General features: G+C 34.8%; 2 protein-coding genes across 2 annotated transcripts; one reads left to right on the forward strand and one right to left on the reverse strand.

Moving 5' to 3' along the window:
* Positions 1-7,006: 7,006 nt before the first annotated feature.
* LOC150100207 (CKLF-like MARVEL transmembrane domain-containing protein 4) lies at positions 7,007-103,082 on the forward strand. Its single transcript, XM_090402751.1, has 6 exons — positions 7,007-7,081; positions 33,323-33,462; positions 71,407-71,580; positions 87,995-88,093; positions 95,007-95,182; positions 100,664-103,082. The coding sequence occupies exons 2-5, from the start codon at positions 33,343-33,345 to the stop codon at positions 95,145-95,147; spliced, it is 534 nt and encodes a 177-aa protein (XP_090258877.1). The 5' UTR covers positions 7,007-7,081; positions 33,323-33,342; the 3' UTR covers positions 95,148-95,182; positions 100,664-103,082.
* Positions 11,707-12,252, reverse strand: LOC150100208 (protein CFDP2-like). The gene has a single exon (XM_090402610.1). It carries the CDS (start codon positions 12,250-12,252, stop codon positions 11,707-11,709), a length of 546 nt encoding a protein of 181 aa, XP_090258736.1.
* Positions 103,083-121,896: the final 18,814 nt, after the last annotated feature.

The raw sequence follows: 121,896 nt of genomic DNA on the forward strand, positions 1-121,896 counted from the left end.
CATCAGCTATCATCATTAACACTCCTCCTCCCCCATTTTATTTTCCCGTCCCTCCTAAACACACTATAACCTACACATTCTATCCCACAACTATATCATCTTCCGTCAGCCATGTTTCACTAATGCCAATAACCTGTGGCCAGGAAAAGCCAATCATGGCTAAAAATTCTTCCTTCTTGTTCCTAATACTCCTGGCATTAGTATACATGAAATGCAGAGGTCCCTTTGTCCCACCCTATCTTGATGCGTTATTCTAACTATCCCATTCCGATTTCTTGTCTTTAGTACTAGCTCGGGTACATTATATACATTCTTACACTCAAGTGTCTCACTGATGTCCGCATATCCACTCCCCCCCCCGCCTTGGTAGTTCTATCTGCACATCCATTTTCACTTCATTCAGCAACACTTTTTCCAGTCTCCGCACACCAAATCCATTCAAATGCAGACCATCCATCTTGTATAAATCCTTTCGCCCATCAAACTCATTCCACGCATTCCACACCATACCGTCTGCATAACCTGCGCATAAAGTCATTTGCGATTATGGCTCTCCTTCTAAACTCCTCTCTGTCGTACCGTGGCAACAGACTCACCATCGTAACTCTGTCACTGTTTTCTTTCGCTACCTTTAACAATACTTTCAAGTCCTCTCTCATAAAAAATTTATCTCCTTTCAATTCATTCGTACCCGCCACAACTATCAATTCTTTCACTCTAATCTGTTTTTGCACTCTAATACTCTCACTTACATCCTTAAATTTCGCACCCGGTAAGTACGATTTAGTTAAACTCTCTTTGAATAAATGAAATGGGTTGCCAGAATCAGTTGTTAGCACTTTGTCTGTAAATGGATCCAATGAGAGGTATGATAGATTGTATGGATAAAATGGGTCCCAAGGAGTCTTCAAACTCCATGGAAGTGACTGGACAACAAACACAATAATAATAAGACATAAGACACAAGTAGCAAATTATAAGATAATCAGCATCTAAGGAGTGGTAGTTAGCGTATTGGAGAAATTGGTGAAAGACAGAATTCATGACTGGGCGGATAGGAATAAGATACTTTATAAAGTGCAACTTGGTTTCGTGAAGGGTAAGTCTTGCCGTAGTAATTTGTTTACTTTTTACAATAAAGTGACAACGGAGTTGGGTAAGGGAAATGGCTACTCAGAGATACTGTTAGACTTTGCAAAGATATTTCAGAACACAAGCAAATTACAGACAAAAAAATACTAGTTGTGGTGGGCGGTGGATGGCGTTGATGTGGATAATTGGTTGTAGAGGTTCGCTGTAGTGGTGGAGACGGAGAGTTATACGGTGGATGTCCTCACGCGATGAGTCTTCAGACTCCTTGGGAGTGTCACGAATAATAACAATAATATTTGATAGGATTCCACTCAGAACGCTGTTGCATAAATTTGAACAAAAGGGGAATGGATATTAATCCGGTGATTTGGATTAGGTGGGCTGATGGATAAATATCAAATAGTAGTTTGGAGAGGAGAAGGAAGTGACTAGTGGTATACCTCAGATCAAAGTATTTGGTCATCCGTTGTTTAATTTGAACATTTGTGACAGGAAATTATTTGACGGGAAATATTCAGTTGTGTACTGATTATGCAAACCTGGGAAGAGCGGTGGTAAATGAAGGTGATGCACAGATCCTGCTGGATGACTTAAATAGACTAGTAGTATGTGCAGAGGTAATTGGCTGCACATACTACTGGTCTGTTGTGGGCAAGTGTAAAGTGATGCACTTTGGGAAGAAGAGATTCCAACTGTTTTCTATTGATGGAAAACTGATCTACGCGAAACCGATGAGGCCAGGGTCTTCGAAGTAATTTTGAACAGGGATTTGAACTTTAGAGGATGAATTCAAAGGTAGCCAAAACAGCACATCAGATTAGATGGTTGTAATCTGATGACATCAATAGAGCTACATATGCATGCTGCCACAGATGTGGACATTTGGCTTCTGTGCTGATGAAGAAATGGTGGTGAGGATCCAGAGGCAAGTGACAACAGGCAAGATTACGCATGTCTATGAATTGCTCACTGTGATAAGAGATTAATGATCTTTGGCCTATTAATGATCTTTCACCTAGATGATAGTTATGTTTGAACAGAACATTTCTGTCCACGAACAACGCAGTTACAGCAGCAGTCTTAAGATACAGCATGATTTTGTTGAAAGAGACAATGGTTAATTCCCTAGAAACGCCACGAAAGAGGAGGCATTACATTACCTAGAATGTTCGTACACCTCTCGAAGTTTAATGTTCTTGCCACCACAAACAACGGTCCAGGGCCAAACCAGGAAAAACAGAACATACCATCACACCGTCACCTACGAATTTCATAGTTAAGTTTACGCACTCTGGTAAGAGGCGTTCGCCGGCATCTGCTACAAAAATACCCATCCATCTGCTCGGCAAAGCGAGAGGCGTGATTCGTCGCTGCAAAACACATTTTCCAAGATACCACATCCCATTGTATGCATTCTTTGCACCACTGAAAATGACCGTACATGTTGATTCTGATAATGTGAAATTAGCATATTGCAGTCCTGCCATGGAAATCCATGTTGTGCCTCTGAATGTTTTCATGCACATTCGTGTGCATGAAAGTTAACGTCAGGAACTCCGCATTCAACGCGGTTTTTACATATTTTCCTTCGTAGTGCACCCTATGGACACGTTCGGTGAGTGTGGTGAGTCGTCAACTGTAGGTAGCACTTGCAATTAACCTCTCTGCGCTTTTACTTCAGTATGTGACTGTTGACCTGGGAAAACCCAATTTGTCAACAATTGTAGAATAGACAGGCTTTTAACATGGCATCAATTTTTTGGCTGAAGCATCAGAAACTGGAAATGACAATACGCTGGCATGTGTTGATTCACCTAACAGTTGGTCTACAGCAATCAGGTCAAGACCACTGGAAAGGTTGATGTGGAAGACCATACTCACTTGGCAAGTCTCACTCATTATCCTTTAATGACACCAGTTCATCAATGTCACTGTCACTGTCACTTGAATTGTCAAATAGTGTTTTCAATTATTCACCTAGTTTAATTCTACTAAGTGGTATGAAAACCACTGTTTAAAAAAGTTAATCCCTGACAACTTCTGCCTAACATCAGCTATATCAGACAATTAATTAGATGATTGAATTCTTCATGACATTTAGCTTTTTGTAACGTTGTAAGTTGAGTCAATCACAGGTCTTTTTGACGATATCCTTCGTCGTCTCTTACTTATCTATGTCTGCAGCTTTCTTTGGCCAGCAAAAGAGACTATTTATATTTAGTTTCCCTGTTTCCTGATGATCTTACCTTATGCTGCTTGCAGTGTGCCCCCCTCCACAGTATCGCAGTACTTACTAGCAACTTCCAAGAAATCTTTATTTTTTAGCAACCTCTGCAGTCTTTAACAATTATGGAAGTATATATATCCCCTGATATATTAATTTCACCATGGTAAATATGCATCAATAAGACATTAAACTTCATCTCACTAAATGTCGCAACAGGATGATTACTTGAGCTTTCTAAAAAATAAGCTGTAGAGGAAAGGAGAGGACCGCTTGCTAATAAAACTACTTTATGAGCCTTATGGCTCCCCTCACACAATAATGTTACATCAACCGTACTTTCAGCAAATATATGACTTCTGCATTACATGAATCTTGGTTATCTCTTCCCGGTGTGACTCCCACTGATGAGACCCAGATAAAAGTCGAAACCGGTCTGGGTGGTGGTCCTTTCCATTATGCATAGCATCCGAAAGAATGTGTGCCTTGCATTATGGGATACAATCTAAGGCAATTGATGTGAAGTCGTTAGCCTCTGTATACGAGTAGCTCAGACGTGAATAAAGAATTAAAACCAAGAATATAATTTCTTATATATATGATGTCAAATATAAAGCAATTTGCATATAACACAAAGAAAAGAGAAAACATGGTGTGGTTGCAAAGAGAATGAATTTTCTGAACTCAATAGTCAATGTCAAGTAGGTTTGATTGACAATCCCAGTCTGAAGGAAAGAAGTCTATTTGATGTTTATTGTTGATATCCTTTATCGAAGGTTTTAGTGCTAAAACCCTTACGAATTAAACAACTAAGAGGTGCATACACGTACGTTACTTAGAAAGAAGTCAACAGACACCATAGTGTAAAAAAGAGGCAGCCATGGCACCCATCTTAACATGATGTTGGATCTTGGATCTCCTTTTGCTGCAATTACTGCAGCAATCTAAGGGGAAATACTATCCACAAGAGTTGCAATGTTGGACCATTCTTCCTGTCAGAATGTAATAAGGTCCTGAACTGCTGTGGGACAAACGTCCCTTGACCTCATTTGGCTCTTCAGTTTATCCTATAGTTGTTTAGTAGAGTTGATTTAAAATATGCAAGATTTTTTAGTCAGCATTAATAACTGCATGACAAACAAGGCACAGACAAAGTCAGTCGTGTTGAAAGAGCAACTGAGGTTATTGAAAAGGTATTGATAAGATGATGCTACAAGTAAATGGAAAGAAAAACACTGAAATTTCTACAGTTGATCAAATGTACATCAAAATGTAGAAATGGAGATTGATGAAAGTTCTATGAAAACGAAATTTGTGGTCTGTTCTAAAGAATGCATACCTGTTCATATCAGCATACAATGCAAATTTCCTGTGTGTGTAATAAGTGAATTGGAGTGTAGATGAATAACCTGATGGATATTGTTCAAAAAATCATCTCTCTTGTGTAAAAAAATATTTGAAAAGAACGAGAAAATTCTTATGCAGGATTAAATACAGTAGCAAGAAAAAATTACTTCTGATATTATTTTGATTTTTATTATTATTACGTGACACTACTAAGGATTCAGTGTAAAGCTTATAACGAAAATATAGAGTGATGCACACTCTGTATTAGATATGCTTGAAAACGTTAATGATGGTTTTTAGAAATTGGGTAGTATTAATAGATTTATAAAATCTTACAAAGTCACAATTTGGTGTTTGGCCATATAACATAGGCTGACCATATGTACCGTTTTGAACTGGACAGTACCGTTTTTTCATATTTCCTGGCAGTCCCGTCGTTTTAATAAAAATGTCAATTTTGTCCCGTTTTTAATAAAAACTATAAATATACTTTAATATTGGTCAATTATTCATAACCTATAATCGTTTGTGAATCAGTAGACCCTCATAAAATCTATAATTGTGAGTCAGTTGGATACATGGAATAAAGAAAACATTCATGTATCTGATACATATGCAGATTTTTTCTGAAATGAGCGAAAAACGCCTAGACTTTTAAGACTTTTGTAATATTGTAGAGTTTATTCTTTGTCTTCCAGGAAGTACATCACCTGTTGAGAGAATATTTTCCGTTATGAACAGTATGTGGTCAAAGGAAAACTCTAAGGATTTCTAAGGTCAAAGGAATAAGTGTTGAGACAACGAGGGCTATGTTAGTTGTAAGACAAAATTGTGTGATGAAGTGTGGGAAGTTTTGTGAAAAGGTGTTGAAAGACTGAAATTTACTGCATAAAATCACTTTATATACCTAAATTTTTGTATGGGTTCTGTCATCGAAGAATAATGGTAAGCTCAATATGTTTATGTAATAATTTTTTTTACCATCTTACTCTTTAATGCATACAGAATATTACATAACCCCGTCCCGTTTTTGTCTCAAGGAAATATGGTCAGCCTAATGTAACGCCTATCTAAAACTACCAACCATTTTATACTTGTTCATTCCTTTTGTTTAAATAGTTGTTTTTCTTCATTTCATCTGCTCTAATGATGATGTAATCCTTATGGGAAAATTTCAATTTTCTCCACTTGAGCAGGGTGCCATTCCGACCTGCACTAATTCAGCAGATACTGATGCAGAAACATTGGCTATCAAAAAATTGTTTAATACATATTCGCATTATACCACTCTCCAACTATCCTTGTTCTCTTTCCCTCACTGATAGTCCACTATAGCTGTGTTTGCTCTGCAAACAATTCTGATCACAACATAGAATTATTTCTTAATGCGGCATGTCATAAGAGTGCCATAAGGATATAGGTGGGTTGAGAAGAATTCTGTATGTAGCCAGGTAAGTGATTTTGGGTAAAACAATGGACTTCTCTGTCATCAGAAATCATCACAATGAGAATTAACTACATAGATATAGTGGATTAGTATTTCAGCTATAAAAACACACTCTTTTGTGTTTAATTTCGCATACATTCTTAAATTTAGGGACGGCAAAATAGTGTTTGCCTAGTGGCGGAATATACCTTAACAATAGTCTTGCTGATAATTTCCTGTTCGACTTGTACTATAATGACTGGTTCAGTTCAAGTGAATGTCACAACTGATTAAATCAGTTGTGACATTACACATTATCTGAAGCGGCACCAGGATGCCATTGAACGGAACAAAAAACAAACAAAAAAAAAGCAATGTAATTTTCTAACTTATTTCTTTAGATGTATAAATGCTAATCATTTTTATGTGAAAGATTCTGTTTTTCGCCCATTTTAATAATACAGAATTTCAATAAGAGCAGAGCTTTAGTGAGAGTTCATGATGAGGTCTTTCCAACCGCTGTTCTTCTTCTTCGGTTGTGAAAACTCAAGTTTGAATTCCATCTTGGTCGCGAAGAATCTTTATATTAACTTTCAACTGCAGGTGAGATATCCTGTCTCATAGGGAGGCGATACAGTGGTTTCGACCAAAAAAGCACGTTTACATCTCTCAAGGCAATCAAATCGACAAGAGAAATATATCACACCTATCATGCTATCATACCATACTAACCTAGCCTCTGTTTCCGAGGCCAAGCTACTTCTCCATGGCAAACTATCCAGTCTAACATATAAGAGAATGATACTGTATTTTCAGTTCTGAATAAGGTGGGCTTTAATTGGGCTTATATCCCAATAGGTTTATTTTAGTTCTTTTGGTTAATAATTTACGAGAATTATAATGGCGTATGAGAAGATAAAATGTGTGGGTTTAATAAGGCGTGATGAGGACTGTCCGTAATTTTTGAACTGTAAAGATCCTTTTCTGTTAAGGTAAAGTGATATTTTAAGCATTTATTAAATGTTAAAAACTATCAGGAATCCTGCCCTTTTGCAAACTTCAAAAAGTTAGCGTTGAAACAGCTTCATATTGCGGTTTTCGTTGATTCTGTTTTAAATGAAATTTCCAATTGGGCGTATATTGTTTTGACAGCTCTGCATTCTGTCGGAAAAACGAAGTGGTTCTGTTACTAATTCAGGGATATTTCGATTCAATTGGTTGTGTTTAAGGCAACATAGCATATTTATTTAGGAGTTTATTTGATGTTTGGTTATCGTGAAAAACCTTCAGTCATTTACAAGTGTTAAAGCCTGGCGGATTGCGGTCGTGATGTTTCTTAAGATTTTCATTCGGTTCTCTGGATAGGAGTATTTTCCGAGATGGGGGCGGGGAGTCGGCTTATGTGGATATACAAAATCCTCCTCGCACATTGCTCGTATATCCATTATAAAATGTGCATACGTGGCAGATTGTTTTCTTCCCATTAAACTACAACTGCAGGAGACCCGTTTTCCTTCCCCATTAAATCGGAGCAAAAGAAAATTCTTGATTTCAGTAAAATAAAATTGATTATTCAAAATTAAGTGGATATTGAATATACACGTTATTTCTTAGCCGAATAAGAAACTCAATGCTAGGAAATCTAATCTAAGAGTTTCATGCCGAATATAGAAAACTATAAATTTCGGCGAGTCCAAGCGTAAGCCAACATCTGGTAGTGCAATGCTAGGGCGACTCGTAGTAATGGTGGAGTAAGCTCCAATCACTGTCCTTAGTATTTTCCCATAATGTAAACCACAGCTCCCAGGAGATGTATTACCGTTCTACATTATGAGAGAAGGTCACTACCCAGACCGGTTTCACTGAATAAGTAAAGCCATCTCTAAAAATTAGGACAATCCCTAGACGCTTCCATAGTGGCTGAAAGACCATCCAACTCATCATTGTTTCACTCAGTGACAGGCTCACCCCGTCACCAAGAAGAACTCAGCAATGGCTCTATCCAGTAGCAGGCTCAACCCACCACCAGACAGAGCCATAATCTCAGCGGTGGCCTGACTCAGAGACAGGCAAAAACCTACCCCAAGCAGAGCCTCTCGTGCATCCAGGAAAATGAACTCATGTGAGTAGGTAGACCTATATTTAATACTAAGGTTTCAATAGTCAGAACTTATTTCTTCACTGTACGAGTTGCCAAAAGAGGCACACAAATGGCAGAGTATAATTTTGAATAATTTTACTTTGCCGAAGTGAAGCCTGTAGAAAGTATTTTTAACTTGGGTATAGTTATGTTAAAGATACCAAGCAATTTTAAACCTGGTTTTACTCCATTTTTTCCAAGTAAGCAAACAGACAAAATGTCAAGTTTGCACCTGCAATTGATGCAAGACTAGCTGATCCCACAGGTAGTGCAAGACCAAGGCAACTCGTGGTAAAGGTGGAGCAAGCTCTGATCACTAATCTTAATATTTACCCTTAATGCCAAAACACATCTCCAAGAAGGGGATGTATGATGTTTTGTATTAAAGGCAAGGGGCCACTACCCACGTGGGCCCCTTGCCTTTAATACAAAACATCATACATCCCCTTCTTGGAGATGTGTTTTGGCATTAAGGGTAAATATTAAGATTAGTGATCAGAGCTTGCTCCACCTTTACCACGAGTTGCCTTGGTCTTGCACTACCTGTGGGATCAGCTAGTCTTGCATCAATTGCAGGTGCAAACTTGACATTTTGTCTGTTTGCTTACTTGGAAAAAATGGAGTAAAACCAGGTTTAGAAGTGAAGCCTGTTGGCTCTTATTTCAGTAATTGTATTTGTGCACCTTTTGGCAACTCGTATAGTAAAGAAATAAGTTCTGACTATTGAAACCTTAGTATTACATCTAGGTCTACCTACTCACTGATGAGACCTCAAAAAAGGTCGAAACCGGTCTGGGTAGTGTAGTACATTTCATAATGTAGAACAGTAATATATCTCTCAAGAGCTGTTGTTTTTTTCATTATGGGAAAATACTAAGGACAGTGATCTGAGTTTACTCCACTTTTACTACGGGTCGCCCTAACATTGCACTACCAGATGTTGGCTTACGCTTGGACTTGCCAAACTTTATAGTTTTCTATATCCGGCATGAAACTCTTAGATTAGATTTCCTGTCTTTGAGTTTCTTATTTGCTAAGAAATAATATGGTATTCAATATCCACTTAATTTTGAATAATTTTACTTTGCAGAAGTGAAGCCTGTTGGCTCTTATTTCAGTAATAAAATAGATTTTTATTTAGCTAATAATGTGCATAAAAAAATGGAAATGTTATAAATATTAAATAATATCTGATAAATATTACTAAGTTAAATGTTAAAATCTCTTTGTGAGTTGCTCTAGACCCTGTTTCATATGATTGAGATCTTAGATCTATTTTAATATTGGATAGTTTGAGGTTTTTGTAGTGTGTGCCACATCCTGAATATTGGAAGAGTTGATACCTCATCCATAATTACATTCTCTGAATTATCACCAAACTCAACACTATTCTACTGTCGTTTCCATTGCTTTTGTACCTAATCCATTTCACCATACTTTTTCAGTTTTATTTTGAGCTAACTTATTTACTGTGTAACATTATTGTGAATGATATGTTAGCAAAAATATGTGGGGAGAAAAAAGTGTTAATGTGCAGAATGAGTTTGAAGGAAAAATTAAACTGTATAAGAGTGATGGACTACATTTGAATGGTTTTGGTGAGTTATTTGGAGAGACTGCTGCTGTCGGGGGAGAGTAATGAGTGCAGAGAATGAATCTGAACAAGTAAGAAGTGATGTGAAAGAGCTGGAGAGTAAGGAAAGAGAGATTGAAGTGGTGCTAATGAATGAAGAAGTGGGTAGCATGAGTATAGAGAGAGAGAATGAGAGAACAAGTTTGTAAAACAAACATGGAAAAGGGGAACATGGCACATGAGAAAGGTTAATGGCTTCAGAGGATGTCTGTGTGTGTGTGTGCAGGGAAAACAATTGGATTTGAAGAATGTTCTAGAATGAGTAAGGATAAAAAGAAATGACTTGAGGAAAGTATGAAGTCGCATCTAATGAGTGGTATTGGTAAAACTTGTTATAGATCCAGGAATGAGCTGTTATGTTTGTATACAAATGCTAGAAGTATAAGAAACAAGGCAAATGAAAGTTGCATTGATTGAGTTTGTTTACCCATAAATTATTGGAATAAGTGAGACATGTTTAAAATATACTACACTGAATACACCGGTTTTTGTCTGATCAGCAAAGTTAAGCATCGTTGGGCCAGTACTTGGGAGAGTGCTGCTGGCATTTTTGCCAGCCTGGCCGGCCAAGTGCTTAGCATATCCTAGATGAGTCTTTGACTCCATGAGGTCTTGGGTAATAATAATATATCCGCTCTCCAATCAAAAGGCTGTGGGTTTGAATCCTGCCCTAGGCATGGATGTTTGTGATTGTCTGTGGAAAAACTGGTGGTGGGTGGCGGTAGATGGCATTGGTGGAGACCGAGCTGTAGAGCAGGTGCCCTCCCTGGAGGTGTCAAATAATAATAATGTTTGGATGAGGATGACATCCTTACAGGAATAGATAGAAGGCTATGGTGTTTTGCAAAGATAGAAAAAAGGGAGGTAGAGTGCTATTGATAATAGAAAACGTTATGTCCATACAAGGTAGATATGCAAGAGAGAAATAGTGACAGTGGCATGACGTGAAATAGAAGTGAATAGAATGAAATACTTAGTTGGATATTGCTGTGGAGCTGGTGATGTGGATAGTTTACCAGCTATTTACCAGGATCACCAAGAGTCGAAAACCAGCTGTTTTCGACTCTTGGTGATCCTGTCAACGAAGGCTGCATTCCACTCGGCCCCTTGTCCATTCTTTCGTTAATTGTAAGTTCAAGTTGGCAAGTTCTTTTGTGGTCTTTTTCTCATTCCCTCAATCTTCCCCAACATAATTGCCTTCTCCAATGATTCATTAGCTTACATAATATGACCAAAGTACATAAACTTCTGATTAGCAATCATCGCCTCCAAGGAGCATTCTGTCTTTATATTTTCTAAAACCTTCTTATTGGTCATTCTTGCGGTCCATGAGATTCTTAATAGTCTCCTCCACACCTATAGGCCAAATGAATCAATTCGCTTTCTTAATAATCCAGCTTTTAATTTCATCTGCACATTTGCCATCATTTCTGATTCTGGACCGCAGTAAATCATAACTTTCAAGGATTTCTATTTTATCTTCCTCTACTATAAATTAATTTAAATTGCCAGAAGCCATCACTTTTGTTTTGCTGATGTTTAAATTAAGCCTGGCTTAGTTACTTTTTGTCTTAACCAATAGAATCAACTGCTCCATATCTTCCTTAGTTTCTGCTATGCTAGTTTATGCTACAATATAATCTATCTGATTTCTGTATTCTCCATTAGGTGAAATCTATGTGTACAATCTTTTATGTTGTTGGATGCAAGTTTTTGCAATAAAGCAACTGTTCTCAACATAAAAACTAACATCCTTTCTCCTGCTGCATTCCAATCACCTAATATCAAGAGAAAATCTGTTTTATCAATATGGTATACTACTTGTTGTAAGCTGCTGTAAAATTCTACCTCATCTTCATTTGAATCTGTAGTGGGTGTATAATGTTCACTGGGTATGCCTTTATTCTGATTAGAATTATTCTATCGGACATTGGATCATAACCAAAAATGTATTTTTTATATTCTCTTATAACTGTGGATGCTACTCCATTTCTTTGAAGGTTTTCATGTCCAGAATAAGACATCATAAAATCATTGGTATCAAAGTGACTCATTCCTGTCCATTTCAGCTCACAGATTCCTAAACTTGTTCTTCTCATTTCTTTCTTCACCAGTTCTAGTTTTCCTTGATAAATGTTTCTTACATTCCATGTTCCTATTTTATGTAAATCAATAAAGCAGCGGCATCTTCTTCTGAGATGAACACTATCAGAAGTTGAACTTCCAGAAAGCTTTGATTTAGCTTCATCATTCTTGTTAACTTCATTGGAAGTTCCTCTCTGCTCTTCCCCATTAGCTATTTCAGTGCCTTCCGACCTGGGTGTCCCATCTTTCAGCACTGTAGCACAATAACTTAAGCCTCTGTTTATAAGATTTTCTTGGCAAAACATATATAGAAGTGGTTTGTCATTTTCTTCTGTGTTTGTTTAGCCCTTTTCTGACCTGAATTTTTTTTCTAAGTGAAAAAAATTTTTCTTTCTATTTATTTTGTCTTTAGGTCTAAAAAAGTAAGAGTATCAAGTATTTTCCAGACAGCTGCAATCGGTTGTTGGCAAAAAAATGGAACTACGACGTACGATACCAATTGGAATCAATTGCCACATAATATGGGCTATGAAAGCCCAGAAAGTTAGTGATTCCAATTGGAATCATTCAGACAGAAAGGGTTAGCTTACTAGGTAAGGCTAAACAAACTGCAAGAGATGAAGAAAAGTAAAATACAAAAGATTGGGGGGAGAGGAGCAAGAAGGAAAGAAAGAAGAGTAGGAACCAGCCTACAGATAATATAACAAATGCATATTACATGAAATAAGGCATGGTCTAGCATCAGGTACCTCTGGTTTGCCACTCCTGCACTCACCAAAGTGAGCTCTTGAGGGGGATGTGGATGATAGTGACCATGACATATATAATCAAATTAGCCAAGTAAACAAGAAAAGGGTGATCATTTTGGGTGATTTTAATTATGGTAATATAGACTGAAATGATGAGATAGCAACTGGAAGTAAAGAAAATGAATTTCTCGAGTTTCTGAGGGACAACTACGTCTGGCAGTATGCGACAGGAGCCACATGAGGATTAAGAGTCTTGGATTTGATCATCTTATCAGAGGATGTTATTATAAATGAGGTGTCTAATCATCCTCCATTTGGTAAGAGTGACCATGAAGTGATTACTGATTACCTGGCTGGTTGCCAGCCATGTGAAGACTTCTGTGAGGAAAGGGTATTTGTGGAACTACAAAGCTGGTGATGATGAGAAGATCAGGTGACAGCTTGCAGGTGCAGCATGGAATGAGGAATTGGGTGGAAAGGAGATTAATGCTGCTTGGGTGATTTTCAAGAACTCCAGGAGGAGCAATGTTTAAATGTATGCCAAAGGTCAGAAGTTTAAATGAGATAGGTGTGAAATGGATGAATGAAAATATAAAGTATGCTATACAGAGGAAAAAAGGCATTATGGAAGAGACATAAGATGAGTGATAATAATAAATTTCATGAGGATTACAAAGAACAGGTAAGGAGGGTGACTTGGCTAGTAAGGGTAGCAAAAGTGAAATATAAGTGGCAATCAGCTAATGAAGCAAAAAAAAAAAATCCTAGGGAGCTCTTTGACCCTACGGAAGTTGCAGTCGAAAAATTGCAGCGTAGGTCGCGTGTATCTGAGAGACATTCATTACTAATATGTGCTAAAATGCAATAAAACTTAAAAAAAAAAAACATTTCAAACATCTGATGGATTATTCAATCGATATATTTTCCCAACCATTTTCAACGGTAAATAAATAAATAAACTAAACCATTACTATATTGACATCGGAGTTTGGGTATCTCTCAGATACAATTTACTGTTGAATATCACAAACCTTTACATAACACGTGTTAAACCAAACTGACAGCAAAAAACAGTGTGGAATATCACTCGTAATATATGCACGTGCAGCTAGTTATGACCTCCAAGCTATACACTGAATATGTGTAAGAATATATATATTAAACAATTTGCATGTATCTGTCAGATCAGCTGCAACTTCTACAGAGTTAAATATGTAGCCAGCTACAAAAAAAAAAAAAAAAAAAAAAAAATTGAGAAAACTGTATAAGACCTGCTGCAGAGGATATTATTATTAACACTCTGACCTCCATGGAGTCAGAGACTCATCGTGGGAGGTACTCACTATTGCATACAATGCTCATCCAACTGCATCTTAAACTGATTCAATGTGTCCACATCCACAACATACTCAGGCAATGCATTCCACTCACCAACCACCCTCCATGCAAAGAACCTGCTTCTCACTCCTTTGCTCACACCCTCATTACACAGCCTCCAGCAATGGCCTCTTGTTCTACTTCTATGAAAAATCTCTTCCATGTCTACCTGATAACAACCCCTGACCAGTTTGTCTCGATCATATCTCCACTCTTCCTCCTATTCACGATTCTCTGCAACTTACATTCCCTCAATCTGTTCCCGTACTCCATATTTCGAAGACCACTGACCACCTTTGTGAATCTTCTCTGTACTTTTTCCAACATATCCTCATCACCATGAAAACCCAGCAACCAAATCTGTGCACAATAATTCATGAGGCCTGATCAAGACCTTATACAATAGAATCATAACCTCTCTATTTCTGCATGTCAGGGTTCTGTGCATCATTGCCATTATTCGATGTGGTGTCTTCACAACTTGTGCAATGTGGCCCTTGAATTTCAGGTCCTTGTCCACCATCACTCCTAGATCTCTCATCTCCTCTACTTCTGTTAAAGTTTCCCCACCAAGTGTATACTTGGCATCCCATCGTTGCTTACCAAATCTCAAAACCTTACATTTGGCAACGTTGAACTGACAGTTCCACTTACCTGCTCATTCATGCAATCTATTCAAATCCTCTTGTAAGGCATTAATATCAGCCTGACTGTGCATTGCTCTCTCTCCAGTTTTGCATCATCTGCAAACAGCTGGATATCACTAGTTAAACCAAACCCAATATCATTAACATACAAATTGAACAACAATGGCCCCAAAACTGATCCCTGTGGCACACCACTGGTGACCTTTCTCTTTCGAGATCCTGTACCCCCATATACAACTTTCTGATACCTATCTGACAGCCAGTCACTGATCCAACACTGTTATCTAATCCCATCTCCTTCAATTTAATTAACAGCTTGTCATGTGGCAGTCTATCAAAAGCCTTTGCAAAATCCAAGTACATCACTATATATGCATCTCCTCTGTCCAAGGTATTTGTCACCTTGTTATAGTACATAAGCAAGTTAGTGAAACATGATTTCCCCTTAATAAACCTGTGCTGATAACCACAGAGAATACCACTGTTATCAACCCAATTCTGTATCCTACTTCTCACCAATCTTTCCAGGACTTTCACCACAACTTCAGATATATAGATCGGCCTATAATTTGAAGTTACAGCCTTATCACTGCCTTTATGCAGTGGAACAATTTTACCTTCCTTCCACTCTCTTGAAACCTGTGCTGTTGCAAAACTTGTTAAACAGGCATGCCAATGCTACTGCCAGTTCCCTGGAACATTCCTTTAAGATGCGTAGTGATATTTCATCAAATCCTATTGCCTTATTAACATCAAGGTTATTTATTTCCTCAAATACCTCCTGCTCACTCACAGTTAAGCTATTCTCTCCTATGTCCTCTACACTTGAGTTCCTTATGATTCCACCCTGATCAGGATGAAATGCACTTATAAATTGATCACTGAATAACTCAACAATGTCTTCTGCAGCCCTTACCATTCTATCACTTTCATCCCAGGATATAATTGAGATATTTAACGAGCAGTTTATAAAAAGTCTTTCATTCTTGTGAATGTGATATCATGGAGAGTTTAAGAGTAGTGGATAATGGGGAGGTGAGACCATCTGTAAACAAACAAGAAGTGTATGGGGAATTGAGCAAACTTGATGTTAATAAGGCTGTGGGACTTGATATATCACTATGTATTTTGAAGGAGTGTGCCAGGGAGTTTACACCTGCCTTGACATATTTGTTTAATATGAGTTACATTGGATCAAGTTCCAAAAGAGCAGAAGGAGGTAAGATTGTGCTGCATCATAAAGGAGGTGACAGAACTCAAGCATCAAGTTATATGACTATCTGTGTGTCAGTTGTTGTGCTTAAAATTTTGGAGAGGTTAGGAAGAACTAGGATCCAGAATTGGGGTGACAATAGTGGTATTATCTTTGGACAGCATGGAGATTTGCTAAAGGGACGTCATATTTTAGTAATTTACTTATTACAATAAGTTGACAGCTTCATTGTACAAAGGAGATGGATACACAGTAGTATACTTAGATTTTGCAAAGGCTTGTGATAAATTATTGCATGATAAGTTGATAGTCAAACTAGAGCTGATGGGGTTGGATATTAGACTAGTGAATTAGATTGACTGTCTGATAGGTACATATATCAGCAAGTTGTGTATGGGGGGAGTCCCAGAAGAGGAAAGTCACTAGTGTTGTGCCTCAGGGGGGGGGTCTGTTTTAGGGGTTATTGCTGTTTAACCTGTATGTTAATTATATTGGAGAAAATTTTCATGTGGATATTCAGTTGTTTGCAGATGATGCTAAATTGAGATAAACTATGATGAGTAGAGCAGATGTTCTGGCCTTACAAGAAAACTTAAATAGATTGAGTCAATGGGCACAGGAGTGGGGAAGCCAGTCCAATTTCGGAAAATGTAAGGTTTTAAAATTTGGGAAACAAAGATGGAATAATGAATTTATGCTTGGTGGGGATATATTGTTAGAGATGGAGGAAATAATTCATCTTGGGATAATTGTGAATAAGGATCTAAAATTTCGAGGACACTGACTTGAAGTAAGGAGATTCTGATTGTATTGTATGAGGCCTTGATTAGGTCACATATGAACTACTATGCAGAGATTTGATCACCTGGTTTCAAAAGGACTAAGATGTCAGAAAGGGTCCAGAGGTAGGAGGAAGAGGGGTGATATGATCTATATATCACCTCTTATAATAGTTGGTAATTGGTTGTTATAGGATTAATGTTTTTTTATAAAATGGTGGGAAGACTGGGAAGAACAATAATCATCCCTGGAAGCTGTATAAGGAGGGTGTTAGCAAGGGAGTGAGAAGCAGGTTTTTTTTACATGGAGAGGTGTGAACGATTGGAATTCACTGCCTGAAAGTGTGGTGTCTGCAGAGAATTTGAATATGTTTAAGGCAAGGTATGATGAGCTATGTTGTTGTGTATGACAAAGGTATTTTGTAGATGAGCCTTTGACTCAATTGGATCTTAGGATATTTCATGGCTGCAAGAATTAAAAATATTTGGATAGAATTTACATTATTCAGTCTTCAGCATCATGTTAGCTGATTCAATCATTTTATTGTAATTACAATAAATTGCATAATATTTAACCACCAAACATTGCAAAGATGAGGATAACCCAGAGAATTTGTAGCAATGAGAAGGATGTTGGCTAGTATAGATAAAGGTGTGGTAGTTCATTTTATAAAGTACATATCAGATATCTGAATTATTATTATGACACCTTCAAGGACTCCAAAGACTAGTCGAGGGAAGGCATCTACTCTACAGTTGTCTTCACCACTCAATCCACCAACTACAGTGAACTGCAACTGCCATCATCTACACCAATGCCATCTACTGGCCACCACCAGTATTTTCACAGACAATCACATTATTATGTGAAACCTCTAAGGACTCATTAAGAGTGGGCATTCTACAACTGTCTCCACCAACTACATAGAATGCCACTACAATAATCCCCCCCCCCACCCACACACATCTACTGTATCCTCCAGTATTTTTTGTTAGTAAATTGCATGTGTTCTCATGGTCAATTTGCCTGTATATGGGTTGAGAAACCCAAGTTTCTGGGAGATAAAAACCCTGCTCTCTCTCTCTCTCTCTCTGTTGTGAGATCGGCTAACTCACCTCTTGAAAAAAAAAATCATATAAAGATTCCTCTCATCACGATGAGAATTGAACATAGGTGTTTTCCATTTGAAGGGTGCATTGTACTGTCATTCTTTCACTTGCATTATGGAGGCACTTTACTACTGCAGATATGAGTGCTTGGATTTGAAGAGGTGAAGAGCTGTGTGTATAAAGGCAGGTAACTTCCTACTTGTGCATGGCAAGTATTTGCTGGCTGGTGAGTAGCAGCAGACTGGACAAAATAGAATATTTTTTAATTAATAAAAGAAATTTTCCAGGCAGTGTACAGCACTACTAATCACTCTCTGGAACTCTTCATTTATTGGGACATACCATTAAAATGGGGGTAGGGAATCTTGGGTGAGTAAGTTTTTTGTGAGGTAAGGTTTGCACAGTTTGTCAAGCCGTGGTTATGAAGATAAATTCAAGGCATGTAATTAATGTTTTAGCAGAAGAATGAGGTAAGAATGATATGATCAAGATATTTTAAGTTGTTTAGTGCATTTGCTAGATTGACATTGGAGATATTTTTTCATAATTAGAAAGGGCCCATTCCCAAAAGTTTTGCAGAAAAGCAAAGTGGTATTTTTGCTGGGTGATAGTGGGTTTAAGAGTGGTATGATGACTTGTCTATAACAGACCCATCACGTGACTTCACAAAGGGCCACTGCAGGCACTTTTTTTGTTTGTCAATTGCATGCCCCCATGGCTGATTTGTCTGTGTATGTGATGAAAAACCTTGCTACTTCTGTATGAGATCAGCTAACTTACCTTCAATTGAAAAAGCCCATATAAAGATTCTCTTCTCACAATGAGGATCAAATTGAGGCCTTTTCCAGTTGAAGGTGCAATGTACCACTGTTCTTCCAATTGCACCACAGAGGCACTATAACATTAAACAAGAAACTGATGTAATTAAGAAACTTAAAGATCAAAGCCAAATAACTGGGAGGAGACCTCCATTGCCTTTCAGGAATTTGGAGAACTGACTGCGTCTTCTGACCTAATGTCCAATCGTCACCTTCACATGGTACACTCTTTAAGTAGGTATCTACTGGGTACTGAATGAATGGGGATGTTGCTGGCAATTTGGGACTTAGCCGACCAAATTGTACTCTCTATTCGCTTAAATCACAAATGCATATGATGGTACAACATGAGATTTCATGCTAGCTGGGTTATCACCTGGTTAAACAAGGCCCTGCTGTTTTTGTCAAGGAACCAGACAACAGTGAAAAGTCAGCTACTGGAACAAGTTCCAACTCAACATCTAGATGAAGAAGCATACAAGATGTGGCGATTAAATAATGAGACTGGCTGCAAAAATGTGGTTTATTATTACAATTGTACAACTTAATTGTTATCCCCTTCAACATACTCCCTTCCTCTATCTATACACTGTTGCATACGAATTTTCCATTGTTGGAAGTGGTGCTACAAGTCATCAGGTGTTATCTGCTTCAGTAGTGCTGCTGTTTTCTCCTTTACCTTATCCACTGACTGAAAATGATGCCCTTCAATGCAGATTTCAACTTTGGAAAAAGGTAAAAGTCACATGGAGTTAAGTCTGGTGAGCAAGGTGGATTGTTAGGTTAGGTTAGATCTGGAAATCTCCCATGTCACAGAGAATGAAAAAAGCAAGAATGAGTAAGTCAAAACTGAAGGCAATGCTGATAATTTTTTTTTTTTTATATATATATCAATGGCGTGGTAATGGTTGAATGGGTACCAGAGGGTCAGACGGTTATTACCTTCTGACCCTCTGGTACCCATTTATTATTACCTTGAGGTTCAGACCAAGCTGAGAGAACGAGTGAGGAAGAAGAGACCCGATCTGTGGAAGAACAAAGCTTGGATTCTCCATCAGGACAATGCTCTGCACCACAGTACACTGTCTGTAAAGCAGTATCTGGCTGGTAATTGGACCATCCACCTTACTCGCTGGACTTAGCTCCATGCGACTTTCACCTTTTTTCAAAGTTGAAATCCGCACTGAAGGGCACCTATTTTCAGTCAGTGGATGAAGTAAAGGAGAAAATGACAGTGCTACTGAAGCAGATAACACCTGGTGACTTGCAGCACTGCTTCCAACAATGGAAAATTCGTATGCAATGGTGTGTAGATAGAGGAGGGGGGGGTGTTGAAGGAGATAACAATTAAGTTGTACAATTGTAATAATAAACCACATTTTTGCAACCAGTCTTGTTATTTAATAGCCACACCTCATAAACCCAATGTCAGAAGAACTGAAATAGAAACCGTCAATATCAAACAGTGAAAAGTCAGCTACTGGATCAAACTCCAACTCTACATCTAGACAAAGAACCCAACATCAGAAGAACTGAAGACAGGAACCATCAATATAAAGAGTATTAATGGAAAGGAAATCAAACTTGCAGAAAAAAAGAAAGTGCCATGTGGACATAATTGGCATTACTGAGACAACGAACAAAAACATGTGAGATCTTACTAAATAATATATATAGGATGTTATTTTCAGGCAATAATGATCAAGGAAAGGAAGGAGTAGTGATAGCATTCAACATGGAGATAAACTTCTTGATTGGAAGGCAATTTCAAGTAGTTATGTGGGCAAACTTCAAAATGGGGACATGGACAATGAAACTTATTTGTGCCTATGTTCCCACAGAAGGTTCTTCCAAGGAAGAAATGGAGGCATTTTTTAAGTCATCAGAACAGGCAGCTGACATAAAGAAAATGGAAAAAATGGTTCTTGTTGCAGATTTGAACAGCAGAGTAAGAAATGAATCCCACCAGACATATATGAATATTTTGAGAAAATTTGGAGAAAAGGACAAAGCTGATAATAATGGTAAGTATTTACTGGACTTCTGCTCAGGACATGGACTAGTCATTACTAATAGTATGTTTCAACATAGATGTGCATGAGTTCACATGGAGAGCCAAAAGAAATAAGAAAAACTACAATGACTACGTCATTCTTGATAGTAATATATATCTTCATGCTCTTTTAGGATACAAAAGGATTTGAATACAATCAGGATACAAGTGTGCATATGATTTAAAATTGGAAGTGACCATTACTTAGTACTAAGCAGGATAAAAAGATATCACATTGAAAAGAAGAGTATGTAAGAAAGTTTTAAAAAGAATTAAAGTTGAGCAGCTTTTACAAGTAAATTGTAGACTCGACTATACAAACATTATTGAAGCAAACATGAAACAAATTGAAAACAAGAACCACACCTTGGATCTCAGTGACAAACTGAAGACATTGATTCAGCTAGGAAGGTATCTGGTGAAGTAGTCTGCAAGGATTGAAAAATAACACTATGGTGGACATAAGATGTTAAAGAAGCAATCCTGGAAAAAAAAGAATATCAAAAGCTCCTATCAAATGAGTCGGCAGATGTCCTAAAAGCATACAGAGAAAAATGTAAGAGAGCCAAGTTGTGTGTAAAAGTAACTAAACACAAGTTATGGGAAAACTTTGGTAAGAATATAGAAAATATCAGGAAGATGGCAAAATGTTCTGAAGGCTATAAAAGCTTAGAAATTGAGGAAAGAGTTCTGTAAAAGGAATCAAAGATGATAACTGTGACATGAAAACTGAAGATAAGGATATCCTAGATGTCTGGAATAATTAATTTGAAAGACTGTTGAACCAAGCAGTGACAGAATCATAGTAGAAAATTTTCAAGGGGAATGCAAAGAGGAGTACATATCAATACTTAGGTAGAAAAAGCTATCAAAAACTTGAAATGGGGATAGGCAGCTAGAGTAGATGATATTCGACCAGAAATGCTTAAGTATGGATGTATAAAGGTTTTGCAGTGGCTACACTGCATAATTCAGAGGGCCTGGTCAGAAGGTCGAATTCCCAGTGATTGGAGTAGAGCTCTCATAGTACCCATCTATATAAAAAAAAAAAAAAAAAAAGAGAGAGAGAATAAAACTGAATATGAGTATTACAGAGGAATTTCTCTATTAAGTGTTTCAGGTAAGATTTCATGCAAGCATACTTGAAAAGAGGTCAAGAAATTAGAAGATTGTAGAAGAGAAACTTGAAGAACAGCTGGGTTCAGGCCAAACAGATGTTGTCAAGATCAGATTTATTTTAAGACAAATAGTTGAGAAATTCTGAGAATATGATAACGATTTGTACTTAAGTTTTATAGATCTGAAAAAGGCATACGAAAAGGTGTCCTGAGAAAAGCTTTTCAAAGCACTAGAATTATATGGTGTGAATGGAACATTATACAGAGCAGCACATAGTCTATATTCGAGTTGTCAGTCAGCAGTTCGAATTGAAGGAAGCACATGAAGATGGTTTGATGTAAAATCAGAGGTATGATAAGGATGCACGTTATCTCCATTCTTATTTGTTATCTTTATGGATCATATTATGAAAGAAAGTGGTATCAAGCCTGATATTAGAATTGGAGATGTCAAACTTAGCTCTTTGCTTTATGGAGATGATGTTGTACTCCTAAACACATCTAATGCAAGGATTATCTGACTATTGAATAAAAGCTGCAACTACTTTGGAATGAAAATCAGCAATAAAAAGACCAAAACTATGAAAATAGGCAGGAGCATAGAAAACTTCAGCTGCATTCTGAATGGAAATCCTGTAGAAGTAAAATATTTCAGCTATTTAGGCGCAGTCTTTAGTGAAGGTGGCAGGTTCAATCTAGAAATAGACAACAGAATAAGCAAAGCTGGTATGGTGGGTAGCCAGCTGAATAAATGTACAGGAAAACCTCGCTTAATGTGATTAATTAATCCATCAATTAATGCGTGTTAATCGAAATCACGTTAAATGAATACAATAAACAATAGGAATAATTATAACTCGTCCATCAGTTAGTGTAAATTTGAAAAAAAAAATACAGTATAAGCTATATTAGAGGATAAAATCATCAAAGTTAATAAAAATCAATTGCTTAAATTTTTTTTAATGTTTAAACATTTGATGGAGCTACTTTTTTACAAAAAAAAATTGAGTAAAGATGTTTGAATCATGGTCGACTTTTTCATCTTCTAATGCAATTTGCGATACCTACAATCACTTTATTAAGATTTCTGCAGACTTCAAAGCTTTATTCCATATCAGGATCAGCATCAAACAAAATTTCCTTAGCATGCTCAATATGATTGAAAACTAGTTCAAGTTTTTTGCACTTAGTTTCTTAGTTGTGACATTTTCTTGTTTGCACTCCTTATCTTTTTCATATGCACACTTTTTTCAAGTTGGAAATCATTCTTGCTTAACTGTTCTGAATGGGAATTGAGCAAATTTCTCACATCTTCATTATCCAGTTCATTAAATTCAAGTTTTTTCCAATTGTGCTGATTTCTTCAATAAGGTTAGATCTTGGATTTTGCGCACGATAAACTAACATAGGCTTAAGTTTAAAGTTGTCTTCTGCATTGCCTCCTAATAACAGTGTAAGACAATCTTTAGATACTTTGTATCTTGGTTGAGATGCTTCAGTTTTAGGTAGGAAAGATTTTGTTGGCATACGCTTCCAAAACAGACCAGTTTCGTCGATGTTAAATATTTGACGATTGTCATGATCACCCTCCTGAATTATCCTTTTGCAATTCTTCCGAAAACTTGGCTGCAGAATCTTCATATGGCATGAACAGATATTCTCCAGTTATTCTTATGTTATGCAGTCCAGCTCGATTTTAAAAAAAGGTCAAACCATCCTAAACTTGCAGTAAATCTTTCACATTCCTCTTGAAATTTGGTCTCTTTCAGTGATGTAAAAATATTGAGCGCTTTTGCCTGAATATTCTTTGTACTAAGAAGTATTTTTTTGTTTACAATCCTCAATCCAGAGTGATAGAAGACGTTCCATCTCGATCATTAAATGGCTTCTATTTCGGGTGATCTGCATGCTTAAAGAAGCAGTAGCAACTTTTCCTTGTTCTTTGTATTCTTTGCTCTTATTTCATATAGTCCAAACTGTAGACTTGCTGTATCTCAGGTCTCGCACAATCATTGTATTACTAGTGCTATTTTCTCTATCAGTCTTTCTCTTTTCCATATCAGCGGATGAATATAATAAAGCCTTATGATCGATTCTCTTCCGTTAAGATGGATTGAGTACTTCATGAATCCATCTTCTCCACTCTTATCTTAATGAAGCCTTTCTTGAAAGATCTTGAAGGCTGTTGATCTTAGCAGCTTTCTTAATATTGGTGAACAGAATGAATCAACAGATTACCTTACATTGCCCTACAGAGACCGACAAGGGGCAGACCAAGGATATGCTGGATCACCAAAGCCTTATAGGTATCAAAATGAAAGAATGAGCAAGAGAACAGACTTTGCACGTGCACTTGCGATGATAGCTTTGAGTCAACTGCTGAGTGTTGCTGGCTACCGCCCGCAGCACTGCCACTGCATTGATAAGTGGTGCCGCTCGCTGCAGATTGGCAATAAAGTTTCGCGTAACGTAAAAAAATTGTGTTAACTGATTAATCACTCGCTTCAAGTGGGAAATGATATCATTTCACTCAATTGCGCTAACTGATTATTGCACATATCGAATTCGCATTAAGAGAAGTTTTCCTGTATATTGAATAAGAGAGAAATTAGCCAAAACACCCAACTAGCAGTATAGAAGACAGTGTTTAAACTAGTTTTAAGTTATGGATCTGAGAGTTGGGTTAGAAATAAGACCTAATCCAAGACTAGAGACCACAATGAAGGTTCTGAGAAAAATTAGGGGAGTGAACTGATTACCTCCAATTGCAGAATCATATGAAAAATGAAGATATTAGAATGAAGAAAGGAACTTGACATTATTAGCATTCAAGAATGTGTCAGCAGGGCTAATCTAAGGTGGCCACTTAAATAGAATGGGTAAAGAAAGGTTAGCAAAATAGGTGTTTGATACTGAGATGGCAGGAAAGAGACCCAGAGGAAGACTAAGGTCTAGGTGGATTGAATTGGTCAGAGGTGCCTTAGAAGCTTGAAATGTTTAGATATGACAATAGTGGAGTACTTGTAACTAATAGATTGATTTGGAGGAAAATTGTTGATAGGAGATTAATAATATAGTGAACTTAATCATGTAGTGCTGTCATAGTAACCTGAACACTCCCTTGGGAGTACATATAATGAAATTGATGATTAAGAAACTTCAGTTATAGGAGGAAAGAAGTCATGTTTTTATAGGTCATTTGTCAGATCTTTAGGGGTTCTCAGCTTTGCTCATCTGGGTTTTTAAGGGATGCTGAAAGAATAAAGTATTCTGAGAAATCATGGAGTGAGTGTAAGAAGATATCCAAAGGGATAGAAAGCCGGGGCCTTCTAGAGGGAATAGTTAGTGAATAAAAAAAAATAGAACTGTATAATGGATTGATCTTTTACAGTTAGTGGAGAATAGGTGAAATGAACTTCAAGCAAGATTTGTGTGAACAGTTTATTTTTAGGATGAATTAGATATTCATCAGCTAGCCATCATTTCAGAAAGTGCCCCTTCCTCTATGCAGCAGCCTGTGTAGAGATTATCTCTGCTAGCACTTCTACAGGAATATTATTTCTATCTGAGGGGTATGCTGATAAATTTTTAACAAGTCAGTTGTTAAAAATTTATCAGCATACCCCTCAGAATTAATATTACTTGATGTATAGAAGAGTAATATAATTAGATATTAATATATTGTTTATAATATTGATATTATAATCATAATTTGCATAAATATTGCTAATTAAGGATAGTTAATAATTAGCACTGATTATGTAGGTATAATTATTGCACATATAGGTATGCTACAGGTGTAATTATTATTAATATTAATAAATGATTAATAAGCAATTATTACATGTTGTTGTTCAATTTATTGCACATTTCTAATGGTGATAATTTGGAGATCATGCATCAAGCACTTGTGAACATGTTGATATTGTATTTATTATTGTATGTTAAATCATTGGTCAATTTCTTAATCATTTAATGATTTAAGCTATTTAATTATACTAAATAAAATTTTAGTACATTCAAAATTTGTGACTTCACAACTAGGTTACTTTCCCTAGTTAATTAAATTAACTAGAGCAGGTATAGCTATCAGATTGTCGTAGTATCTTATATCCTAATCCAAACTCTTATATACAAGAATTTACATCCTTGTTATCTTTTACCCAAGCATGAAGAAACAAATTTACATGTGGAGTAACTTCATAACTATATTTGTTTAAAAGGAAATGGACTGTACATTTTGGGATATGAGTGCAATTTGACATGAATTACTTCATATGCAGACTTTTGTTTGCTTATGCTAGTATGTTACTCAACAATTAAGAGCCTCCATAGCTCAGTCAGTATAGATGAAGCCCTTTGGTTGGAAAGACCTGGGTTCGATTCCCATCCATGATGTGAGGAACCTTTATCTAGTCTCATTCGACTTAAGGTGAGTTATCCAGTTTCATATGGGGATAGAGGGTTCCCCCCTCCCCACCCAGAAACTCAAGTTTTTTTTGTCCCTCAGAAGAGGCAAACTGGCCCATGAACACATGCACTGATCTACAGTTATAAAATATATACTTAATCCTTCATTAGAAGGGTTCAACCAGTCCTAATGTCCTTCACCGGGTCCTAAGGGACCAGTGGAGGAAAGTGGGGAAACCCGAAAAGAATAAATAAAACTCAACAGTTATACTAGCCCCCATTTTGTTTTACCATTAAAATAGTCCTAGTAAAACTAAAATTAAATGACTTGATAAATTTTAATACAGTTCCTATATACAAAATTGCATTAAATTCCATCCAGTATGAGAATAATTATGATTTCATGTCATTTTCATTTGGAAAATGTTTGCCAGTGAAAACAATCAAGTATAGCAGGGGAAGGAGATCTCTTTTGAACTTGATGCAATTGATACTGTATCATGTGTGCATATCAGTTGTCTGCATACAATACAAGTTGATATTGTTTGAAGTTGAATTTTCAGTAATGGATATTTGTCATTTAAGACTTATCCTATCCCAATGTCTTTATTTATTTAGCTTTTGGCTAAGAAGAATACATGCATATCACCGCACACATGCGCACACACACAAAAAAGTACAAGGCAGTAAAATGCATAAAAGTTGTATAAAAGAATACAATAGTGTGAAGTGACACTGTATTCATATATACATATAAAAATATATCAATAAGCATAAAATCGAATGCCTAAGTTCAACAGCCAATCAACAGCATCTGTAGAAGCTATTATAAAATTGGTTACAGGTTTCGTATAGACTCTGCGAAGACCGTCTAATGTGATGCGTTGTATATTCTTGTAGATAAACTTATACGTTGGTTATACATGACTTTAAATTTTTCAGGAAATGACAACATATACTAAAATATTAATTAAAAAAACTTTAATCAATACCTTCCTATATTTTGGCGATGTTACATTGACATCTTCTGGGAACATAAAACTATGTGCATGCAGGCACTAACAACGAACAAATGAGGCTGATGAAGGCAACCGAAGTAGGTTCTAGAGTCCTAAAGGTGCTCCTTAGTGGGCTAAATTGGGTTGTCTTGGCTATTGGGCTTATGTTCTTAGGATGCAAGCTCCCAAATTTGGGGCAGTCTCATGCACCCAAATTTTGTTGAGGTTTGGGAAGTTTTTTAGAGCTGAGGCTGATTTCAGGAATAACCTTTCATACTTATATTTAGCAGTGTAGTAAAGTGGCTTTCTTCTAGCATATTCTGTGGTGTAGAGCAGCGCTTCCCAAACTGTGGGCTGCGGTCCCCTTGGGGGCCGTAGGTTTTGTTGAGGGGGACCCGTGAAATAATGAAAACAAATTTAAAATCTTTTTTTTAAGACTAAGTAGATTTTTTTATTTTAAAAGAAACGTATTTAACTTTTATTATTTATTATTTCTGTTTTATTTTTTATATTTTAATGGAAAAATTCACATATTGGTGTTGGTTCACAAACTTTGCTTCCTGCGTATTTCGGCGCTTAATGAATATTAGTAAATATTGCTTATTCATATGTTTCATTTCAAAGCAGTGGTTAATTGTATTTACTTTGAATGCTCTCCAGGGAAGCTCAATCTTCCTGTCCCTTTCATCACGTGTTCGTAATCAGGGACTGATTACGAACACGTGATGATTTTTTTCGTCCTGTTCACGAACACGTGAACAGGGACGATTTTTTTTCGAGGGGGGGGCGTGAAATATTTTAATTTTTGCAAAGGGGGCCCTGACATCCAGAAGTTTGGGAAGCACTGGTGTAGAGCATGGTCAGCAAATCCATGTTGTATAGTTTGGTTATCTTCACCACAGTCACAAAATGAGTTTGGTTTTATTTCCCAAGGAAGCTCTGCACATACCATGGTTGGTGTGAACCTTATTTAGGGAGGTCCATATTTTTCAAGATAGATCGAACCCTGATAGAGAGCTGTTTGGGTTAAAGACAGTCTGCCAGATTATGGGGATTGGGCAGTCTATTCCGTCTGCCATGCTATTGTTGCATCATAGCCCTCAGTGACAAGTTGCTGTGCCGCTATAATAGGCAGGTGTCTTGACTTAAGTCTCTAATGTAAAGCTGTCAATATCAGTATATAGGAAGCAGTGGTTTCCCACAAATTTTCTTATATTCGCAAATCAGGTTGTCTTGCCATCGTAGTTGTGGCGGTTGTATGTCGCTCAGAACTGGTAGCCATTATGATGGAGTAGTCATTTATTATTCTGCATTTGTCTGATTCAGGATGGTATCAGCTAATTTAATGTGTACACTGGTCAGCCAGACTGCTGAGCAGTATTCAGCAGTTGAGTTAACGAGGCCCAGAGCAGATTTACTTAATGTGGGAGCACAAGCCCTCTTCCTAATCTCAAGTTGTTCTGGCAAGTTTATTTAGTATGCTATTTCTAGTCCTGAGTTTGGCAGCAATATTGGAGAGATGTCTATTAAAGGAGAGGATTCTGCCTAGGGATATGCCCAGATACTTTTGATTAAAATTGTGCAGTAGTATGTTGCCATTTGCTGGCATTCTTAAGATGTCACATGCCATGCTATTATCAAATGGAAACAGCATGTTTCAGTCTTGGTAGTGCTTGTAATAAGATGCAAGTTCTCAAAGAAGTGGTTTAGCTCCTTTAGTTCACTAGTTAGTATGTGATCTATAGTACAGAAGTTCTGGTGTTGGGATGTAATGCATAGATCATCTGCATATGAGAATTTTCTAGACATTGTTCTTGGAAGGTCAAAAATATACAAATTGAATAGAAGAGTTGCCAGAACTGACCCTTGTGGGAGTCCATTGTTAAGTGTTCTTGGCTTGTTCATATCATCTATAATAACTACCTGGCCGGCTAGAACAATAAGCCTGCCTGGTTGGCCGAGTGGTTAGCGTGTCCACTCTTCAGCCAAGAGGCAGTGGATTCGAATCCTGACACGGATGATTGTCCTACAAACTTTGTGTGGGAAGGGAATCTGTGACCCTACCAGTTATTCTAGCAGAAGACATCATTGCCAAAACCATGTGAGGTACAGCAGTGACCACATGGCGTCTACGGACGTCAAATGTGAAAATTTGAAAGTATTATTCTATTAGACAGAATAGCGTTGATCAGATGGGTCATTTTTTCCTCCCATTTTAGTATTTTAAGGAGCTTGTAGATCATGCTGTTCCTCCATATGCGGCCATCAAGTCTATACTTGAGTCAAGTCTATATCAAGACTGCACCAGTTTTAAGGCATTTTTTGAAACCAGATTTTATGAGTCGTTAGGGCCAAAACTTGATCTTCACAGTTGTGCCCAGGCCTGAAACTGGCTTGTTCATGAGGGAGAGTGTCAATAATAATAGTACTAATTTTATTATAAATAATTATTTCTAATAGTTAAGGCAGACACTGAGCAGTGCTATAGGTCTATAGCTTTCAGGTTTATCAGTGGGCTTTCCAGGTTGGCTGTTATCTTCGATTTTTTTAAAAATTATTCTGCTGGTAATCTGCCACTCTGTAGAATATTAGAGAAGAATTTTGTCAGCCATACCATTGTATATGGTCCAGATTAAAAAAAAAAAAAAAAAAATTCAGGTGAATATTATCAAATCCAGGTGCTTTATCAGTTTTCACTCCCTGTAGTGCAGCAAGAAGTTCTTCTTTGGCGAATGGATTTGATAGATTGGTCGCTTCAGAACAACCTTTAAGTCTGGCCAATTCCTTCCTTATTATTTTAGTGTGGGTTTTTTTTTCTGATTTAGCTCTGGATAGATTTACTGTCCAATTGGCAATACAGTTGGCACTAACAGCAGCTTTTGCTTGGAGGCGATGGGAATTACCATCCAACTTTTTAATAAGACTCTCCATGCCTTCCTACTTGAATGTTTAAAGTTTAGCCTTTCGATGGTGTCAATCCATTTGTTCTTTCTAGCTTCGTTTAAGCTGTCAATAAGATCATCTGTACCATCTACATGTCCGCTATTCAGAAAGTCATTATGAAGTGCTTCGCTGGTTTTGCTCCCGCCGGCTATGTATTTTTTTCTAGCACATCTAGGGATGTGTTTTTTGGCTCTAGAAATTACTATTTTCACAAATCTTCTGTAGTTACAAGGTTGTGGTGAAATCCAGCACACATTTTTATCTAGATCTGATAAGAAGCTATTCCAGTTTGACTTGGCAAAATTCCAACATGCCACTGTGCCATTGGTGTACTTTCAGTAATTGGGATTTGAGGGCCCACCTCAATAAAGACAGGGCAGTGTTGACTGTGTGGGAATCTTCCTAAAACACGATGGCTGGCCACTTTGATTGGTTGTAACAGAACATAAGTCAGGATTGGTGCCACTGTTCCATCTAGCCGAGTTAAAAGTGCAATTATCCTTGGAATTGAAAATCAGCTGTATGTTGTTGCCTCTGCCCACTTGGCTAGGTTGGCACTATATTCATCAGTTTCTCTATAACCCCATTGGGTACGATGATTGTTCAAGTCTCCATTCTAAACAGCAGAGTGTATTAAGGCTAGCCAGGGTGTAGACATTATTTATTTTTAGGTCATTAAATTATATAATAATGGTAGATATGTTTGAAACATTGCTAGCAGAAATGAAATGGACCTTAGTAAGTGAATTTCGGGCATAGTTGGCTACCCTATACATCTGATGGTATGTTGCTCCTATAAGATTGGAGCAACATACCATCAGATGTATAGGGTAGCCAACTATGAGAAAGAGGCTCCTGGAATGGAGCCTCTTTCTCATAGTTGCGACTCATTGCTTGCATGGATTTCTTGTATGATGGCAATGTCAATTCTGTTGTCATTAAGAAGTCTAGTAAGACATTTACTCTTAGCCCTGCTGATACTTTCTATGTTGAGCTTGCAGACTGAGCAGTTGTCCAAGGGACTGAGTCTTAGGCAACTTCTGGTTGACAGGATGAATCCTAGTTTCTGTCATTGCAACCTGATAAAATATTTGTATATGCATGTACACTATCCAGGTGATCCTAAGATAGTCTGGATGGCCAAGTCGTACTAGCTCTTTAGCGTTATCCAGGATGCACCACGTGGAGGCAAGCTAGAGTTGCAACCCTCCCCATGTCTTATGAAAGACTTAGGGTAAGTAGTGTGTGCCAGAGCTGGCTTGCACCTGTGTGTTGTTAAATTTTCAAGAATTTTGCAAGCCATTTAAATTGACAATAGGTATGAACTATGAAGTGGCATGCATATCAATACACTAAGTAGTAGACATGAGAAGTCTAGCTGGGGCATGCATAAAATAATCAGCACCTTTTGTGCTTTCTTTCCCTCTTCTCTATGCAGTAGATTGTGTAGAGGTTTTCTCTGCTAGGTTTACAGGAATATTATTTCTATCTAGAAATTTTTGTTTGTTTTAGCGAGTTGGCTGTTAAAAATTTATCAGCACGCACGTGCTTATGGATGAGGCTCATTGGGCTGTCAAAAGGTGTTTCTTTTGAGAAAAATTGATTGTCAAAAGTCGGAGTACAGTTTCTTTTGTTTGACACTTCAACCCTGATTTTGGTCTATATATGTAGACACAATTTTGTTTTGCTTAATTTTGTCTATACAAATAGTTTGATTGAAACATGGTTGAAATGGTCTGATTAGATCCTGAATGCTAAATTTTTATTAAATTCCATTCAGCTGTGGCAGTATTACTCTTTTGAATTATTTTGCCAGATTGTGATAAGAAATGAACTAGTTGAAACTGAAACCAAACTATGGACATTTTTGTTATTCTCAATTTCTAATTTGATTAAATTCTACTCATGCAGAGCAGTTATTGCAATATACAACTCAAAATTTTCACCCTTTCAAGTAGTCTGAAAACCAAAAAAAAAAAAAATTAGTACTTCAGCATTTTTGTATGTGGATTCTAAGTTTAAATAAAATCTGTTTAGCCAGAGTTCAGGAATAAATTTATATAAAGTGGAAATGAAGAGAATTTCATATTGATTTCATCAGACCAGTGGTGGTAATATATGGATTCTTTCCCTCCCATCTCCCTTTTTTTCACTGCTGAGCTTGTCAGTCTCAGGCTGTATTTTTATAAGGAAGGTTCCATGTATGTCAGGTTGGAGGATTGCATTGTTAGCCTATGCATTAAAAGAAAATGATCAGTTCACAGTATTATAATTTTTTTTTGGGTGGGGTGGGGGTGGAGACAGAGAATTCAGCTTTTCTCAGTAACTCCTTTGATAGATTAGTAGGCACAAGGAAAGGACTGCTTATATATTGTGTGTGTGTGTGTACATATACACATACTGTTCTTTCAGTTATCTAGTTGCATTGGGAAATCAGTTTCTTGGTAAGAGAGCTGAGCGTATGGTTAGTGTGTTTTGTGAATCATTTAACATGCTAACCTTCAAAAGTATTTGAAGATTGATAATTGAGAGATCACTGTGTGTGTGTGTGTGTGTGTGTGTGTCCTCCATTCACATAATTTTCATGAGGATAGGATAATCAACTTGCTCTTGATCTGTGTCTGTTAGTTGAATGTATTCTCTAGTTCTGTTTTTCAAGAAGAAATAAAAACTTAGTAACTTAAACTTTTTTTTGTGACAGTAGGTAGACAGTTAATTATATTAGGTATCACATAAAAATGATGATAGAAGATGAGGTATAAAACAAGATTATATAATTTGTGGACAAAGTCTGAGACCAATTAACTTGTCATCCTTAGAAATCTTTGCTGTATCCTATATGTAATTCAAGGATGTCATTCTGACTGTACTATAGAAGTACTTGCATATGTTTAGTTCTAAATGTTATGCTTTTTTATCACTTTTCTTTATAATGTGAGCTCACGTATACTTTCAGTTGGAAAATGTATTGTTAATTTTAAATACCCAGAACTATAATAAAAGCTTCACCACTTTTCTTATACAATGAGCATCTACAAATCCTGATAGATCAAAAAAGCATTGTAGTAAGAAAATTTCATGATTGGCAAGTAATGTAGACTAGTCCCCCCCCCCCCCATCAATAAAATTATATAATTTGTTGCTCTTTTTTTTGTTACAGTTATATAATCTATAGTCATAATGGCAACAGGTACAAGTACAGTTACTGTAACAACAACTACAACCAAGGTTTCTCCATGGTGTCACTTTGAGCCAAGTTATATACGAACTTTACCTGGAATCATTAAAGCGGTAGAAGTTGTAAGTAAAATTTGAATATGTTCATATATTCATGCATATATCCTTTAGGATTGCAAAAACAAAACTACTGATACTATTTAAAGTGACTCATAATATTCTCAGTTATAAAATACAGATCATGCATTTTAATATGATCTTATATGCTGTATATAAATTCAGTCGTAGTACTGTCATATCCTGTACACCCCTTGAGGGTACATGGCAGGAATTTGATGATGATGATAAATTCAGTCTTTCAAGAATATCCAAAATAGTTCATACAATTTAGTCATGAAGAACAACAGAATCATTAGCCTTAGAGTAAACATTTAATTTCTTCTTGTTCATTACTTTACCATTTGATTTGTGCAGTAGAGGGGATTATGTTAACAGCATATAAGATCTCTTTTTTTTTTAATCCACTTAAGATTACAACACAAGATTATATTAAGATATTGGAGATACAGCAAGGTAAAATGTTTCTTACCTTGTTGTTTGAACAATATGAACCACATTTGTGAAAATTTACTTTCTTCTATATCAGAAGTTTGAGTTCTTTGTTATAATGAACTCAGACTTTGCACATGATATTATTTACATATAAATAATAGTTGAATTTAAGATTTGCTCTTTAAAAATCAGTCTTCTTTATATTCATAAAATATGACTCAAGTAAACATGTAGAAAGGTCTGTGGTCTTTAGTCTTTGTTCAGGTGTTTTATTTCTAACCCAGTTCTCAGATCCATAAATTAAAATTTGCTTGAACACTGTCTTGTATACAGCTAATTTAGTGTTTGGACTAATTTCTCTTATTCCATATAAATTTATTCAGTTGATTTCCATACTGGCTTTGTTGATTCTGTTGTCTATTTCCATATTTAATTTAATATCTTCACTAAAAATGGTGCCTAAGTAGCCGAAATGTTTTACTTATTTTATAGGTTTCTCCATTCAAGATGCAGTTAATGTTTTCAATGTTTCTGCCTATTTTCGTCTTTGTCTTGTTATTGCTTAAACTCTACAACTGCTTAATGCTGTTGTAGAGTTTAAGAATAATCTCTCATATTTATCTGTTCCTGCATAAAAGGGAGGTTTCCCTCTCTCCTATTGGTGATATGTATCTATATCATGGTCTGCTACTTCAGCTGTAGTAGTGCAGGTGATAGGCATAATTTCTGTGTTCTTCCTCTAGATAATGTTGGCAGCTCTTCCTGTTTATCCAAAATAGAAAAGCTTGTAGGAGCAGGGAATGCTGTAGACTACAGGATGGTCTAGAGATGGAATTGATCTTACAGTGAATGGATAAAGGTATCTAATTTTAATACTGCTTGAAAGCAATCTGTATGCCATACCTTTTTAAAATTTGGGAGATTTTCTCTATGTTGCCCTGCATGTTAGAGAATTGTAATTGATTTTTTGTATTCTTTATTTTGTGGGAGGGCATAAGATTTTAGGAATGGGCAATGCATTCTGTTGATTTTGTAAAGAGGAAAGCCATTGGCCAAAGTGTTGTGGATGTGGTCAATTTCTATGTGGGCTGAGCAAATGGTTATAGCTCAATTAGCTAAACTTTGATAACCCCATATTTCTAGGGGGAGGGGAGTAATGTATATACCTTCCAGTATGGATAGGCCTTATGTAGACAGAAACGGATAGGGATCTGTTGAGTAGTCAGGTGACCAAATTGTGAAGAGGTGCAGACAAGTATTGTTTTCCTTTTCTGGTGAAACAGATCCTTGGGTGTTGGTGGCTGGCTGTTGAGGTGTACAAAAAAACATTTTCCAGATATCCCAGTTGTGTGACCCTATGGAGAACACATTATCCACATAGCATAGCTATATTGTGGGTTTGAGTGGTGCCAAGTTTAGGATGTTTTTAAATTTTTTTATGAAAGTATTTGTGGGGCTGGGTAGCCCATAGCTATACCTTCATTTGCTTGTAGATTTTTTTCTTGCCATGTAAAATAGCTTGAATTCATAACAAAACTGAATAAGACTGCTATCGCAGAGTGAAAAGAGTCTCAATTAGTTCTAATTTTCTTTTAAGGCTGTGTCAAAACTGATCTGATGCCAGCATCTTTAACACATTCATTGCCAAGCAGAAAATTGGAATTTCGTGTGGTGGCCAAATTTTTTTAATTTTTTTATTTAGTTTTTATTGTGCTCAAAATAAGTTAAATATATTATTTATATGCTTTCATTATTATGTACATAGGATTTATGCACTCTAAATATCTATCACGCGATATCGCGTGATATGTAATTCGGTCAAATAAGTTATATATTTTACAAATAAAAAACATTTAAATATAATAATTATAACTTTAATTATCAGTCTTTTATAATCACATAGAATTTTTAAAAATAACGTATAAATAGAAAAAATAATTATCGTTTCTCTGTGGCCACTATACTATTTCGCTTAGAAACTTGATAGCGACGTCCACGCGATAACGCGTGATCGGCCACCAGGTGAGAACTCGCATCACGTGATATCACATGATTGGCAATGAACGTGTTAAGGATCAAGTCTGACAAACAAGATTTGAAGTGCACAGTAAGTGTGGTTCTGTAATGAGAGGGAGATCTTAGGCTGTTTGGTCACTTAATACATAGAGGAACTAATACTTTCTGCTATGGGTTTCATAAGTTTTTAAGTTTTTGGATCATTTCAAGAGGCCAATATTTTTCACCTTGGTGACCAAGGCAAAATATTGGCATATCTAATTTATTGGTTAAATCAATTCAGTTATTTATTATTTCTAGACTTTTTTCTTCCATTAAACTTCAACAGGAGTGAATAATCATTGCCTAAGTATCCACACTAGATGAAATTATAGGATTGGTTTAATTTTAGTTTGTCCCAAAATTGCATGATGTACAAACTATGGTACTGTATTTGTACCATTTATAAGAGAAATCAAGAACTCGAACATTTTTGTTTAAAAGAAATGTGTATAAAACTGACTGTTTTGTTACTATTATTTCCAAGTCTTCAAGTTAGAAAATGAGTCGACCATGTTTGGAAATCAAATTTTTACCTTTTAGTTCTGTTTTCACTCAATAAATCATGTAAAGTGCATTAAGTGTTGTTCATAAATAATAAAACACATCCACATTTCAGTCCACTAGTTTCATAGACTTTTTTGTTGTCTCCTCTTTCAGGATTAAATTAAAAAATATATTTATAAACCATACAAAACCTCCTTAGCTTAGTCAGTACTCTTTTATTGGAAAGGAAAGGCCTGGGATCGAATCCCAACTAGGATGTGAAGAACCTTCATTAGTGCTTTCAATGGAAAGCGAGTTAGCTAGTTTTCATATGGTGATGGGAAGGTTTCCCTTATTCTTTTCCTTGCTTTTCTTCTTAAATTCTTTGCTCCATTTCTATTTTTTACTAACCTATCTTTTCGACCACCATCGCAACACCTTGCTATTTTTGCTTTGCATTGTATGTGGACATCCAGAAAGGGGAGGATCTTGGTAGTCTTGCACTACTTTGGCCTGTGCTTTAACAAGATGGGTAAGACAGGATCAAAATCAGCTAGTGTACTTGCTTGCAACGGCTAGTAGTGTTACAGTAAGTCTCTTTCTCAATAATCTGGTGACAGAGTCCAAAGCTTGTTGCGGTGCATATATATAGCATCTGAGGTAGCCCTGGCATTCCACTTCTGAGTGGTTATTGCTTCTGCATAGTGGGCATCTGTGGTACATTGTGGGTAGGGAGCTCTGGCACTTATCAAAGTCCTCATAAGAATGAATAAATTTTCATCCTCTTGTGTATCAGGGGCCCCTTAAGTCCTAACCAGGTTTGGAAGCCATAGAATCATCATCATCAACCATCTTAGAGTGAATCAAAAAGAGAAATCAAATATGGACTCATTCTTGAAGATATGCATGAAAAGCCTCCCATTAAAAAAATTTTAATGGGAGGTTTTATTGTTTGTACTTTAGACACCAGTTTGCAGTAAACTAAAGAATAATTGAAGGAAACTTGGAATATATTTTGATATGTTCCATGTTTCAAAGATTGAATCATTTATGAAAAATAACTTGCTTATTATAACTTTTAATATGAAAAATAACTTGCTTATTATAACTTTTAATATATATATATATAATATATCTTTTAAGATATATATAATATAATATATATATAATATAAATCTTTTAATGTATAATATATCTTTTATATATATATATATATATATAACATATCTTTTAAGATATATATAATATAATATATATATATATATATATAATATAAATCTTTTAATGTATAATATATCTTTTATATATATATATATATATAACATATCTTTTAAGATATATATAATATAATATATATATATATATAATATAATTATATATAATATAAATCTTTTAATATATAATATATCTTTTAATATATATATAATATAATATATATCTTTTAATATATATATATATATATTTTAATATCTTTTAATATATATAAAAAATAATATATCTTTTATATATATATATATATATATAACATATCTTTTAAGATATATATAATATAATATATATATATATATATATATAATATAAATCTTTTAATGTATAATATCCTCCCCTTTCTGGATGTCCACATTGTATGTGGACATCCAGAAAGGGGAGGATCTTGGTAGTCTTGCACTACTTTGGCCTGTGCTTTAACAAGATGGGTAAGACAGGATCAAAATCAGCTAGTGTACTTGCTTGCAACGGCTAGTAGTGTTACAGTAAGTCTCTTTCTCAATAATCTGGTGACAGAGTCCAAAGCTTGTTGCGGTGCATATATATAGCATCTGAGGTAGCCCTGGCATTCCACTTCTGAGTGGTTATTGCTTCTGCATAGTGGGCATCTGTGGTACATTGTGGGTAGGGAGCTCTGGCACTTATCAAAGTCCTCATAAGAATGAATAAATTTTCATCCTCTTGTGTATCAGGGGCCCCTTAAGTCCTAACCAGGTTTGGAAGCCATAGAATCATCATCATCAACCATCTTAGAGTGAATCAAAAAGAGAAATCAAATATGGACTCATTCTTGAAGATATGCATGAAAAGCCTCCCATTAAAAAAATAATAGAACATGCACCACAGAGGCCCACTAACATGCATCCAGACTTTAATAGGTGGATGGTCAACAGATAGCATGGATACCTCTGCTCTCCCACAGGAAGATAAAACAATTAATATACCAGGTTCCCTAGAGAGAGTAAAGTTGGATGATGTCTTGGATATTTTTCTGGAAGAAGAAATGATGGCTACTGTTCACACTCTCAAAAAAAAAAAAAAAAAATTGAAAACAGAATCTCTCAACATAGGAAGACAGATGTTATCGCCAAAAAGAAATAAGGAAAACATTCTTACAATGGAATAATGCTTAGTTGAATAAAGGGAATGGATATTCTGAAACTGTTAGATTTTGCTAAGGCATTCAATATGAAAGGTTGTTGCATAAACAAGAGAATATAGTATCAAAAGTTGAACTATTGACATGGATAAGTGAGTCACTGACATTGGAAGTGATATATATGGGAGATCTGAATCTACCAGATTTAATGTGACCAGTGGTATACCCAGGGATCACCCTATTGTTCTATACATTAATGATATTGGTAAAAAAACCTGATAGGAGATATTCAATTGTTTGCTGATGAAGCAAAAATAAGGAGCAATCATGGATACTACTGATATAGAGCACTTGCAGAATTATTCCAGTAGGCTAGAAGTGTAGGCAAATGACTACTGTCAGTTCATGTCGAATTGACTACTAACCACATGTAGATTATGAGGACTGATTGAAAATATGTGGATGCTGTTAAATAGGAAAATGAAGGGTGATATTGATAAAGATGTGTAAAATTTTGAAAGGATGTTATTAGAATATCAGTTGATATATTTTGTTATATGGAAGATGGGAAGAGGACACTAGGCTAGCCATGGAAGTTTTTCTGTAGTTAAGGGACGAGAACTAATTTTTCTTTCACAGAGCAGTGAGTGGAACAGCTTCATTGTTGAAGTAATGAGTGCATCTGGTGTGAATGAGTTCAAAAGAAGATATTACATCTGGTATGGGTGATTTTTGGCTTCCTTCAATAAGTCCTTGACTTCCTTGGAGGTCTTTGATAAGATTCACAACATTCTCTTTTTATGCAATTTTTGCTTTAAAGTGTTAGTCATCCATTTAATTTCTATGCTGCTTTCTTAACTCTTGGGATGTAGTCGGGTATTTTTTCTTTCAGATCTTTTCACTACTTCATGCCTTGATGATTCTTGACTCATCTATTATGCAGTTGCTTATGCCAAGGCATTGCTTCAAGTTTCCTTCTCAGTTTATTATAATCTCTTGCCATAAATTTTACATATGTCCTTTTTAGTTAAAGCTGTCACATGCATTGTCATCTCCCAAGTCAAGATTTCATGATCACTCACCAGTTGTAGGCATAACAATCAGCTCATTTATAGACTGATCCAATGTTCTTGTATCATGATCCCTGAGCAATTCTATAAATTCTTTCCCTCATCTTGCATGCTTTTTTTTCCCCTCCATTCTGTATCCTAATAATTGCAATCATCCATGATGATAGGCAGGGCCGTATTTATGCACAGGCACACAAGTCTAGCTGGGGGTCTCCAAACAATGAGGGAGGGACCTGGAGCACTCTAGTGTCTCGGGAAAAGCGTAATGCCCTGATGATAGGCCTTATATTCATAAAATACAAGATGGTCTGTCACAGCACCTTGTTGTGTATTTTTGTCCTGTTAACCTCTGCATATATTGCTTGTATTACTCTTATGCTCATTGGATTAAACTCCTGCAATTGCTAACAATACTCCTCTGCCCTTTCCAACTTGTCAGTTTTTTCTGATTACACTGAACCCATACTCTGTTTTTCTGTAATATTATCCTCTGTCAGTCAGATCTCACTAATGCCAGTAATTTTTGGATTCACTACCTTTATCAGTACTAAGAACCCCTTGTCTTTATTTCAGATGTTTCAGGCATTATTAGCCTTATGTATATGATATCATCTGCCTGGTGCTAATGAATATCCAGGTAACTCTTTAAAAACATGACCAATTCAAATAGAAATTTGGAATTAATTCTCAACCAAACCAACACCATATTTCTGCATTTTTCACTTTTCTTTTTTTAAAGAACTAGTCCACATTTCCTGGTCTTTCCTCACGTACTATTTATTTTTTTCTTCCACTTTCCTTTTTATTATATAAACTCAGTTTTGATAACTTGAATGCACATGCCCTTTTATGACACAGAATATCTAGTTTCTCCTGTGTATTCACAATTAATTTCATTTCGAGAGTGAACTTGAAGTGAAATTTCACTTCAAGTTCACTCTCCTACCAAACTTATTCAAGTATAATCCATTTTGAAAATCCATCCTTTCAGCTATCAAAATCATCCTGTATATATCTCATACACACTATTTCTCCTATACTATTTACTTACTAAATCACTTGCACTCACTCCTATCATGGTGTAGCAAAAAAGAACTCAGAATATAGACTTTTTTTTTTTGCCTCACTCCGCAACTTTTTTGTGTATTCTCTCATACTTTACTCATATCCTTTTACATTTGTTCTAACTAATAAATCGTATGAGGATTGTTTGAAAAGTTTGGTGTAAAAAAAAAAAAAAAAAAAAAGAGTTAAAAAAATTTTTTTGGAAAAAATCATCTTTATTTTTCAACATGGTCTCCATCGAGGTCTACATTTGTTCCAGTGAGTTTCCAATTTCTTCATCCCATCTGAAAAGTAGGATTTATCAAATTGTGCAAAAATAGTCATTGACAGCCTTGATGATATCCTCGTTTGAAGAAAATTTTTTCCCACCAAGCCAAATTTTTAAGTTTGGGAACAAGAAGTCGCACGGGACTGAGTCCAGAGAATATGATGGATGTGGAATGGAACCAATTTGTACCTGATTTCGTGCAATTTTGCCATTGCGATGGCCGATGTGTGGGATGGTGCATTGTCTTGATGAAAGAACTTTTTTGTGTGCCAATCTTGGCTGTTTTTTCTTCAGTTCTTTTAAATGGTCCAACAATGACACAATAGACTCCTGTTATTGTCTTGCCATTTTCCAAATAGGGTATCATGATAATTCCTTGGGAATCCCAAAAAACAGTGGGCATAATCTTCCCAGTTGACAGCAGTCTTTGCTTTTTCCAGTGCTCTTTCACTGGGCATTATTCACTGTTTTGACTGCTGCTTGGAATCAGGTGTGTAGTGGTGGATCCAAGTTTCGTCTACAGTCACGAATCAACGCAAAAAATCCTGCGAATTGCAATTAAACATCGCCAAACACTGCGTTGAAATGTCTTTTTGCATGTGTTTTTGATCGACAGTTAACCATCGTGCACACAGCTTTTTCATGTGCAATTTTTCGTGCTGGATATTATACACCCATTCAGCTGAGATGCCTGCAATCTCATGCACTTTCACTTGCCGTTCTTCCATAACGATACCATGGATTTTGTCAATCATTTTCTTTGTAGTGACTTCAGTTGGGCATCCGGAGCGTGCTTCATCTTCGATGGACTTATTATATGTTTATACTCATTTATCCAAAAAATAGTCTTTAATGCTGGTGCAGAGTCCCCATGAACTGCATCTAACTGGCTTTGATCTGTGCGCTGTCCACTTCTTCAAATAAAAGTGTTTTATTACTGTATGAAACTCTTTTTTCTCCATTTTTTATCAAAAATGGAAACATAGTCATTTTAAATGTTTGCCAAATGAGAACTAAATTTTAACCAGGTGTATATAAATTATGGTGCGATTGCAATATCCCTTATTTTGGACAAACTAACAAATCTATTGAACAACGTATAGAAGAGCATAAGAGAGACATCTCTTACAAAAGATCTCATGCAACTGCGTTATCCAGTCATGTTCTTTTTTCAAATAATCCTAATGATGATCAACAAAGCCATTCCATTTGCTGGGATAGATCAGAAAATATTTTTCGCTGTGACGAGTTTGAGAGGAAAATTGTAGAATCAAGGGAAATTCTGCTGAACCCTGTTCACTTAAACAACAATTTGAGTTATAACATCCCAGATAGCCATGCTGCAGTTATTCAATATTGGCATTCACGTGAGCCTGCACGCACACTTGCAGTAAACAATGGCACGCCTGTTATAACAACTTGAAAAAATGCAACGTTTTTTATGTATGGCAACTTTTACCTGTAATTTCCAGTTTGTTTAGATACTTCAATGTTTATTACTATTCTTTTCCTTTATGAATACCTGAGGAAGGCTGTTATATGCCGAAACTAGTAGTATTTGTCATTAAAATCTTTATAAGTTATCTCGGTTTTTGAAGTCATTAAATCTATATTTTTTAAAATAGTGTGTGTGTGTGTGTGTGTGTGTGTGTGTGTAATGTCTGTGCAGTTAGCCTAGTGGCTATGCGCTTCACAACCGTATGCCTGGGGAAGGAGTGTCCTAGGTTCAATTCCCATTGACGACATGAGGAGCTTAAGGATCTTCCTCAGTCATAGCCAAGTTAGCCAGTCTTGGGTGTGAAAAGCAGGGATTTTTCCACCAGTTTATCTTGGGTTTTTCATACCGCAAGCAGGCAAACTGGCCCCATGAACACACAGGCTACAGTCATAGGATATAGTACGGCAAGGAATGCAATGGGAAACCACCTTGCTCATAATCATTTTCCTAGTATGGTAGCATATAGCTACCCCCACCAGCCTTATGACTGAGGGAATAGAAAAATGTGTGTGTGTGTGTGTGTGTGTGTGTGTGTGTGTGTGTGTGTGTGTGTTAAAGATACCAAGAAATCTCATACTTTATTTTGCTTCCTTGGGAAAAGCATTAAAAACCATGTTTTGCGGGTGAAATATATTCATGTCTGAGCTACTTTTATATAGAGATATTATGGCTTCTTATCACTTGCCTTAGTATGTAAAGCACCCCCCTTTCAAGTCCCCTCCATGTGGGGCACCTGTTCGTGGTGGAGGGGACCTCCCAGTGATGGTACTGGCCCCTTTTCATTCTTCCTCTTTTTCTTTGCTTTTCTTCCCGTATTCTTTGCTCTACTTCTCCTGAGTCTTTTTCACTATCCTTTTTCCAGACCACCATCACTGGGATCCAATGCCCTGCTGCCGTGTTTGCCGTGCAGTGCGACCTGTGGACATCCGAAAAGGGAGATTCTGGTAGTCTTGCACTACTTTGGCCCCTGCTTTGGCAAGATGGGTGGTCCTGGATGGCCCAGCCAGGATCAATCGGCCAGTGGGCTTGACTGCAAGGGTCAACGGTGTTGCAGTAAGTCTCTCACCCCCATGGTCTAGGGTTGGGATCCTAGACCTGCTGCAGTGCCGTATAGTGTCCAGGGTAGCCCTGGCATTCCACTCCTGAGTGCAGTCTTTGCTTGCCGGGTAGTGGGCGTCCATGTGTGACTCTGTGGTGGGTGGGGAGCTCTGGTGCCAAATTAAAAATTCCTTAAATATGAATTCTTCATCCTCAAATGTTTCAGGGACCCTAACAAAGTCCCAACCAAGTATTGATAATATAGACACGGCATATGGAAACAGAAGTAAGAAACAAAAGAACCGGATACTAACAAAAATGTATCAACCTTTTTAATCATTCATGCAACAGGTGAAAAACCAATTGGAAAAATGTCACCCTTTTTATACAAAAAGGTTTAAAAGGACTGGCAGGACCTCCCAAAACTGTCAAAAAATTGTGTTCTGGTGATATCCTCGTGGAAACAATGTGCAAACAACATTCCGAGAAACACTACTGAGAGCAATGACAATTGGTGGAATACAAATTGCAGTAACACCTCACAGAACACTAGATTCCAGTAGAGGAGTGAGATCAAAATGGGATCTCCTTGAGGTTCCTGATGAGGAGATATGTTCAGAGCTTAAAGATCAAGGAGTGATGGGTGTGAGGTGCATCCTGATATGCAGGGATCAAGAACATCATCCTTACTTTTGATACACCTAGGCCTCTGACATCTGTAAAAGCAGGGTATCTCAGCTGTCCTGTTAGAATGTATATCCCTTACCTGCTGAGATGCTTTAAATGTCAAAGATATGGACATGCCCAAACTGCCTGTCGTGGTTCTACTACTTGTGCTCGATATGGTAGTAAAGAACATGAAAATAAGTCTTGCTGTGAAAAAAAAAGCTAAATGTGTCAACTGTCAGGGAGATCATCCAGCATACTCTCGTGCATGTCAGAAATGGAAAGATGAAAAACAGATACAAAAAATAAAAACAGAACAAAACATAACATATCAGAATGCAAAAAGAAAGCTAGCCACCATTACATCTGTTCTACGATCCTCTTATGCTGAAAAAGTAACAATTAAAAAAAGTGCCAATAGCAACTCAAACATGTATGTCTATTCCACCATTTGATAATTTCATCATATCTGAACTTTACGATCACAAGTGCTTCTCTGTTGAGCGCATTAATCACAAGACCTATGGCCTTACTCCAGAGACAACTTCAAAAATGGTCCCATTCAATGAAAACTCATCTGCCAAAAAAATTATGGTGGGGACTTCACTCGAAGATAAACCACCAGACTCTCGCACAGAAAAAATTGATACCTCGATACCCACTGAAAGCAAACTGAGCATACCAACTGACCCTGACACATTTGATGTTTTGAACAATCTACCAGAGGAGGAGATGGACACTGGCCGTCCATACTTCCCTAAAACAGTGGATAAATATAAATCTGACAAAGATAAGCCCTCAAACCAGACAAGTCAATAAAATCAAAACAACAGGAAAATTTTTACAATGGAACTGTCGTGGGATCTGCCAGAATATTGACGATATCAAGATGTTTTTGCAGAAACACAAACCTTTCTGTTTCTGCCTACAGGAAACTTAAGACCCAATGAGGACCGTACCTTTAGGAATTTCACTGTTGTATGTAAGGATAGAACTGGAGATGGTCCTGCTCATGGAGGAGTAGCTATTCTAGTGGGCAGTCGTACTCCTTTCCATCAGGTCAAACAATACTTCTCTGGAAGTGGTAGCGATTCACTTCTCTGTGGGATTCCTTATTACAGTATAATTTCAATTTATTTACCACCAAATGCTGAGTTAAATGAAATTGATCTAGATAACCTTATCTTGCAACTGCCTGAACCCATGCTTTTCATGGGTGACTTTCATGGTCACAATACTCTATGGGGTAGTGCCAACACTAATAGACGAGGTCGAATCATTGAAAAAATTCTTGATAATAATAACCTTTCCGTTCTAAATAATAAACTCAATACTTTCTTCCATATACCTACCTGCTCATATTCTGCAATTGATCTTACAATCTGTTCCCCTTCCATTCTTCCACTGCTCATGTGGGACTTTGAAGAGAACATATATGGAAGTGATCACTTTCCTGTTCTTTGTACAATGTCTTCACAGGAACCATGTTCACCCACACGGATACCTATATGGAAAATGGACCAGGCTGACTGGAACACTTTCTCTCATCTTGCAAAATTTAATGCTGATGCCATTAGTCTTACACCTATCAATGAAGCTGTAAAATATATAACAGAATGCATTGTCCAGGCAGCAACAACCTCCATCCCAAAAACATCATCTCGATTTCCAGACTATCCAAAGTCTTGGTGGAACCCAGAATGTCAGGCAGCCAAAAAAGATCAACATGGAGCATATTTCGTAGATATCCCACCACATCAAATTTAATAACTTTAAGCGTGCTCGAGCCAAAGCACGTTTTGTAAGATATCAGTCAAAAACAATCATGGATCCAATTTACTACATCAATTAATCAAATGACCAGTCCAAAAATTGTATGGGATAAAATCTGGAAAATGAAAGGCAGATATAGTATACATTGTTTGTCTATCTTAGACTATAATGGAAGTGTTCTTGCTGATCGCAAAGCTATTGCAGATACTTTGGGAGAAACTTTTGCTAAAATCTCAGCAACAGCTTTATATTCTCCAGAATTTTTAATACTGAAAGAGCAGCAAGAGAAACAAAGGCCTAATTTTTCTACCAACATTCTTCAGCCATTTGTCAAGGAGGAACTAAAAAGAGCTCTCCTACAATCTCACCCTAGTGCAGTAGGACCTGATGACATCCATTATGAAATGATTAAAACATCTACCATCATCTTCTATGGATCTTCTTCTCTTATTATACAATAGAATATTTGCAGAGGAAGAGTTTCCAAATTCTTGGCATAAGTCAATTGTCATTGCTATCCCAAAATCAGGAAAAGATCCAACACAAGCAAATAATCATCGACCCATTGCTCTGACCAGCTGTTTTTGTAAGATACTAGAGAAAATGATTAATGCCAGACTTCTCTGGTATTTAGAAAGCAACAGTCTTCTTTCCAATGCACAATGTGGTTTCCGTAGACATCGATCAACTTTAGACCATTTAGCTCGGTTAGAAACTTGTATAAGAGATGCATTTCTGAAGCGAGAACATCTTGTATCTGTTTTTTTTATTGACATGGAAAAATCTTATGATACAACCTGGAGATATGGCATATTAAAAGACCTATATAACCTAGGTCTCAAAGGACACCTCCCTATATTTATTAAAAGCTTTCTGTCCAGGCGAACTTTCCAAGTCAGAGTGGGAAGTACACTATCTCAACCATTTCTTCAAGAACAGTGTTCCCCGAGGCTCTGTCTTAAGTGTAACCCTTTTTGCTATTAAAATCAATTCAATCATTGAACAGCTTCCTCCCACTGTAGACAATGCTCTATATGTTGATGACTTCACAATCTACTGTCACTCACGTAACATGAGGGTAATTGAAAGACAGCTTCAGCATGCAATTGATCATGTCTCTCTATGGGCTCTTAATAATGGGTTTGTTTTCAACAAAAAAAAGTGTCTGTGTATACTTCTGTCGAAAACACACTCATCACCCAGATTCTGAACTAAGAATGGGACCTGCTGTTATTCCAGTAACTACAGAAACCAAGTTCTTGGGACTCACTTTTGACAGAAAACTCTCATTTCTAGTACACATTAGTCAACTAAGAGAAAAGTGAAAAAGAACTTTGAACCTGCTTCACACTCTATCCTCTACTGGGTGGGGTGCTGATTGAGCTTCATTGCTCCACCATCTTTATCGTGCACTTATATGTTCAAAGCTGGATTATGAGTCCCAAGTCTGTGGTTCGGCAATACAGAGTAACCTACGATGGTTGGATTCCATCCATCATCACGGTATACGGATAGCTACTGGTGCCTTTTGCACCTCACCCACTCCAAGTCTCTATGTAGAAGCAAATGAACCAGCTCTATCACTTCGACACAAACAGTTGTCTCTTAATTACACCCTAAAAATAAAATCTCTCCCAGATCACCCTACATGGAATAGTATCTTCTCTCTACATTGGGAAGCTCAATATCACACACATCAAACTGCTATACATCATTTTGGTATGCGTATTAAAGAAACTATGCAAGCTGTTAGTATAAATGTTGACAACATTAGCTACACTAAACATAACAGTATTCTTCCATGGCAGGTTTGCACACCATCTTGCAACCTCTCACTTTGTCAGCTACAGAAATCTTATACCCCATCATCCATTTACCTGCAATTGTTTAATGCACACAGAGCACAAGCTGATTTCTTACCCATCTATACTGATGGTTCAAGAACTAACACCTCTGTTGGCTGTGCTGCTGTGTTTCCTGACATTATCTCAAATCAGATCCCACCTGATTTGAGCTCAAATCAGGTGGGATTTGTAAAAATCTGTAAAGAGCTCAATGAGTCTGTATAAATTATACACTTTTGGTAGCAGTTTTCTTTTTTATGCACAAAGTGCAAGCTGAATGGCATGTAACTCTGCTGTATAAAAAAGAAAACTGCTACCAAAAGTGTATAATTTATACAGACTCATTGAGCTCTTTACAGGCTATCTCCTTTCCTATGTATAATCCTCATCCAGTACTTTATTAAGTGCTACACCTGCTTCACAAAATGAAAATCCTTAATTTCGATGTTCAGTTCTGCTGGATTCCCAGCCACATTGGAATAAAAGGAAATGAGGCTGCAGATGCAGCTGCTAAATCAGCCCATACCTTCTCCACATACTGTTTGACAGTTCCATATACAGACTATAGACAACTTATAAAATCAAAGCTAATTGCTCAGTGGGAGTTAACATGGCAAGAAACATCAACAAACAAATTATATAATATTAAACCTGAAATTAAACACTGGCATTCTAGTCAACGTACAAAGAGAAGGGAGGAGGTTGTCCTTGCTAGGCTCCGCATAGGTCACAGTCATCTTACGCATTCTCATTTACTGAGAGCTGATGACCCTCCCATATGTGAAAAATTCAACACACATCTCACTATTCATCATATGCTGGTAGATTGTCAAATATTGACACGAGAGAGGAATGAAAGTTTCACCTATCTAACCAAGCCCTATACACTCAGGGAAATGCTAGCAGACTCAGGCAAATTGCATGATGTTTTTAATTTTTTAGAAAGAATTAATTTGTACAAACACATTTGACGATAAATTTGTTTATATGTAAATGCTTTTTTTGCTTAACTTTTATACATATATATTATTCATTAGGTTAAATCTGACCAATTATGTTTTACCATGGGCCTTGATCTTGTATATTTGTATCACCCTGCTGTAATTTTCTTAATATGTAAATACCATAATGCTAAATTTAAATTTTATACATCAATGCTGTATAATAATTCCTTTCCAACTCTTTAAGTATTAGTATAATAATGTTTGTTGTAATCTTACTAGATGTAGACACTGCTTTCCTTGACTTGCTTTGTATATACATATGTTAACCTATAGTTATCTATTTATGTACTGCTGAAACCTCTGCAGTAATTTTGTTTATATGTGTAGATACTGCATCACTTAACATACATTTTGTGTATGTATCTTATTTACTACTTTATTTTTCGAATAATCATTTAGTGCTGTAGGACAACTTGCCTATTTGTGTACTTTCTAGTAATTCTGTTTATATGTATCCTAAATTCTGTTTTTACTACATTGCTACATTTAATTTTCATCCATGCATATTGTATAGTAATCCCTTTTTTTGCTGCTATAAAGGCGTTATTATAATTTTATATATGTAGATACAGCATTCCTTGGCTTAGTGTTTCATATATTATGTATTAACTTATATTAACTATTTTTGCACTACTGTAATAACCTCTGACCTTGTGTGTTGCTGTGCCCTCTGCAGCAGTTCTGTTTACCTAGAGATGCTGCTTTATGAAACTAGATTCTTGTACAGACATATTGTTAACAATTTTCTGTAAATGCTAATGTTGTAACCTTTAGTATGGCACAGTATGACATCTGTAGTTTTTGTGCCAAATAAACTATAAACCAACCAACCCCTTTCAGGTGTGTATAATGCAATGAAATGTATAATGGGAAGGGCCACTCACTAGACAGTTTAGACCTTTATTGAGGTCTTATCAGGGGTGCTGACCGACCCCCACATGTTCAAAAATCCACGTATAACTTTTGACTCTTAAAACTTTACTAATAGCCTATGTTGACTTGGAAGCCTTACTGATAACATAAACATTATTTATTTAACAAAATTATTAAAGGAAGATCATAAGGAACTGAAAATACATTACAGTACTGTAATGTATTTATTAAAGTGATGGCTTCTTGCAATTTAAATGAATTTTTAATAGAGGGAGATAAAATAGAAATCATTGGAAGTTATGATTTACTGGGGAGGGGGGGGGGTTGAGAATCAGAAATGATGGTAAATGTGAAGAAGAAATTAAAAGAAAGATAGTCATGGGGATAAAAAAAACAATGTTAAATCTGATAAAAATTATGAAAGATAGAGGTCTGAGGAAGGCCATGAAAGTTAGAATTGTCAAAGCAATGGTATTTCTAGTAGTGATGTGTATGGATGTGAAAGCTGGATTATTAACAAGATAGAAAGCAAATTGATTCATTTGAATTATGGTTGTGGAGGAGACTATTAAGAATCTCGTAGACTGCAAGAATGACCAATAAGAAGGTTTTAGAGAATATAAATACAGAATGCACCTTGGAGGCGATTATCTCTAAACAGAAAGTTGATGTACTTTGGTCATATTATGCGAGCTGATGAATCATTGGAAGAGGCAGTTATGTTGGAGAAGATTGAGGGAATGAGAAGAAGAGGAAGGCCACTAAAGAGTTGGATGGACAACATAAAAGAACTTGCCAGCTTGAACTTACAATTACTGAAAGAAAGGACAAGAGGCATAGTGAGATGGAGAGCCTTTGTTCATAGGATCACCAAGAGTCGAAAACAGCCGCATGGCACATAACTGTATTTATCGATACTGTAAGCTTATGTTGTCTGTTTGCAAGATGAATCGTATGTCTGTCAGTACCTGCATCAATATTGTCTTATATGATACAAAACACCATAGATGTTATACATATTACTTACACTAGACATTAAAAATTAAAAGATAATATGAAAAGAAATTCATATTTATTTACAAGTGTTGGTAGCCTAGCCTATATACTAATGAATGAATTGTTATAAAATTTTTATTTTATGCTAATTAAACTAATAACAGTTAATTTTATGCAGTTATGATTTAATACTACATTTTCACATTTGTTTACATTTCTCTTGACTGCAAATGGCCATGTACAATCTGTATATGGTTTGTGTGCATAAGTTTTGATAAATTTTAACTTTTTATAATAGATTTATATATTTTATGGTAGTAAAGTATATACAAATATACTAGTATCTACATATACTTCATGCATTCATGACATACCTAACTTTTTCTTAATTTGTTTTAAATATATTTCTAAGCTGCATGGTTTGTCTGAGTTTTTCAAATTGTCGCATTTCTCCAAGAAAATTTCCAATATATTTATTTTAAAAAAAAACATAAGTGGACCCACGCAGTTCAAATCTGCATTCTTCAAGGGGTCAACTGTAATGATATATCCCACATTTGACCTCATAAATACAATCATCCTAAATCATGGTAAAATTCCTGGAGATTTTTGGTGTTAATATGAAAAGGGGGGGGGGGTAGGTATATCTGGAGTTCTGTGATTGGGCAACCTATTCATATCTTACATTTAGACATTCTTAAATGACAATTGACGTTTTTTTTTGGGGGGGGGGCTTAAAATTTTCTGAAAACAATTTTAAAAGTTAGAAAAATTTATAAGTATATTCAGTTATTGATTTAATTGATTTTTTGTAATATAATCTTGTGATATTGTTAATATTAACCCAAAATATAAAAAATAAAATGGGGGTGCTTAAGGGTCAAAGCTGTATAACTGAGAGGAGACCTCCACATAGCCTTTAAAGGAATGCGGAGAACCGACCAGGGCTTCTGACCTAATGTCTGATCCTCACCTTCTCGTGGTGCACCCTGTTGGGTATCTACTTGGATACTGAACAAACGAGGATGGGCTGGCAATTTGGGATTTAGCCGACCAAATTGTATTCTTATTGGTTTAACCGGGCAACGCCCGCTGGGGCGTCGCCCGGTTAAACAAGACCCCCCCCCCGTTTTCGCCAGGGAACCAGGGTGAACAGCGAAAAGTCAGCTACTGGAACAAATCTGAAAACAAACCCCAACTCAACATCACCAGAGTTAAAGATCGGTACTGTCAACATAAAAAGCCTGAATGGCAAAGAAATGGAGCTAGCTGAGGAATTAAATAAGTACCAGATCGACATAATAGGGGTGACCGAAACAAAAAAGACCAAAACTGGCGAGATCTTTCTGAGCAATAAATACAAAATGTTATATTCAGGCAATGACAATCAAGGAAAAGAAGGAGTAGCCATAGTATTCAACACAAAATACGAGGCTAATCTTCTTGAATGGCAGTCGTCTCAAGTAGAGTAATGTGGGCAAATATGAGAATGGGGAACTGGACAATGAGACTTATTTGTGCCTATGGTCCCACAGAAGGTTCTACTAAGGTAGAATTGGAGAAATTTTTTGAGGCTTTAGAGAAAGCAACTGACACAATGAAAAATGAAAAGTTGGTCCTTGTTGGGGATCTAAATAGCAGAGTAGGAAATGATTGTGAGACATAAAAAATATTTTGGGAAAATTTGGAGAAAAGAGCAAAGCTAATAATAATGACAAATATCTGTTGGATTTCTACTCAGGACATGGACTGGTTATTACTAACACCATGTTCCAACATAAAAATGTGCACAAATTCACATGGAGAGAAGAGGCTAGGAATAAGAAAAGTCTCATTGACTATGTTATTGTTGATAGCGATGTTTTCTCCCTGGTTCAGGACACCGGAGTGTACCGAGGATTTGAAATTGGAAGTGATCACTATTTAGTCTTGAGCAAGATAAAATTGAATTTCATATTGAAAAGAATAACATGTAAGAAACTTTTAAAACGAATAAAAGTTGAGCAGCTCTCAGATGGGAACTATAGACTAAAATACATAAAGATTATTGAAGAAAAAATTAAAGAGTTTGAGAACAGGAATCAAACCTTGAGATTCATTGGCAAACTCTGAAGAAAACATTGATTGATTCTGCCAGAGAGGCATGTGGTGAGGTTGTCTGTAAGGATAAAAAAATCAGAATTCCCTGGTTGACAAAGGAAGTTAGAGGCAGTGAAGGAAAATAAGAAAGCATATCAAAACTTCCTGTCAAATAAGTCAGCTTGTGCTCTTAGAGAATACAGAGACAAATGCAAGAATGTTAAACACTGTGTAAAACTAGCTAAACAAAAGTCACGGGAAGACTTTGGCAAGAATATAGGAAATAAATATCATGAAGGTGGCAAAATATTTTGGAGGTTGAAGCTCAGAAATGGAGGAAAGAGTGCTGTAAAAGGAATTAGAGATGATAAAGGTGATATGACAACGGGAGAAAAAGATATCCTTGAAGTATGGAGTAATTACTTTGAAAAACTGCTAAATGAAACAAGCAGTGATGACAGCACAGTGGTAAAAAACACTGGCCAGGCATGCAGTCAGGAATACATATCCATACTTGAAGTAGAAAAAGCCATCAAAGGCTTGAAATGTGGAAAGGCAGCAGGAGTAGATGATATTCGACCAGAAATGCTGAAGTATGGTGGTATAAGAGTCTTACAGTGGCTGCACTGCATAGTTCAGAAAGCCTGGACAGAGGGACGAATTCCCGATGATTGGAGTAGAGCTCTCATAGAGTAGAGCTCCCTACTGAGTGTTCCTGGCAAGATCTATACAAGTATACTTGAGAAACGGTTGAGAAGAATTGTGGAAGAAAAGCTTGTTGAAGAACAAGCTGGATTCAGGCCAAATAGAGGCTATCAGGATCAGATCTTCACTTTACGACAAATAGTTGAGAAAGCATGGGAATATAATAAAGATCTGTATTTAAGTTTTGTCGATTTAGAAAAGGCATATGACAAGGTGTCGAGAGAGAAGCTATTCAATACATTGCAGTTATATGGTGTCAGTGGGGCATTATATCAAGCAATACTTAGTCTTTATTTGAGTTGTAAGTCAGCAGTTAGAATTGAAGGAAGTACAGGAAGTTGGTTTAATGTTAAATCTGGTGTGAGACAAGGATGTACATTATCCCTTCTGTTATTCATTATTTGTATGGATCACGTTATGAAGGAAAGTGGTATTAAACATATCAAAATTGGAGATGTTAATGTCAGCTCTTTGCTTTATGCAGATGATGTTATACTTCTAAATAAATCCGCTACAAATCTGCAAGTTTCTCTGACTAAATTGAATACCTGTTGTAATAGATATGGTATGAAGGTCAGCAATAAAAAGACAAAGACAATGAAAATAGGTAGAATCATTGAAAATGTCAACTGTGTTGTGAATGGAGAAACCTGTGGAACAAGTAAAACATTTCAGCTACTCAGGCATGATTTTTACTGAAGATGGTCAATTAAATATAGAAATAGACTACAGAATCAGCAAAGCTGGTATGGTGGGAAGTTAATTGAATAAATTCATGTGGAATAAGGGAGAAATTAGTTGGAACACTAAATTAGCTGTATACAAGACAGTGTTTAAACCAGTTTTAACTTATGGATCTGAGAGCTGGGTCAGAAGTAAAACACTTGACCAAAGACTAGAGACCACAGATATGAGAGTCCTGAGAAAGATTATAGGTATGAACAGATGGCATCAATGGTAATATCATATTAAAAACAAGGATATTAGGAAAGAACTTGACATTGTCAACATCCAGGAATGCGTTAGCAGTGCTAATCTCAGGTGGTATAGTCACTTAAACAGAATGGGCGAGGAAAGAGTAGCAAAACAAGTGTTCTCTGCCAGGTTTGCAGCAAAACGACCCAGAGGAAGACCAAGATATACGTGGATTGATACCGTACAAAGTGCCTTAGACGATAGAAATATAAGATCTGATAATGTTGGAGTCTTGACAAGTAACAGACTGATTTTGAGGAAAATTGTAGATAGGAAATTAATAATGATGTAATTTTTTTCATGTAGTACTATCATATCCTGTACACCCCTTGTGGGTACATGGCAAGAATTTGATGATGATAAAAATTAACAGAAGTTATTGAAACTCATTCATAAATTACATAAAATGATTTTTTTGGTGGGTTGGAGATGGAATTGGTCTTTTATGATGGCAAGTTGGGTGTTTAGTATATTTGCTTGACACTTTTTTGACTTGTGGGAAATAGGTATCTGAAAAGTTGCATGGTATAATTTAAACAAAATTTAGACTTGGCTATTAATTATACATCTTGCTGTGAAGATATGGTTTTTGCCAACACAAGTAAAAGAATCAAGTACTTAATTAACAAATTTACCTCTAGGTACTGAGGCTTTTTCAAGATTAAAACATTTGCAGTGTGATCACAATGTCTGCATACAATGCAGAAATAAGTTGCTGTTAAAATATTAGTGTAGTTTTCTAATGTCTAATTACATTTCCTGAATGTTGTCAAGGGTTGTTAGTTTTATGTTTTTTGTCACTTTTTCTGCATAAAACTATATAGGAGAGGTTGCAAAACCTGTAGCACATCAGTGTAGGAAAGTAATTAAACAGTAAGGGAACTAGTGTTTTGGAACAACTGGAGGGTTGCATTTCCTTAAAAAAAAAAAAAAAAAACTGCAATGATCGTCAAATGAAAAAGGGGAATGGTATTTAAAAACTATCATTAAAACTGTATACAGGATTTGATGCTAGTGAGATCATTTATTAATAATAGATGTCAATTGTGTACCAAGTGGTTTATTAACAAAGTTTATTCAATTAATCAAAACATACTCATATTCAGGATATTTATCATATTTAAAAAAAAAATTTTTTTCCACCATTTGTAATGCTTAATCTTATTAAAAGAATTGAATATTTCCAATTGCATCTTAGCATCTTTAACTTATGGTATAACCAAATGAAAACAATACAGTGGTATCTCGCTAATCCAAACCAATAAAAACCGTGCTCGTTCGGATTAGTGAAAAGTTCAGATTATCGAATTTCTCCCCAAGAGACATCAATAACTAGTGTTTAAGACAAAAATAATCAGATTCTAATGGTACATCAATTTAATTCTGTAAATAAATTAACTGATAGAAAAAAGCTACTGTAATGTAAAACTTAAAAAATAATATAGAACACAAATTTATTTTGGTAAAAAATTTAATTTGTATGTACCTGTATTGTTGAGGATTCTGATTTAATAAAATTTCATAGTTCAGTAACGTAACTTAATTTGCTTAAAAAAAAAAATATCACTTTCTTGTACACAACACACACACACACATACAAAAAAAAAGTTTCACAAAATAACACAAAACATTTTTATTTCTTTGTAAAAAAGTTACTGATTTTCTTTTGCTTCTTGGAAGCTAAACCTTTTTCGAATGCTTCTTCTCGGAGCTGCATTAGCAATAAACTTTTGTGGAATGGCATACCATTCTGCTTGGCCCATTCTATACACACATTAAAACTGTCAACTGCCTCTTCATGTTTTACTTTTTTTTTTCATAGGGTTCTTCATCGTCATGATCGTCTTCTAATTCATTCTGTAGCATGATATTTATAATTTCAGCATCTGATTTGATTTCGAATTCACTTTGGGTTCTACCTGTAATCCATTCGGTAATATCTGTTTGTGAAATTTAAACATCTGGATTTATATTTTTAACCAAATTATGCACGTTTTAAATTTCCTCTTTTTATGTATATTTGTGATTCATGCCGACAATACAGTATGCTTCACGTTTGCTTTTTTATACTGTATAGTATAAAAAACCAAACATGAACACAATAAATCAAAATAGGCGTACAGTATAACCGTACAATCGCCAGTGTGAAAGAAATGCTGTACTGTAATAATAATAAAATAAATAATAATAATAATTAAAATAATAGTACACAAAATAGTAATACATAATAAATAAAACTTTTATTTTCTTTCAAACCGCAGGATTATGGAGGATTTGGACTAAAGAGGTTCGGATTAGCGAGAATACCACTGTACTTTCAAAAACGAGTTCTAATCCAGAGTATTTTAGTAATAAGGTGAGACACCTTTTGACTACTTGTATATGGGAAAATAAGACTTCTGCATTACTTCAACCTTGGTATCTCTTCTGAGTCTGGCTCCCACTGACAAGACCTCAAAGGTTGAAACTGCTCTGGGTTGTGGCCCTTCCCATAATGCCTAGACCTTATACAGTAAAGATATTTGTAAAGATATATATATATATTACTGTATATTTGATTATACAGTTAAGGATATTTGTCTTGCATTATGGAATAGCAATTGATGGGAAGTCATTATCCTCTGTATGCAAAGTAGCCCAGCTGTGAAGTTTCTTCATGTGCAGACTTTGTTTGCTTACACTTGTATAAAGGATGAAACCAAGAATATAATTTCTTGGCATCTTTAACTTATGTTGTAGCAAGAAGAGGATCACTCTGTATGGGTAATATATCCAAGAATATCCTCTCTCTCCCTCTCCCCTCTCCAAACCATGAAAAGTACAATAAACAATTACTTTTCACAATTGTAAGTCAATTTTTGTGGAAAGGCTTAGACGTTGGTTAAGCATTTTTTACTAAATAATTTAAGGAAATTATGTCAACTAGGATATACATTAAAATAAATTTTAATATACAATAGAACTCTGTTATAACGATCACGGTTACAGCGAATTCACGTTTATAACGAATAATTTTGAAGGTATATTTGAATTACATTTGATTTAATGCATGTATTTCATGTTTATTACAAATTCGTTACACGGGAATAACTAACAAATAATACACGTTAGTCGTTCCTTTACTAACATTTCGTATGTATGCATTTTCTGGTTGTGGAAAAATGTCGGTAGTCAAACGAAAAATTTTATCGGTTTCCGAAAAAGTAGAACTTATATGGGAGGTGGAAAGTGGCCAATCAAATCTGACAGTAGCAAAGAAGTATGGTTTGTCCCCATCTACAATATCAACAATTTGGAAGAATCGCGAGTTGACTGAAAGCTTTTGAAAACAATTTATCGAAGTGTAAAAAACTTAAAGTGTAATAAAAGTGACGTTGACGAGGCACTTCTTTCATGGTTTAAAGTGCAAAGAACCACTGGCTTACCTATTAGTGGACCAATTTTGAAAGTTCAAGCCGAAAAATTTGCTGTTCAACTTGGTTATAGCGATTTTAAATGCAACAATGGGTGGATTGATCGCTTTAAGAACAGAAACAATATTGTCTATGCAAAAGTAATTGGCGAGGCGTTGTCCATTGACAAAAACGTTTCTGACTGGATCAAGAATGTATGGCTGGACATCAAACGAAGGTATGGATATAACAACGTTTATAATGCAGACAAAGCAGAGTTTTTTATAATTTAACACCCGATAAAACTTTTCAATTTAAAAACGAAAAGTGCATTGGCGGAAAACTTATCAAAAATAGACTCACAGTTTTAGTTTGTGCGAACATGACTGGTAGCGATAAAAGAAAGCTTCATGTAATTGGAAAATCGGCAAAGCTTAGATGCTATAAAAACATAAAGAAACTTCCCGTTGATTATACAGCGAATAAGAAGGCCTGGATGACATCTTCAATTTTTGAAAATGAAATTCGCAAGTGGGATAAAAATCTTCCCAGTGAAAACCGGAAAATTTTGTTATTGATAGATAACTGGCCTGCCATCCTGTAGTGGCTAATTTAACAAACATAAAACTTGTTTTTTGCCACCGAATGTGACATCTGTCTTGCAACCACTTGATCAAGGCGTAATTAGATGTTTTAAATCCCATTTTCGTCGTCTGTTAGTCTTGGAACTGATAGAACGCAGAAAAAAATCCGCAGAAAATGCTTATGCTTACGACTCGAAGATCACTGTACTTTACGTAATACGTTTAATGAGTGATGCTTGGAATTTGGTGTCATCGTCTAGGATACATAACTGTTTTAAGAAAGCCGTTCTTGCTGAATACGAGTGCGAATCTGAAGAAGATGAAGAGGATCACTTGTATTATAGTAGTAGTGACTCCGAGGAAGAAAATAGCAATGATGAGAAAATCGTTACATGGTGTGAAGCAGAAAGTGCTTTACATATATTAACAAGATTTATGGAATCGCGATCTGTAAGTTCAGATGACACGTTCAAGCATCTTAGTGGTATAAGGAACAATTTCAAATGTATGAAATATGCATCTTGTGCAAAGCATGCTCGATGATTTTTTTATGTAAAAATGTGAAGTTTTAAAAATAAATTTTTGTTCTTTATATGTATGTATGCACATATGTATTTATATTACCCAATATACCTATGCTGAGAAAAATCTGAAAACATTTTTAATTCGCTCAAAATTAATTCATTATATTGAATTTTTAATTGGATATAACGAATAACGGTTATTACTAACAAATATATGCGGTCCCGTGGAATTCGTTATAACTGAGTTCTACTGTACTTCAATATTTCGGCAACGTCACGTTGCCATTTTCAAGAAACTTAAGAACAAGACACGTGCATGCAGGCACAACAAACAGTAAGTGAGGAGGAAGCAGGAAGCTATAATTTCTTAAAGTCCTGATGGTGCTCCCCTAGCAGGCAATATTGGTATTCTTGGGCAATTGGGCTGAAGGTCTTCTGATGTAGGTTTTCCAAATTTGAGGCAGTCTCATGCAGGCAAATCTGTTGAGGTTTGGATTGTTCCTTTGGGCTGAAGCTGATTCGATGAAATGCGTTTCATATTTGTATTTACTACAGTGTATTATCGTGGCTTTCTTCCTCCGTATTCTATGACAGGTATCCAGTGTATGGTCAGCAAGACCAGAGTGGCTGTATTGGTGAAACCGTATGTAGTCCTTGTTCTGAAATTCTGATATTTGCTGTTTGACCAAAGTAGGACAGCTTACAGCTACAAGGGACCTGGTATACACCAGGTAGTATCTAGGGTGGGGTGGGGGGGGTTTGGTCTTTAGTAGAGCGGATAAGGGATGCCAATTTTTATGTGATCTGTAACAAGAAGTTAAGTCATGTTTTTTTAGGATTTTTGTAATTTTTTCCGAGGTGCCTCGGATATAGGGTATGGTGATGGATTTAGAGTAATCCTTGTTGTGAGGGGGGAAGGGGGGAGGTTGTGGTTTACTGGTTTCAATATTTTTTGTATTTTAGTTTTGGGTGGGGGTAGCCATTGGCTGAGAATGTGTTGAGAATGTGGTTTAGTTCTTTGGTTAGGGCATTGTCATTCGAACAGATAAGTTTAGCCCTGTTGTGTAGTGTCTTAATGACTCCATATTGTTGCAAGGAGGGGTGGTGAGATTGTTGGTGAATGTATCCACCTGTATACAAGGTTCCATCGGGCTGGCAGGTGACTAGTGTGTCTAAGAAAGGAAGGCAGTTGTTTTTTCCTTCTTCCAGTGTGAATTTGATTCTGGGGTGTTGGTTGTTTAAGTGTGTTAAGAAGGAGAGGAGTGCATCGGAGCCATGTGACCAAATAGCGAACACATAATCAACATAGCAAAGCCAAATGGTCGGTTTTTGTGGGGCAGAGTTTAAGGCTTTCTCTTTAAAAGTCTCCATATAAAAGTTTGCCAAGGGTGGGGAGAGTGGAGAACCCATGGCTGTCCCCTCTATTTGTCTGTAGAAATTTCCTTGCCAAACAAAATAGCTTGAGTTCATCTTGAACTGAAATATGGCTGTGATATTGGGAGGAAATTTAGCTTGGATTAGCTCTAAGGATTCTTTGAGTGGGACATTTGTGAATAAGGAGGAGACATCAAAGCTGACCATTATGTCTGTGTTCGAGTGTAAGGTTTTCTATGCTGGCTTTGAAGTGGGCTGAGTTTTTGATGTGTGAAGGTGTGTTGCCAGTATAGTGTGAGAGAGAGCTTTGGCCAAATGTTTAGCTAGTTTGTATGTGAGGGAATCAATGCCATCCACTATGGGACATAATGGCACATTTTCCTTATGTGTTTTTGGTAGTCCATAAATACGGGGGGGGGCGGGGGCATGGAGTTAAATGGTTTTAATTTGTTAGTGATTTCCACAGGCCAAGAAGTGACCTTAAGGAGCGTGTGGAGTTTTCTAATTTGTGAGTTGATGGGATTGTACTCGATAAGGAGATAAGTAGCCCGATCTAACAATAGAACTTTCACCTTACCTGTGTAATCCTTTTGGTTAAGCAATACTGTGGCGTTCCCTTTATCAGCTTTGGTGATTATTATTTTCTTGTTTTTCTTTAATTCTAGTAGAGATTTAATTTCCTTACTGGGCATGTTGGCTTTTGGTGGTTTAGCTTTGGTCAGAGCACAAGCTACATCCAGTCTAATATCGTTGGCGACGTGGTTTGGAAGGTGTTGTATCCAGCGTTCAATTCGTATCATAAAATCTTCAGCAGGTATTCTTCTGGGTGCAATGGCGAAGTTGTGGCCATGTGTGAGGGTGTCGAGTGCTTCAGGTTTCACACTAAATGACGAAAAGTTTACTACCATTTTCTGTAGGAAGTTGTGGTTTCGAAATTGAGTTCTTTTTTAAATTTTCAAATTTTTTGATGTGTCGATCTCGTACTTTTTTTAATTCTTTATCTGCTGCAGTGCACGAGATGTTGTATAAAATAGACCAAATTTCGTGCCTTAAGGTGCTTGAAAGGTCACCTTTGAGTGCCTGGATAGCTAAGTTAGTATCATTCAGGAAACGGCGAGTCATGACAATTTGTTCCCTGAGAAAGGCCTGGCTGGCAATGTTATAAATATGAAGAGCCTTTTGCGAAGAGAAACGGTGCTTGAATTTGACACAGTTAGGAATTACCTGGTTATCCCGGCAGCGTTTTAGGAAGGCGAGACAATTCAGCTGTCTTGATAGCTTTAACTTCATTTTACTGTAAGCTTTACGTGTGATATCATCTCTGTGGATTATTGTAATTCTTGTGGAAAGGCTTAGATGTTAGTTATGCATTTTTTACTAAATAATTTAAGGAAATTACAATTCAACCAGGATATATATTAAAATAAATCTTAATATACTTCAATATTTCGGCAACATCATGTTGCCATTTTCAAGAAACTTAAGAACAAGACACGTGCACGCAGGCACAACAAACAGTAAGTAAGGAAGAAGCAGGAAGCTATTATTTCTCCTGAAGTCCTGATAGTGACCCCTAGCGGGCAGTGTTGGTATTCTTGGGCGATTGGGCTGAAGGTTTTCTGATGTAGGTTTCCCAAATTTGAGGCAGTCTCATGCAGCCAAATTTGTTGAGGTTTGGATTGTTTCTTAGGGATGAAGCTGATTCCATGAAAAGCCTTTCATATTTGTATTTACTAACAGCTTACAGCTGCAAGGGACCTGGTATACACCAGGTAGGTCTGGGGGGGGGGGGGTCTTTAGTAGAGCGGATATGGGATGCCAATTTTTTATATTGTCTGTAACAAGAAGTTAAGTCGTTTTTTTTTTTAGGATTTTTGTAATTTTTTCCGAGGTGCCTCGGATATAGGGTATGGTGATGGATTTAGAGTAATCCTTGTTGTGAGGGGGGTTGTGGTTTACTAGTTTCAATATTTTTTGGATTTTTTTTGGGGGGGGAGGGGGAGCCATTGGCTGAGAACGTGTTGAGAATGTGGTTTAATTCTGTCGTCTATTTTGGTCTATTTTATACGACATCTCGTGCACTGCAGCGGAGAAAGAAATTAAAATAGTAAGAAATCAACACATCAAAAAATTTGAAAATTTAAAAAAGAACTCTATCTTGAAACCACAACTTCCTATCGAAATAGTAGTCAACCTTTCGTCATTTAGTGTGAAACCTGAAGCACTCGACACCCTTGCACGTGGCCACAACTTCTCCATTGCGCTTAGAAGAATACCTGCTGAAGATATTATGATACGAATTATACGTGGGATACAACACCTTCCAAACCACATTGCCAACAATATTAGACTGGATGTTGCTTGTCTTCTGACCAAAGCTAAACCACCAAAAGCCAACATGCCCAGTAAGGAAATTAAATCTCTACTAGAATTAAAGAAAAACGAGAAAATAATCACCAAAACTGATAAAGGGAACGCCACAGTATTGCTTAATCAAAAGGATTACATAGGTAAGCTGAAAGCTCTATTGTTAGATCGGGCTACTTATCTCCTTATCGAGTTCAATCCCACCAACTCACAAATTAGAGAACTCCACATGCTCCTTAAGAAGGTCACTTCTTGGCCTGTGGAAATCACTAACAAATTAAAACTATTTAACTCCATACCCCCCCCCCCCTGTATTTATGGACTCCCAAAAATACATAAGGAAAATGTGCCATTACGTCCTATAGTGGATGGCATTGATTCCCCTACATACAAACTAGCTAAACATTTGGCCAAAGCTCTCTCACACAAACCCTATACTCAAACACACTGACATAATGGTCAGCTTTGATGTCTCCTCCTTATTCACAAATGTCCCACTCAAAGAATCCTTAGAGCTAATCCAAGCTAAATTTCCTCCCAATATCACAGCCCTATTTCAGTTCACAATGAACTCAGGCTATTTTGTTGGCAAGGAAAATTCTAGAAACAAATAGAGGGGACAGCCATGGGTTCTCCACTTTCCCCACCCTTGGCCAACTTTTATATGGTGACTTTTGAAGAGAAAGCCTTAAACTCTGCCCCACAAAAACCGACCATTTGGCTTCGCTATGTTGATGATGTGTTTGCTATTTGGCCACATGGCTCCGATGCATTCCTGTCCTTCTTAACACACTTAAACAACCAACACCCCAGAATCAAATTCACCCTGGAAGAAGAAAAAAACAACTGCCTTCCTTTCTTAGACACATTAGTCATCTGCCAGCCTGATGGAACCTTGGTTTTCTCAGTCTATAGAAAACCAATCCATACAGGCAGATACATTCACCAACAATCTCGCCACCCCTCCTCGCAACAATATGGAGTCATTAAGACACTGCACAACAGGGCTAAACTTATCTGTTCGAATGACAATGCCCTAACCACAGAATTAAACTACATTTTCAACACGTTCTCAGCCAATGGCTACCCTCTCCCCCCCCCCCAAAAAAAATCCAAAAAATATTGAAACGAGTAACCCCTCCCCCTCACAACAAGGATTACTCTAAATCCATCATCATACCCTATGTCTGAGGTACCTCAGAAAAAATTACAAAAATCCTAAAAAAACATGACTAACTTGTTACAGACTAATATAAAAAATTGGCATCCCTTATCCGCTCTACTAAAGACCAACCCCCCCGAAACCTACCTGATATATACAGGTCCCTTGCAGCTGTAAGCTGTCCTACTTTGGCCAAATAGGCAGGACAGCAAATATCAGAATTTCAGAACACAAGGACTACATCCGGTTTCACCAATACAGCTGCTCTGGTCTTGCTGACCATGCACTGGATACCTGCCAAAGAATACGGTGGAAGAAAGCCACAATAATACACCATAGTAAATACAAATATGAAAGGCTTTTCATGGAATCAGCTTCAGCCCTAAGAAACAATCCAAATCTCAACAAATTTTGCTGCACGAGACTGCTTCAAATTTGGGAAACCTACATCAGAAGACCTTCAGCCCAATTGCCCAAGAATACCAACATTGCCCGGTAGGGGTCACTATCAGGACTTCAGGAGAAATAATAGCTTCCTGCTTCTTCCTCACTTACTGTTTGTTGTGCCTGCGTGCCCGTGTCTTGTTCTTAAGTTTCTTGAAAATGGCAACGTGACATTGCCGAAATATTGAAATATATTAACATTTATTTTAATGTATATCCTAGTTGATGTTGTAATTTCCTTAAACTATTTAGTAAAAAATTGTAAGAGTCACTGTAATTGGGAGGGTGGGGAGCATCCAAAAAAAAAAAAAAAACGGCAGCATCCTTAGCGAAAAAGAATACCTTCACATCCACTTCAATAATATCCATGGCATGAATATTGCATGTTGCTTAGCAGACATCTACACCACACCTATTTTTGACAAATCCAAATTACAACACCGTAACCTACAATAGCCATGGTTCACCTTAACTAGCAGAATTTCACACAATGAGAACCACATTTTGAGTTCTTTGTTTCTGACTTACTTTGGTTTAAGATTTTCTTGCACTATTCAATAACTCTCATCTCACTGTTGTACAAATTCTGAAAACCATTTTGATCTCTTCAACTTCTTATTACAAAAGCTTAATGTTCTACAACTCAATTACTCTAATAAGAACATTTGAATGATTTAAATGTCAAACTTCAAGGGAAAGATCAGTTAATAACACACATGTATGGTTCACTGGCAAATTTTAGATGTAAGTTAGTTTTGTTTCAAAATCATTTAAAAGAGAATATTCTAAATTACTTTCTTATGTGTGAACAGTTGAACATTAAGAATCAAAGTTTTACCTTTTCTCAATATTGTCCCAAACTAGAAAAGATAAAAGAAGAATTTGTTAGGCGATTTAAAGATTTCAAGGAGCAAGAAGTTTTTTCACTTTTTATGGATCCTTTTTCCTTTAATTTCGAAAAAGCTCCTATTTGTATTCAAATGGAACTTACTGATTTCCAAAATGATACCATTCTAAAAAGCGAAATACCAAGAAGTTGGTGTACCAAAAATATAGTTATTTAGGTCAAAAATATCCGGAAATAAAAAAGTTTGCAGTAAATATTCTGTTATTTTGAAAGCACCTATTTATGTGAATAATTATTCTCATGTATGAAAGGTAACAAAACAGTCCATAGATCAAGATTAACCGATGTCAACCTTTCTGCCATAATCAAGGCCATATGCTCACAATCTTTGAGTCCAAATTTTGACAGGCTGGTTAATAATAAACGTTGTCAAGTGTCGGGAAAAAAATAAAATACTGAAATTAAATTATTATAATTATATTATGCAAGTATATATATATTTTTTTTTTTAACCGAAAGTATAATTTTTTTTCCCAAAATTATTTTCAGTAACATTTAAAAATTCCTTTAAAATTTCAAAATATAGGCTCCCCCCCCTTGGATTAAATGCTATCTATTGTAAATATTAATATAATAAAAATATTCTTTATACTATTTTTTTTTGAGTTGTCATATTCATTATACCATTATTTTATGTCCCTTGAAGTTTGACATTTAAATCATTCAAATGTCCTGTAATATCAACTAAGAATGCCAGATCTTGTACCCATGTATGATCATTAAGAAATGCAACATCATGATTTTTAATTTCTAGGAACAATTTGATCTCTTCTAAAAGTAAAAAAAAGCTTTTTAGAACCTTATGACATGATAACCAACAAATCTATGTAATGAGGTAGCCCTTCAGATTCACTCTCCAAGTCTTTTAGAAATTGTGCAAACTGGCGGTGATTGAGGTCTCTGGATCGGATGAAGTGCACGATATTTGTCACGGGCTTAAGTATGCTGCTCATTTCCAATATTTTAGAGCACAGGACCTGCTGATGAATAATGCAGTGGAAAGATTGTAGTTTTGGAATGTCTGGATACATTTCCTTTAACTTTGCAAGTCTTGACACAAAACCTTTATTTTTGCCTGTCATTGCTGGAGCACCATTGGTTGTCACTGCTGCGAGCCTGTTCAGATGAAGTTGATATTTTTCAGAAATGCCCCACATGGTATCAAAAATGTCTTCCCCTGTAGTGGTTCCATGAATGGGAATTATTTCCAAGAATTCTTCAGTAATATTCATATTGTCGTTGCAAGCCCGAAGAAACAAAGCAACTTGAGCCATGTCGTGAATATCGAAACTTTCGTCAAGTGCAATTGAAAAGCGCTATACTTTTGCGGATATTTCTTGCAACTGGTCACGCAGATTATCTGCCATTTTGGCTATTCTTTCGATCACAGTATTTTTGGACAAAGAAATATCGCGAAATACTTGCACATTTTTGGGACATACGTTTTCGGCTGATTTCATAACTGGCTCTCACTGCTGATTTATTATCTTTCATAATTTTTTAAAATACTTGTTGACTTTGAAGTGAATTCTTCATACTTCTTCTTCTCTCAGTTTACCCTCAAAGCGTGAATATTGTTCTTTGTGAATTTTATCATAGTGGTTTTTATATTATATTCTTTGGCGACACTAATTGTTTCATTACAAATAATGCACACAATTTTGTCCTTTGTTTCAGTGCAGAAGTAATTTAATTCCCATTTTTCTTGAAATTTTTTCCTCTCATCAGCAATTTTTCTTTTTCTTGTTGACTTGGAAAGCGACATTGCCTCAGTGAATAAATATATTATTAACAATTTTTATAAAAATGTTTGAATAAAACCACACAAAACTATAGACCAGTGCACGATACTATTGCAAATAAAAAAAAAAAATTAAAGGGATTCTCTCACTGATAGATTGTCGTTGAATCGTGTTCGGCGCACTGACTTCAAAGATCACTGATTGACTGTAGCAGGCAATTACAAACTCATAGCTGAATTCCCATGAGTGCGTATGCTGCGCATCACATGAACAGCTGGTAGCCAATAGAATTCAACTTTTTCGGTATGCTACCAGCAGCGTGCTGTAAATTAACAATGAAAGCATAATAATTTACAACTGATTAGGATCGGATCTAACATTGAAATTGCAACATAAATTTTTATTGTTGCAATTATATTATAGCAGGTTGTTGCATCCATATTGTAAGTATATAGTTTACGATTGATTAGGATCGGATCTAACATTGAAATTGCGATATAAATTTTTATTACTGCAATTATATTATAGCAGGTCGTTGCATCCATGTTGTAACTATAAATGTCATATGAAAACGAATAAATCGATACCATATTTACTCGAATATAACTCGCACTTTTTTCCCCAAAATTAAAGCAAAAAAATCATGGTGTGAAATATATGCGGGGAATTTTTAGAAACTAAAGTTTTCAGAAAAAAACTGAAAATGGGGATGACTTACCAAGAATCTCCTCTTCATTATAGCTACTTCCGGCCTCGAGAGCGGTTACCTTGTGTGCATTTTGTTGGATCGTCCTTCCTGTCTTTTGATCCGCCATCTTGCTTTAACGTTGTTCTTATTATGGTTAATTGTGTGTTGATTACTAATCCAAATATAGGGAAATTTCTATTATACTGCACCACCCTATATTCAGATTAGTCTATGCAAAATAGTGTAATCAAATATTAATTAACTTTAGCAGTCTAATGTTTATATATAGGCCTAATTTTACATTAACATTTTAGGTTCCCGCTAGGTCCGATAATTTTATGAACGGTGCAGTGGAAAAGAATCAGGCTAACAACAAATTGAAATCAATAAAACAAAACATTTAATGCAAGGTTATAATATATACATAAGCATACTTTGGATACAAGATAATGCAAAATTAATTCTGATCTACTACTCATAACATTCATTCAACTCTTTGTATTAAACACTGAGCTTCAAAATCTAATTTCTCCTTAATAAGCAAAGATAGTTCTAAAGTTTTTTAACACTGAAATTCACAGCAAATATTTTAACAATAGTATTCTTTATCTATCCCTTAGTCTGAAATCACATCGCTCAGTCAAGAGATGGCTATCACCTTAAGGGGGGGGGGAAGACTATTAACCTTAGCTTTGGCTAATTTCAGCATGAACACCACAGTTAATGTTAAGATTTAACAGAAGGAGATAATTCTTATAACTTCACTCTAAAATGCTATAAAGTACAACTGTTCTTACCGGAATAAACTTTTGCACATATTATTCACCGAGGCACAAAACTTTAGTTAATTATCACACTGGAGCTACACATTTCAAAAGTAATCTTCTTTAAATTAACTTAATATTTAATTTCAGCACATCACATAGGCAGACACATTTGCACTAGAAAATCTACTTATTCCCCATATATTACTTTACAATAGAATCGGCTTTCTACTAATCTTCCTTGAAAGCTCTGGAATACAACATTAATTTCAGAATTCCATATCAATATTCTGAGTTGTCAATTTACATTTCGATCCTTTGTAATCTGATCACAGCACTTAATTCTTTGTACTACAGCCTCTTATTTAACTCTGCTGCCAATAAATTATTTCCCCATCTCTATTGTACTGTTCTCAGCGCTGTTACTGTGCTGAGTGCTCCAGTTGTACTCAGTCCCTAGTTCCCTAGTTCTAGTGCTAACTCTGCCGACCAACTGCAACTCACTCGTTTTGTTTACTCTCGCTTTCCGTTTATATATTTTCCCCCCGTTTTCCCATCAAAACTTGTTCTCACCGTCTAGCTCATATCAATTCCATCTCGCATTCCATAACTCGCGCTACACGCTCGCGCCTTCTATTTTTAACTCCGTCTCCATGACAACAATTAGAGCAGTACATCAGCATTACATAATATTATACCTTTTACATACAGAAATTAAATAAAAGGATAATTTTCAATTCAAATAATATATAATTAAATATGATGAACACAAGTTCTTCTACTATCAATATAGGAATAAATAAAATAATCTGAACGTTATTTTTATACAGAGTCCTTTCCATTATTAATACATATCCTGGATTAATTAATTAAATAAAAAAAACTCAGGTAATTATATGAATAATAGATTATAATAAGAGATTTACATTAAATAATATCTACAAATGTAGCCTTTGATATGGTGGATTATGTTTGATTCTGAAGGGAGTATTAATAATTTTAATTTCTCTTCATTCAGAATCCAACACATTGTCAAAGTTGTCTATCCAAATAGCATCATCTTCTTTCCCATTATTCCAAGTAAAAATTATAAGTAATTTACAAGATTTTAGATACGTAATGAACACCCTTCACGAATGTCTGAGAAGTGAAAGCAGAACGTGAAATAGGCAGCAATAGTAGGCCAATAGAGATATTGGCCTACTACAGCTATGAAGATGTGGATATGATTGGCGCAGTATTAACAAAAGATTGCGTTACAAAACACAAAGTCATGCCGACATTTTTGAGCTGAAATGCTAATTCTCTTCAACCAAATTTCATAATATCTGAAACTGTCTTAGCAACATTCACTATATTAGTTTTAACACGTTTATGAATTTTATTGCAGCTTTGTGTTTGAGTTAGTGGGGGGCACTCACACACATCTAACTAAAAACAATAGATTTTAGTTAGATACTGGGTTTGCCAGTAAAACATATTGTTTTAAGTCTAAACAGCATGGTTAATGTGGGAGGGGACATGTAATTCATTAGTTAGTGCCGTTTTTATACCAGTTGTCTCTAATTGCAGTTGGGGAAGGAATGTTGTTTACTGCAAGGAGCGAGTTATTGTTCCGACGTGAAAGTGGTTAAACTTTATTTTCGTGTGCGATGTACAGTATATGCAAAACTTTTTAATTTCTTTTTTCATAAAGTAAAATCAGAGTACAGGGGTGCGAGTCATGTGAGGGTGAGTTATATTTGAGTAAATACGGTATTTCTGTTTTATTATAAAAAGCAATCTTCCTTTTTTTTTTTTAAATCTTTCCTTGAGGCGTCAGGGCAGCCAGTTTGACACTCCTGCATTAGAGCATTAGCAGCACGAAACAGTATTAGTAATTCACAGCACTGGAACAAAATAGATAAAGATTTATTTATTTGGCTGCTAATGTTTCACTAGTTTTCTAACTAGTATCTTCAGAACACTAGTTTTCTTTTTTTTTTGTTGTATCCAACTACAATCAGTAGTGGGAACAATTTAAACTTATAACACATATAAGAGCTAGATTCCTTATTACTATTTGATAAATTTTAACTACAAACCACATGTCAAATTAACAATCCACATCTGTTTACCCGAGGATGAACTCCATAACCAAGAGTGTAGGAAGTACCTTGCACCAGTTGGCTTACTGTGGACATTGTAAGATATGTTCACACTTGCCTCAGTGAACATGAAATACATTTGCTACCATTGCTGCTGTAAGTCAAGACTGGCAGACTATGATTTAGATATCCTTTCACACGATTAAATGGAAAAAGACCAAAGAGCTACACATAAGTTGTTACAAGTTGGAGATGTTTTTGGAATCATTGATAGCAATGAAACAATCTAAACCTCATTAAGTATATGACTGTATTACCAAAAGTTTGGAAGACAGTCATTTCATGACCAGTTCCAACTTAACACTTGTAAACTTTTTTGCTTTCTTTACCACCGGATAAAAAATAAAATAAAAAATAAATAAAAAATTATGATTTCTCTTCTTATGTCCATTAGTTTTAAACTGTTCCAACTAATAATGATTATGGTGGCAAACTAGTTTTTTGGAGAGAGAGAGAAAGCAGCAGCTAAATTCTTATTTTGTTCCTTTGGTGGCATTGAATTATAATGATAAGCCTCTAATGAATGACTGCCAACACTCAAGCTTGTCCACACATTTACTTATCAGTTGAAAATTTTGTTTGTCAGTGATAATGCTTTAATTATGAACATTCTGTGGGTATGTACTGTTTGCTAACTAATTTCTTGTTTGTTTATAGCCAGTCAACCTCATCAGTTTCATCTGTGTACAGGCTCATTCTTGTAATGGATGCTCAGAACGAAATTGGTTTAGCTTTGTTAGTATGGCAGCAATGTGGATAACACTAATACTGCTCCTGTTCTATCTATTTCACATAATTGAAAGGTTACATATCATCAATTGGCTATTAGTGGTATGTTATTCTTTAAGAATATTTTATAAATTTGTTTCATTATTGTAAATATTACTTATTATAAAATATAAACATGATAAAATGCTAATATGATAAAATTTAAGGGCTTGTAATGACTACCTTATACTGGAAGATTTAAGAAATCTTCCCAAAGTATTTGTTAAGGTGGGTATCGACAGACTTCTCATTAAATTATTCCTATTTTAAGAAGTCTGGCAAAAAAAAAAAAAAAAGGGTTGACACGCTTAGGTGTTAGACATTATTCATAACTTACTTTAACAGTCTTACAACACCAAACAAAATAATAATGCAGTGTTTATTAACTGGCTTATAGTTTCAATTGCAAACCAGTATCTTGCACATGGATGTTATGCCTTAACACATTTAAGTGCTGGGAGTAACACATGCTTGGAGGCTTGATAGAGTGAAACAGCACTTTGTCATTACCACTTCTGTAATGGACAAAAGATTTTAAGTGCTAATTTGGTATAGAACATTAAAAAGTGTCTTTCTAATGTTCTATACAAGAAGCATTTGTTGTTGTGCAGGAATTGATCTTAAACTGGCTCCCATATTTTTGGCATGATGAATGCATAGCCATTGCTACCTTTAAAAATAGTCTTTCAGACCTGTAATGACTTCTATATAGCACATTAGTTTTCTTTCATTTAATCCTCTGTGAAGCAGTGTTGAAAGCATGGTCTGACAGTCCTGACTTGCCGCAGTAATGGTAGTGAATTTATTTCTTAATTTCTCCAAGGCAAATGTTAACAGATCTCCCTATCTGTCCATAGTAGGTTTTCACAGCTATAGGGAACTTCATACATTCCAAGATGTTCTAAACATCTTGGAATGTATGAAGAGTTTATTCTTAGGAGAGCAGATCAAAGCTGCTAACTTGACATGTAGTATAAAGGTTATAATGGATTAGTACTTTGGCTATCTTTTCAGATGTATATAATAATAGTTTTTGTGTGTTAGGGGAGGAGAAAGTTGGGGGACCCATGTAGTATTTTATCTAATTTGTAGGAGCCATGGCCATTGACCAAGAAAGTGGGGTGAAGATAGTTGAGTTCTGTGGAAAGAGCTGAATTATTAGAACAAATAGCCCTAGTTCTATGTGTAAGTGTTTTTAGAGTTTCACATTGTCGGACTGGATGATGGATGTGATTTGTTTATGTAGATATCTTCCTCTGTGTGTGTGTGTTAGCTTTCTAAAAATGGAAAAAATAATTAACCATCTGAAAGGTGAATGATTAATGTGTCTAGAATAGTAATCTTGATTCTTTTTCTGTAAAGTGAATTTTGCAGTATCATCTTTTAGAGTAAGTTGCAAAAAAAATCCAAAGTGTCTTGCCCATAAGGCTGAATGGCAAATGTATCATCTAATGTTGTATAAAAGAAGTATTACAGTTGTGTAGGAATTTATTTTAAGATGAAACTGTCTCTCAAATTTTTGCAGATTAATATAGCCATATTTGTTAGTTAGGTGAATACTTCATAGCCATTACTGTGTAAACTAAAGTGTTTTTGATCTATTTTGATTTTTGCTATCCTTTATTTTATCTATATTATATCTCTTTAATATCCTCTTTATATCTTATTTCTCTTATCTCTTTTATTTCTTATCATTACCTCCAGTATTCCTATTTTATTATACCAAGGATTTCTAGATATTTATTTGAATTAGTGACTGCGCCTCAGGAAATCCTTTTATGGCATTAAATATTACTACTTTCGGTAGATATCATTCCTTACTCTTATATACAGTCGTGGCTATCCCTTTATCTAATTCTCGTATTAATTATCTATCTTCCCCGCTCACAAGCTTGGTTTTTTTTTTTTTTTTTAGAACAGTGCATCAAAGAATTAAATTATCAGGCACCACTCAATTAATGTTTAAACAACAAAAATTTAATTCACATAAGACACATTTTTACGCTGCATTTTCAATAATAAAAGGAAACATCACAATTTAAATCTGCATAAATAGACTAATTAAGTTCCTGCATTATCTCACGCAAAATCATGTCGCATATTTAACTAATTATCTAATTTAACTATTATGTAACATAAATCATTTATACTGAGCAATGGTACTTGTTACTAAATTATTAAATCTTACTCATTGAACACATAAACAATATCTGGTAATTGGTTTACGGAATTAACAACGCATATAAAGTATATTAATTAAAGGTAACTTTAATGAATAACTTCTATATTTCGGCAATGTCACATTGCCATCTTCGGGAACATAAAGATATGGTATGTGCACTCAGGAACTAACACAAAGCAAATGAGGAAGAAAGCAAGAAACTAATATTGTTCCTAAAGTCCTAATGGTGCCCTCTTGCGGGCTAATTTGGTAGTCTTGGCAGTTGGGCTGAAGTTCTCATAATGAAAGTCTCCCAAATTTGGGGCAGTTTCGTGCACCGAAATTTGTTGAGGTTAGGAACGTTTTTTAGATGCTGAAGATTTTTTGAATAATCTTTCGTATTTAAACTTGCTGCGATGGATTATTTTTGTTTTCTTCCAACGAATTTTATGGTGGGTATCTAAGGCATGGTCTGCCAGCCCAGAGCGGCTGTACTGGTGAAACCGGATGTAGTCTTGGTGTTCTGAAATCCTGATATTTGTTGTTCTGCCTGTTTGGCCAAAGTAGGACAATTTGCAGCTGCAAGGGACCTGGTATACACCAGGTAGGTCTAGGGGAAGTGGTTGGTCTTTGGTAGAGCGGATAAGGGATGCCAACTTTTTATATGGTCTGTAACAGGAAGTAAGGTCATATTTTTTGAGGATATTGGTTATTTTTTCAGAGGTGCCCTGGATGTAGGGGATGGTGATAGACTTGGTGTAATCTTTATTGTGGAGGGGGGTTGTGGTTTACAGGTTTTAGTATTTATTGGATTTTTTTGGGGTTATAGCCATTGGCTAAGAAAGTGTTGAGGATGTGGTTTAGTTCAATAGTCAGGGCCTTGTCATCTGAGCAGATTAATTTTGCCCTGTTATATAGTGTTTTTATCACCCCATATTGTTGTGAGGGGGGGGGGACTGCTGGTGAATGTATCTGCCAGTGTGGGTGGGTTTTCTGTAAACAGAGAAAACCAAAGATCCATCAAACTGGCGGGTGATTAAAGTGTCTAGGAAGGGGAGGGTGTTGTTTTCCTCTTTCTCTAAGGTGAACTGGACTCTGAGATGTTGGTTGTTTAAGTGTGTTAGGAAGGAGTGGAGTGTGTCTGAGCCCTGTGGCCAAATAGCAAACACATCATCCACATAACGAAGCCGAATAGTGGGTTTTTGTGGGGCGGAGTTTAAGGCTTTCTCTTCAAATGTCTCCATAAAGAAATTGGCCAAGGGTGGGGAAAGTGGTGAACCCATGGCTGTCCCCTCTATCTGTTTGTAGAACTTTCCTTGCCAAACGAAATAGCCTGAGTTCATTGTGAACTGAAATAGGGCTGAGATATCGGGAGGAAACTTGGCTTGGATGAGCTCAAGGGTTTCTTTGAGTGGGACATTAGTGAATAGGGAGGAGACGTCAAAACTGACCATTATGTCAGTGTGTTGGAGTGTGAGGTTTTCTATACTGGCTTTAAAGTGGGCCGAATTTTTTATGTGTGATGGTGTGTTGCCAGTGTAGTGTGTGAGCGTTTTGGCTAAATGTTTGGCTAATTTATATGTGGGGGAATCAATGCCATCCACTATGGGACGTAATGGTACATTTTGTTTATGTATTTTTGGGAGTCCATATAATCGGGGGGGTCTAGAGTTATAAGGTTTAAGTTTGTTGGTGACTTCCACAGGCCAAGAAGTGACTTTCTTAAGGAGTCTGTGGATAGTTCTAATCTGAGAGCTGGTCGGATTATATTCAATGGGGAGGTAAGTAGTACGGTCTCGTACTAAAGAATTTAGCTTACCTTTGTAGTCTTTTTGATTGAGTACCACAGTGGCGCTTCCCTTATCAGCTTTGGTGATTACTATTTTTTTGTTGTTTTTCAATTCTTGTAGGGCTGTATATTCGTTTTTGGATAAGTTGGATTTTGAAGGTTTGGCTTTAGTGAGAATACCGACTACATCCAGTCTCACGTTGTTGGCGATATGGTTAGGCAGGTTGCGAATTCCACGCTCTATTTGGATCATGATTTCTTCAGCAGGTATCCTTTTAGGAGCTAGGGCGAAATTGTGACCACGTGAAAGTGCGGTGAGTGCTTCAGGCTTTAAAACTGCCAACGAGAGGTTGACTACAGTGTTGAGTGGTGGCTGGGGTACAGAAGTAGAAGTCTTTGTCTGGTTTTTGTATTTTTTCACGTGCCGACTACGTATTTTTTCGAATTCCTTTCTTGCCGATGTGCATGAGATGTCATGAAGTATAGACCATAGATCAAGGCCGAGTGTATTAGAAAGCTCTTCCTCTAGCGCCCGTAAGGTTTTGTTTTCATCGGCAAGGATGAAATGGTGCCCTCTTGTGGGCTAAAGCATGAAACTGCCCCAAATTTGGGAGACTTTCATTATGAGAACTTCAGCCCAACTGCCAAGACTACCAAATTAGCCCGCAAGAGGGCACCATTAGGACTTTAGGAACAATATTAGTTTCTTGCTTTCTTCCTCATTTGCTTTGTGTTAGTTCCTGAGTGCACATACCATATCTTTATGTTCCCGAAGATGGCAATGTGACATTGCCGAAATATAGAAGTTATTCATTAAAGTTACCTTTAATTAATATACTTTATATGCGTTGTTAATTCCGTAAACCAATTACCAGTTATGTCTAACCAACGTATAAGTCTTACTACTAGAATCATAAACAATATCTTTTACTCAATTGCTTTTTCCTTTCTTTGCTGGGAATATTCTATAGGCAAGTTTCACCAATTCAGCAAACAGTTACACATGACTTATTTCAACCTACAAATTCCTGACACTTAGTTACTTTATAATCTTTAACTGTTAGATTTGTCTATTTAGATCAGCTTCTACTTACAGTCCATTAATAAGAGGTCTCTTAAAAGCTCAAGGAAATTTAACAAACGGGTCAACTCACTTTTATAGCTGCTGGGCTTCCTTTCCCTTTTTTTCTTCCATGTGAGGTTTTTTAATCCCTCTTTACGCCGGTGTTAGGTCTAGTGATGTTTCTAGGATACTCTCCTGCTGCACTTCGGGCGAAGATGATCGGCTTGTGGAATGCTTGCATGCACGCTGGATCAACGGAGTAATTTCTTCTCTCTGACAACAGCTCCCGGCGAAGACTCGTCAATTTGTCATCGACTATCAGTTTTTCCTGGCGGATCGGCTCCTCGTCATCTTTCTTTCAGATCTCTGGCATACTTTCCCTTGAAGTCGCGTTCCTGATGGCATACATCTGATGGACAATCGCTGGCAACTTCACGATTACGACCTCTGGATCCTTGACGAAAATTTCTCGAACCGATGATGTGATCTTTTCACCCACGCCTTTTATTTGGTCACTTCCGAATCCTTGTGCGGAGATATGTGAGCCCCGAACATTTCGCCGAAATGCCTTGATCCTTTTCTTTGACTGACCCTTCCTTTGTTTTTCTCCTATACTCCCTAAATCCTATTCGTTCTGGCAACGGACATTCGTTTGAAGCTTTTGTCGGTCCACCTAGCACTGACCTTGAGCTTCCTATGTAGAACACGCACAAAGTTTGACATCTTTTACAAAAATCTAAAAATATACTGCTTTACTATTGGCAAGGTATTGCCTTAATACTATACCTTCTAGAATATTCCCTTATTTGGCATAGAGCACATACAAATTCCCATTGGGATTATTTACATATAACATACAACTATTTACAAGTTACAGGTCCTACTGGGCTCGACCTTGGTAAACTTTATGTAAAAATATTTAGACTTGTTATAGCTATATAAATATTTTTACAACTGACTAAAAATAATCTGACTTGTAAATATAAATGATAAACCGATGTGCTATATAAATGACTTTATATAGCACATCGGTTTTGTTCTTTCCATCCATTGTACTGCAGTGGGTTCCTCCTTCCTTTAGCTCACTTTTATATGCAAGACTTTGGGAACAAAGTACTTACTATGGATACTTTAAAACCCTTAGTGCGGTGATGCTTTGTAGATGAGTTTGCCATTTCGCTCCATGGGCATGACACTTTAGATTCTTTTGTAACTTACCTTAACAGCCAGGCTCCAAAATTTCCTTCAATGATTACCTTTTCTAGATATATTAATCAGTTGCCTTTCAGATGGTTCCCTATCTTTTCCATTTATAGAAAGCCAACACACACAGACACACACACACACAGAGAGAGAGGAAGATATTTACATAAACAACACCTCATCATTCCATCCAACAGTATAGAATTCTCAAAACACTTAGTCAAGGCTATTTGTTCTAATGATGCAGTCCTTTCACAGAACTCGACTATCTTTGCCATACTTTCTTATCTAGTGGTTACGGCTCCCACAAAAGAGATAAAATACTATATGCTCCCCACTTTTCCACCCCAAACACACAAGAACAAAACACCACTATTCTTATTCTATATATCTGAGGTACATCTGAAAAGATAGCCAAAATACTAATAAATCATAACCTTCACACCACATTCAAACCACGTCAAGTTAGCAACTTTGATCTGCTCTCCTAAGGATAAACTCCATTCTCTAGTACATTCTGGAGTGCATGAAGTTCTCTGACTGTGACTTGTCCTACTATGGACAGACACAAAGATTTGTTAAATGTCCAAAGCATGGTCTGCCAGTCCTGACTTGCAATGGTACCAAATTTATTTCTTATGTTCTTCATGTCTGTCTATAAAAGTCATTGCAGGATCTGAAAGACTATTTTTAGCAGTGGCTATGAATAATTCTCCTAACCTCTTAACATTTATGGCTGCATTAATCTGCCAAAAATTTGGGAGGCAACCACCTTAAGGTCAACTCCTGTGCAACTGTCATACTTATTTTATACAACATTAGATGGTTCCAAATTAGGACTTAATCTTTTGTCTGTTACAATTTGAATGTTTCACTCACTCATTGTCCCATGTAAATAACATTTTGTTTTTCTCAAAATAATGTTGGTTCAAAATGCAGTGGAATATAATCCAATTAATAAACATTTATTTATAATTTTATTTGACTTTGTAATAGTCTCTTCTGTTTTCTTCGGTTATTTTTTTTTAATAAAAGGATAACCAAAACATGGTAAAATATTATTCAGTAGTAAGTTGTATTTTTACAAATTTTACAAACTCAGCTTTGCCCAGTAAATGTTCCTGAAAAATACATTTTTAAATCCAGAATGCTAAATTTAACCAAAAGCTCAGTAACTGTTATTCATATTTATTGGTCACATGATAAAGGCGACATGAAAACTGAATATTAATATTCTAGATGTCCAGAGGTAATTACTTTGAAGGATTGCCAAATGAAGCAAGCAGTGAAACTAAGAGGTAGAAAACATTCAAGAAGGATGCAATCAGGAGTATATATTATTACTTGAAAATGTCAACAAGAAACCTCAAATGTGAAAAGGCAGCTGGAGTATATGGTATTCAACCTGAAATCTACAAATATGGAGGTATGAAAGTTTTGTTATGGCTACACTACATAATTCTGAAGGCCTGGTGAGAGGATTGAATTCTGGATGATTTGGGAGCACTCCCAATCATAGTATCCATATATGAAATGTGTGTTTTCTCCCTTGTTGTCACATATATACCAAAATAGCATGCCTGTGGTTCATTAACTTTTTAATAAATACCACAGATTTGGATCCAGGATATTATTATTATAATAAGTTAAGAGATTGAGTGAGAGAAAGAAAATTCATAAATAATACTTTTATTTACAGATAACATTAGTGTAAATTTATGGTATTCCTTTAACTGTGCAAAATGTTTATTTCACAGGTGCTATATACAAATTTACATTATAAATAAAAACTTTTCTTCTAAAGAGAAAAGAGCCTACAAACTTAAGAGTTAAAGAACATAAACATCACATAAGATTTCTTATCTTCATGATCACAGTATTTGATGAGATACACAAACTTATAAGGCAGTTTCTTCGACTTTAAACAGTAGCCAATGGAAATCTAATTAGCTCATACTTTTTTCTTTGAAAGCAAAAAGATAATTTATGCACAACTTTTCTTAGAAAGAACGTATTTCTTCTTTCGTATATTCTCTAAAATATCAATTCCTTTTCTATTTACTAGAAATACAATTTTAAAGTTCCTTTTTTCCTTGTGGAAACTTACCTTTATCCTTGACCAAAAAAATAATTCATCTCTTTCAGGTTTGTAGTGTTTAACTAGAATACATTTGCTGCGTAATGTATTAAAAAGGAATTGTCAGTTACTTTGGGAGAAACTACATATCACTTTTATCTAACTGCAGCTTAGCTTCCTTAGAAATTTATTCATAGATTTTGGGATAACTGTTTGTTTTCCTTTATAATGCACTTTTCCACCTTTTTGGGTTAAGAATTCCTTTAAATTCTATTTCTCCCCTAAACGTCTGACTTTTCAGAATGTCTTCTCTGTTCTAACACAATAGCTGTTCTTCTCTCTCTCTCGCAAATTTAACCTCCTTTTTAGATGCACTTGCGTGAAATTTGTATGATGTAAGCAACATAGTGGAGAGATGTAAACCAGACTACAGCTCTGGTTTACATCTCTGAAAACATTGTCAGAAAGTTCAATATTTTCTTTTCTCAAGGTTACGTTATAGAAATAAACTAAATTAGAGGCGAGTCCTTTTACAGATAAATGTTGCAATCAAACAGTTTGCGATGGACCATAACTATACAAAGATTTATCTTATAAATAACATAGTAAAGAAATTTCTGATCACAAGAAATAATTTTTGTTATACATTTAGGAAATGTTTACATATAAAATAAAAATTCTTTCCTTTTTATTGAATTATTCAACATCGGCCGCTGCTAAATTTTTTTTTTAAAATATGTAAGATAATCTGATATCACTAAATATCAGATATCCTGTCCTGTCAGGTGTCTTCTCTCTCCAGGAGATTGACTACCATGCATCTCCATCATATCCTATTCTGCGCCTCTCTGCTGCATTCCTCATGTGAGAGATAGGTCCAGTCTTCTATATTTTTCATTCACTCCAGTCTTTGTCTTCCTCTCTTTCTCTTTCCCTCAACAGTTCCTTCGAGAAGTGTCCTTTGTAGGCAGTTATGTCTCAGAATATGTCCAAAATATCTGACTTTTCTCTTTTTAATTTCTTTCATCAGGCTCCTGTTTACGCCTTCCATCTCTAGTACCTCTTCATTTGTATTTTTGTCTTTCCATGATATTCTCATAATTCTTCGCAGCATCCACATTTCAAAGGTCTCCAGTTTTTTCGCACTCAGATTGGAGAGTGTCTATGTCTTTACTCCATATAATAATGTAGACCATATGTTTCCATCTTGTTTTCAGATTTAATTCTCTAGATGTTAGTATTTTTCATATTGTTGAAAGTTGACCTTGCAATTTCAATCCTTTTTCTAATTTCATCTTCTGTCCTGCCATTCTCTATGATCAAGTGTCAGAGGTATATGTACTTTTGCACCTGTTCTAATTTATTTCCTTTTATATTGATGCATATTTTTTTTTGGTATTTTCTTTTCTCTTGAAATTATCATGATTTTTGTCTTTTTAAAGTTGAAACTGAGGCCATACTGTTCGCTATACTTGAGGGTTTCATCTATAAGAGTTTTGAGGTCATATTTGTTTTCAGCTAGAAGAACGATGTCATCTGCATATCTTAGGTTATTAATATTTCTGCCCCCTACAGTGATTCCTTTGAGGTTACTAATTTTATTAAATATTTCTTCTGTGTACAGGTTAAAGAGAATTGGAGAAAAGACACAGCCTTGTGTCACACCTTTCTGAACTGGGAATTCTTCTGAGGTCTCTCTATTTATTCTCAAAGATGCAGTCTGTTCCCAGTAAAGATTAGTTAATAGCCTAATGTCTTTTCCATCCATGCCTATTTTTGAAAGGATTTCAATTAATTGTTCATGTTGAACATTGTCGAATGCCTTTTTTGTAACCTATGAAGCAGAGGTACACATCTTTTAGTTTTTCTAGATATTTTTCTATGATGGTTCTGACGTTGAAATACCTTCTCTTGTACCTACATTTTCCTTGAAACCACTTTGTGTATCATTTATTTCTATGTTTATTTTTCTTTTATTTCTTTCAAGAATAACGTATAGGAGGACTTTTGATACTTGACTGAGGCTGATTGCCCTGAACTCTTCACATCTTGTAGAGATGTGAAGAGTTAAGAGCAATCAGCTTCATCAGGCTGATTTTTTGGGGGGAATTGGAACGAAAATTGAGCGATTAATATCTTTGGGTAGAAATCCAGTCTCGTATATTTTATTGCATAATTTTGTTATAAATTTCAGTCCTCCTTCATCAAGAGCCATCAACCATTCTGCCAAGATGTTATCTATTCCTGTAGCTTTATGTGGTTTTAGTTTTCTGATGGCATTTTCAACTTCACAGAGTAAAATGGATGATCCTTCTAAATCAGTTTATTCAGGAATATAATTTCTTTGTTGTTCATATAATTTCCTTGTGTATTCAATCCCTCTTTCCATGATTTCTTTTTTATCCATTAGAATATGGTCTCTTGAGTCTCTAATGACACTTGCATGATTTGCTGTATTTGTCCTGCTTGTCATTTCTCTGATCTTTTCATGCATTTCTCTGCTTCTGTGTTTTCTATCAAGGTTTTCTATATCTATACATTTATATTTAATCCATTCCTCTTTGGCTTTCTTGCATTCTTTTTTTATTTCTTTATTCATGCTTTTATATTCAGGTTTGTTCTTTAACTTTTTTCTTTGTTCCATCAACGTCAGTATTTTTTCATTCATCCAAGGTTTATTCCTTTTCCTTTTTAATTGTGGGAGTGTATTTTTGGCTGCTTCATTGATGCTATTCTTAAATGTTTGCCAGTTCATGTTAATTTCATCAATTGGTGTTCTATTTTCTGTGTGAGTAGTGGTGTCAGACTATTAAGGGATTTTGTGAATTCTTTTATAAAGCAGTCTTTAACTTCTTGGTTGTTAAGTGAGTCTGAATTATAAGTTTCTCTTATGAATGGTTGGCTTGGTATCTTAAGTTTTATTTTGATTTTTGCAATCACTGGGTTGTGGTCCAATCCTATGTCTGCTCCAGGATATGTTTTTGTTTGTGTTATTGCATTTTGGAATCTTTTGCTTATTATTATATAGTCAATTTGGTTTCTATAGATGTCCTCAGGGCTTTTCCAGGTATATGGTCTTCTGGGAGGATGTTTAAACAGTGTGTTGGCAATTACTAGATCATTGGTTTCACAGAATTGAATTAATCTTTCACCTCTTTCATTTATGATTCTAAGTTCTTGGTTTCCCATGCAAAATGACATTTTTTCTGAGCCCACTTTTGCATTTAGGTCACCCATCATTATAATAACATCATATGACTTAGCACTGGAGATTGCAGTTTGGATGTCTTCATAAAATTGTTCCAACTCTTCATATCAGATATCCTACAAATGAAATAAAATGACGTGTGAGAATTACAGAGGAATTTCCTTACCTAATGTTTGTTCCTGGTAAGATTTATGCAGGCATACTCGAGAAAAGGTCAAGAAAAATTGTGGAAGAGAAACTTAGGGAACAAGAAGCTGGGTTTGGGCTAAAGAGGTTTTCAGGATCAGATTTTCACTTTAAGACAAATAGTTTCAAAATCATGGGAATATAACAATGATGTATATATTAGTTCTGTAGATCTGGAAAACACGTATGACAAGGTGTCAAGAGGAATGCTTTTTGAAATGCTACAACTATATGGTGTAACTGAGATATTATATTGATCAATAGATAATGTATATTTCAGTCAGCAATTACAATTGGAGGTACAGGAAGATGATTTAATGTTAAATCAGATGTAAGACAAGGGTGCACAATATTTCCACTGTTATTCATTATCTATGTAGATCACACATAAGAAAAGTAGCATTAAACCTGATATCACATTTAGGGGTGTCAATCTCAGATTTCTACTTATGCAGATGATGTTATACTCCTATTAAATCCAGTAAAAGTCTTCAGAATTTCCTAACTAAATTGAATAACTGCTGTAATAAATTTATGAAAATCAGTAATAAAAAGACTGCATGTGAAAATATGCAGGAACATTCAAAGCATCAACTGCATTTCAAATGAGAAACCTATAAAACAAGTAAAACATTTCATGTATTTAAGTACAATTTTCAGTCAAGATGGCAAATGAAATATGGTATTCAACAACAGAATTAGCAAAGCATAGTATAGTCTCAAGTTAACCGAATACTTTTATGTGGGATAAAAGAGAAATTAGTCAGAATATTTAACAATATACAAGACTGTGTTCAAGCCAGTTTTAACTTATGGATCCAAGTACTGAGTTAGAAATAAAACATGATCAAAGACTAGACCACAGAAATGAGCATTCGGAGAAAGGTCAGAGGAGTGAACAGTGGCAAAATCACATTAAAAACAAGGATATTAGGAAGGAACTTGACATTGTCAGCATGCAGGAATGTGTTAGCAGAGCTAACCTCAGTTGTTATGATCACTTAACAGTATTCTTATAGTATTGGAGATTAATTCCGAAAAATTTTTTTATAGAAAAATTATCAATAGAAAGTTAGTAAGGATGTAATTTATTCTTGTAGTATTGTCATATCCTGTACATACACCTGAGAATGCATAATTAGTTTCCTGCTATGTATCCTCAAGGAGTGTTCAGTCTGCTATGATGACACATTATTGTGTTATTAATCTCCTTTCAACAGTTTCCTCCAAATTGGTCTGTTACTTGTTAGCACTCCAATATTGTCATATTTAACATTACATGCTTCTGAAGCACTTCAGAATATTCAGGGTGTGCGGTGCTCATCCACTGAATAGCAATATCACTATTATATTTTCCATTTATTCCCGTTAAGACTCCCGTAATTATTTCCAGACGTTGCGTAATTCCTAAACATAAGCACAATATACTAATGCTTCATGAAGAGGACACTTTGACATGTAAACATTGCATCACATTCGTGTTAATAGCCCGGGTATGCGTTCAAAATACGTACACCTTTTGAGCCCTTTGAAAACATGTACAGATAATGCAGCAGGTCAAATTCTTAGTTCTAGTAGTTTTAAACTGCTCATAAGGCAAGGCAGGGTGAGCTCTGAGACAATAGCACCTAGAGGCTGTGATTGGTTATTGTGTCAACCAATCTAATTGAATTGTCATGAGTTGCTGTTTTTGTTTTCTGAGTTTCATCTGTTTTGCGTATGTGAAGCATGAACTGACGTGGTAGGCAAGTTTCTATATATAATATAGACAAGTTTCTAATATATAATTTTCAATAAATTTATAACTTTTTTGTCCATATTTACAAAGGGGAAACAGTATTGTAGTCAAAGGAGGTAAGCCTTGTACTCCTCTTCCAAATTTTACACCTTTTGAGTAATTCAAATATACCAACCAAATATAGCATTCTCCTTCATTATTGTTTTCTAATATACAGTATCTTAAAACAAATACATTGTCTTCCACTCTGTGCAGATTTGGTTACAATTAATTGATAAATTAAAGTATTCAAAGTTATCCTACAATTAATTGCATTAGACCAATTCAGATGAGCACTGATGTGCTGTACACTCTTAAAACTTTCATACATTGATAAAAATGCAATCATACTATCAAACTGACATGAATTTTGTAGCGCAGGTTGCATAAGCCACGACAGCACACCCAACTGAAATGGGCACACGACGCCACTGCTATCCACCTAGCCCTTGATCTTCCACTGGATCTCTTTCTTGTCATCAAACACCTGCTTTTCTAACCTTTCCTCACTATTCTGTTTAAGTGGTCATACCACTTTACATTAGCATTCAAGAATGTGTGAGAGGAACTAATGTTGAGTTCCTTTCTTATATCTTCATTTTTAATGATTCTGCCATTGATGCCATCTGTTCACTCCACTAATTTTTCTCAGAACCATCATATCTGTGGTCTCCAATCTTTGATCAAGTGCTCTATTTCTAACCCAACTTTCAGATCCATAACTTACAATTTGGAACACTGTCTTGTATATTGCTAGTTTTGTGTTTTGGCTAATTTCTTGCTTATCCATATAAATTTATTCAACTGGCTCCCTACTATACCAGTTTTGCTTATTCTGTTAACTATTTCCAGATATATCATGCCATCTTCACTTAAAAACTGTGCCTAAATAACTGAAATATTTTTCTTGTTTTATACATTCTCTGTTCAGAATGCAGCTCAAGTTTTCTTTGTTCCCGTCTATTTTCATAATTCGGATCTTTTTTTTTTTTATTGCTGATTTTTCATGCCAGATTTGTTGCACATGTTATGCAGTTTAGTCAAAGAATCCTGGAGATGTACTGGATGTGTTTTAGGAGTACATCATCTGTATAAAGCAAAGAGCTAAGTTTGATATCTCCTGATTCTAATATCAGGTTTAACCACTATTTCGTAATGTGCATCCTTGTCTTACCCTTGAATTCTGATTGCTGACTTACAACTTAAATATAGACTATGTATTGCTCTGTATTTTTCATTTACCCCACATAATTGTAGTGTTTGAAAAGCTTTTCTCTGAGCACCTTGTGTACTTTTTCCAGACATGCAAAACTTGAGTGCAGATCCTTGAGATCCTCATATTCCCATGATTTCTCAGCTATTTGTCATAGTGAAAATCTGATCTTAACGATCTATTTGGCTTGAAGTCAGCTTGTTATTCAAGTTTCTCTTACACAGTTTTTTCTTTCAATCTCTTTTCAAATATGCTTGCATAAATCTTATGCAATCGTATTTTTTCTCTGCTTAAATGTTCTAGCAAGCAAACTTACTGGAACACTTCATAGAGAATCTTAAGTCTTCCCATGAATTTTGTTCAGCTTCTTTTACACGTTGCATTGCTGTTTTACTTTTTTTCTCTGTATTATTTTAGAGCATCTGCCGACTTATTTGTTAGAACTCTTGGTGTGCTTTCTTCTTGTCTGTGCCTGCTTCTTTATCATCTTTGCAGACAACTTCACTGCATAGCTCCCTAGCTGAATCAATGTTTTCTTCAGAGTTTGTCATATCACTATCAACAATGACATAGTCAATGAAGCTTTCTTATTTCTTGCATCTTTTCTCCATGTGAACTTTGCACATCTTTATGTTGGAGTATCGTGTTAATGACTAACACCGGCATATCAGGAATTTGATGATTGGTCACACTAGAACTGAGATTTCTGGTAAATAGACACAATTTTGTTACTTTTTTTTTTGTGATCTGCTTTGTGGTTCTTTTTTAATTAATTAGCTTAGTTAAATTTCAAGCAGACTAATGACGTAACTTCACAGTAGATTCCTTTAAAATATGTAAAGAAATTAGTTAACATGCAATTGTTGGGTGTAAAAATTTGCATAATTTGGAAGACCTGAGTCTAATTCTTGTCATTAGTGATCTTAGTATGGAGTTAGCCAGTCTCATGCACAGATAGCAGGGTTTTCCTCCCCTCTCAGAAATTCATATTTTTCATTTCATACAGGAATATTTTTCATCCCATACACAAAAAATACCAATACCGTGCACTAGATAGTAGTTTGTAGACGGTGAATAATGGTGTAATGTGAAGATGGAGGATTAAGTAGCATAGACAGTGGGTTGTGCAGTCTAGTATCCTTTTGCAGTGATCTTTTGGACTTGTCTTTTTTCTAGTTATATACTGAAATGTCAGATTTCTTTTGTCCTTTCTCTTCCTAATACTTAATATCTGCACGATCCTTCCTACCTACACTTGATGTTTAATGATTCTTCACACTTGTTCCCAGCTGTGTTTCATAGCCAGTTATTTATGAACAGCTTAGCTTGTCCACAAACAAATGGCTTGTTGGTCTGCTAAGCTTCTCTTCTCATTAAGAATACAGTGACAATATTCCACATCGTAATTTTTAGTGCCTTTTGTCTACTTTCATATTGCTTGCTGTTGTTGTATATCAGGATGCAGCTTGGTCTGCAGGAGCAGTAAGTGTTATATTTCAGTAAATTCTGTGTTTTCTAAGAACCACAGTAGTTTAAAATGTCCTATAGATGCTTTATTTTCCATAACAATTAGCCATTTATTTTGAAACACATAAAATTAAAAAGAAATAAAAGTTTTATGTAATATTTTGTTAATTTTTTTTAATAACAAAGTAGGTTATATTATGAACAATTCATATTGGGGCGGTCTACAGAATTGAAGATCCAAATGCACAGTTGTTCTATTTGAATATTATGATACCATAAGTATTTTGATTTCTAAGTATAATATTGTTTAATTAAGTTATTTCATTTTTGTAGGAACTGATTTACTGTGGTGTATGGACATTATTCTATTTTATTGGTGCAACAGTACTTGCTGCTGTTGGATATAATGATGCAGGTTGGGCTGCAGGAGCAGTAAGTGTTATTTCAGTAAATTCTGTGTTTTTTAATAACTGCAGTAGTTTAAAATTTCATCTTTCTCTATAGGTGCTTTGTTATCCCTAAATAAAGTGTGTGTGAGAGAGAGTTGACATGTAAAAAATGTGAAACAAGTGTGGCTATAAATAATTTTTTTTTTAGATCTAATAAAGGAGAGGGAAAAAAGTAGTATTTTTCAATTGTACTTTGTCTTTGTTTGTTTATATGTAAGCAGATACAAATTTTGTAACAAATCGTTTTTACATGTATTCATTGCAAGGTTTATGAAAATAATGCAATCATTGCTTTATACAGTAAATGTATTATATAATAAACTATATATACAGTTGACCCTTGAAGAGTGCAGGTTTGAACTGCACAGGTCCACTTTACTCTTTTTTTTAATAAATATATATTGGAAATTTTTTAGATAGTTTGACAATTTGAAAAAATTCACAGACACATAGTTTGGAAATACCAAAAAACATAAAGAATAAAACTAGGTATGTCATGAACGCATAAAATATATGCAGATACTAGCCTATTTTATCATTTACTACCATAAAATATACACAGATCTATTATAATTGTTTATTAAATACTTAAGGAATTGACAGCGTATATTAGAAATGGAAATTAAAACGAACTTTAATATATACTTTCCAATATTTTGGCAATGTCATGTTGCTATCTTCATGGGAACTTAAGTTAAAGATGTGCATGCAAGTACTACACAACAGCAAATGAGAAATGAAGTGAGGAAGCTACCGTTTTCCTAAAGTCCTGATGGTGCCCCCTGGTGGGCTATATTAAGTGATCTTAGCCTTTGGGCTGAAGTTCTCCTGATGTATGTTTCCCAAATTTGGGGTAGTCTCATGCATCCAAATTTGTTGAGGTTTGGCATGTTCCTAAGGGCTCAGGCTGATTCCATGAATAGTCTTTCATATTTGAACTTGCTGCAGTGTATTACTGTGGCAGGTATCCAGAGCATGGTCTGCAAACCCAGAGTGGCTGTACTGGTGAAATCGGATGTAGTCCTTGTCTTCTGAGATTCTGATATTTGCTCTCCTGCCTGTTTGGCCAAAGTAATACACCGAGGTGTATTACTTTGACCAAATTTGATTTTTTCCGAGGTGCCTCAGATAGGGAATGGTGATGGATTTAGAGTAATCTTTTTTGTGGAGGGAGGTGGGTTGTGGATAACTGGTTTTAGTATTTTTTGGATTTTTTTTTGGGGGGGGGTAGCCATTGGCTGAGAAAGTGTTAAGGATGTGATTTAGTTCAGTGGTTAAGGCTTTGTCATTTGAACAGATTAGTTTAGCCCTATTGAATAGTGTCTTAATAACTCCATATTGTTGTGGGGGGGGGTAATTGTTGGTGAATGTATCTGCCTGTATGGGTGGGTTTTCTATAAACTGAAAAAAGACCAAGGTTCCATCTGGTTGGCGAGTAACTAATGTGTCTAGGAATTGTCCTACTTTGGCAAAACAACAAATATAAGAATCTCAGAACACAAGGTCTACATCAGATTTCACCAGTACAGCCACTCTGGGCTTGCAGACCATGCTCTGGATACTCGCCACAGAATAAGGTGGAAGAAAGCCACAGTAATACACCACAGCAAGTTCAAATATGAAAGACTATTCATGGAATCAGCCTCAGCCCTTAGGAAATGCCAAACCTCAACAAATTTGGATGCATGAGACTGCCCCAAATTTGGGAAACATACATCAGGAGAACTTCAGCCCAAAGGCCAAGAACACCTAATATAGCCCACCGGGGGGGGGGGGGTACCATCAGGACTTTAGGAAAATAGTAGCTTCTTCGCTTCGTTTCTCATTTGCTGTTGTGTAGTACTTGTGTGCATGTGTCTTTAGCTTAAGTTCCCATGAAGATGGCAACATGACATTGCCGAAATATTGTAAAGTATATAATAAAGTTTGTTTTAATTTATATTTCTGGTATACACTGTCAATTCCTTAAGTATTTAATAAACATGTTTACCAGCGTATAAGCCTTTCTACAAGAAGATCTGTTATAAGAAAGCATAAATTTTATCAAAACTTAACACAAACACTTACCGACCGCACATGGCCATTCGCAGTTGAGAGAAATGTAAACAAACTTAAAGATTCAGTATTAAATCATAACTGCATAAAATAAAAAATTATACTAATTCATTGATTAGTGTATAGGCTAGGCTACCACAAAGCAATCATATCAATTGCACTAGGCTACCATAAAGCAATCATATTGCTGCTGCTTCATTATTAATGATGAATCATGATACCTGTATATAAATATGAATTTCTTTTTCACATCATCTTTTCATTTTTGATGTCTAGTGTTAGTAATATGTATAACATCTACAATGTTTTGTATCATATATGTAGTTACTGACAGACACTATTCATCTTGTAAACAGATGATGTAAACTTACACTATTGATAAAGACAGTACATTACTGTAAATGTGTTTTCAATTCCTTATGATTTTTCTGTAATAACATTTTCTTTTCTCTAGCTTAATTTATTATAAAAATATAGTACACCTAAACCTCTTTTTACACGATAGATACGTTCCTAAAAATTATGCGTAAATAGAATTCGCATAGAAAGAACTACTGACTCCATAGAAAAAGTGAAGATTAGTTCCAAACCTGAAATATAAGCAAAATAATGAAAAAAACAAACATTGAATTCGTTAGGATCGTAAGATTTTTATTTACATTTCATGGAGAACACACATACAGTATATATAATGAATTTTAATAACTTTAAAAAAAAATTCATTTTAGTTGTTTGCTAAGGATTCTATAAGAAAATTATGTTATTCGCTATCAGTTTCTGACAATGCGAAAGTTTTCGTGAGACTGTAATATCACTAGAACTACTAGATATGGTATTATCATCGTTGACTTCCACCTCAACTTGTGGAATTCTTCTTGTCACGTCTTGAACAAAAGTACTGCTGGTTGTTTCAGTGGTTTTAGGCATGAACTCAGTTATTAATCGCTGTGTTGATGCTTTAGATAAGTCGTGATATAATTCTCTGTATGAAGACATTAACAACGTAAGCTCATGAAAACTTCCCAGCACGTTCTTCATTGTTGTTGGACATCATGTTGGACAAAATAATTGCTTAAATTACTGCCCAGTTTAAGACCTTCTTTAGTAATATCAGCAGTAAAAGTAGGATTATCTTGATCATTATCATTAACTTCTTCACTTTCAGGAGTCTCAGAAACAATCTCCACTATTTCGTCTTCACTAAGAGGTTTATCAATTAACAATTCTTCGATATCTGCCAACGTAAGATCATTGAATCCTTCTCCGCCAATTTCACATGCCAAATTTATTATATTGGGGAATTCTGCAGTATGATTGAAGGGAACAGGAGCATTCTCTTTAACACATGCGGGCCAAGCAACTTTCCAGCATGCATTCATAGTTTCTGGTCTCAATTCAGATAACGATAATCGAACCTGATCAATATAATTCATAATTGAAAATTTTTTTCCACACATCCATAACTGACTGTGTTTCATCATCATTTAGCTTGTTCAAAACCTATTGAAATGTTCGTCTGACATAATATGTTTTAAAAGTCGCAATTATATCCTGATCTAGAGGTTGTAGCAATGATGTGGTATTTGGGTGGCAGAAAAAAAAATTGCACATTTGGGTGTTCTCTGGCAGGGTGACCAGGTGCATTATCAAGAATCAAAAGCACTTTAAATTTGAGACCCTTGTTATTCAAATAGTATCTGACTTCTGGCACAAAATGTTTGTGGAACCACTCAGTGAAAATATCAATGGTCACCCAAGCTTTTTTGTTGGCCATCCAATGAACTGGCAATTTTTGAAAATCTACGCCTTTCATTGGCCGTGGTCTTAATGATCAATTTATGAGCAGTGGTTTTAACATCCGATCTCCTAAAGCATTCGAACAAAATAGGAGTGTTATGCGATCCTTTGCTGCTTTGAACCCACCAACAGTTTTTGCATTTTTGATTATCCGTATCACACACAAAAAAAGCATGAATTTTTGCAGATTTTACAACAGTAGTTGCAACTAAAATCCTTTGTCCTGTTAATTTCTTATTTAGTATTTCCATAAAAGTAATAAATATTTATTAATAGAATATGTGCATAGCTACAAAGTTTAATTTGAAAATATTAGTTCACGCAATATGGCAGTCATTATTGATCTTTGCTGTGGATTGACAGGAGTATAAATATACTGTAATTTAAAGCATAAACCTACCTGAAGGGGCTGCTATTAATTTATGAAATCACTGATAGTTAAATGAATATCCTCTAAATTTTGGCTTTCACTTGACCCATAAGCTTAAAAGGATTTACAATATGGGGTTTTATACCATAGTGATTGTCATTGGTACTTGCAGTATTTTAAGCATTGAGTACATAGGGGCTAAATCCTTTATCAATTTAATTTCAAAATTGGTATTATTTCCTCAAAAATATTAAATTTGGCTATGAACTTAGAGTTTCATTAAACTGTTAGTTTGTGCAATCTTTATGATAGGTAATTCTAATCTTTGCCATTGATTCATCTGTAGACAAAAAAAAAAAAGGGAAAAAAAAACACTGTCGATATACGAATTAACAGCATAAAAGGCTACAAATATGTGACATTAGAGTAAATTACCATTTATTTACTGTAACGAATCAAAGTTATAAAAGTTCTTTCTCCTTCCATGCTTATTCAATTTCATTTGTCTTCAGGTAAGTTTTCTTTGGTTTCTTACAAACCTGATTAATGTGCTTATGGTAGAGTGTTTAATCATATGTGCATTATCTGCTATCTGTAATTGCACGTGTACTGTTTGCGTATTTCAATTGTACCTTTTATTCCAGTTCAGAATTCAGAGTTCTTCTTAACAGAACTTTATGTTCATTCATTCATTTTTGTTTGTAATTGAAAACTGTTCTTTTTAAGAAGCAAAGCAGTTCCATATGTACAAGACTCTTGCATTTTATAGACATGACTGTTTTTTTTTCTTTCCATACAGTGATGTGATTGTAGCAATATCTTTATAATCTTTGTGGAGAGAATCCATTTTAATACATAATAAGAAAACAGAAGCATCAATCTTCATACTTTTATAAAATATAAATATATATTTCTTCAACTTATAAATACTATTATGGAGTGCACTGACTCAGGAATGTGTTTGGGGAGTATGCCATCTGTCTACAGTTATACCTATACAAAAATGCTATTTAGGCTAGACTGGGAAGGGGGATCTATTTCAGATATATTAAAAACCAGTATTTGATTGGTTTTTGTACATTAACTAATAATAAACAGCAACTGTATATATTGGCAACTTAGTACTAGAATGAAAAAAAATGACTCTCCATAATGAAAAACATTTCCTGTCCCCAAGGAACATCATACTGCATCTTTCTAAGCAACATTCATTTTTTCCCCATAGAGTCACGCTGCACAGCTGTAAGCCAAACAAAGTACTGTAGAAATTTTATTATAACACTAAATACAGCATGAATGTGCTATTTTTTTTTTTTAACAATGGGATGGACTGTACATTTTATGGTTATTGCATAATACTTTTTCTGGTCTCTCCTTAATTTTGTAATAAATTGATGGCAAAGCCTGAATTATTTTCTGTGAATTTGACATTAGCAGAAGAGGAAAGAAGTAATGGCAGGAATTTTGATCAGCAAATTCTGAACTCTGTATGAAAATGAAACTGGCTCCAAATAGATTATTCAGAATAAAATAATGCTACAATTAAAAATAAACTAATAAATCTAAGATTTAAAAAAAAAAAAAAAATCCCCTGGATATCTTCATTACTTGTTACAACATACCTGTTTATACATCCTAGAACATTGGATCTCATTAGAAAGAAGTATTCCATTTAAAAAAAAAAAATTACTTTCTGCATATGTGACTGACTTAATTCAGGATACAAGTACTTTTTTTTAATACTTGTGAAAGCTGAAATGTCTGTTTACATCAGCTAAATTACTAAAAGCTTAGTAAATCACCGAAATGATTTGTCTTTTTACACTTCAAAAAATGTACAATAGTGTGAAAAAAGTAGTAAAACAAAATCTAAATCAATAACTGATTGAAAATTGCCTGGGTGTAAAACCTTTTACAGATCAAAAATTCAGCCTGCAGGATTTTAGTGTATTACATAATTTCCAATCCCCTTACCAGGTCCTTGCAGCTGTAAACTGTCTTACTTTGGCCAAACATGCAGGACAGCGAATATCAGAATTTCGGAACACAAGGACTACATCCGGTTTCACAAGTACAGCCACTCTGGTCTTGCAGACCATGCTCTGGATACATGCCACAGAATACGGTGGAAGAAAGCTACAATAATACACCATAGCAAGTTCAAATTTGAAAGACTATTCATGGAATCGGCCTCAGCCCTAAGAACCTCTCCAAACCTCAACAAATTTGGTTGCATGAGACTGCCCCAAATTTGGGACGCTTACATCAGCAGACCTTCAGCCCAACAGCCAAGAACACCTACACAGCCTGCTAGGGGGGCACCATCAGGACTTTTAGGAGAACAATAGCTTCCTCACTTCATTCTCAGTTACTGTGTTGTAGTGCCTGCGTGCACGTTCCTTTTGAAGATGGCAACGTAACATTGTTGAAATACGGAAATATTTATTCAAGTGTGATTTAATTTATATTCTTATGTACGTTATCAATTCCTTAAGTGATTTAGTAATCCAATCCCCTTATATATATGTATATAATTTTCTATTACTATTGCTGTAAAAAATAATTTACCTATTCAGAGCACTTTTCTAGTAATTTTTGAATGCCATTTGTTTTTATCGATTTATTACATTTATTTTTAACTTTTTTTTAATTTTTAATTTTTTATATTTCATAGTTCTTTGGCTATCTGGGAATGGTATTATATGCATTTGATGCATTCTTAAAATTCAGAGGTTGGCGCAATGGGGAAATAGCTCAAGGAGAAAGAACTACTACTTCCCAAACCTCTGCAGTCACTCCAAATTATCCTGCATAGTTCATCTGTATCTTAAATTTAAATAGATGTTTCAGGTAAAGCATGTAGTTGGATTGTTTTTTAATGATTGGATTAAACTGTGAATTCTTTTATTTTAAATCATTAATGGATGAATAAAAAATGTTATTTATTATAAATAGTTCCTTTAGGACCAGTTTACAACAGATTTTTGAAATTGTGATGAAGCTATTTTATGGTTGAGTTGTGCTCTAATTTATGTGCTTATTGGCTGACATGTTTTTGTTATGAGAGTAGGGGGGGGGTGCATTGGGTATGTAGATAGTGTTGGATCTTGAATGAAAGGATTTCCTTGGAAAATTATTTTTGTTTCAAGATCTAACAAATTTAGCTAAAACAATAATGAAAATGCTTGTAAATAAGTGAAGATACTAATTTGTTTAAAGAATTATACTAATACAAATTTTGAAATATTAATTAAAGGTGAAAGATGTCATAAGATTATAATGTAAGAGGTTTCTCTATGAGATGTATATTAGAGCATAGTAACGAAAGTTCAAAATCTACTAACAACAACTTTGGATAAATTGTATAGCCGACGGCAAATTGTTCACGTGCACAGTGTTTTCCGGGAAGATGCGGCACGTGTATGAAGTATTCCAGGAAGATAGAAATGAAAATACGAGCCGGGTGCAAAAAGAAAGTGTCGGGCAGAAAGTTTTGGGTGAAGAGGGCGCTTGAGATGAGATATAAAACGGGTTTGTCCCCCCCACCCCATTCATGGCTTTTTAGGTTTTTTCATCTGGAGTTGCTGGAGAATTTCTTGTGGAGTCGGGAAGAGTTTGAGAGTTCGGGATCTAATCAATAGCGGGCAGGACAGCTATTCTCTGCTGTCGGTTCATGATGTCGTGCAGAAAGAATATACGAAGAAATATTCGGTGCTCTTCCGAGTAAGCTTGAAGAAACTGGCCGCCACATACGTCCACGTGGATCGATCCAAGCCATGCTGTTTCCAGTCGAGAATGCGATGGAAGGACAGAACAATGAAGGCCAAATCTAGCCTGTGAGTCAATCACAAAGGACGAGCTCGAACATTTCGGAGGGAATTTATATAAAAATGACAGACTGAATGAGTTCCAGGAATGTGGTAATGTAAAACCCTTTTATAATTCTTTTGTTAAGAAAGAATGGAATATTGTGTTATGGAAGAAACGAGATGTTATGTTATAAAACTCTAAACTTGTAGGAAGAAGGACTATAGTGAGATTTAGAGAGCAGTGTCTAGAATCTAAAGGCTGTTTCCTTAGTATTTATGTGAATGAGTAGTAGTTAACTTGCTAAAAGTAATGATCTATAGAGTTATCGATGTGAATGTTTTAAGAATATGTGTAAGCTAGTATGGATATTTAAAAGATACTAGCAAGAATTTTGTGTAGTGAAATTAGCCTATGCCTGGATATGATGTGTGAATTACGGTTGCTATATCTAACCTTATAATTTGGGATAACTCTTCCTATTGAGTGTTTTTTTTTTGTAAATATGTAATCTTAGAAATCTAAAAAATGTATCTTGATTATATTAACCTGTTTTGTGCCTTGATTTGAATCCAATGCACTGCTTGCTAACATTTGAATCTGAGCGGGAAAGAATTATATAACAGAGACCACGACTGCAAACTAAAGTATTTTAAGAGAGATAGATGAAATTGAAATAAAGAATAATTAATAGATTGATTTACTTAGTATATTTTCTGAGAGTTGCTCCTTGGTTAAGAGGAATTTCTAACCTAGGGATCTGGCTGGTGCAGCTTGATCAAATAAATATTGCCAGAACCTGATTAGGAGGTAACTCCAGACCGTTATTGCTGAGGATCGGACTCTATTCAGAAGTCTACCCTTTGTTGATTTATTTAATATACTTAATCTTTCTAAGAATCAGGCCAACTGTCTGGACAGATTTAACTGTAGATAAGAGAGTACAGAATTCTGATAGTCTCGTGTGTATAGACCATGGAAGTATATAGTTAAAGAAATAGCACTACACAGTACAATCTAAGATAAGTGATATAAGTAGGAGAACACAATAAAACATAAATTAAAGAAATGTCACGACATAACAATAGTTAATTAGTGGATGCAGGAATTAAATTTTATTTTCCCTATGACACCTACTATTAAATTTCTTTACTAACAAATATGTATAATAGTTGCTACATAAATATGAAATTTTTCATTTGTATATCCAATTCGTAAGGCTGTTTTTGTTTTTTCTCTATGGCATCAGTCCACTTTCTCATGAATAAAATTTGTGAGTTAGAGACAATACTTGCAAGAAATTGTTGTCACTTTAGAAACAGTATATTTGTTCATGTTCAGTTGTAACCTTTGTGTGCCATTACAAAAACTAGAAATGAAGTGGATGTTGGCATACTTCTAATTTGAAAACTTAACCATCTTGTCAGTAAAAGCATAGTTAAAATGATCATTCTAATAACACCCAATGGAGCATGTTCCATTGGGTGTTGTTAGGTTATTGTTGCTAGTTCAAACTCTGAGAATGATTGCAAGAACTAGACTACATAGAACTGTGACAATGCAGTCAGTTGAAGTGACCATATCTCCCACAGATATTTTACACACACACAGGGGTGGCTCATGAGTCATGGAACATTCTGTAGAAAGGGCCAGTCTTTGTGAAGCAACTGCATAAGCTTTTTTAATATCACTATATTTTTTATTATTTTTATTTTTTATATTAATTATGAAAAACCACATCACATAAATGCTTTTCGTTTTTGGCCTCAAAGACGGGTCCTTTCTACAGAATGTTCCATGCCTTAGGGGCCACCGTGCACAGACTCCATATAAGACCTATAACTACTGTGTCTTGAGTGATTTGAATTTGACTCCTGTCAGTGTAAATTTTTTTCGCTTAGTCATTCAAGGAATCAGTTCCTGACGTTTATTAGATTTCTCCTGTGATACTCTGTATAAGTTATTGAAAAGAGCACACCAAATAGATGTTGGAAGGACAACATCCAATAATCACCAACATCTCCAGTTGACTTTATGTACATATACAATTTTTAGATAATTGATAATTATATATTATGACAACTAAGTTGCACTACAATGAATGTTATAACAAATTATAACTAAAGCTGCCATAGGAAACTGCATTTACTGGTAGACATCATCTTGAAAATATTTATCTAGAAATAAATGTATAAAAGAGTTGTACAGAGGTGACAAGGACTGATGTGAGAACAAAAGTTGAAGAATTGGAGGTACTTAGTTTATTGCAGAATCTGAATGCAAATACAGCTGTGGGATTGGATGGGATATTGGCTCACATTTTATGAAAATTTGCAAGGGAACTTTTGATGCCTTTTGACTAGGCTGTTTAAGTCTCAGCTTTAACAAAGTCCGAAGAGAATTGAAGGAAGGCAAACTAATTTCTTTGCATAAAAGAGGATCTAAGTCTGTGGTAGCAAATTATAGAGTAATTAACATCTCAGGATGGTGATAAAAGTGCTGGAAAATTTGGTGAAAAAGAGAATTCAGGAATGGATGGATAAGAATGATACTCTGAGGGACAGCATTTCTTCACTTCCAGATCTCTCATCTCCTTTATCCTCTTTAAAGTTTTCCCACCAAGTGTATACTTACATCCCATCGTTGCTTTCCAAATTCAAATCTTACACTTTGCAACACTGAACTGACAGTTTCACTTACCTACCATTCATGCAATCTATTCAAGTCCTGTAAGGCTATAACATCTACTTGACTCTGCATTGCTCTCCAAGGTTGTATATCATTAGTTAAACCCATCCCAATATCATTAATATACAAATTGAACAACAATTGCCCTAATACAGATCCCTGCAGCACAAGATACTGCACTCCCATATACAACTTTCTAATACCTGTCTGACAGCCAGTTGCCAACCCATCTCGCTGTCCAGTCTCATCTGTTTCAGTTTATTTAGCAACTTGTTGTGTGGCAGTCTATCAAAAGCTTTTGCAAAATTTAAGTATACCATTGTATATATGTATCTGCCTTGTCCAAACATTTTGTCAGCTTGTTATAGTATATAAGTAAGTTAGTAGAGCCTCCATAGCTCAGTCGGTATAGATGAAGCCCTTTGGTTGGAAAGAAAGACCTGGGTTCGATTCCCGTCCAAGACACGAGGAACCTTTATCTGGTCTCTTTTGACTAAAGGTGAGTTAGCCAGTCTCATGGAGGTAGGGGGTTTTATCTCCCGGAAACTCCGGTTTTTTTCCCATCCCCCAGAACAGGCAAACCGGCCCTGAACACACATCTACAGACATAAAATACGTACTTAATCCCTCATGTGGAGGGCTCAGCCTGTCCTAAGGAATGGGGGGAGGAAAGGAGGGGACCCCATATGAAATAAAATTTAGTAAAACATGATCTCCTTTTAACAGACCCATGCAATCACAGAATACTGCTGTTATCAACCCATTTCTGTATCCTTGTTGTTGCTAATCTCTCTAATATTGTTAATCACAACTCCAGATATACAGATTGTCCTTAATTTGTAGTCACAACCTTATCACCACATTTATGCAGTGGAACAGTTTTATTTTCTTTCTGTAAGACACATGATATGTCATCAAATCTTATCCTATTAGCTTGAAAAAGATCTGAAGTAATTTAGATCAAAAGTAAAAAGTCCAGATATGATAAAAATGTTTTAAATTATTATGATCATGTAAACTTAGAATGAATCAAAACTAAATGATCAGTGGAATGTTTTTTTGCTCATGTTAAAAAATTAAGCATATAAAACTAGATTTTTGGGGTACAGGAACATTTCAGATTGGGCAAAGTATTTAACATTCTATGCTAATTTTATAGTCCTCAACTAGTGAAATAATAATCTGACAATTATGTTACTAGTTTCCTATCAACATTTTCTGCCAAATTTCTTTATTATGTGTCGGCTCTGATGTGATTAGTTCTTGTTTTTCCACATTCTAAAATATTCTTAATTGTGCACGTACATGCATGCACACACACACACACTCTCACTATGATCTTCTTCCTGTTTTTTCTATTTTTGCTTAAAACATCTGTTTTTTCTCATGTTTAATACTATTATTTTCTCACAGTGTTGCTTTATACATTTGTGTTTATCCTCTTCTTTTGAGATTGTTCCCATAGCTGAGTTTCACTACTGAACCAAGTTTTCTGAACTGTTGTATAACTGGGCAGTGCAGACACCATGGTATGTTGTACCATCGTGATGTGTATGTAGTTTTAGCCAATATAGGATAGTTTGTTTGGCTGGATCCCATGCAAACAGCCCATCAGCATTCAAGTGGACATGTATTATAGAGGAGGGTAGAGATTGGATTTTGGGTCAAAAGTTAAAGGAGACACATATATAGGATATGTGTACATCTACATTATATCCTTAAGATATTTCCAAAGTATTTGATTTCAAATTATATAATTACTTTAAGTTAACTTGTATGAATATGTGAATATGTAAAAAAAAAATTAACTTACCCTTTTTTTTTTACTTTCTGTAGATCCATAAGAAGAAACTAGTGTTTAGAAGGAGTTGTTGGCTGTCTAAAGAAAGAGAAAGAAAGGTTTTATTGTTTATTATAATATTATAATGAATTTGAAATATATTTGCTGTATAAATTAGTCGTTTATTCATTATTTGTGTATAAACCTTGACCAGTCAATAAATCTTTGTTACTGATTGGTCAGGGTTTATACACATGCACTCAGTACTACTGTTATCAGTTTCCAGTAATGCTCACATTGAATATTCTGCTTTGTGCTATATTTAGTGTTAAAGCAGCAGTCATAAAATGTAACCTGAGATTTTGCTTAAAAAATATGGTTTTGTACCAGTTTTATGCATTTCAGAGTTGCTATCAATATGTCTGTCTGATGTAGCCTTTGATCTCCTATTTGACAGCTGTGACTAATTTTTCTATGGATAATAACTGTTTTTAAAAAATAGTTCCCACTCCTTTTGATTCCACGTTCGTAACTTTATCATCAATAAATTAATATACTTATTATTAAAAGTGAATTGCTTGAACACCAAATATGTTAGTTATTAGATATTTTCTTTTACCTTATTAAAGTAGCAATTTCCATTATTGTAATAAATTCATTCCCCATTTAAATCATTCACATTTACCATAGAAAAACTGAAGATTTAAAACTAGACTAATTTAATTTTCACACCACCCCTTAATAGTTTCATTTTTATTATTGGTAGATTGTATGAGTTGTTGTTTGTGTTGGATTTTTATCTAAATTTAATTTAAACTGATTTCTAGCAGTTTTTGATAATTCTTCATTAGTAGTTTGCAAGTATTGTCTAGAGCAATTAAGAGATGCTGCACTCTACTTTCATTGTCATCACACGACCTTTTTGTTATTGCAATTTCCAGTATGTGTGGTGTACAGAATGTCAGGTGTAAGTTTTCATAGTGAAAAAATACCAGTATGTCATACTGGTTTTAACCATCACAAAGAAAGAAGAGGATAGAAAAAAGAAAATCACTGAATATACCTATCCAAATCATATTATGCTAAGTAAACAAGATTTTCATTTCAAGAACTGTTCTGTATGTTGATAGAAATATGAGCCATCTTATCTATGTAACTGTAACTAGTTACATAAATTTTTTTTTTGTATCTTCTACTTAATTTTGTTCATCACTACCTCAAAAACAATATTTTATTAATCAGTTTTTTTATTATCTATGGATAATAACCGATACTTCATTTTTAGATTCTAGAAATGGGAGATAAAGTATTGATTTCAGATCATTAAAAAAAAATAAAAATTGGATAATTGTATTGTCGCCATTTGTTATCATAGCTGAACCTAGAGATATTTTTGGCATATGTATACTATAGACTTTTTTATTTGGCATTATTTTGCCATTAAAATGGTCCAGATAACTCAACAAATTTGAATAGTGGTCCAGAATACTACATTTAAATTCTGTCGAACTCAGGAGAAATTATGAGCAATTAGACTTGTTTTGTCAACAGAGATAGCAAATGAGGAAATCCTTCATCATCCATTCTTGAACCTAAAGAATGAAAATTGCTACACTATAGTGTATTCACATGACCAAATGAAAACAAACTTAGCAGGTTCTTATAACCGTTTATATACATTGCAATTTGAAATAGTTTACCGTTAAATTTTCTATTGTTGATACTGTAAATATTCTGTTGTGAATACTGTAAATGTCACAAATATCATTTTTATTAGAACCATCATGATTTTTATAATATTTCCAGTATTCAAAGAGAATTATTGAATGGTAGTGATACTTTGTAAGGCAACTGACATATGTCAAAAATTGTTTATGAAACTTCAAGTTTTCAGTTTATGTACTATAACCATAAAGTTGCTTTGCCTAATTTTGCATTGCAAATGGTATGATCGAGACCAGAATTGAATTGATTGACAAATTTTAATTGAAATCCTCAATGTCAGATTTCATTAAATTCCATCCAGCCAGTGCAGACTTATCAGTTAGAATTATTTTGCAAACAAAAAAAGAGGGGGATTTAATTTATTTAGATCAAAATTGAACCACGTGGACATTTTTGTATACATCAGAAATTCCAAACTTTATTATTAAATTCTATCCTGCCAGAGCAGCAGAATTGTTCGAAATTGTGATTTTTAGCATTTTGTTTCTTTGTGTCCCTGTAAATAATCTAATTGGAAAATCAAAATGGCTGAATGCTTTTATAGCAGCTCCAAATTCCAACTTTCAATAAAATCCGTCCAGTGAGATAGCCAGCATTACTTGTACATGGATGTGAAGAAAAAAAAAAAGACTCTTATGCATGTGCATATTTTGTGAAATGTGCCTAAAGCATGATTGAAGGGAGGGTGCTCTTAAACTGTATGGAAATATGTAATCTCTAAAATAGCATAATAAATTTGTTACCTCCCCATGGTTATGACCAAGTAAACATTTTGCTTTATTTAATAAATTAAACTCAACTAATTCTGTGATATGACTGAAATAAAGCTAATTTATAAAATTAATATATCATTCAGAATCAAGTACCTTGATCATCAGTATCATGTGTATATCACTTAATATCTGTAGGGTAAGATATTAGATTACAATGTTTTGAATTAGTCCTTATGCAAAGATTCATCATGTGATATTGTTTGAAAATGTGACTGAAATCACATTGATTAAATAATTTTAATATAGAGCTTTTTTATATATGTACTTTATTTAGAATTCAACATACCTCTGAAATCATTCAAAAACACGTCCTCACTTATGCTAGAATTCTTAAGAAAGATAGGATTATCTTAAGTTGCTTGCATTTATTACAATCCATAGTTTGGGAATTCTTGATTTTTAAGGTCTTTTTTAAGATTTAAAAAAAAAAAAAAGTGGGATGGGAATCCCACCTCATCAGATCACTCATCCATCATGATGTTGAATGAGTTTAATAGTTTATTTCTCTGCTGTGACTGATAACTCCATGAATTATCTAATTATTGTCATATGCTGCATTAACAACCTGTTATATTTGGAGGTTTGCATTATTTCCAAACTTGGTGAGATTGCGTATAAATAAAATTAAATATCAGCATTCTGCTGTAGAAAACTACCAGCCAAAGCCTCATGGCATTGATGCTATTCCAAAGAAAATGGGCATTATTTCCCATTATACAGTGAATGATGGCTTGTTAATTTTTTTTTAAGTTACATTAATGACAGTTTTCTTGAGGAATTTTATTGATTAATTGAGCTAGCAATTCACTTTCAACATATCAGAGTTGGAGTTAAGTATTTTTCTATATCTTCCAGCAGCATATATGAGTATTTTTGATATTAAGTAATTTGACTTAATGTCAAAAATTTGACTAATAAAAAAAATACTGTAATACATTTATATATTTATAGAATTTCTTCAGCAGTAAAATCTTAAATAATAATAAATCATAAGAATAAAATAAAAGTAAAATATTAAGAATTATTGAAATATATCTGTTGAAAATATGAAAATAATTATATTTTTTCAATTATAGTTACATGAAACAAATGTACTGTGATCTAACGCTGATATTTGTTTGGGCTTGTCATTGCTATTGATACGAAACTTTTATTATTGGTGTTTGTTCTTGGTGATGATGAAATATTTTTAATAAACAATTTTTAATATGTAAATTTATTTATTAATAAATTCGTTACTGATTTGGGTTACCAAGTAATTTTATAAGCTTGGTTATTTAACTCCTAATCCCAGGTAAGCAAACAATTAAGTTTGCGCCTGAAACATAGTTCAAGTCTAAAGATGGTAACCAGGGCAACTCATTGTAAAGGTGGGTAAAGCTTTAATCACTATTCTTAGTATTTTCCAATAATGTAAAGCACATCTCACTAAAAGATGTATACTGCAATACATTATGGGTGGGGTCACTACCCAGACTGGTTTCAACCTTTTTTTGAGGACTCCTAAGTAATTAGCTAGACCATAAATACCAAGGTTTCTGTAATACAGAGCCTTATCAACTTTACCTATAGAAGTTGCTGCAAGGTGTTTTTACTTTTAATAAGAATCTCTGGAGGAGATATAGATGTTATTAATTTTTTTAACTTGGGGATATTGTATATACTAATATACAATATCCCCAAGTTAAAAAATTAATAACATATATATATATATATATATATATATATATATATATATATTCAAATATTACAAAGTATGATTAATAAATTTTCCAAACACCTTATGGCTGCAATAAATTTAGTTTAATCCTTTATCCAAGTGTAAGCAAACAAAGTTTGCGCCTGAAAATATCTTCAGGACTGTGGTAAGGTAGTACAACACCGGGAAACTCATAGCAAAGGTGGACCAAGCTAACATCACTCCTATCTCAGTAACTCCCATAATGCAAAACACATCCCTTACTACCTTACCCCAGTCCTGAAGATATTTTCAGGCACAAACTTTGTTTGCTCACACTTGGATAAAGGATTCAACTAAATTTATTATAGTCTAACCAAGTGAAAAATAAACTTTCACCATCTTTCTCTAAATCCAGAGGAATTTAATAAAAAAAAGGTAGCACACCATTTGGCAACTCCTGTAGGTAAAGATGACCTTGCCATTGCTTCTGCCTGGTATCTCCACTTCTGGGCCTGGCTCCCACTGAAGAGACCTCAATAAAGGTCGAAACTAGTCTGGGTGGCCCTTCCCTTAATGCATAACATTATACATATCCATTATACATAGACCATGCAAAACACATCAAGGAGATGTGGTTTGCATTATGGGAGATACTGAGATAGGAGTGATGCTAGCTTGGTCCACCTTTGCTACAAGTTGTCCGGTGTTGTACTACCTTACCCCAGTCCTGAAGATATTTTCAGGCGCAAAATTTGTTTGCTCACACTTGGATAAAGGATTAAACTAAATTTATTATAGTCTAACCAAGTGAAAAATAAACTTTCAACACCTTATGGCTGCCTTAATAAACTTAAAATGAAAGTACTCAATGATTTTGATCTTTATATAACTAAATTTATTTCAAGGATAGCAAGAATGGGAATGTATTTTTTTAATAATGTATGCATTCATTTTATAAATGAAGTATTAAAATTATACAAAAAAAATTCATTACTCACATTCTATTTATTTTTAAAACAAATTTTTTTGTACATGCTCAGAAGCAAGACAGTTAATTTAGCATGACTTCATACATGCATAATCTTTTTTTTAAGACATCCATAAAATCTACCCAGTTCACAGATATTTCAGATGTCAAATTATAGAAAGTTTCTTTTGCAGACTGAATTTTGTTATTTGTATTTAATTGTAGAAATGAGTTATTCTAGTTATTCCAGTTATTAATTGTTTAAATATCCATGTAGTTGCTTTCAGGTACATTTCCTCTCTGGATTCATTTGGCTATAGTAATTTTCTTGTCATTGAGCATGATGCAATCAACAAAATAGAACTTATTCTTTCATCCCAGAAAACATTAAGTTAATCTTACAAGACAAAATATTTCAATATGATTACTTTTTAAATAATGTATTTAACAAAATAAAGTATTTTCTGATGCTATTTGACTTTAGCAACAAAGTTGGTATAAAAAAAAAAAAAAAAAAAAAAAAAAAAACATTTTTCTGCCAGTGGGTTCAAATCCTACCATAAAAGAAATGTTTGTGAAGTTCTTTCCATCTCTGGTATTAAGATTCTCTGAGGTGTGTGTGTGGGGGGGGGGGAGAGATCAGGTACCAAGCGAGTTCATGAAATACTCTATCACTTCTAACTTGTTTCTTGGATAGTCCAAGTGGTAAATTCTCACATTCCAGCTCTAGAGTTCTTAGCACAAATAATTCTTAGTTCACTCAGTCTTTCAGAAAGCATTTTTTGGGAGAGGTTGCTATTAAAAAAAAAAAAAAAAAAAGCTTAAATCAAACTATTAAGTCAGTTGTTTACCTTTCTTTTGATATTTGCACATGGATGATATTCATTTTCCTCATAAGTGTACTGTTACTTGTGAAAAATAGCATATTATTATTTGTGTTTTTCACTAAATAGCCTCTTGAGGGGAGGAGGGCAAGTATTTCCTCCTAGAAATTTCATTGTTTCATATTGCAAAACACAAAGCATGCAGTTAGCAGACATCATGCACTAGCCCTATAACTTTAGTTGTTTTTGGCTATAATTCAAAACATCTTGATCCTTTAAAAAAAAAAAAAAAAATTTAAAAAAAAAATAATTTTGTTAATTCAGCTAAAATCAAGAATACAGAAAATAATTTGCAAATAACTAAATAACACATGTATTTTCAAATCCATTAGAAATGTCAGTAGCTAAAACCTGGAACTTAACAGTAGTCTTTTTGTAGTTGTATATCAGTATATATCTGCTGGATTTGAATATTCTTAATTTTTCTGCTTTCTATAGCCAACAGTAAGCAAATCACTGATATGTGCTATTCATGAAATTATTAGACTGGTGGAACTTAATGATGCCATAAGAAAATTTTTAAGTTCTGAACATGTGTTAATTTTATGGCCGAAGACATTTTTTACTAAATCTTATTTGCTTGGGGAAAAGATCTATGATAATCCTGCCTGCATTGAGTGGAACTTTATTAGCATTTTTCAGTTGATTTTTTGGTGGAAAAAGCATCAATTTCATCCAGCAAATAGATCTTCCTGTGAACACATGCATTGAACAGACATGTTTAGAAGTTATAACTACCCTGTTCTTGCAAAATATGGTTTATAATGCTTTTAAATTCTGAAAATTATATTGCTCCTAGCATTTAAGGTTATACAGAAAGATCAAAGCTATTTTTGCTGATGGAACACTCCCCTTTTTTTTTTAAAGAAGAATTATCCAACTAGGTTGCTAAAGATGCTAAATAAAAGATTATATTAAATAAGGATTATTAAATTTTATATACCTGTGTGCATTTTTTGAAGGTAAGGATGATTCAGTACTCTAGACCAAGACTTGATTAGTAATTAGGTGTTAAAGATGAAGTGCTGATAGTCTGAGTTTAGATATACTCATCAGACAGCCAAAAATATGAATAAACCAATAACAAAGAAATGAACCAAACAAACCAACAATTTTAAAGAGGTGAAAATAAAGAACAAAAGGAACATAAAACCTGTTAAGCCACTTCACTTGGTTGTGACAAACCCTTGGCTTGAAGAGAAGAAAAGTCAAATATCATTAATATAGCACTGAATGCTATTTTAATTTTCTATATGTTTTTAATAGCAAATCTTTTGAAAACATCTTCAATAGATCCTTGACATAGGATATTGTATTTGCCTACATTAATGCTTCTCAAATTTTTTTTGTACTATGGCCTCATTTGGAAAGTATAAACAGTGTTATAAAACTTAGTCTACATAAAGTACTATAAAATTGTCAGATTTATACACTAAAGTATGAGTGAGGGAGATTTTGGATGCATTTCTGGAAGGGAACTAGTTTTTAGTTTAGAAAGATTGAAAATTATGGCTGTCATTTCCTCAGAAATGAATTTTCTCATTACTTGATTTTGTAATTGTGACCCGCCTTGATATTTTTTTGTCTATTATGACATCCATAAACTTTAATATATAGATGATTATTTTTTATCTTCCATTTTGCAGATTGGAGTCAGTAGCTTGTAAAGCCATGTAACTTGGCTTTCATAGCCTGAAATTCGTTATATATCTTGCAGTTTGTGAAACATTTGATCTAAATGTTTTTGTCCTCTTAAACAGACCTTTAGTCTTATCTAACTGAACAATGTATACTGAAACTGAAATATAGATAATGTTAAGCTTTTGAAGATCATTTAAAACTTCTTGAAACCCCTGTACATATAAAGTGAAAAATATTTTTAACAAATGTACAGTCGCTGATTTCATATCTATTTTTCTAAATTCATGTTTTTCATAATCATTGAAACTACTAATTTGGCTATTAAGTTGTGGTGGTGAGATTTCTTACAGGCTCTTGAATAGTACTATTATTCTCTTTTGAAATATTTAATGTATGCATAAAGAAGTAATGAAATTATATGCATTTTAGGATTTCAGTGAACTTTCAAACACATTACTGATTACTTATCTGACATTCAACTAACAAAATGTCAAATTGCCTTCTTGTTGTGGTCAGATAAATGGTAGATTACTGTAATAACTTTCTGATACCAGTTATAGTGCTCAAACTTTGTGAAATTTGATATTTTTCTTACATTGAAGACTTGAATGAGGTTCAAAGAGGGGATTAACGTTGAGTAATAATGCTGAAACTTTCTCAAAATTTAATGATTCATGGGGCCAAATTAGTCATTTTTCAGAATGTCAGATGCTGTCTATTTATGGGTTTATTTATACATGTATATAATGCCAAAATTTGTTCATAATGTGTGTGTTATATTAGCATAGATGCTGTTCATATGTATAAATTATAAATTGATTATATAAAAGTTGTTTCTATATATATTGGGACTAGCTAAACTTTCTCACAAGCAGATTGCATATTAAATCCACAATAGCCTAAAACTAAAACCTTTAAAGATTATACTATCTTAATTTAGGATATGATTCAATTAAGTAATTGATGTATTATATTCAACCAGGCATAAAATCACATATTACATAGTAGGCAAAGTAATTTAATTCATGTAATCTAAATTTAGCTCTTCAAATGAAACCTTTTTATAAATATTAGATGTTTTTATCATGCATGCATTTTAGCAAATGCTCAAACTTGAGGCATCAGTAAGTCTTTGCTCTGTTCTTACATACCACAAATCTTATGTAGGAACATTATATTTCCATTTGGTAGCTGTGCTGCCTTGTAGATTAATGTAACATTAGCATAATTTTTAAACACCATAACATTAAAAAAATTTTTTTTTTCTTATTGATTAAAGAATGTGCAAATACTGCATTTGCACATTCTTATGTGCAAATAAAGTATTTACACATAAGGTGTTAGCTACAAGAAACTAATACCATATTTTTAGAACCTCCAATTTCTTAATTAGCGATTATTTAATTTCCAGGAACTTCTTAATTTTTAGGCCTGTTTTGGTCTCATCCTAGTGTTTCATTGGTCTGGTTTGTAGTTCATCTTCCTAGATTTTCTTTTGTCATTTGTTCTCAGTACCGTCGACAGGGTGTAGCATAGAGGCAGCCTCCCTCACAGCGCGGCTTAAGGGCACTCGTTCAGCCATATTGCGGTAGGCACTGTCGCTATACTAACAATTCCTGTTAGCGTAGCAAGTGCAGAAAGAAGTTTTTCTAAGCTTAAACTGATTAAAAATTATTTGTCCAAGAAAGATTGGTTGGTTAGCAACTATATCAATAGAGGCGGACGTAGCTTATAATTTAAATTTAGAAGAGTTTAAAAACAGTTTTATTGTGCGATATCCCTGTAGAGCAAACATTTGATTAATATTATTATGTAATCGTTTTGCATTTTTGTTTCTCTTATAATAAAAACAAAATAGCAATTGGAGATTTTCTTATATTTTTGTCTTATAATCCATCAGGGCAAGGAAGGCTGTGGGAAACCACCTTGCTCATAGTCACTTCCCTAGTATGGTATCATAGCTGCCCCTACCATCTGTGAGGATGAAAGGAAATCATTCCATTCCAATCTATCAGGGGCGATTTTTAATTATTTGCTCAGGGCATGATCTAATCTGACGACTACGCTGTTTGTTCTAGGTGCTCTTTCCATTTGGTTCTGTATTTTGTTTCCATTATTGATATTTGATTTATTTCTTTTATTATGTCTACATTTCTCTTTTTATCTAATCTTGTAGAACCTATTCTTATTTCTGCTGCAATGATTCTTCCTTCCATGCTTTGCTACCATATAATATTGGTTTTGATAAAATATTGTGCATTCTTAGTATCTTTTTTGTGACTATTGTGGGCTTTAATGTCTTGTTATTATTCCAGGTTACATGGAAGAATTTGTAAGTTAATTTATAGCCGAAATAATTAAAACTGACTTCTAAAATCTTCTGAATTTAAAAAAAAAATCATTTCAGATGTAATTACTCTCCACCTTATTATTTATGCAATAAAGGCATAAATATTGTAGAGCATGTTCTTGTTGCTTAAAAAAAAATAAAAATAAATCCAAAGTTATAAAATTACTATATGTATGTATCAGATATTTAAAATAACTTTCGGAAACTTTAGAAACATCATTACTGTAACACAGCCAGTTAAAAAAATATATATATATAAAAAAATTTTAAAAAAAGTATAGATCTTAGTCTGAAATTTCAGAAATTGTCATGTCACACCACCCGATTATTTTTTTTTTTTTTTTTTTTTCAACAAAAAAAAATAAAAATATTCAAACAAAAGAAACAAATTAACTGATATCATTACATGCCATTCTTGAAAAACATATCAGGGGAGTGGGGATGGACTCGTTAATAATCTAAGAGCAACAACAACAAAGTGTCAAGCATTTGCAATAAGAAGAAATTTTCTGGGTCATTTGAAATCTTAAAATCCATTTTAAATCAGTTCACATATAGAAATTAACATTTCAAACAACTAGCAGTCCAGTTACCAGTCCATCTTCTTTCTTCATAACATTGTTTGGTACATAAATGAACCTAGCAGCAACTCTTTTACTTGATCTATTGTACATCATTTGCTGGTTTGGATATTGCACACTTTATCAGAAAGACAAAACAGTTAAATATTGTTCAGAGTTACCGTGCACTGTAATTAACTATTTCAGCAAGAACTTACCTTAATTAGAATAACTTTCTTAGGAATGACGATATAATCTCCTTTTGGGAGTGTTGATTTTATTCGTTTGACAGCCACAGAAATCCATCTCTTGCATTAAATTTCTTTCTGAAAAATTGTTACAATTGCAAACACAACTTGTGAGTAGGCACACCATGGGGAAAACTACCCTCATTCTTCCAGTCTCTAAACATTGCCTGCCTTCATCAAAGAATGGCGATGATGCATTGTTTGCTTACACAATGCATCATCTCCATTCATAAAGTAAAACGTTTTGCTTTTTACTTTTTTGTAGATTGTTTTAGCAGACTTTCTTGCTCAGTTTTTTTTTTAGGTATTAAAGCTACATATTCTAGCTTTTGCCACCTGATAGCTTCATTATTTGCTAAGTCTTTATATACAGTGATTCTCTCTCTCTCTTTTCAACTATGACAGGGGTTGGCAACCTTTTGAATGAAGTCATTTTTGATCTAATTTTTAAAAAAAAATGCACAAACAGCTGCAACTCAGATGCGGGAAGTGGGAGTTAAAACATTAAATAGTGGGAAGGGTGTTTTATTAAAACATTTTTTTAAATATTATTTATTCATACCAAAAACACAAACATCCAATTAAAGTATGAATTAATGTGACTTGCTGAACTGCTTGGTCTATTTCAAGTAGTTCAGTGCTGCAATTTGCTTTAAACATGTTGAGAGACTTGCATAGTTCAGATGGTTTCTTGATTTATTTTTAATATAGTTCATGTTTTGAATATATTTGCCTGAAGTGGGAGTTAAAACATTAAATAGTGGGAAGGGTGTTTTATTAAAACATTTTTTTAAATATTATTTATTAATACCAAAAACACAAACATCCAATTAAAGTATGAATTAATGTGACTTGCTGAACTGCTTGGTCTATTTCAAGTAGTTCAGTGCTGCAATTTGCTTTAAACATGCTGAGAGACTTGCATAGTTCAGATGGTTTCTTGATTTATTTTTAATATAGTTCATGTTTTGAATATATTTGCCTGCAGAAGTATGTTGGACCAAAAACTGAGAGAAGTCCAAACACAAATATTTTCAAATCTATGTACATAGTTACTCTGTGCATTGAACACAGTTTGTTCGTACTGTTTCAACTTATCTATCTCAATCCATTTGTGTAGAATTGCAAAGGCAACCTTTTGACTTTCTAAATCCTCGATTTCAGTCTTAAGAGTCTTGTACTCCACATTTTCTTGATTTTTAAGTCCTGCATCTCCATTTCACATTGTGCTTCATCAATTTGAGAGAATGAAGAAAAATTTAACTGTGAAGTACTCACTTCAAGAAGTCTGATTTTAAAATTGATAACTTTGCCTTTCTTTCTAAAACCCTCAGATCTATGTAATTTATCTATGATAAATTCAGTATAGTTTATTAGACATACATTCACAAGAATAACTTTCTATTGCAGATATTTTGACGAGAAACTAACTGGTCACATTGCATCAGCATAATCACAACATGAAGCTAGAACAAAGAATGTTAATCCTATTTACAGGTGCTGAACCACATGCCTAAATGCCACCTTGCAGGTGATTACAAAATGAAGGATTAAAGGCAAAATTAAGTGATTTTGAAATTTAAAAACAAAAAGAGAAAAATTAAATACTTCTGGAATACTTGCTACATACAAGATTCAGCACATCATCCATCTCAAAAAATAGGCATCTTCGAATATTTGCTCAACAAATAGCCAGCCTGGTTGGCCAAGTAGTTAGCATATCTGCTTTCTTTCCAGCCAAAAGGCTGTGGGTTTGAACCTGCCAAGGGCATGGATGTTTGTGATTGTCTGTGAAAATTCTAGTGGTGGTGGCGGCGGCGTTGGTGTAGATGATGGTAGTTGCAGTTCATTGTAGTTGGATTTGAGTGGTGGAGACTGGTAGTTGTAGAGTGGGTGCCCTCCCTTGATGAGTCTTTGGACTCCCTGGAGGTGTCATGTAATAATAAATCTGAGCATATCTACTCAAGTTCTCCAACAAGAACTGAGTATCATCCAATGCATCATACTACAGAATGGCTTCACTTCAACAAAGTTTAAACACATCCTGGACACATACAATCCCTGAACCTGTATTGGTGAGTCCCTATCCCATGCATCACAGCAATGCCTATGATGCATGGGATAGTTCAGTTCTTAGAGTTTTTCCTATCACAAAATCTCTTCTTGGTTACCATACATGAAAGATAAATAGCCTCTCACATGGAACCAGGTTCAGTGTTGCGTGCTTCCTCTCATACTGTGAATAAGACATTCTGTTGAAAAATGACTACAAGAACACCAATTTTATATCAGCAACAATAAACCCAAAAAATCTGGCTTTGTTCAGCATGGAGTGGACAGTGACCATAGTATCCTCTGGTCCTATACTCATATTAGTTTGAGTAGTTATTTAAATAGTGCTGAAGCACTGCCCAAAATTGCTTGCCTCATAAATGGCAAGCAGTAGTGCATTCTCTTTAATTTAATGCTGTCATTCAGTTCATCACGGACTATAGAAAATCCCGATACTTTAAGTCCATGATCTATTTGATTAGTTGCAAGCAGTGGATTATGGACATCTTCGGTCATTAGTAAAGCTCTGTCCCTCAGTTTTTGCAGATATTGTCATTTCTTTTAATTTTCATAATTATTTCTGTTTTGTTTTGAAAATTGCTGAAGAGATTTTCTGATATTTTAATAAAACATTCTTTTATGTATCTGCTGTTTGTAAACATTTGTTACAATTTCATGTGCAACTACAAAAATACCACCATTTGTATTGCTTGATGATGTAATGCATTTTGATAATTAATTCTTTGTTAATATCATTGTCTGTTGTAACTCATTTAAAGCCTTTTTTCTTAGCTCACCAGCTGGATATGTTATGGTGAATGTATCTTGTGAATGTAGTCTTTTTATTATTGATTTTCATTCCAAATTTGTTCAGCTGTTATTCAGTCTAGTTAGAGAATCCTGGAGACTTGCACTAGATGTGTTTAGGAGTACATCATCTGCATAAAGCAAAGAACTAAGTTTGACACCTCCAGTTTTAATATCAGACATAATGCCACTTTATTTCATAATGTGATCATACAAATGATGAATAAGAGTGAAGATAATGTGCATCCTTGTCTTACCCTGATTTTATATCAAACCATCTTATATTTCTTTCAATTCTGACTGCTGACTTATTATTTAAATATAAATAACGTATTGCTCTGTATAATGTTCCATTTATCCCATATAATTTTGTTTTGAAAAGCTTTTGTCTGGGCACCTTGTCATATGCTTTTTCCAGGTCTATAAAACTAAAGTACAGATCTTTATCATATTCCCATGATTTCTCAATTATTTGTCGTACAGTTTTAGTGAAAATGGCAAGTTAAATGTGGAGATAGAAAACAGAATAAGCAAAGCTGATATGATGGGTAGACTGCTGAATAAAGTTATATGTAAAGAAATACTAGCAAGAATCTTGTATAGTAGCAATATATAAGAAAGGCTAAGTTATGAATCTGAGAGTTGGGTTAGAAATAAAGTACTTGATCAAAGACAGATATTGGGGATTTTCTGAGAAAAATTAGGGTTGTGAACAGATGGCATTAGTGGCAAAATCATATTAAAATAAAGATATAACAACTTCACATTGTTAGCATTCAAGAATGTGTAAGGTGGTATGGCCAATTAAATAGAATGGGTGAAGAAAGGTTAGCAAAACAGGTGTTCGAAGCCAAGATAGTATAAAAGAGAGCAAGACCGAAGCAATCTAGGTAGATTACTTCAGTCAGAAGTGCCTTAGAAATATGAATTGTTAGATGTGACAATATTGGAATGCTGACAAGTAAGATTAATTTGGAGGAAATTGCTGATAGGAAATTTGTAATAATGTAAATGCAGTTATGTAGCTCTGTCATAGTAGCCTGAACACCCCTTGACCATATGACTGTCCCTTCTTATATTTCTTGTTCAGTCTCTTTTTTTTGTTGACATTTTAAAAATGATAGCAATTTTAATGACCTTATTTCACTTGTTCAATAACACCTCATCACTTGCATAAAAAAATCAAGTGGTTTTATACTATGAATTCACATATCACAAACACTGCTTACACACAGGTATTATTTTGTTCATCTTTTAAGTATTTTATACTCTCCACTGCTTTCAACACCTTGCATCATGCATGCTTTGTTTGTGATGCACAGACCAACTAAATTGGAGTGTTTGCAACATGTGCTTGTTGTACATGTAGGATAAAAGTTAGATATGTAGTTACATGTTCAAAGAGTCACACATTGCCTACCCCTGAACTATAGCTGTACAAATGCTCAAGTCAGTTAGTTTAATAAATAAATGATTTGTTAAATAATGATAAAAGAAAATTCCTTATTTGATAACATAGAGAGAGAAAGCACTGTCTTACAGGTGTTAAAATAACTTAATCCACAAGTTTGTTTCAGATTTGATTTTTTTAATGTAATTTTTGTTACTGTTAGTTTATAACTTTAAAAAAGAGTATACAAAGTTTGTTCCAGCTTTATCGTGAAATTTCTCAGTATTGTTCAGCTCAGAAAGACCAGATTCTGATTGGGTACTATATTTTGCCTTACAAAAGTTACCTATACACCAAGGAATGGCTTTGATTTTGGCCACTCAAATCAAACTTTTTTTTTAACTTCTTTGCAGCTTCAATAAACACTTTTATTATATTAAACTGCTTAGTTTTCTTATTAACGTTTGTGTAATGTCAAAGTAATTAGAAGTTATGAAAACAATTGATTTTTATTTGTGTTTGATACATAATTCATATACAAATCCCAAAATGTCTTTTGTTGACTTGGTTAAATACCAAGTTGCTTTACACTAATGTTAGAAAGCACAGCATGTGAAAAATATTCTGTTCTGTGTCCTTGGCCTGTTTCCTGAATTTTGTTACTTTTAAACATTTAAAAAAAATTAATTATTTTGGTAATTATACAGTGATTTTCAAACACAAATGTTCAATTAAAAAAAAAGGTGGCTTTCATATCTGAATATGTACATTCACTATTTTTTTAAATGAATACAACTTGATGTGGTTGTATATTTTTCATAATGTGTGATTGAACACAATGACATAGAGATCCACTTACCAAACTTATATTCTGCTTTCCTTTGCAATGGTGTTTTCAGTTTTTCTCTGGTAGTTCATTACAATCAGAGAAGAAAGCCATCCACAATAGTGAAAGACTTCCTCTTTTCAGATTCCTGTACCACTTATAGAGGATGAGGTTCTGTTTTGTATACCATCTTTCTCTTAAACATAACTTCACTAACTGAAAATATTATTCATAATTACGACAGTATTCTAAGGTTCATGCTTACTTATATGTGTGTGTGTATGTATGTCCCCTCACAAAAAATAGTTGCAAATCTATAGTACATTAGTACTTGGAGTGAAGTCACTTCACGTGCAAAGTTTGTTTGGTTACACTTGGATAAAGGATTAAACCAAAAATATAATTTCTTAGCATCTTTAATTTATAGTATAACCAGATGATAAACTTTCAATCAATCTCTAATCCAGAGTATTTTAGTAATAAGTGGACCCCTTTTGGCTGCTTGTATATGGAAATATGACGACTTCTGCATTACTTCAACCTTGGCATCACTTCTGGGTCTGGGTAATGGCCCTTCCCATAATGCATTATATTATACATTTCTGTAAGGATATATGCATTGTATTGTGGATACTAAGGCAATTAATGTAAAGTCATCAGTCTCCATATACAAGTAACCCTGCCATGAAGTGACTTCATGCAAAAAACTTCATTTGTTTACATTTGGATAGAGGATTAAACCAAGAATATAATTTCTTGACATCTTGAATTTAAAGTCTATAAACATGTGAGTAGCTACTATTCAACATCCACTTGCTCACTAAGTTTTAAGCATACCACCAACTTTTTTGCTATCCTTTTTCATTCCTCCTTCCTCTGGAGTAGTCTTCTTCAAGGACTGTGATATAAAACATCTGGTTTCTCCTTAGCCACTTGTTCCCACATGGTATTAACATTCTGTAGGTTTTTGTTCTTTTGTATGTTGTGAGTTGATTAAAATAAAAAAAAAAAGCCACTAAATATAGATGAAATGCAATTTAAAAAAAAAAAAAAACAGCGAGTGCTGCTGACCGTTACTTCATATGAATAGTATTTTTTCTATGTGAAAGTATGTCTGCACAGTATAGCATGTGTAAATAATACATCCATATATAAATTATATAAAATTCACAAATTGAAATTGTGGTGAGCTGTGCATGGCTTGAAGGTTTAGCTACTCTTGATATGCATATTGTTTATCTAGTTCAGGATGTTTTTCAGATTTTTCAACTAAAGCTTGAATAAAGCTTTAGTAGTTTTCTATGGTTTTATTTTAGTCATGCATAATTATATGCATTTAATTGAGCTTTGATAGTCAATTTTTCCTTCTCTAAGAAGAGGAGCATTCACTGCCTATGCTTATTAAGAATGAATTTGTTTTCTTACTTATAAAAAAAAATCTCGCAATATAATGTATAACTTTAAAGTATTTTTATACATAAATTTCTATTTAAAAAGAACCACTGTTAAATACTAAATATATGTAGATAATTAAATAACCAAATATTCATTGATTGTTATAAAACTTTTTTTTTTTAATTCAGTACAAATTTTATTATCTGAATGTTTTATGGAAAGGTTTAATTTCATATTGTATATTAGATTTAAAATTTATGTTTGTGTTAAATATTTATTTAAAATGTATCATAATACTGTTATATTCTAAAATGCATAATATGGTTTGTTAATTTCATCAACTTTTTGAAGAAATGTTTAATGTAATTATATTTTAATTATTGTATAATGCAAATAAAAAGAAAATTAAGATTATAAATGCTTATTTGCTGTATTGTCAAACTTCAGCTATCCTGTTAAACTACATTCAGTCCTCACTGTAGCAAATGCTATTATAGTGAAGCTTAGTATAATAAACTGAAAAAGTTATAGCCAAAGCTCCACAGAAATGCTGACATAACGGAAATTTCCCATAACATCAGCAATTTGAGTTTGTTCTAGTGAGGATTATGTGATGCTTCATATTCAGTTCAAAGCACCTCAGAAATTAATAAATTATGATGTACTGTAAAGAGCCTCTGCAGCTGTCATAGATGACAATGTTCTCACATTGAAAATACTTTGGTTCAAATCTGATTTAGGATGCAAAGAACCTTTTATAAGGCTTTTCAGCTAAAGATGAGTTATATGATCTCAGAGATTTTTCTCTCATAAACGTAGGTTTTTCATCCTGCATGACAGACAAGCCAACCAGAGAATCACTCAATTCACATCCTTTGCAAATATGATTGACATCTCTATTATATTAGATTCTATAAGTCCAGTTTACTTGCTGTGGCATGCTGTTGAGCCTAGCATGTTGTGAAAGATATGATGTATATAATACAAAATTACTATTACAAGTAAACAATAATAGACATATATGTTTTAATCTGTATCCAAGTGTAAGCAAGTTTGCAGTTGCAGTATCTCCATGACTGGGCATATAAGTAATATGCAGAGGCTGTTGACTTCACATCATTTGCCTTAGCATTGGGAATGCCTTACTCTTGGGTATTGGATTAAAACAAAAATATAATTTACTTGATTACTAAGTTTAAAAAAAACTTGCTATGACTATCTTGGATCTAGAGTATTTTACATTTATATCTACATGAGCAAATCTCAAAGGTTGAAACCCTAGGTAGGTGACCCTTTTCATATGTATAGTAATATACATATATGAAAGGAAGTGTTCTTTTCATTTTGAGATGTGGCAATTGATGTGAAGTCAGTAGTTTATGAGTACTCTAGTTGTATTCTGGATGCTTCATGTGCAAACTTGGTTTGCTTATGCTTGGATTAAGAATAATAAATAAGAATCTAATATGTCCATTATAATATAATGTATATTATAATGGACAAATTATATTCTCAAAATATAAAAATATAATATAAATAATTATAGTTTATTATATTAAATAAATTATAATATAATATTATATTATACATTTTACTACTGCAGAATACTGTATATTACTGTTTGAAATAATGTAAGTTGGGATGCTTGAGGATCAAAGCTGTATAACTGGGAGAGACCTTCACATAGCCTTTAAAGGAATGCAGAGACCCGAACAGGGCTTCTGACCTAATGCCAATCCTTACCTTCACATTGTGCACCTTGTTAGGTATCTATCCGGATACTGAACTAACAAGGAAGGGCTCACAATTTAGGATTTAGACAACCAAATTGTATTCTTATTGGCTTAAACCACAAATAAAATGATGGTACATGACAGAATTTCCTGCAAGCTGGGAATTGTTGCTTGGTTAAACAAGATCCCTGTTGTTTTCACCAGGGAGCCAGGACAAACAGCAAAAAGTCAGCTACTGGGAAAAAATTCTGAAACACATCCCAACTCAACACTACTAGAGTTCAAGATCGGTACTATCAACATAAACCTGAATGGCAAAGAAATGGAGCTGGCTGAGGAATTGGATAAGTACCAGATCGACATAATAGGGGTGTTTAAAAAAAAAAAAAAAAAAAAAAAAAAAAACTGGCGAGATCTTTCTATGCAATAAATACAAAATGCTATATTCAAGAAATAATCAGGGAAAAGAAGTAGCTGTAGTATTCAGCACTAAATACGAGGCTAACCTTCTTGAATGGCAGGCAATATCAAGTAGAGTGATGTGGGCAAATATCAGAATAGGGAACTGGACAATGAAACTTTGGTCCCACAGAAGGTTCTACTAAGGTAGAAGTGGAGGAATTTTTTGAGGCTTTAGAGAGGGAGGAATTCCAGATGATTGGAGTAGAGCTCTCATAATACCCATATACAAAAAAGGGGAAATAAAATTGAATGTGAGCATTAAAGAGGAACTTCCCTACTGAGTGTTCCTGCTAAGATTTATGCAAGTATACTTCAGAAATGGTTCAGAAGGATAGTGGAAGGAAAGCTTGAAGAACAAGCTAGATTCAGACTAGAGAGGCTGTCAGGATCTGATTTTCACTTTATGACAAATAGTTAAAGTCATTGGAATATAACAAAGATCTGTATATAAGTTTTATAGACCTGTAAAAGGCATATGACAAGGTGCCAAGATAAGTTATTCAAAATGCTAAAGTTATATGTTGTCAATGGAGCATTATATCAAGCAATATCTAGTCTTTATTTCAGTTAGCAGTTAGAATTGAAGGGAGTATGTGAAAATGGGTTTGTTAAATCTGGTGTCAGAGAAGGATGTACATTATCCCCTCTGTTATTTATTATCTATATGGATCATGTGTGAAGGAAAGTGGTATGAAACCTGTAATCAAAGTTGGAGATGTTAATCTCAGCTCTTTACTTTATGCAAAGATATTATACTTTTAAATAAATCCAGTACAAGTCTGCAAGATTCCCTGACTAAATTGAATAACTGTTGTAATAGATATGGTATGAAGGTCAGCAATAACAAGACAAAGAAAATTCACAGTAGCATTGAAAATATCAACTGCATTGTGAATGGAGAACCTATAGAAGAAGTAAAATATTTTAGCTACTTAAGCACGATTTTAATGAAGATGATAAATTAAATATGGAAATAGACAACAGAATCAACAAATCCACTATGGTAGGAAGTCAACTTGAATACATTTATATGGAATAAGAGAGAGAAATTAGTCAAGACACTAAATTAGCTGTATACGAGACAGCGTTCAATCCAATTTTAACTTAGGGATCTGAGGACTGGGTTAGAAATCAAACACTTGACTAATGACTGAGAATCTTGAGAAAGATTAGAAGTGTAAATACATGGCATTATTGGCAATATCAAAAATGAGGATATTAGGCAGGAACGTGCTAGTAGATTGAACATTTAAACAGAATGGGAGAGAAACGATTAGCAAAACAAGTGTTCTCTGCCAGGTTTGTAGAAAAAGACCAAGAGGAAGACTAAGATATAGGTGGATTGATACAGCAAAAAGTGCCTTAGAAGACAGAAATATAAGATCTTATAATGTTGGAGTCTTGACAAATAACAGATTGATTTGGAGGAGAATTTTTGATAGGATATTAGTAACAATGCAAGTTCTTCATGTAGTACTATCATAATATCCTGTTCACCTCTTGAGGTACATATGAGAAATTTTGATTTGAAGATAATGTAAGTTCCAAGGTCATTTTCTTGAGTTAAGGGATTAAAAATTCTAATTTCTAGAGCAGAGGGAGGGGTTATTTGCTTATGCCAGAGAGCCACTAACTTGAGAACCAATTGAAAAAAAAAAAAAAAAAAAAGCTCAGCATTTCCACAGGCCTGTCCTATGCAGTTGAGCATGTTTCCATTCATTTAGTTCTGTTTCTAGGTCAAAGTTTATCACTACTTGATGGGACTAATGAACTTAAATACTGTTAAATCAGCAAG

Source organism: Typopeltis vanoorti, chromosome 13 (genome assembly GCF_054136105.1).
Source record: "Typopeltis vanoorti isolate ZY-2024b chromosome 13, IOZ_Tvanoo_1.0, whole genome shotgun sequence".
In the NCBI taxonomy this organism is placed as follows: domain Eukaryota; kingdom Metazoa; phylum Arthropoda; class Arachnida; order Uropygi; family Thelyphonidae; genus Typopeltis; species Typopeltis vanoorti.

Excerpts from the sequence above, each read along its gene's own strand:
- LOC150100208 (XM_090402610.1), bottom strand. The coding sequence starts at position 12,252 with ATGTTTTGCCAAGAAAATCTTATAAACAGAGGCTTAAGTTATTGTGCT.
- LOC150100207 (XM_090402751.1), top strand. The coding sequence starts at position 33,343 with ATGGCAACAGGTACAAGTACAGTTACTGTAACAACAACTACAACCAAG. Across the intron at positions 33,463-71,406 it reads TCATTAAAGCGGTAGAAGTT|CCAGTCAACCTCATCAGTTT; the intron begins GTAAGTAAAATT and ends GTTTGTTTATAG. Across the intron at positions 71,581-87,994 it reads TCATCAATTGGCTATTAGTG|GAACTGATTTACTGTGGTGT; the intron begins GTATGTTATTCT and ends TCATTTTTGTAG.